This window comes from Phyllostomus hastatus, unplaced genomic scaffold (assembly GCF_019186645.2).
Source record: "Phyllostomus hastatus isolate PE091 unplaced genomic scaffold, TTU_PhHast_1.1 phas_contig_150, whole genome shotgun sequence".
Lineage (NCBI taxonomy): Eukaryota > Metazoa > Chordata > Mammalia > Chiroptera > Phyllostomidae > Phyllostomus > Phyllostomus hastatus.
This window is the reverse complement of record NW_025333611.1, coordinates 15,288,828-15,408,100: the sequence shown is the minus strand read 5'-3', so window position 1 is coordinate 15,408,100 and position 119,273 is coordinate 15,288,828. Positions and strand designations below refer to the sequence as shown.

At 43.0% G+C, this 119,273-nt stretch overlaps 3 protein-coding genes, 2 non-coding genes and 1 pseudogene across 10 annotated transcripts; 1 reads left to right on the top strand and 5 right to left on the bottom strand.

Moving 5' to 3' along the window:
• Window positions 1-23,973: 23,973 nt before the first annotated feature.
• On the bottom strand, window positions 23,974-56,688 carry LOC123810848 (hepatitis A virus cellular receptor 1 homolog). 4 transcript variants are annotated; one of them, XM_045826751.1, is made up of 14 exons: window positions 56,496-56,688; window positions 56,098-56,410; window positions 53,577-53,634; window positions 51,674-52,012; window positions 48,661-48,750; window positions 46,618-46,707; window positions 40,156-40,245; window positions 36,635-36,724; window positions 35,315-35,404; window positions 32,288-32,386; window positions 30,246-30,304; window positions 27,739-27,850; window positions 26,869-26,905; window positions 23,974-24,714 (listed from the first exon to the last, which is right to left on the bottom strand). In XM_045826751.1, exons 3-14 carry the CDS (start codon window positions 53,620-53,622, stop codon window positions 24,603-24,605), a joined length of 1,254 nt encoding a protein of 417 aa, XP_045682707.1. In that variant the 5' UTR covers window positions 53,623-53,634; window positions 56,098-56,410; window positions 56,496-56,688; the 3' UTR covers window positions 23,974-24,602. The 4 variants fall into 4 exon arrangements, with proteins under 4 accessions (XP_045682707.1, XP_045682708.1, XP_045682709.1 ...); XM_045826752.1 differs by having other exon boundaries at window positions 30,246-30,301; XM_045826753.1 differs by lacking the exon at window positions 46,618-46,707.
• LOC123813266 lies at window positions 45,858-46,000 on the bottom strand. Its single transcript, XR_006784706.1, has one exon. It is a non-coding gene; the product is annotated as a small nucleolar RNA SNORA79 (small nucleolar RNA).
• LOC123813268 lies at window positions 52,605-52,708 on the top strand. The gene has a single exon (XR_006784707.1). It is a non-coding gene; the product is annotated as a small nucleolar RNA U13 (small nucleolar RNA).
• A 1,989-nt stretch (window positions 56,689-58,677) lies between the features above and the next one.
• Window positions 58,678-58,800, bottom strand: LOC123813313 (annotated as a pseudogene).
• A 12,770-nt stretch (window positions 58,801-71,570) lies between these two features.
• Window positions 71,571-92,142, bottom strand: LOC123811507 (hepatitis A virus cellular receptor 1 homolog). Of its 2 annotated transcripts, none has more exons than XM_045827698.1 (9): window positions 92,079-92,142; window positions 91,637-91,694; window positions 90,062-90,400; window positions 88,081-88,170; window positions 81,225-81,323; window positions 78,158-78,216; window positions 75,287-75,398; window positions 74,395-74,431; window positions 71,571-72,202 (listed from the first exon to the last, which is right to left on the bottom strand). In XM_045827698.1, exons 2-9 carry the CDS (start codon window positions 91,680-91,682, stop codon window positions 72,073-72,075), a joined length of 912 nt encoding a protein of 303 aa, XP_045683654.1. In that variant the 5' UTR covers window positions 91,683-91,694; window positions 92,079-92,142; the 3' UTR covers window positions 71,571-72,072. The 2 variants fall into 2 exon arrangements, with proteins under 2 accessions (XP_045683654.1, XP_045683662.1); XM_045827706.1 differs by having other exon boundaries at window positions 78,158-78,213.
• A 10,038-nt stretch (window positions 92,143-102,180) lies between these two features.
• Window positions 102,181-116,658, bottom strand: HAVCR2 (hepatitis A virus cellular receptor 2). 2 transcript variants are annotated; one of them, XM_045826819.1, is made up of 7 exons: window positions 116,323-116,658; window positions 114,979-115,317; window positions 113,797-113,880; window positions 109,215-109,255; window positions 107,570-107,696; window positions 104,300-104,336; window positions 102,181-102,562 (listed from the first exon to the last, which is right to left on the bottom strand). In XM_045826819.1, the coding sequence occupies exons 1-7, from the start codon at window positions 116,375-116,377 to the stop codon at window positions 102,412-102,414; spliced, it is 834 nt and encodes a 277-aa protein (XP_045682775.1). In that variant the 5' UTR covers window positions 116,378-116,658; the 3' UTR covers window positions 102,181-102,411. The 2 variants fall into 2 exon arrangements, with proteins under 2 accessions (XP_045682775.1, XP_045682782.1); XM_045826826.1 differs by having other exon boundaries at window positions 107,570-107,693.
• Between the last annotated feature and the right edge of the window lie 2,615 nt (window positions 116,659-119,273).

The following is a 119,273-nucleotide window of genomic DNA, read 5'->3' as shown; positions in this document are numbered from 1 at the left end:
GGCCGGGAATTGAACCCACACCTTTCAGTTTGCAGGACTCCGCTCCAACCAACTGAGCCACCAACCACAGCAATAAAGTTTATTTTCTTAAGTGCATGTGTTCTTTTATTTTAGAAATGCAACTGTTAATAATAATAATGTGGTATCTGGAAAGGGCTACACACTAGAAAAGGAGACTAAGCTCAGGTTTCTTCCCTTCCTAAGTTCGGGTCCTTGGACAGGCTTCACGGAATTCACAAACATCCTAATAGCGGATGCTCTGTGTGTATTACTGAATTAAATCAGAGTGTTCTTGAACACATAGACAAAGCCAAAGGCGGGTAGGACTGATGGTGGGAGGTGGGATTGGGCGGGGTGAGTGGGGAGTAGTGATCTAGGGGAAAATGGAAACAATTCAACTTGAACAACAATAAAAAAATTTTTTTGAAAGAGAAAGACAAATACCATGGGTTCACTCATATGGAATGTAATGAACAAACTGAACTAACACGGAAGATAGGGACAGGCTCATAGTGAAGAGCAGGTGACAGCTAGAGGCACAGAAGGTCAGGGGACTGAGGGATGGAGCTAGAAGGAGAAAAGACTCATGGACACGGACCACAGTGTGTGATTGCTGGGAGAGGGGTATAAGGGGACTCAAAGGTAATGTAAAAAATACAATAAAGATTAAGTTTTAAAAAATCAGTGGATTGAGTGCTAGCCTGCGAACGAGAGGGTTGCTGGTTTGATTCCCAGTCAGGGCACATGCCTGGGTTGTACGCCAGGTCCTCAGCTGGGGGCACGTGAGAGGCAACCACACATTGATGTTGCTCTCCCTCTCTTTCTCCCTCCCTTCCCCTCTCTCTAAAAGTAAAAAAATAAACAATCATAGTATTCTTGGGAGAGGGTCCATAACAGTTCTGGGTATTTCTTGTCTTCGCCACCTTCTTGTTTGCATATGGGGGTTTGCCTTTGGATAGCCGGTGCTCCCTCATTCTCAGTCAGTGCAGCTCGGGTGGTGTGATTCATTCACGGCCACGGCGTTTCACTCAAAGATGGGCAGGTGACCTAAACAAGGCCAAGAATACACTATCTGGGCCCACTACCCAGGACTTTTGAGAGACAGACACCCTCCCAGTTCTCCAGTGGTCTCTGAGCTGCGAGGATATGCACCTGAATCCAGTGTTAGCCGTCCTGCCACTGATGGGCGAAGCCTGTCTGTCTGGTAAGAGAGCCTACAGGCAGAAGGCAGATGAAGAAACAGAGAAGCCTGGGTCTTTGATGTCGTTTGAGCCCCTGAAACAAGGCACTTATCAGTGTGCCCATAAATTCTCTCTAGGGATTAAGCCAATTTTTGTTGGGTTCTCTCTCATTTGGAATCAAAATACCCTAAGTTCTTAAACCTAGAAGGACCTCTACATAGTAGTCATTTAGCTGATGACTAAAATTTTTCCAATCCTAAGAGTTTACAATATTATCTGGTCCAAACATCTGCTTCATTAAACACCGGCTGCACCCTGACCTTTCAATGATTTGGCAAGTGCTTGTCTACCCGTTATACTCTAGGCATGTGGGAATTTTGCCGGGCCCTGGAATAAAGATAAATAAGGCACAGACTCTACCCTTAAGAACCTGACAGTTTCAAATCTTTAAGCAGAGGAAGTATCATCAGGGCCCATTTTAAAGAAAAGGCCACAGAAGGCCAGAGATAAAAGGTAATTAAGTAATAGGAAGAAAACAGAACTTAGGTTTTCTGATAAAGTGTTCTTTGCAGTAACCAGTACTTCCTTTCTGGTAAATGGTGTCAATATAATTCCACCTATTCATTTTTTATTTGTTAACAGTCTTCACTAATTATAGCACAGGTTTGCAAACTCTGGCCCATGGACCTAATCTATCTCTGTAAATAAAGTTCTATTGCAACACAGACATGGCATGTTTTTACATATTGTCTATGGCTGCTTTCCCACTACAGTGATGGAGTTACATAAATACCAAGATACCGTATGGTTTTAACAGAGAAAGTTCACCAACCCCCAAAGTGCATATTGAGTTCATGCTGTGTGACAGACACTGTGCTCAGCACTGAGCCCGCGATATTACGCCAGCCATTCTTGTCCTAAATAAGTTCAAGAGCTGTGCCTCCTGGTGGTAGAAAAGGAAGTGAACAGACAATACAAACATTGGGATAAGATGAGACAGGGAAAGGATGGAGCACCGTGGGAGTGTTGGGACAAGGTTCCTAGCCCAGTACTGAAGGTGGAAGAAGAGAGTTGAGGACACTTTGTAAGTACAGACCTACAGGACATTGGAGAAGGTTGGGGTGGGGTGGAAAGAATTTACCAGCCTCCTTATTTTTTGTGATTTCCTGTGGGATGGAAAATGAGACTGCCTGGGTTTCGCCTTGACCACATACCAGCTGTGTGGCTCTGATCAATTTACTCAGCCTCTCTGTGTTCAATTTCCCCTCTCTGAACTTGAGATAGTAGCACCTACATCTTGAATTGCTGTGAGCACTAAATGAGATGGCCCAAAGAAAGCAGTTAGCAGAGTACCAAGCAAATGGTGAATACCAAACATATGCTCATTATTATTCAAGTAGTTGTTATTCGGGTTAGGGTTAGAGCAGCAGAAAAGACAGAATGACCTGTTCTAGTGGATATATCTCATTGGCTGTCAACTTCCCATCCTTTATGGAACCAACACTTCCTCAAACTCCGTGGATCCACTCCAGCATCTGAGTGAGGTGGGCATATGATTTAAGTATAACTGTTCATTTTAGTCTATTTTCTTATGGGGATTGATACAAGGCAAAGAAAACAGACTGGTTTACTTGGAGAAATTGGTTCAATCAGAGACATGAAGACTCATGAATCTTGAAAAAGAAAGGCAAGTAAAAGATCACAAATTTACCCATCCATCCAAAGCTTCATACATGTGGCCAAGCTTCTGCTGGCATACTCCCTTCCAAGTAGACCAATCTACCTCCATACAGTCCTGTTTCTTAGGGAAACAGAAAGGAGTTAGTGCTCACTAAGCTGTGACTCTGTGTTGGGTACTGTGGTGATTTTCACATATAATCCCAACAACAAACCTGTGAAGGAAGTATTACTTTTTACCTATACAGACAAGGAAAGCAAGCTTGGAAGATAGAAAGAAAAGAAAAGAAAAGAAAAGAAAAGAAAAGAAAAGAAAAGAAAAGAAAAGAAAAGAAAAGAAAAGAAAAGAAAAGGAAAGAAAAGGAAAGGAAAGGAAAGGAAAGAAAAGAAAAAAGAAAGGAAAGAAAAGAGAAAAGAAAGGAAAGGAAAGGAAAGGAAAGAAAGAAAGAAAAGAAAAGAAAAGAAAAGAAAAGAAAAGAAAAAGCTTTGCCCAGACTCTTCTCTTGCTGTTCCTTCATGTTGGTTTGTCACAACATGGCCACAGGAGAGCTGGTATGCTTCTGAACATCAAAGTCATCTTTGGGAAGGGGAAAGGAGAGTCATGAGGGCTTTTGCATCATTATTCCTTGACTTTATTTGGGAAGAAAAGTCCTTCTAAGCAGACTTTACCTTACTTATTCTCCAGAACGAGTTCACCAGCCCACTCTCAGATCCACCCTATGAGATGCCTATGACCAGGTTCAGACAAACTGGGGCATGCCTTAAGCCTGGGGTAGGGACCTAGGGTTTCAGAGAGCAAGGGGTGAAATATGATGGTCCCCTGGGAAGAAAGTAGAGTTCTATTAGGACATGGGAAAATCCATTGGTGGAATGATGGGCAGCATCCCCTTTACTGAAACACTCCTCCAGGACAAAGGAGTGTGTAAATACAACCCCTGTGGCTGGCCCAATGCCAGGCTTCCAATAGATAATGAGTTCTTCTTGAATGAATGAATATGAACAAATATTTTGACTCATTAAAGGAGAAACTGATACAAAAGAAGACTAGAGTGGCTATAAAAGATGCAAATATTTCAGAAATCCCTATGAGACCTTGTCTCTGAACCTCATTTTCTTCATCTGTAAAATGAGATGGAATCATCCTTTCACCATGAAGCTCATTTGGGGATTAAGTGAGACTACTTATGGGTAAGTTCTCTGAAACCATAAAGAATCAGGAAAACATTGTTTTGATTTAGAAGCAATGGAAACAAAGATAGGAGGAAGCTGGCATGAGTCAACTGGACTTCGAACTCATGCACACAGGGGACTCTGCAAATAGAAAAGGAGAAATGAAGCCTGGGTGGATACATGTCCTGGTCGGTTCAAGAAGTCATTGTTACGTTGAGTTCACCCTCTGGAGATGAGTTTCCATCTGATGAATAGAAAGTGCTGAAATCTTAGAAACCCAACTCTCACTCTTCTGGGAAAGTCAGGACTTGGGTTAAAAAATTGAAAGTTAGTGAATAAGATGTAAGAATGGAAAGATAAGGCATTCAGCAACCCCAGGGATATCCTTGTTGACCCAAATATAGTAAAATTACTACTTCCAGGTCACATTATATTAAGGAAACTCAGATAAATATAACTGGCTACTTTTGGGCATTGAGTTCAATTTGATTTCATACAGCTTAGTGACAGTTCTTTTTACAAATATTCCAGTTATCTTCCAGACACATGATGGAGTAGCACGTCCCACCCCCACGATGTTAGATATAGCCATGCGACTTGACTTAGCCAGTACGTGTGGGCAGAAGTGCCTTGGGTCACCACCAGGTAGGAGCCTGTAAGAACCTGTGTACAATTCATTAGTTCCCTTCCCCTGACAGAGCAAGTAGCTCCAAACAGTGAAACCTCCACACACCTGGGTCCCTGAGTGAGAATGACATCAAGTAGGAGCCCCTTCCCCAAGGACCCTCAATGGAAGCAAGCAAAAACAATTTTTTTTGTTTTGTTTTAAATCACTCAATTGTTTAACTGCAGCACAAGGTAATGAATCCTCATACCACCTCAGCTGTGTGGAAACAGCAATGAGGAATGGTTAAGAACATTCTCTGAAGTGAGGTTTGGAAGCCCTGACACTTACTAGCCATGGGGCCTACCATTCTCCATCCCTACAGCCTTGCTCTTCCTCCTGTCTCCACCTAGCTCTGTGATTCTCAGCTCTGTCTGAACCTTAAAATCACAAGAGGAGCTTCTAAAAAACATGCCCAGGTCCTACCCCCGCCACTGTGATTTGATGGCTCTTGGGTGAGGCCGGGGCATCTGTATTTTAGGCTCAAGTGTGAATCTGGGTTTGAGAGCCACTTATCTAGAACCCCTACACTTTATTTAACTGGCTCACCCTTCAACACTCAGATGGAATCTTCTCCAAAGTCTTCCTGAATCCCAAGCTCCCTCTTGGCTCCAGTAGCACCATGGGCGCACCTGATCTCTGTGATTGGAGCACCATATTAAGATTACCGTTTGCATGTCTACTTTCTAACCAGGCATGAGTTGATTGTAGTACAGGGATGGCACTGAAATCTCCTGTAGCCCCAGCGCCTAGCATAGATCATGGAGATAGGATATATATACATATATGCTCTGTAAATGCTTAGTCATTTAAATAGAGAAAAGGCCACTTGTTTAAAAATAAGAAACCATTGGTGGTGTTTGAGAAGACAGCTTTAAGGGAAGAATGGAAGAAATGACCATCATTTCTCCGTTGGAAAGTGAATGGAAGTACATCTGCTTCACAATTTGCATATGTTGCCTTGACACAAGAAATAGAAAGGCAGATTATGATGATCAAGAGAATAAGTTATTTTTGAGATGGGGAAAAAAGCAGGTTTTGTAGCATTAGGAAAGATACCATTCCAAAAGGAAGTGTGTTTCAGCAGAAAAGTCTAATTTGTGTTAGTGAACGATTCAGAAATAGGCAAAGGAAGTGGAGAGAAGAGCATAGGCACACAAAATGTCCAAAGTGGTCGCTTCTTTGTAGTGTGATTTGCATGGTATTTTTTTCACTTCCAGCAGCTGTTCAATAAGTATTTGTTGAATGAATGATTTTTGCATGTGCGAGTGAATGTGTGTATTTTTTCACAGGTGCAGAACTGAGTTTATCATCCAGTTTAAGGCACAATATCATCACTGGTCTATTAAAACCACCCCCCCCCACCCAGTTCCCTAGTATCTCCATACCTATTCTGATTTTTCTCTCATGTACTGAGTAAACAACATTAGACATGCAAGTATCCTTGAAATATGAATAGTACATTATATTTTAAACTTACAAAACAGTTTGCTATAGATCTTACTCTGCTCCCCTTTTTACTCAACCCTATGTTTTTAAGATCTGTGTTACCATTTATCTTATAGCTTCTAATTGCTGTACAATATACCATTATAGGCATGTTGCTTTTTATATCCATCCATTCTCTTAATGATGGACACCTAGTTTACAATCCCCCACTAACACAAAAGAAAGATTTCCATAAAGAACATCATACATGTCCCTACATGGACCTGAGAAAGAGTTTCTTTGGGGTAGGTAACCAGGAGAGGAATTATTTAAATCACAGGCTAGTCACACACTGAACTTCAATAAGCACTGTCGAATCTCTCTCCAGAACCACTGGCCACGTTTACTCCTCCCAGCTGTGCATGGGAGTTCTGTTTCTCTACGTTCTTCCTAACAACATTATCCCTCTTTGTAACTTTCTCAAGCTAAGGGGTGTAACGTGTTGTTTTGTTCTCTTTGGATTTCTTTGATCACTGGTGAGTTTAATCATCTCTTCACACACTGGTTATCTGTCTAGGTCTCCCTTCAGTGAGTTGACGCCTCTTATCTTTGCTCATTTTTCTATGGGTTGTGTGTGTGTGTGTGGGGGATGTCTTCTCCGAACATCAATTTCTTCTGCGCCATCATCCCTCTGCCCACTTTGCCCAGCGAATACCATATTAAACTGACATCCATAAAAGTAATATATTAACATCCAACCAGCTTTATCATATGGTTTCTGCTTTGGGAGTCTTGTTTAAGAAGAGTTTCCTTTCCACCCAAGATCACTACATTTGTTTACACTTTTCTCTATTAACTTTTTAGTTTTACTTTTGGTCTCTAATCCCTCTAGAGTTTGCTATTACGTATGGCATGAGGTAGAGATCCTACTTACTTTTCTTTATATTCTAAGATAGTTTTCTCACTGATTTCTGCTAAAAATCCATCCTTTCTTCATTGATTGGTAAGGCCATCTGTATCGTAGGCTATGTGGAATATTGGACAGGTAGCTAAGTTAGCAAGCGTGTGTGTTCTGTGCTGTCCATTCTGTTGTATCTGGGTTTTGTCGTTTTTGTGCCACTATCACATTATTTATTACGGTGGCTTTGTAACAGGCTTTAATATTAAGGGTGAAGCTAATTTCTCCCACAGCCTTTGGTCTTTTTCTGAAGCTGTCTTATACTTCCGTGAAAATGCTAGAATCAATTGCCGAGTACTGAAAAAGGTCCTGTCAGGAGGGTGGGGAATGGACAAGATGCGTGAAGGTGGTCAGAAGGGACAAACTGCATCATGAGATGAATTAGTCCCAGGATGTCATGGACGGCATGGCGACCACAGCTAATGTGAAAATTGCTCAGTGAGCAGATCTTAAAAGTTCTCACCACAAGAGAAACATTGTAACTATGTGAGGTGAAGGATGCTAACGTGTGGTGATCATTTCATAACATGCACACATACCAAATCATCGTGTTGTACCGTAATATACTGTATGTCAATTACAGCTCAATAAAACTGGGGAAATGCTGTTAGATTTGTATTGGAATTGGCTTGAATGGCCTTGTTGATTAAAGAAGAATTGATATATTTATGTATATTAAGTCATTCCATCCACAAACTTGCTTTATCAGGTTTTCTTGTGTTCTTCAACTGAGTTTAAATTTTTTTTCATAAAGGTGTAGTACACCTTAATAAGATTAATTGCTACATACTTTATGCTTTATTGCTATTTTGATTTATACCTATTTTATATTTTCTAGACAATTATTGCTGAGATAAAGATTGCTATTGACATCTTAGCTATGTTTTATTTTATGTTCAATTAACGTAAGTTACTTTTCAAAAACTTTTTTACAAAACAGAAGAAGGAAAAAAGAACACGTAGGAAGACAGCCTTCATAGTAACAAGGCTCTATCTTCCTTTATAACAGGAGGAAGAAAAATAAGAAAGGTTAAAGACAGAGAAAAATTTAGTAAATTAAGTAAGGGAAGCTGAACAATTCATTCATGAAACTGAAATAGTCCTGAGAGGTTAAACTTCATCCCTTGAAGGAAGAAAATACTTTTCTGTTAGAAAACCCAGGGTAATCATGTGAATGAAGGAGTTACTAGAGAAATAACCCCTTTCAAAAAGAGTTACATAAAGCAAGAATTGCAAAACTAACCCCTCAAAGTAAAAAGAAAACAAAGATCAGAATGAAACCTAAATATGACATTCTCCACCTACTTTCTCATCTATAGAATGAGGAAACTGTACTAAATCATGTAAACTTCCTCCTGCCTCAAGTCTCTGAACATATTCTTTTGAGAAAGTGAACAGTGGGAGTGGGAAAAAGAATGTTAAGTGTGAATGAATCTCTTCTACGGACTTGCCTATTCTATTGTTTTCTCAGGCAAAGAGGCTTTGAGAACAGCTATTTTGTATGGGAATTCAAGGGCCATAAGTTTAGTCCATGTAAGTGCACAGAGACAATTTGAGATTGGACACATTTGGAGAAGACCTGGATTATTTTTGTCACTGTCACTTTGGCTGGCTCCCGAACCAGCTCTCTCCCTGCCATCAGCTCTACCCCCACTCTAGCATGGAAGCTCTTTTCAACTGGGTCAGTGGGCTTTAGCCTTTTCTACTTCGGGAAGAGAAGAGGAAAAGAGAGAAGTGAAACTTCTGGAGTTGCATTGTTAAAGGAAACTTGTTTTTTCAGACATTTTGCTGCCAGATTTTTACTCAAAGTTCCTCTTTTGTGAGGTAGCATGGTTTTTTCCCATATCCAAATTTAAAAAAAAAAAATCTGAGACAAAGTACAAAACCCAATACCTGAGTGTCTTGCATAGCAGACACATTTCATCACATAGATGAGTTCCATTTCTTCATCTACACGGCAGATCAAATCCCCTCCCCAACCTCTCTAGGGTAACTTGGAAAGAAATTAAAGTTATGCTTTGGAAAAACAGCAAATCTTAAAATCAAATTGATCACCTCAAAATGCAACTGTGTGGTTTAGAAATAGATGGAGATACAAATAAATTCTTCAAAATGGATACAAGTCTGTTGATAATAATAGTACAAAATTGAAAATAACCTGAACGCCATGTGCTATCAATATGAAGATTCATACTGAGCCATTGATATAAAGACTCAGTGACCATTTGAAAGAATGTTGTAGGTGTATATTTATTGACATGAGCCAGACACAAAAGATTATGCACGATCTCAGCCTGTTTTGTAAGAAGAAACACACATGTACAACAGACAAACCTGCAACATTAACAATGTGAACAACGGTCTCCTCTGAGCAGAAGAAACACGTGATTTTAGGCTCCCTTTTCCTTTATCACTCTGCAATTTTTCATTTTGCGTACAAAGTAACTTACACTCTTGTGTTAAGGCAAAAGTTTAAAAAGAAAGAAACCCTAACCCGAAACAGCAAGTGAGCATAGAGAGGCATGCCCGAATCCCAGCATGTCCACACCTAACAGTAGAAAAACCCAAGTAAATCACCAAACGTTCTTTCTGCCTCAGTTTCTTTATATCTAAAGTAGGAAGAGCTGCCTTCCTCCGGCATGGAGTTTTTGTGATGAGTAAAAACATTCTCCCACAAACGGTTAGCAATTAAATTAAACATATGCTTGCTAGGAGGCCCAGCAATTCTGATGGGGGACTCGAATGTTGGAAAAATTTTAGTTTCAGGGAATAGCTAACAAGCTTAGTGGTCAATGGATGTAAAAAGCTATTGTTTCAGGAACTGAAGGTATGATCCCCCTTGACTCCAGGAGACTATAAACAGTTTCACCTTTGTGCCTGGGAGGACTGCAAGCCATTAGATGGCATCTGAGCAACTGTGCTCCAGGGTGAGACACCCACTACCCAGGGCACAGATGAAAGGATGTTGCAGCTTTTATCTGATTAACTTTTTCCCTGAATTCCAAACCCCTTACCTGTACTCTAATTCTCCTTATTAAAAAGCTCAGTTTCAAATGGAATTTAAGATGTCCCGTTAGGGTACAAACCCGCCCTCTTCTCAGATCACCGACCATCTGAATGAGGTGCCCATAAAGATTCAATCCCTGTCTCTGCTTATTGGGTCTGGTAGGTGACAGGCAGCAGGAACACTGGCTGTTCTGGTTTCAATTCCACTCTTAGGTTATTTACCCAAGAGAAATGAAAGTATGTCCCCACACAGGCTTAGACATAAACACCCACAGCGTCATGGGCAGTAGCCAAACACTGAATGTCCACACAAGAAAATGCTAGTCAGCAATAAGAAAAACTACTGCTATGTGCAAAGACATTAATGAAATCTCAAGGACATTACGCAAGGTGGGCAATCTAGACACGGAAGATTATGTACTAAATATTCCATTTAAAAGAAGCAAAATCAACAGCTCAGGATGGTGTAGTTCAGTGGATTGAATGCTGGCCTGTGAACCAAAGGGTCCCCTGTTTGATTCCCGGTCAGGGCACATGCCCGGGTTGCAGGCCAGGCTCCCAGTAGGGGGTGAGTGAAAAGCAACCACACATTGATGTTTCTCTCCCACTTTCTCTCCCTCCCTTCCCCTCTGTCTAAAAATAAATAAACAAAATCATCAAAAGCTAAAAAATAAAAGAAGCAAAAACATAGCGACAGAAAGCAGACCAGTAGTTGGCCAGGCGAGGCCGGCAGTGAGGGCGGAGGACTGCCTGCAGAGAGGCACGTGGGAACGTGCCGGAGCGATGGGAGCGTCTGTCTGTGTCAGGACGCGATGGTGGTCGCATAACTATGTGCATCTGCCAATACGACGTACGCTTAAAACGGGTGAATTTTATTTTGTGTAAATTGTACCTCAGTAGAGCTGTTTTTAGAAGCACACAGCAGAACTTAAAACACACTCACACACATTCAATAAAGTATGTGAATTACACTGTAAAATGTAAGGCTCCATAGAATGTAAGGAATTTTTCTGAAGTGCATTTCTTTTAACACTAAACTATGTGCGTGGAAGCAACCTTGTCACGTATTCAGCTAATGGCAATTTCCCCTTGCTAAATGGGAGAGTGGGTGTAAGCAAAGAGAAAGAAGAATAAATGTTATCTATTCCTTTGATTCCTTTTAGCTGCATTACATTTTACATAACAGTTCAGGAGAAAATACGTATCTCCTGTAAATTACTTTAATACTGTTCTCTGCTAAATAAATACTTGGAAAGTAGAGAGAAGAAAGTAAAGGAGAAAAAAACTTATTCAGCTTCAGCCTCAAGTCTTGCCATTGGAAACCTTGCAAGACCAACATTGGATGCTAAATGTTTGGAAAACCTCCAAGTTCACATTCTGACACTCTGGACAGCTTGAGTCTGAGTATTGTTAATTACTTGCTTGAGGATGCATACTAATAGTGGAAGGGCCAGACTCTTCCCTCTGATTCGAGCTTGGACAGCCTGCCTCAGAGAGGAGTTCTCTGCACAACAAATGTACAGTGCGAAGCAACTAGGGGACAGTGAGGCATCTGGGAGGAAGAAGTCCTTTGGAAAAAAGAAGTGGGAAAGGTGGGGTGGCCACACAAGAAGAAGGAACCCAAAGGAGAAAAGGCAAGGTGCCAGCAGTCAGGTTCTCCTTTCACAGCTGTGGCCTGCTGGCCTCTGGTGGCCCTTACCATGGGCACAGGGGAGGGGTGCCCACATGACAGCCTGGACTGTGCCAAGGGCGACGGCCCACTGTGTCTCAATCATGGGGCACAGTGTTTCTGTGCTAAAGGCTCCCTAGGCCTCTGGGTTGAAAAGGAGCAGCTAACAACCCTGCCTCTTAAACTACAGGGCATTTCCGTTTTGTTTCTAGTTCTCCTGTCTTCCCCCTTGCTGGTTTCTGGGCTCCTGATGAACGAGAGCCATGATGGCGGTGGGCAGGTGTGGCTTGGCCTCGCCCTGCCTCGTCTCTTTAAGAAGGTGGTCTGGCAGACTTGAGGAACCTGCGGAAGCCACAGTGGCTCATACCCTCTTCACGCCATCTTACTTCTGGGGGAAGCTTTTGTAAGATGACTTTCGCTGGGTTTATGTTAATGGGATATAAAGCAATGCAGGATCATTATGTATCTGCCTTTTCTTGATCTCATCAAAGGAGAAACAGGAGAAGGAGCTTCTGCTCCAACACTCATCAATAGTGTTATGACCTAGATCCTGCCAGTCGGAATCACTTATGACACATCCGTGTGTGTGACCAGCTTTTAAAATTTGCTGTGACAATGTTTAGGCTCTCAAATTTTAATTTAAATTGTCTTTTATTTTACTGCACACAAGTAATGTCCTCAGAACTGGCTGCATACTGCCTGGATACGTCATCATTTACTTAAACAAGTCCCCTTTATTAGGTAGTCAGGTCCTCCCCCAATTTTTTACTATTTAAAAAGAGCACTTTAAATAACACCACGTATGAAGTATTCTTTTCACAAAAATATTGAGTTTGGATCTAATCAAAACTTTTAGCTCTTTTAATTTACAGGAAGTGAACCAGTGGGAAAGTCCACGATATGGGACATGTTAAGAATGGCTCACCTAGTCTTTCAACGGGCCACTGGCATGAAAGAAAGGGAGGAGTCACAGTTCTAAGTGAGAAGAAACTTAAAAGACATAACAACCAAATGCAATCTATGAGTTTTATTTGGATACCGATTTGGATGAACCAATGATAAACAGACAATTGGAGAGGGGGCAAATGAGAAAAATTCAAATATGTACTAGTATTAAAGAGCTATCACAAATTTTGTTAGGTGCAATAATGGTGATTACATACAAATTTTCTTTTATATTTCACAATTTTATTTTATGTTTATGTATTTCATACTGAAATACGTAAATAAATGGACATCACTTTAAGAACTATTCTTGTCTGTGAAAATGTCTAGGACTATAAAAAAGAAATAGAGGTTATAAAAATGTACCAATTGGAAAACATGAAATTGAAAAATACAACAAATAAAATACCATATTTTGCCATGTCTAATGCACACTTTTTGCCCAAATTTTTGAGGGAAAAATAAAGGTGTGCTTTATACCTGGGTAGTACCTGAAATATTTTGTATCTGTTCTTGTGTTTTGTAATTGTTACATAAAATTTCTTGTACCATAACATGTTCAAAAATAAATGCTAAATTCCTTTTTAATACAAAAAACAGGTATCTAAATATAAATAAATAATTGAATTAAATAATTAAAATGAAAGATTTTTTTTTTCCTGAAAGTTTGGGCCAAAAACGTGGGTGAGTGCGCTTTATACACGGAAAAATACCATCACTGAAATAAAAGCTGATGGACGGGCTCCATACTAGAGAGGAGATGGTAGAGGATGATAGAGGACAGAAGCAGAGACCTGGAGGACAGATGAACAGAATTTACCCCATCTGAGTAACAGACGGAAAATAGACCAGAGGAGGGGGGACCACATCTCAGTGAGCTGAACGACTGTAACAAAAGCACTAACATCCACATCACTGGAGGTCTAATAGGAGAGGGGAGAAAGAGTGGAACTGAAATAATGGGAAGGAATTATAGCTGAAAACTTCCAGTTAGGCAAAGACATAAACCTACAGTTCACAACTGGGTCTGTAGCTCAGGAGAGAGACCGTGACTGTAACAGAGATTTGGGTCTCCTCTTAACAGGGAGAAGATGGCAAGAAAGAAGCAAGTAGTGGAGTGAGTCTTGGAGGACATGAGCGCTTAGGGAGACAGAGAAAAAGGAAAAAGGATCGAGCCACGAATGCAGAGCGGTAGGAAGAAAACCCGGACAAAGGCACCACTTCCTGAGAGCAAAGAGGAAGAGTTGTAAGGAGGATGGTTTGGTCATTGGGGTCAAATCCTCTGAAAAGGTCCAGTATGATAAGGATTGAGAAACAGCCAAAGTTCCTTACATGGACAGCTTCACTGGAAGGGTGGAGCCAGAAGCCAGCCTGCACTGGCTTACAGAGTAAATGGAAGGCAGGGAACTGGATATTTGCAACAGAGCAGTTTGACTGAGAAGTAAAGGAAAGGGAAGGGGAGTAGCTAGAGGTTGTTAAAGGGTCAAGGGAAAGCTGGTCGGGGCTTCTGTGTGTCCCGCTCACAGGCAGAGAGGTAGGGCCCAGGAGAAAGCAGAGGTTGCAGATACAGACGAGACTAGAGTGTGCACATGTCAAGGTTTCTTACACAGTTCTCAAAGTCATGCTCCTTGTTCAAAGCCCAGACACCCTTAAACCAAACTTTTCTTTTCCTGGGTTTGAAGCCCATAAGAAATCTTTTCTCCCATTATCCCCAAATCACACATGTTCCTCTACCAATCAATACAAGCCCTTTCCCTACTCTTATTTTTTTCCCAGTGCAATATATACAAAATAAAGTTTACCATTTTAAAGTGTTTTTTAGCATATTCACAAAGTTGTACAACCACTATTTAATTTTAGAATGTTTTCATTACCACCACCACCCCCCAAAAAAAACCCTATACCCATTAGTAGTTACTCTCTTTTCTCTTTCCAGCCTCTGGCAGCCAGTGCTCTACTCCCTTTCCCTATGTATTTGCCTGGTCATTTTATAGAAGGAAATCATAAACTATATGGCCTTTTACATCTGACTCCTCTCACTCACCATAATGTTTTTGCGGTTCTTCTATATCATAGCATAAACAAGTACTTCATTTCTATTTTATGACTAATATTCCATTATATGGATATATTACATGTTATTTATTTTTTCACCAGTATGGACATTTGGATTGCTGCTATGAAGATATGGATACAATTTTTAATGTTATCATTACATAATCCTGCCTCTTGAGAAACTTATTTTTTAAATTTATTGATTTGAGAGAGAGAGGAAGGGAGAGAGAAACTTCAACCCATTGCTCCCATTGCTGCACCCGCCTATGCATTCACTGGCCGATTCCTGCATGTGCCCCTACTGGAGACTGAGCCCAAAACCTGGGTGCACCAGGACCACACTCCAACCAACTGAGCTACCCGGCCAGGGCACACTTTTTTTTTTTTTTATGCACATATGTTTTCCATTATTGTGGGCATATCAGTAGGGGTGGAACTGCTGGGTCATATGAAAATGCTATTGTACATTTAACTTTTTGAGAAATAGCCAGAATGTTTTCCAGGATGGCTATAACATTTTATACTCACAACTGCACTGTATAAGGATTCCAATTTTCCACAGCCTCATGAGTACTTGTTATTTTATGGTATTTAAAAAATTATTTGTATAGTCATCCTAATGGACATGGAATGGTATCTCATTGTGTTTTGGTTACCATTTTCTTAATTACTAAGGATGTTTAGCACTTTCATGCGCTTATTGGCCATTTGCATATCTTCTCTAAAGAAATGTCCTTCAAAGTCCTTTGCACATTTGAATTGGTTATTTGTCTTTTTGTTGTTGAGTTGTAAGAGTTCTTTATATGTTCTAGATGCTAGTCTCTTATCCAAAATGTGATCTGCAAATATATTCTCCCAGGATGTGGGTTAACTTTTCACTTCCTTGATAGTGTCCTTGGAGTAGAAGTTTTAAGTTTTGATAAAGTTTAACATCTGCTTTACCTTCGCTTGTTCATCCTTTTCGTGTTATAGCTAAGAGCCATTGCCTAATCCAAGGTTATGAAGATTTCCACTTATATTTTTCCTACTCTCAATCTTAAAAGCAACACTGTCCAGCAAGGATGTGGAGAAAAGGGAAATCCTGCACAGTGTTGGCTGGGCTGTAAATCGGGACAGCCACTGTAGAAAACGGTATGGAGGTTCACTAACAAATGAAAAATAGCACTACCATATGATCTATCAATTTCACTTCTGGGTATACATTCAAAGGAAACAAAAACACTATGTAGAAGAGAGACTTGCACCCCAGTGCTCATAGCAGTATTATTTATAATACCCAAGGCATGGAAACAACCTAAGTGTGCACAGATGGATGGGTGGACAAAGATGTGGAATCGTTATTATTCAGCCATAAAAAAGGAATGAAATTCCACTATTTGCAACAACATGGGTGGACCTTGATGGCCTTATACCAAGTGAAATAAATCAGACAAAGAAATATAAATACTGTATGATCTCACTTATATCAGATTTGTGGTTCCCAGAGGTGAGGGTGGGGGAGAATTGGATAAAGCAGTCAAATAGCACAGACTTCTAGGAAGAAGATAAGAAAGCACTGGGGATTCAATTTACAACCTAATGACGACAGTCAACACTGATGACATATGGCATATCTGAAAGCTGTTAAGAAAGTTAAGCCTAAGAGTTCTCATCACATAGAAAAAAACATTTTCCTTTTTTGTATCTGTAGGAGATGATGAATTATTGTGGTAATCACTTCACAGTATACGTAAGTAGAATCATTATGGTTTACACCTTCAACTGATACAGTGCTATAAGCAAATGAATCTCAATAAAACCGAACAAAAATAAAACTACTCTAAAACTAAAGTTTATTCATTAAAAAGACATAAAAATCTTAAACCTGTCTTGTGCTACAAGTACACAATAAAGATCTGTTAACTCTGAATGGAAGACCAGTTAGGAGTAGAAAAATCAATGTACATTTTCTCTCTTATAAAAACGTGAATTAATAGAGGGGAGCACAACTTGATTTGTTAAAATCTACAAGAAAACTACAGTTAACACCACATTTGTGACAAACTGAATGCTTTTCCACTAAGATCAGGAGCAGGGCCAGGAGACCCACTCTCGCCATTGCTTCTCAACACCATGCTGGAAATTCTGGCTGATGCAAAGATACAAAAAAGTAAAGAGAGGGTGCACAGATGGGGAAGGAAGGAATAGAGCCCTCTCTGTTTGCACATGACGTGACTGTCTGCAAAGAAAATCACAAAGAGTCGACAGAAAAATAATCTGGAACTAATAAGCAACTCCAGCAAGGTTGCAGGATATAAAGTTAATATTCAAAGTCGATTACTGTCTTTTATACTTGCAATAAAAAGTTAAAACCTGAACTAAAAAAATATAAGACCATTTCCATTAGCACCTATCAGTAAAATATTTAGGTATAAATCTAACAAAATATGTTTAATATGTATATGAGGAGAACTACAAAGAATTTGATGGCAGAAATAAAAAAATTAAATAAATGGAGAGGCAGTCCATTGCTCACGAATTGGAAGGCTCCAAATTGCTAAAATGTCAGTTCCTCCCAACATGACCTATAGACTCTATGAAATCCCAGTTATAATCCCAGCAAGTTATTTTGTGGATAATGACAAACTGATCCTGCAGTGTAGGTGGGGAGACAAAATACCCAGAATAGTCAACACAGTACTGAAGAACAAAGTCTTCAATTTGACACTACTCAACTTCAAGATTTATTACAAAGTTAACCGTAATCAAGACAATGTGCTATCAGCCAGAGAACAGAAAAATAAATCAATGGAACTGAATAAAGAGCCAAAAAGAAGACCCACACAGAGTCAACTGCTCTTTGGTAAAAGAACAAAGCTAATTCAATGGGGAAAGGATTGTTTTTTCAACATAAGGGACTGGATATCTACATGTAAAGAACAAACAAATGAAAACAACAAAAACCTAGCTGCAGACCTATACCTTTCACAGAAATTAACTCGGAATGAATCATAGCCCTTACTGTAAAACGCCAAACTATACCACTCCTAGAAGATAACACAGGAGAAAATCTAGATGTCCTTGGTTGTGGTAATGGCTTGTAAAATATAACATCAAAGACATGAGCCATAAAAAAAGTGATAAGTTGAATTTCATTAAAATTAAACACTTCTGCTCTATGAGGGACACTGTCAAGAAAATGAAACAATAAACCACAGATTGGAAAAAATATCTGCAGAAGACATATCTGATAAAGGACCATTAAGTAAAATACACAAAAACCTCTTAAAACTCAACAATAAAAAAATGAACAACTTGATTAAAAAATGGTCAAAATATCTGAATAGACACACCATCGAAGAAGATATACAGATGGCAGATAAGCATATTCAACATGTTATCAGAAAATTAAATGCAAATTTTAAAAAATGAGATGCCATTATGTATGTAGTAGAATGGTTAAAATCCAACACCAAGTGTGATCAGGTGTGAAGCAATAGGAACTAATTCATCGCTGATGGCATACAACATGCTACCACCACTTTGAAAGATGACAGTGCAGTAGTTTCCCACACAACTAAACATACTCTCACCGTACAGTTCATCAGCCACACTTCTTAACTTACACGGGATTGGTTATAGCAATTTTATTCGTAATGGCCAAAACTTGGAAGTAGCCAAATGTCCTTCCATAGGTCAATGAATAAACCAATTATGGTACACCCAAACAATTAAATATCATCCCATAATAAAAGGAAATGTGTTATAAAGCCATGAGAAGAAAGAGAGAAAATGTAGATTCATATTGCTAAGCGAAAGAAGTCCATGTGAAAAGGCTCCATACGCACTGCGCGAGTCCAACACTATGGCACACTGGAAAGGGTAACACTACGAAAATCACAAGAAGGTTAGTGGTTGTCACAGGTTTGGGGGAAGAGGGACACAGAGGGAGCATAAGGAGGATAAACAGATGATGGTTCATCACCTGCACCAAACGTACCTCACTCGGGGAAGAGGTAAATGGTCAGGGTCCTGAGCGCTTCAGAGAGAAGAGGGTAGTTACATGGGAACTCTCAGTACTTTCTACTCAGTTTGGCTGTGAACCTAAAACTCCTCTAAAAAATGAAGTCTAACAAGGAAACACTACTAAGCCATAAAAAGAAGACAATTATACCTGGATGGATCTGGGAAGCGTTATGCTAAGTGAAATAAACCAGTCAGAGAAAGACAATTAGATTTCACTCATATGTGGAATCTCATGAACAAACCAAACTAATAAGCAAAAGAGAGATAGACTCATAGATGGAGAGAAGGGTGGGGGAGGGGGAATCAAGCAAAAAAGAAAAAGAATTCATGGACATGGACAGCAGTGTGGTGATTGTTGGCGGGGCCGGTGGAGGAGGAAAAGGGTGTAAGTGGGAAACAGTGATGGGAAAAAATACAATAAAACATAAACTATTTTAAAAATGAACTCCATTGAGGAACGTGTGAATCAGTCATCACCCAAGTACTGTTTAGCCCCAGGCCGGTTCAGCACGCCCCAGACAGACAGAGCCCATCTCAGTGGCCCACAGTGTGGGACAAAGAAGGTTACCTTAGAGCAACCCCTGGGAGGCCAGAGGGACTTTCCTCTTTGCTTATTTTTACAGCTTGTGGAAGAAAACATCTAGTTCTTAGGAAGGAGGCCCAGGGACAGTCAGCTGGCAACTGGGCCAGTTTCCCAAGAAGCTTTCAGAAGCATGGCGGGGCCGTCTTCTCATTCCCGGGGCTGCCACCAGTGTAGTCCTGCGTCGAGGGAGCCAGACACAGGGACCACCTGCTGTCGCCAGGCGTCACGCCCCCGCTGTTGTTCGCCTGTCCCATGGTCGATGTTTTTCTGTTTCCGTTTGTATCTCCTACGCTTTTCCAGAGCGCCCGTCGCACAGAACAGGAAAACATGCGCTCACCTTCCCTCGCCAAAGTCTCCCTAACTCAGTGGTTCCCAGCCTCGCCTACACATTGAAATCACCTGGGGAGAATAAAAAACTAGTGCTATCTGGGTCCCACCTGTGAGATTCTGGGTCCATTGGTCTGGGCATGCGCAGTTGGCCAAGCTTCCCGGGTGATTCTAAGGCTCAGCCAATGTTGCACAGCACCGGTCTCGGAGAGGCTTTGAGGTGCCCAGGCTGCAGCCACTCATATGAAGAGTGTTGGTTCTATATCGTAAAAGAGAGTTTTAAACACACTTCTCTCTCCCCCACCCCAAGCTCAGCACACAGGAAGGTTCTAGGAAACATTCTTCGATTTTCATAGAAACGCACTGAGCACCTACTATGTGCAAGCCAGGTGGGTGCTGAGAAACTGAAGGCCCCTCCCTCAAAGACGCAGTACACAGAGCGTCGTCCACCCACACATCTCGGACACGGAGGCCTGAGTTACAGCGTCACTAGAGAACCACCATGCGTGCTTGCCAGTTGGACAGACTCCATTTGACATGCCTCTGCTCTGGCTCAGGGGCTGTGTCAGCCGGAAAAGGGGGGCAGGAGCGTCTCTGTAATTCACCCAAATGTGCTGCATGTGCCAGATAGGCCCTGACCTCCTGCAGAATGACTGAAAGTGGACACGGCACCATGCCTGGCATACTGGTCAAGTGATAAAAAGGGCTGCACGGAAGGGCCCGTAACAGGGGATTAATTCTGGCCAGGGCAATGAGGTCCGGCACCACCAGAGAGGTGAGATTTGAGCTGAGCCTTGAGGAATGACATGCCCAGAGAAAATACGGGAGACAGGCATTCCCGAAAAGTGGGTTGACCTATGGAGCGGAGAGTGGGTATCTGAGGCCTTTATCACCGCCAGCGTGCATCTCTCCACTCCTCCGGGCCGCGAGTTTGGGAAGACTGCATTCAGCTGCTTCAGCTGCTGCCCAGCCCAGGGGCTCTAACTCGGACACCCTGTCTCTCCTCTTCCAGGACCCCTGTCCCGAAGCCCTCACACAGCCTTGTGAAAAGTCCCTCACTGCCAGAGTGCACCCCACTCCCATATCCTCCCCCAACCTACTCTTCTGGCACCCCAATCAAACTGGCTCTATATATGTAAACTTAGGACACGTCACTGAAGCATGTTAATAAATCTTAGTATAATAAGCAGGTTTAGCCCTTAACATGTAAATGTTTCTAAGAGACAGACTCTTCTCAAACAGATGTGTTCACAGCGCCCTTTGCAGCCAGCACCCACGCAACAGTGCCCATGTCTCCAGCCTCCTCATTCAAACTTCCTCCCTCACTTTGCTGTGGCCACACTGACTTTTTTTTTAAGATTTTATTTATTTATTTTTAGAGACAGGGAAGAACGTGAAGAGCAACATCGATGTGAGAGAGAGACATCAATCACTTGCACCCAGGAATGTGCTCTGACCAGGTATCTAACCGGTGAACTTTCACTTTGTGAGATGCCCCACCACCTGAGTCGTGCAGGTCAGGAGCTTCTTTAGTCCTTGGAACACACCTTCCTCTCTGCCTCTGAATGCACAGGCTTCTTCCTGCCCCAAGGCCATTGGATTCCTCCTAGAAGCTGCCTCGTTTGGTGTAACTCAAATGTCACCTCTTTCTCAGCAGCAGTCCCTGACCAATCTCACCACTCCCCACACTCCCCCCACACACACCTCACCTCCCCGCACCCCAGCATCCTGTATCATGGTGATATTCAACCGGGGATGAGAGGAGACATCTGCAGTTGTCAGCACTGGAGGATCACAACTGTCCCCTTTTGGTAGAGGTCAGGGATGCTGCTAAACATCCTATGGTGCACAGACGGCCCCCACAACGAACAGTTATCTGGCTCCACATGAGAAACCCGGCTCTGTCACTATATTCTCACTCTCTGCAGCATTAATTGGTACCGGAATTGATGGTTTGGGGGTGGGGGTCCCCTACTAAACTGCAGCTCCTCAAGAACTGAAGTTCAGGGTTGTTCTCTGCTCCAGCCCCAGCACACAGCGGAGTGCCAGGCACACCTGACTCCCCAATCTTGCCCCACCTGCCCTTGTCCTGGGGACCCACAGCGCATCGAAGGTGCCAGGCAGAGACGACTGATGAGCCTGAGAAAAACAAAACGTCAGCTTTCAAAGTGAAAACAAAAAGCGCATTTATTGGTGAGTGTTCACATAGTGAGAATAGGAGGCCCTCACACTTCCACGTATGCACAATTACCTTCACCACCATCAGCAAGAGATTGGTTCTGCTGCTTCTTAAAGAGGTGCCAAATGACCTAAGTTTAAAATATGGTCTTAATTACACCCATATCCTAATGTCCCAAGGCAGATTTTAGGAAATGAAAACTCAACAGTTTGAAAGGATCAAAAACAAAACTCTATACAAGGTTAATACATTTATAGAAAAAAATGCAATATTAACTAAATACCTCCCCTTCTTTCCTTCCGCTGTTATTGACAACTATTTTCTAGTTTTAAATGATGGCCAAATTAACTTTTCAAAAAACATTATTTAAAAACATAAGAGGTACTATACAGCAAGAGACTAATGAATGTAACATTATTGAAATTATTCACTAAGCACCAATAGTAGACCTACTCTTTTAAATTTTATTTTAATCGTTGTTCAAGTGTAGTTTTCTGTCCTTTACTCCCATCCCCGCCCACCCACCCACCCCTCCCCATAGACCTACTCTTACGAAAAGATCGAACAAAATAAAAACCCTTTGCATTTCTGTAATGGTGTTTACTTTTCAGACTTCTCACAGTTGTCACTGTGCTCTGACCCAGCTATGGGAATAATGATCTCTAACAGATGTACAAATGAAGGCATTAGAAACAACCTGCCCCAATGTTATCCAGTGTCACCGGTAAGAGTTAAGCTGGAACTCAAGTTTTATTTCTAACTCTGCTTACCGCCTGCTTCCCCCTGCACCCGCCCCCCCCATTATGGTTTACTGGGTGCTAGTGGGCAGGCCAGCAGCTAACACTGTGCTCATGACCTCCAAACAAAAGCACTGGAAATGCTGGAATAAATAAAGCTTGCCAGAACCCCAGAGCCTTCGATGCGCTGTCATGAGGTGATGCAGAATGGAACTGCATCAGAATCCGAAGCCCCACAAGTCACAAAGCAGGTAACAAGCGTGACCTGCAGGTAAGGCAAGGAAGGACTAGGGGTGAGAGGATGGGATGCCACCTACAAGGTCCTGACAGCATAGGAATGCCACCCAATGCCACAGGTCTTTCCAGAGAAGCTACAGATCCGGGCTTTAAACTGAAATCTCCATGTTCATGCATGTTGTCTTGAATTTAAAAGAAAAACACTGTAATTTGAACAAACTTTTTTAGACCAGATTAGGCTGGCCCAATTTGGGAACTCTGATAGACAATGTTTAACAATCTTATTTACCCATATAACCTTTACTCACGGATACTTGCTATTAATTTTCTAGAATTCTGCAGGATTGTGTCAAAAATGTTGCCTTCAAGTACAAGCACCCTGCCCTCCTGGACCACCCTGGTGTGAACAGCACCGAACCCCAAGCGTGAATTATTTCAGGATTAACTCAAATTGAAATCAATACCCAGCCTTGTGGACTATTAATGTAGAAATGTTTCTGGTGATGAAAAATATCCTTAGTTTTTGCTTGTTTAACTCTTGGCAAAATTCAAAAAGTTAATTCAGTCGTGAAAAAGGAAGAGCATTGAAATTGATTTGATACGAAATAAAACCTTCATTTTTCTAAAATTATTTTGATAACCAAAGTGGTCGGGGACAATTTAGAATCTCAGTTGAAACTAGTGGTCCTCTCAAACAATGCTATTGCACTTTCCTAAGGCAGCAAGCCTTCTTCCCCAATCTCTTTCTTTTTTCTTAAAAATCTCTTCCATACATCCTTCTAAAAACTGGTTCAGATTCCCTGACAGTGGTCTACGTCAGTGCCGGGAGCTATGGCCCAGATGTAGCAGGAACAGAGTGTGTGTGTTACATCAGGTGGAAACTGACCGTCCCCTGATCTGCTTGGTCCACTCACCACCCTTGTTCTTCTAACTACTAGAAACCCCATCCTGGTCCAAGAGAAAGTACTTAAAACTTTACACATCCACCCCTGGCTGGTGTAGCTCAGTGGATTGATTGCCCACCTGCAAACCAAAGGATCAACGGTTCATTTCCCAGTCAGGGCACACGCCTGGGGTGTGGGCCAGGTCCCCAGTAGGGGGTGCGCAAGAGGCAACCACACACTGATGTTTCTCTCCCTCTTTCTCTCTCCCTTCCCCTCTCTCTAAAGTTAAATAAAATCTTAAAAACAAAAAAATGGATGAAATATTCTTTTAAAACTTCACATATTTAGAACCATGAAGAAAAGATCTAAAGCAAAATCACACTCAATTTATTTCCCCATTGAAGAAATAAAAACCTATGCCCCTCCATGATTTGAAACCCTTGGGTGACTGAAGAAATGCAACATTTAGAGTTAACAAGATAAAAAACAAGAGATAATCATTGAATGCTTCCAAGTGAAGTCATTTAAGTACCAAGTCAGATTTTGATTTCAAGTCCCATGTGGCCAAGGTAGCAGTCCTCTCCCTGTCTCTCCAGTGAGAATTCTTGCAGGACACAGAATTCATAAAGTCTAAAGTGTTCATTTCATACCTGGGAGAGAGCTTGGCTATGATCAGAAAGACTGAGCCGGTTTCACATAAAAATTTAGGACCGATCACCACTAAGGTCGACTACACACATGAGCTAGAAACACTCGAACCGACATCACTGACAGGTTGGAATACAGTGGGAAATTGACAGAAAAGTCACTGTGGTGCTTTAAAGGACTCTGACATGGTGAGATCTGGTCGTTGTCTTCTGCGGTCAAGGGCGTAAAGCCTTGGACGGTCTCTGGGTCTTAATTCCCACTGTAAACATTGTTCTCAAGGTGGACGCTCTCTTCTGCTTGGTAGTGCACTGCCGTGTCATTCGGCAGAGTTCCGGTCAGGAGCTCTATAGGTGAAGGCTTGCTACAAAAAGAATCACATGGTAAGAGAAAAGCAGGTCACTTCTACGTAATGAGCAGCACGGTTGTTCACTTGCAATGCCAGAGCCCCACTCACACAACCTGTCACACGAGTAGAGAGGCTTCCAGGGTTGTGAATGTTAAGTCGCAGGATAGTTTGCTTAGTAAGCAGGATTGAAACACGAAACAAAACCTAAGACATATTCAGACTATCCTCTCTGAAGAGATTCATGTTAATAGAATAGAAAAATAATCAAAGACAATTACCAGAAATCAGACTGAAGTACTAAGGAATCAAGATGAATATTGTCAAAGGCGGCTGGCAAATGGTTTGGCTGGTGCTTTCCCAACTGTGGGTTGGGTCATTTCGGGGTGAAATTTTATATCTAGGGAGTGATGTACATCTTGCATTTAAGATAAAACGAGAATAATACAAAATACCAGAGCATACTGAATGCGGTCAAACAGCACTGTTTCACACAAGTGTGTACTGGATGACGGTGCCAAAAACCCTCCTCTCTCTATGGTCACGACCGGAAAGCCATGAGCTGGATGGCTTTGATGACACACACATTCACATGTCAGGTGGACAGAGAGGTATGAGTCAAGCTTTGGTACAGCTGCTATTTCATAATTCGTGTACAGTAATTTTTTTTATTACCTGAGCCTACCCAGAAATGACATGAAATGTACCGAGTCTTCACTCGGCTCACCTTTAACTAAACCAGGCACACAAGTGCGAGACCGTTTAGGTGTCACTAGCTCGAAATGAGCCAGTGTGGTAGAGCTGCCAAAAGTGTCATAAGAAAAGGCTCTTTTTTTAAGCTTTTTTATATTTTACAACATGTCTACAACATGTTTTCATTTATAACTAAGTGATAAGAGGTGAACATAAAGAAAACATTGACATTGAAAGGACAGACACCAACTAAAGGGACGCTATGGTCCATGCTTCTGGCGATAAGAAGTGTTTTTCCCCTTCTATGGATGGAAGCAGGAGGTCAAAGCTTCCATTAGCATGGGTTTTGAACTCTGAAAGACCTAATATTGAGTCTTTTATTTACTGTATGTTGTGAACTTGGACGTCACTCAATGTTTCGAAGCCCGTTCTCTGACGTGAGGAGCGAGAACAGCAGTGCCTGTGTCACAGGTGCGGTGACAGGCAGGAATGACGGCGACAACTGAAGCCCACACCCGCAGAGCACTTGCAGGGTGGTGGGTGACGCCCAAGGCAGACTCGGTGGGTTGGCTCATGTGATGAAGACATAGGAAAGATTGACACCCACCAGTAAGGCATGGCAGCCTGACAGGATGGCTTCTGAGCCACAGAAAGACCTTGCTTAAAGCCCAAACCCACTGAATGAAGCAGGCTACCTGGAACTGGTAGCAGGTAGTGGTTTCACACCGATCAGGTGTTTGCTCAGAAGAACCCAGGGCATGAAGGAAAGTAAAGGGGATTTAAGCTTTAAGTGAGCAGTAGGATACATTTACACAAATTGTAAATCAAATGTCTATGAGGCCAGACAACCAACATGAAGGAGGAAAGCAGGCTTTGGATGGAACAGCGGGGCGGGGGTCTGCAGAGCCCTGGAGGCCCCCACCCCACCTCAGAGCTTGTGCCCTGCTTGAGCCTGGCGTCATCTCCCTCCAGGTCTCTGCAAGCGGCCACCTGGTCCATCGGGGCTCACTCACACAGCCCCCTACCCGGGTCTACGGTCCCCATGGTATTTGCCTGGAAGCACTAACAGGACCCTGTTCATTTGCTTTTGTGTTGTGTCTGTTTTGTTCATCTCTTTGGACTATAATAGACTTTCAGTAAACAAAGGACTGAGTGAAATCACGGACAAACCAAACAACTCATTCCAGTGTAATTTCATCAGACATAACTTGTGACTTAGTTCCGTTACTCTGAGAGGTGAGGACGGGGCGCTGTTTCTGGAGCGGTTCCTGGCACAATGCCAGGGGAATACGGAAAGCTCAAACTATCACTGGACACTGCGGACAGCAATGCAGACCCTCACTACACTAGAGTTTTCAGCATCTGGGGTGCAGAATGGAGAGTTCAGGGGAAGGAGGAGAGGGACAGACAGAAATTTTTCTTTATTTTCATTAGGGTAGGAGCCATCCAAAGGCAGCAACACAAACCTTTAGAGCTTACCTTATATTCAACACCTTTCTTTTCACACATAAATGTCCTAAATTGGGGAACAGTTGAAGAGAAAATTAAACATGTCAGCCAAAGAGTTCTTCTCCCAAACATATACATTATTTCTGCTATTACTCTAATATAAGCAAAATCTGTACAGAGATAGGGTCTGAAAAATGTAAATTTAAAAGAATATTTTCTTTTAAAAAAGAAAACAAATAAAACTCAACCTAGGCTCTTACGTGATACCTTCAGGTAACTCCTTCCGAATACGTACGACCTACATGAGCCCCTTTGTGCAAACTATCTCAGGTTCATTGTTGGTTTAGTGTATTCACACACATGCCCAGACTTACTTAATGCAATTGGAATAATTATACTTCGCTTGTAAAAAATGGAATGTGTGATTCTTCATGAAGGCCGGTCTCTCACACACACACAGACACACACACACACACAGCTGGTGGATAGCTACTGAGATCTGTTTCCCTTCCACTGTCTCATCGGCCTCCTCGGTTAAGTGAGTGTTGTAAGACTCTGCACAATGTTATCCTTCATGGAACATAAATTGGGTCTTGAGGGAAGGACAGGAGAAAGAGTAAACAAATCTTACATAATAAGGTTTGTTGCCTTGCAAATCCCAACTCTACCCAACAAACTCTGACATCTTAATATTTAATTTCTCTGTGGAGAATTTAAATTTCATTTTTCTCTTTACAGGCCAATATTTTTAACAGAAACAAAAAAAGAACAAGGTTATGAAATGGGGAAGTTATGTAAAATCAGAATAATGTGGTGTGTGGAGCTGCTTGAAACCAGGCCCTTTGGCTCTAGGACCCTCGCTCTGTTCCCTTCGGCACAACCCTGGGATGACTTACGTACTTTTGGTAATCACAGCCGCCAAAACACTGAGCAATATTAGCGCGGTAGCGGCAAGTCCAATGTAGAGAGCCTTATTGGTGCTCATCCATGGCTTTTCCCCCACATTCACATGCTAAGGAAAGATCAGCAGATTGAAAAAGCATCTTGTTAGAATTATGGGCAGAAAGCATTTCCTAAAGTGATGTACTCAGACACATTTATCTTTACTGACCTTGCCTACTTCTAGATCATGAGGGGTAAGATCATGTGATCTGACCTTGTAATCAGGGGGAAATTCCCAAAAGAATTTGAAATTCAATGTGTATTTGGGGATGTGGAAATATTTTATATCACGCTTGGAGTGGGACTTACAGGGGTGTATGCATTTGTCACAGATCAAACTGTATACTTCAAACGGTGTTATTGTAAGTAAATTACCCACATTTTCAAAAAAATCACTAAGCTATGTCCATAAATATATCCTATTATGATACTAAACAAGAAAAACAATTTCTTCATATATAAGTGGACTTTGCGAGGCCATGACGCTATGTTGGTGATGCTATATGGTATCATCTGGATATATTTAACTAATGAATTTGGTCATTGATATAATCCTTATTTTTTAACTATACAAGTAATTCAAGACTCTATCTATGCCTGTATAATGGGCCCCAAAGCAACTGCTCACAGACATGGTGCTGATTAATAGTTCACTTAAAATGCTGTGCAATGGGGTAGAAATGCAGAATTTGGTTCAAATCTCCTGGTGCCGTTCATAAGGATCGCCCTCCTAGAATAAGCCTGAAGGATGCCAGGCTCCTTTATATAGCTTAGCTCCAACCCTAAACAGGTCCCACAGGGTAGATATTTTAACAGAAAGGAAGTGGAAGGTCAGAGAGAAGCGTCAAACCTTTTGCTGCTTAAAAGTGTAATCTCTGGAGTCAGAATCCTGGCTCTTTTAACTGCTTTGGGACCCTCTACAAGTTATTCAGTGATCTGAGCCTCTGTTTTGGTGTCGGTCAACTACAGATTAAAAGCTGCGTTGGGATCACCTGACCTGTGGGGACTTAAGTGGTAGACGGGACATGGGGCTGCCAAAGGAGACTTTGTATTCCATGTCAAAACTATTATATTACATAAAAAGTGCATGTCCTTCTTAAAATGTGCAGCTAAGCACGAAGGGAGGAACTACCCAAAACAACCACAGCTACCATTTTTCATTACATACTTTTAGAATTTTTGTTTCTATTTTTTTCTTAACATAAATAATTACTACATCCAATGTGTAGTAAAGTATATATATTATTTTAAAAGTTAGTTTTCCACTTAACAACAAGTTGTAACTGTCATCCCAAGTCAGAAAATGCACTGTCATGATGACATGCTTAATGACAATACGTAGGTGTACTTAATTAATTAACCCCTTCCTGTTGAGCATAGCAGTTGTTTACAACATTTTCATGGTTATAAACAGCAGCAATGAACACCTTTCCTCACACATCTTCATGTGTTTGTTCAATTCCCTTCTTCACACAGTGTCCAGGAGGTTGACCTGCTGGTTGGAATTGTATGCTACATGTTTTCAAGATACCAGGGAGACATCCTGATAGCCTCAGAATCAAGGCACAAAAAGCCCACAATTTTGCTACTGCCTGTCACAAACTTGCTTCTAAACTGCTCCTCCTTGCTGACAAACCTACCTGTCCTACAGGTAACTGAGGTCAAGAGCAATCTCACCATTCAGAGTATGAGTGTGTCTAAGGGTGTTTTTCATTCAGCATAAATCCAGCCATATAGCAATGTAATAATCATTTCCATGGTGGCAGTTCTGATATTTAGGGGGTGTCTACACATTAAGCCCATATCCATCACATCAATCATGCCATATAAATTGCTAAAATAGTTCATGTCGCTCCTAACATAGTGTTCTCTTTGTAACTAAGGTTAACAATATAAAGTAATCTGAGCCTACACTAAACCTCCCCACTTTGTCTCAGCTTGGATTTCCTACTATTGTGGGTTGTCATTTCTTGCCACTTCTGACAGTTAATGGCTAAATAAGTCATCCCATGGGGAGGTTCCAGGGTAGAAAAACTCTGCAGAGCCCTCAGATGTTCTGCATAAGAAAACTATCGGGTTGGAACAGCCTCCAATACCACCGCGGAGACTGCAAGCACGTTACCCCTCTGATGCGCCTGGAGTCTTCCTGGGCAGGTTGCATTAACTCACTCTCCTGAAGTTAGTTCATTATCTTTTGTCCAATTTTTGGCCAGGAGGAAGCCTGTCGTCTGTGAGGGTTGTGCGTGTGTTTGTGTGAGTAAAATATCATTATTGGGCATCTCTAACAAGCTGGCCTACCGATATCTGTATGAACTTCACAAATTAATGAAATCATCCTTATTTAAGAAACAAATTGTTTTCTTCTTTGTCTCTTCACTACAAAGAATCAGCCTGGGGGCGAGCCTTACAACGTGCTTCCGGAGAGACACACGAGGGACGGTGAATAACACGGGGGATTTGCTTACGTTTCCACCGTCTGGCCAAGCCCCCTCTGAAGGCCGCATCACAGTGCTGTTCCCGTCTGCTGGACAAAGAGACAATTATTTAGAGTGAGAAAAAATACTGAGTTTTCGCTACAAACACCAAATATATTCACATTGCTTTCTGATGACGAATGAAAAGATGAATAATAATAGGCCCAAATGCAACAGGCACTGCAGGAATTATACCAAGTTACTAGTGTTTATGAATTTATCCTGTAAGGTTGTGTTTCTTAACATTTTTGTCATGGACCCTGTAAAAATGGACTCCTTTTTTCTTTTTTTTTTTATGGAAAAAAATGCATCACATAAAAAGTTTTATCTACAATTTTTAGGAATACAGAACCCCTTCTGGGAAGCAGGTTAAGAACACTACTTATACATAGGTAATACACACGGTGCCATGAATTTCCAAACCTCTAGCCTTCGGTTGGCATAAGCCTCCAGTGAGGGGTGCAACCACTTGCCCCCGGGCACGCAGCTAGTCCCCCCAGTGGAATTGGGAGCTGACTCCAAAACACAGCCCCAGGGCCTCCCCAGTCTGACAACAGCAACTACTAAGGCCTACATTGAAAAAATTAAATGAGAAAGTATGAAGTGTCCTGGCACAGACAACTGGCCAGGGTGGGTGGTGGGCCTTATGACAACCCAAATCCCTTCCAGACTTAATTAACATGCTTTGCTTCAGTGAAGCTGCAGCCCCCGGAAGCCCGACTTGGGCACAGTGAGGGGTTGGCTCTGGAGCCTCAGACACCCGCCAAGATGGAGACACAGCTGCGCCAACGTCTGTTCCACCATGGGAAGATCTGCCTTCCCCAGGTTAGGGTGACACGGTATTTACAGAATCATTCCCCACTGCTGCCTTCTTCCCCTCACACCCCTGAGAGTGCGGGTGCAGCCGCCCCTACTGCTGTGCCCTTGTGTTCTTATCTACTCCCACTGTGCTTATGTGTCTGGAAACACTTCCCATATGAGGGTTCAGCATTTAAAAACAAATGTCACCATCCTCTCATTCCAATGGAATGGGTCCCTCTGTGACTCTCACTGCAGGCCCATTTTCAATGAACCATCTTCCAGGAATGATTGGCAAGAGGTGGGCCATAGGGGGCCCTACAGATTGGCAGCTCCTGAGTGCAGTGAGTCATGCACAGGAGGAGTTTGCAAGGTTGGCCCCTGTTTGGATACAGGACAAGCACAGGGCACACGGCCAGCTCTGCATTCCCAAGGGCTTTAGCACATGGCATTCCCCACGCTCACCACTCTGGGTCACAGAGTTAGCTGGGAAAGATGACCAGCTTCAGGATCACCTTTCTCCACTCTGGGAAAGACAGGTCAGTCTTCCACTGCAGAAGAGGAGAGAGTACATGGGACCAGCCCAGAAAGGGGAGACTGGGGGAGGCCTTTGGAAAGGCAATAGCAGATTCTCTGTGGGGCAGGCCTCTCTCTTTGGTGCCAGTGCTGGTGGCCTCGAACCCTCTCAAGGACTTCTCTAGGTCCACCTGCAGGCCTCACGAGGCAGTAGGACTGCCTCCTACATGTACTGAGGCTCTGGAGCTCAGGCAAAAGGTCACCACAGGTGGACAGTTTGGTCTGGAGTTCACTATTTTACAACTCTGGCCCAAGGTAGCAAACCCAGTAATAAATACATGTGGATGTACTCAAGACCAGTTCATGTGATTTAGAAAAATAGAGAGATGCATGTACACGTTCCCAAATCATGCAAGTTCCCTATGCTAGTCAGGTTTGTGTGCCTGGACATCAAAGTAATAATCACAGTGGCTATTTTAACTATGCCCCAAGCTGTCCTTCTCATTTAATCCTCACAAGGGCTCTATATGGTCAGTGATGTTCTGTTCATTATGCAAATGAAGAAAACAGGTTCAGAAAGGATGAGACATTTGTTCAAGTCCCACAGCTGATTGGAGGGGCCAGTGTCGGCATTCATGTCAGAGCACGTGCTCTTAACAATACGTCAGTGATCGTCAAATTTGAATGCTCTAGGTCTTCAGGGAAGAAAATGAGGTCACCTGTTGGGCAAGGGTCCGATGGTGAGCTGGTCCTATTTGCTTCCTGTGTTGTGATAGGCTGGGTGCCTGTTGTCTGCATTGGCGAAGATGACGTGGTTTCTGAAACAGAAAAGATGAAAGGGCTCTGTTCTATTTGTGGAGAATAATTCCCAACCACCTCCAACAAAACGAAAATCAGGAAGTACCTTCGACTCCTTCCTAAAAATTTATTAAAGATAACATTGAGGCATTGTACTGCCATCTCTGTTTTTTATTAGTAGTAACAAATCTGATATTGACAGTGCTCTAGATTGTTGGCCATACACAAAAACCTCTCACACTTTCCACACTTCCAGGATCCCCCGAGTGCATAATGCCCACAACCGCGCATCTCATGCAGGAGACCCAGTTCAGCTTTATTCACACAAACGACATTCCACCTTCATGGAACAGGGCCTGGCAGTTTGCACTGATCTGTCCTCCCCTCTTCACACAAAGCCCAATCTGGGTTTTTGACTTTACTGAGGTTCCCACTTACCCAACCACACCTCTTTCCAGGGAGATGCACATAAGGACCAGCACAGGACACACACTCACAGCACCTAATTTCTGGAAGTCTCCTCAAGCTGACTGTACTGCCCAAAGTCTCAACCTGATAATCATTCACAACCCTCAAAGCAAAGTTGATTCCAAATAAGGACCTTGGCCCCAGTTCCTTCTTCAGTAGCATTCCAGTCACTACTTTTGTAAGACTAATTTCCTGTTCTCTGGCTCATCTTCCATCTCCCACCAAAATGCTCCCCTAGATTCTCCAACACTCAGCTACGCATCACTTGCCTCTTTATCAGGCCCTTGTGTTCCTGTCCCCGAGAGCACCACAGATTCCAGAGCAAACGAGCGGTGCTGGCCAGGCAAGGATTCTCACACCTGGGCTTTCCTACTGCCTCTCACTGGTCTCTCCATTTCCCCTTTGCCACCATCATCTTCACGTTTCACCATCACCCTTCCTTATGTTCTGAACCCATTTCATGTTTTCCTCCAATACTGAACCCGACATCAGGATGTGGCTCTCTTCAGGACAAAGAACAGGACAGCACAAGAAAGTAAGATGATCAGAGCCTACCCACCCTAGATCCGTGCACAAGACTTCTGGACCTTAACTTCATCAGAACCAGTTTGGTTCTTTGTGGGCCTCTTTCTTTCTCACCTGCTCCTCTAACCTTGCACCCCACCATCCCCTGAGTATCTCAGGAGACCAGCATGTGTAGAGGCACTGAGGAAGGCAGGGGATGGGCATAAAGGAAAATGTCTCCACATTGAATTAGCTCCAGTGTTCGCCTCCTTCCTGTACTGTAAAGGTCACCTCTAAACTCCAACTCCTTACGAAACTCTCAGGATAAGGATAAGGCTCAATTCAGTTAACAATGCAATTTTATTCCCCAGGAGGTCATGCATATTTTTTTTCTTTTGTTTGCTTTAAATGAAGTAAAAAACTCATGTATGTTCACTAAACCTTGTCCACTAATCCTCACACTTTTGCAGGCATACACTAAGTCAAACTAAGTACAAAGAAGTCAAATCAATATTGAGAAAGTCAACAGATTCTCTAGTATGTTCAGTTGCCTTAGTATGTACAAAGCTGTTTTCCACAAACTTTTATGACTCTAAAATCCCAGTTTTACCCTAAAGCCCTCTCCTTCCAAAGTGAGCTCATAGCCCAATGCTTCAGGGTCCTTCCTGGTAAACATACACATGGTTCAGTGGGAGTCAAGGAAAATCAATATGTCCCATCAGAAATTTCCAGCTAAGAGATTGTGACTGCTCTATTATTCCTCAGAATCTAGACCACCTCAAGGAGTCAGAGAGTATGAAGGTTTTGAGACTCTTCACTGAACGTTACCTTTCTAATCCTACAAATAGAAGGTTTGAAACTAAACTGGTCCTCAGGAGATCAAGCTATTTCCCTACTCATCAGCTGAGTTATCACCATTTGTTTTACGCCTGAACTCTCAACTGTCAGAAATTTTAAGTGTGAACCATGTAGCCTAAATTGAAAAAAGAGCAATACATTCCAAATCCCTGAAATCCTTAAATCTCATGTCATTGTACAAATATCATTTTTTTCTATTTCTATGCTACATAATAGTAAAGAATGCTTGAAGCAAAACTGTGTAAGTCCCTGCCTGACATGAAAAAAAAAACAAAAAAACAAAAAATGGGTAAATTATATAAAGGCTTTTTCAGCAAGGGTGTCAGATCAGGGCAAATTCATCCTAATATAACCTCAGTCAGTGCTCGTGTTAGAAGGCATGACTCAGTAGTTATAACTATGGCCCCAAATTCAAATTAAGGAGACAGAATCCTGACTCAACCACTTGCTATCCACATGCCTTTAAACAATGAACTTAGACCTTGTGCCCAGGATCCAACAACTATAAAATAGGATTGAACCACACCCACAATGAATGGGGTTGTCCTAAGAATTTAGTAATATAACACTTGGAAAAAAAATAAAAAATTATAAAGTGAAAAAAGAAAGAGAACTTAGTGTGAATCTTGTGGTACAGGAGAGAGAGGCGATTATGACCTCAATGAAATTTGCTCCTCCAGATGAGACTCCAAGGTCAGAGTGGACTACAGGATCTCCACTCAGAGCTCCCTGTGGGGACCGAGCTCATTATCCTGCCCCCTGTCTTCTGGCAGTCCCTGAATTTTCCTCATAAGCCTATGCTCCCCTGAGCCAAATCCATGCTCCTCATTAGATATCAAAGATAAGTGGCCTGGAGATTTTTCTCTTTTTTTGGTTAATAATGACTGCCCTTGAAAATCTAATTTTTAAAAATGATGGGTCTCTTTACCCTGAAGATACTTATAGGTACAAAAGGTACATGTAATCTGGGATGGAGACTGTCAGGATCTGTGAAACTCACGAATGGAACCCAGGGGAAGAGTATTAACCCTGGACTGTACTTCTGCCTAAGATAATACCCTGGGTGGTCAACCTCCTTTCATTAGAAGGCCTCTGAGCTCAGAAATATATCACTTTACCTCTCAGAATGTCCTGTGTGTGGGCTGGTGCCAAAGCAGCAGAGGTAGAGACACTAGGTGATGTTGGGACGTTGGTGGCCTTAGGTGGAGCTAGAAATGTACGTGAAAGCAAGGATTAATCAAGCAGCAGGAAACTAAGAGCCTTGTGCTGCGCCTGTACCTCAACTAGACCCATGAGACTGACCCCGAGCAGAACTGGGCATTAATCTCCCTGAGGCACTAATCTCTCTGAATTTAGCGTTCTTAATCCTTGGTCCACTAGAATTGAGAACGTGCGCATAAAAAGGAAATAACTGCATTGAAAAGTATATATTTCAGGATGTGCAGAATAAAAAAAGTGTTCCCCAGGTTTAGCACTGAAACACTTTGAAAAGAATAGCCATGGGTATCAGATTTATATATCTTCATACACATTGGTGAGGTGGGGAAAATGCATTAGAAAAATTAAAAAATAATTAAAAAAAAACAACAATGTATACTTTTTTCTCCCCAGGCACCATTTTTTCCTTACAAGAAGCTTCCTTATATTTAAGCCACCTAACTATAAAAGAGAACACTGGTACAGGGGCGCACTGATTCGAAAGCTCTTCTTTTGAGAGATCCAGTATCATCTGGAATCAAATCAATGTTTGCCTTGAGAGGGAAAAAACTTTCTTCAACAAATATCTGTGAGTGCCCATTACATGCAAGGCATTAGTGTAAAGCAAGTATCAGCGAACCGTATGTAACGGGCCAGACAATAAATGTTAGGGTTTGAGGGTCCACGGTCTCAGTGGCTCTTGTTCAACTCTGACTTCTGTGAAAGCAGCCACAGACCGGACAGTGTAGTGATTGGATATGGCTGTTCCAGGAAAACCCTCATATAAAACCAGCAGTGGGCTTGTCATCCTTGAGCGGAAGGTCTGCGGACAGAGAGGACCAGAGGGCTCCACCCAGATGTGCTTGTGAAGACAGCATCTCATTAGCCTGACCCTTCTTCTCTGGCATTACCTAGATTTTCCTCGTAAACCTGTGCTCGTCTGGGCCAAATCCACGTCATGCTCATTAGAGGCCCAATACCAGTGGTCTGGGGGCATTTAGCTAATGATGAATCCCTCCGAGAACCTGATTTAAAAAACAATGGGTCCTCTGACTCTGAAGATACATGTAGGTACAGTAGATGCGTGTAATGCGGGACAAGGTTTCACAAAATACACGAGGCCACATGGAACCCAAGGAAAGAACCTTTAGCACAGATTGTAACTCTGACTTAGCACATGCCCTGGGCGGTCTACATCTTCTCATTTGAAGGCCTCTGGTCTCAGAGACACATCAGTTTACCTGTGTTAAGTTTCGGAGTTGGTGCTGGAGTTGTAGGAGCAGAGGTGGAGCCCCTAGGTGATGTCGGAGCACTGGTGGCCTTAGGTAGGGCTAGAAGCCAACAGGAAAGCAAGGATTAATGAAGCAGCACGAAGAACAGCTTTGTGCTGGGCCTGTACGTCAAAGTAACCAATGAGACACAGTCCCCAGACAAAACTGGGCACTGACCTCTCCTGAACTCGGAGTTCCCGTCCTGGCTCTACTACCATCTGACAGGGGAGGGCGTGAGGACAAGCCCCCAAAAAGGAAACAGCTGCATTGAAATGTACATATTCCAGTAGGTTCAGAGGTGAAAGAGGTTACTCGGGTTATGCACCAAAGCACTTTGAAACACCAACCGTGCATATCAGATTACATATCTGTATGTAATCAGGGGAGGTGGGGAAAGTGTCTACAGCCAGGACCTCTGTTTGCCCCTCTATGGTGAGTGACTAAGATTTAAACAGTAGTTTCCAGACAAAGAATGTTTGCCAAATACACAGCAGTCATTTCAGTCCTTCCTGAGGATGCCCCCGCAAGGGTCCTGCACCCTAAATGAGGATTAACTCACACCACTTATATGCCAGATCACAGAGATGATTATACATTTGGCTAAAAGGTGAATGATTCTAACTAAAAGATGATAAGAGGTAATAACTGTGACTCTTTCCATGACAGAGCAGATTCAGGATTCCAAAGCACTTAACCAAAGGTCTCAGAGCTACCCAGGGAAAGAGCTGAAACTAGAATTAAGTCCAAACAGAGTGCCTGGCACAAAAGCTGATCAATGAAGGCCTGACACAATTTGTATGTTTTCTTGAACAACAATTAAAATAAAATTAAAAACAAAAATTTGTACTTTTTTTCCTCACCAGACACCTTTTATCCTGCGAGATACTTCAATCTGAAGTCTACTAACTAGAAAAGAAAACTTGGGGAGGGTGGTAATGGGAGGGAAGTGGGGAGGGTTGGGTGGGTGGACTGGAATGGAAGTAAAAGGGAGAAAAGTGTACTTGAACAATGATTAAAATAAAAAAAAGAAAGACAACTTGACACAGGAGACCACTGATCTGAACGCTCTTCTTTGAGATCCAGTTTATTTAGAATCAAGCCAATATTTGCCTTGAGAGGAAAAAACTTTTTTCCAGAAATATTTGTGCATGTCTAGTATATATGTGTGGCATTAGTCTAGAGCAGAGGTCAGCCAGCTCTATGTAAATGGCCTTATGGCACACGTTTAGGCTCTGGTGGCCCTGTGGTCCCAGGAGCAGTTGCTCAACTCTGTCGGTGTAAAAGTAGTCATAGACCAGACGGTTTAGTGAATGGGTATGTCCATTCCAATAAATCTTTATTCATAAAACAGTTGGTGAGGTTGTTTTGAATATGATCTGGCTCTGGGATATAATTTGTTGACTGATCTAGGGTGTAGTCAGAGTCTTTTAAGAAGGGTATAATTTTACTCCCTCCCTCTAGTTCCAAGTCTACTCCAGAGAAAAAAGCAAGCATGCAAAAAATATGATCAAGTGAGTATAAGAAACAATAAAAAGGAGAAAAACTAGTCAGATTGTGTAATGAAATCGACTTCATCCGTGGAAAATATCTTTCCCAGGAAAAAGCTAGGAAGATACAGAAATAGATGCAGGTGAGGAAAAGCCACAACGGAAGCTTGAAGAGTAACAGCAGCCTGTGAAAAAGTGCAAGAAAACTTGAGCAAACACTCGGGTATTGGAAGCTGAAAGTCACTTCTCTCAGTTATGGACCCACTTTCCACTGTATAGAGCAGTGGGCTTGTCTATTAAAGGATTGAGAGACACACTGGCTGGTGTGGCTCAGTGGACTGAGCACCAGCTTGTGAACTGAAGGGTTGCTGGTTCGATTCCCAGCTAGGGCATGTGCCTGGGTTGTGGGCCGGGTCCCCAGCTGGGGACGTGTGAGAGTAAACCAATTGATGTATCTCTCAGACACCACTGTTTCTCTCTTTCTCTCTCCCTCCCCTCTCTCTCTAAAAAAAAAGAATTGGGAGGCAATATAAAATTCTTCTACTAATTCCTTTCCATGTTATTTTTTAAAATGCAAGCAGATACAAATTTCCCAACTCCACAAAGTTGAAACCATAATTTCTTCTCCAACTTCAGCCACCTCACACCTGTCTCTAGCCCACTATCTCAACAGCTTCTTTGGCTTCCCTGAATCACCTTCCAGATATAGTTTTCCCAGATCAGCTGTTTCCTCCGTCTGAATTGACCTTATCTTACTTCTCTTCAGGGGGAAACAAGCCAAGGCCAAGCATGGGAGATTAAAAAATAAAGTTTCTCTCAATTAAAAAAAAAAGAGAACATAGATTATTAAGGCAACCATATCAGGTTCTACTGTCAATAAAAAAAAAACAACTGTCAGAGATTCATTTAGAAGGAGCATTAGAAACCAGAAAATGCATAGAACTTACTTCTTTAACTGAGTAATAAGGCTATTAGGATGTACACATCAAGATGAAATATGAATGTCCCAGATTTTGATTTCATGAAATCCTCTTTTTAAAAGGTTGCATTTATTTTTAGAGAGAGGGGAAGGAAGGGAGAAAAAGAGGGAAAGAAACATCTTTGTAAGGAAGCACTTTGTAAGAAGAGAGAAATATAGATTGGTTGCCTCTTGCATACCACCAACTGGAGACCTGGCCATCAACACAGGCATGTGCCCTAGCTGGGAATCGAACCAGCAACCCTTCAGTTAGTAGGCCAGGGCTCAATCCACTGAGCCATTCCAGCCAGGGCACAGATTTCACAAAATTCTTAAACCAATTGGTGAATAGTTATTGGGTTGTGAGTGTTTCCATATTGCAATAATATTTTAAACATTCAAGTGTTAATGTTTAAACCAACAATATTGGGATTTGATATGAGATAATGCTACAAAAATCCATGGTATTGCAGGGGTATAGGCAGAACTACACAGGTCAACACAATGCATATGCAATAACATTGAGTTGACAATTGTCAAAGATGGTGATCCATCTGTCAGTACCCACAACTATGAAATAGGATTGAATTGCATCTACAGTGCACAGGGGTGTCATGAGAACCAGGTGAAATAACAATGGTAAATTAGAATAGTCTCTGGCACATAGAAGACTGAGTAAATGTTAACTTCACTAAAGCTTTATCCTTACGTGCACGGTCTGAACTCAGAGAGGGCTAAAGGATGGACATCCTGAACTTGTCAGCTCAGACTCTCATTGAACTGACCCTTCTCTGGCATTCCTTATATTTTCCTCAGAAGCCTGGGCTCAACTGGGTTAAATCCACTCAGTCCTCATTAAGTATCAAAGATCAGTGATCTGTGGTTGGTTGATTAATAATGAACACATTTTACAATTGCATTAAAGCTTGTGCTTGTAACCCCAGGAATAATTCATACTCTAGAGTGTAATTCTGATTTAACACATGCCTGGGAGGTCTCCATCCTCTCCTGAGAAGGCCTCTGGCCTCAGAGACACATCAGTTTACCTGTGTGAAGTTTCGGTGTTGGTGCTGGGGTTGTAGGAGCAGAGGGAGAGACCCAAGGTGGTGTTCCAACACTGGTGACTTTGGGTGCATCTAGAAACCAACGGGAAAGCAAGGATTCACCAAACAGCAGGAGACAAGAGCTTTGTGCTGGGCCTGGCCTTCAACATAACCAGTGAGAGACAGTCCCCAGGCAGATCAGGCACTAATGTCCCCTGAGGTCAGAGTTCTTGTTCTGGTTTGGCCACAATCTGACAGGGGAGGGCATGGAGACAAGCCCATAAAAAGAAATCTGCTGCATTGAAAAGCATATATTTCAGGAGGTTCAGAGGTGAAAAAGGTTACCCAGGATTAACACTGAAGCACTTTGAGAATATTTGCCATGTCTATCAGATATGTTATCTTTATAAACATCCGGGAAGTGAGGAAAATGTCTTTGTCTCTAACTGGTGAGTGAGTAAGATTTAAACAGTAGCACCCAGGCTCAGAATTTTAGTAAATAAAGAACGCTGAGGTCAGTCAGTCTGGAGGAGAGCACCCCGAGGGACCCGCACCCTACATGAGGATTAACTCACACCCAGCAGCATAGGCTGGATCACACCAGCTGTTATACATTATACATCTGGCTGAAAGGTGAATTCAGCCATTAATGGTTGCTTTCCAACTAAGACGTGGTAACAGGTGATAACTCTGACTCTTTCCATGACAGAGCAGATTTAGGATTCCAAGCATTTACAGGTCTCAGGGCTACCCAGAGAGAGAGAAAGAGAGAGAGAGGTCACTAGAATTAAGTCTGAACTCTGCCTGGCACCAAAGCAGAGCAATGGAGGTCTGATCAAGAATGTGCACTTTTTTTTTTCTCACAAGGCACTTTTTTATCCTGCAAGAAGCTTCCTTGAATTTCAACTCTACTACTAGAAAAGAGACCTTGGCATAGGAGACCATTGATTTGAAACCTTTTCTTTAAGAGATCCAATATAATTTGGAATCAAGCCAATTCTTGCCTTGAAGAGGCAACACTGTTTTTCAACAAGTATTTGTGAGTGTCAGCAGACTTGACGTAAAGGGCTGGATAGCACAGGTTTAGGTTCTGGTGGCCCTATGGTCTCAGTGGCAGTCGCTCAACTCTGTCGGCACCAAAGTGCTCATAGACCAGATAGTATAATGATTAGGAATGACTGTTCCAATAAAATTTTATTTGTAAAGCCGTTTGTGAGACTGTTTTGAATATGATCTGGCTCTGGACTATAGTTTGCTCACCCAGATGTAAGGTGTGGTCGGAGGCTAAGAAAGGGGCACGATCCTATCTCCTCTCCAGTTTCAAATCTAATTTTGAGAAAAAAGCAAGCATACAAAAATAAAATCTGGTCACAGGACCATAAGGAACAATAAAGAGGAGGACACCTAGTCAGAGTGTCTATTCGACTTGTGTCGCTCAGTGGTAAGTATTTTCCACGGAAGGTTAGGGTAGTTGCTGTTGAGGAGAGGCTTTAAGAGAACATCGAAGAGTAAACTCAGCCTGTGCAAATGCAAGAAAATTTAAGCAAAGAATCAGTTTTGGAAGCTGTGGGTCACTTTGGCTCAGCTACGGACCTACTTTGTACAGGAGACAGCAGTTGCCTTGTAATTACCCGCCTCTGGAAGTCTCCTCCCACTTCCTTTCCATGTTATTTTTAAAAATCCAGCCAGGTCAAAGTGATCTCACAGCTCCAGAGATGCTGTAATCATCATTTCTTCTTCACTTGCTGCCTCTTCACATCTGTCTCCAACCCACTATCTCACCAGTTTCTTTGCTTCCCTGAATCGCCTCTGAGATACAGTTTCCACAGTCAGCTGTTTTCTCCACCTGAATTGACCTTATCTTACTTGCCTTCATAAGACACATGCCCAGCTGATAACTTGGGAGATTATAAAACAAAGTTTCTCTTAAGTAAAAGAAAAGTAGACGTGGGCTATTAAGACAACAGGTATTGGGTTCTATTGTCAACATAAGACCTTAGTGGATGGAGATTTATTAAGGAGAGCATCACCCAGGAAACCCCCAAGTACCACCTACATTTTTCATCAAATGATAAGGCTATTTGTATATGTCCCCCTCAAAATGGAAAAAAATGTAAACTTCCCAGATATTTGGATTTCTTGAAATTCCTTAAATCAGTGGGTGAAGTTATTGGGATGCCCATAGTTTCAAATTGCAATATGGTCATTTTAATTTTCAAGCAAACAACGTTATACTATGAGATCTGCTTTAAAATTCGAAGGCAGGGCAAAGGGTAGAGGTGGAACTACTACACATGCTCACACAAAGTATATGCAAAAAGGTTGAATGGACCATTGTTAAAACTGGCAATGTTTCCACTTGACAGTCCCCACCACTAAAAAATAGCATTGAATCACACCTAGGGTAAGTAGGGTCGGTGTGAGAAATCAAGTAATGTAATACTTCCACAGGACTTGGCATGGGTCCTGATGAAAGAGACAGAATACACATTAAATTCACTGAAATCTAATCCTCAAGGGTAGGGTCCATCTTCAGAGTGGACTAAAGCTGCTTGTGAGGCCTGAATCTTATTAACACGATCCTTCTTCTTTGGCATAACCCTATGTTTTGCTCAGAAACCTGTGCTCAACAGGGCCAAAGCTAACACCATCTTCACGGTATGCCAAAGATGGAGTGTTTGGGCTAATCACGTACCCCTTTGAGAGTCTGACGGAAAAACGAATGGGTTTCCTCATTCTGATTAAATTTATACAAAAGGTGCATGTAATATGGGATGGGGGTTCTCAGAGTCATGGTGAAATTCTCTCTTGAAAACCTTCTAAAAAAACCTTACCCTGAATCTGACTTCTGTCTGAGCACAGTGCCTTGGGCAATCTCCGTGCCCTATTAGGAGGCGCCTGGCCTCGGGAATACATCAGTTTACCTGTGTTACATTTCAGTGTTGGTGCTGGAGCTGTAGGGGCAGAGGGAGAGACCTGAGGTGGTGTTCCAACACTGGTGGCCTTAGGTGGAGCTGGCAACCAACAGGAAAGCAAGGATTAATCGGAGCGGCAGGAGACAAGAGCTCTCTGCTTGCTGGGCCTGGACTTCAAGGTAAGCAATGAGAGGCATTCTGATCCCAGGAAGAATCAAGCACTAATCTCCCCCGAAATGAGAGTTCCTGTCTTGGTTCCACAAAAATCTGACAGGGGAGGGCTTGAAAGAGAAAAACAACAACACCAACAACAACACATAGCTGTATTAAAAGGCATATATTCTAGGAAGTTCAGAGTTGAAAAAGGATACCTGGGATTTACCCTGAAGCACCTGGAAAATCCAGCCATGCCTATTAGATATATACTGTGTTTTTTGGACTATAAGATGCAGCACCCCCTAAATTTGGGAGAAATAATGGTTGTTAATGCTGCTGTTGAGTTCTGTTTACATTTACATTGGTGAAATATTATGTTATTTGCATTATTAAATATTTCACCACATTTTTTGCTTCAAATTTTTTCCCTATTTTCCTCCCCTAAAACCTAGGTGAGTCTTATGGTCTGAAAAATACAGTATACATATATTATATCTCCTTATCAACATGTGTGAGAAGGAAACATGTCTGGAGACTGAACCTGTCCTAGTCTGCTCAGCAGGGAAGGACTAAGACGTCGACAGTACTTCCCAGGCCGAGGATGCTTACCAAATAAATAGCCTTCAGATCAGTCCATCCCAAGGGGCCTACACCCTAAATGAGGATTAACTCACCGGCATATGCTAGATCACACAGACAATTTATACACTTGGTTAGAAGGCAAACTAGACCACAGGAAACAACTTGGATTTTTTCCAGAGTCAGAGCGGTGTAGGACTCAAAACCACTTACAGAAGGTCTCTAAGCTGCCCAGAGAGAATGCTGGAACTAAAATTAAGCCAAACCCAGTGTCCGGCACAAATGCAGATCAATGAAGGCCAGAATCAACAATGTGTACATTTTTCTCACCAGGCACCTGTTTTCATTTGTTTTTACCAGAAACGTCCTTAAAACTCAACTCTATTAACTATAAAAGAAACCCTTGGAGAACAATTGGTTTGAATGCTCTTCTTTTTATAGAATCAGTTTAATTGGGAGTTAAGCCAATCCGTGCCTTAAAGAGGAAAAACTTGTTTTCCACATTTGTGAGTTTCTACTACATGCAAGACAGGAGTCTAAAGCAGAGGTCAGCAAACTTTCTGGAAAGGGCTGGACAGTAACTGTGTTAGGCTTTGGGGGCCCTATGTATGGGCTCAGTGGCAGCTGCTCAACTCTGTCAGCATGAAAGCAGCCACAGGCCAGATGGTATAATGAATGGGTCTGGCTGTTCCAAGAAAACTTACTTGTAAAACACTCGGCAGGCCTGTTCTGACTCTGATCTGGTCCTGGGCTGTCTAGTTTGCTGACCCTGAGCTAAGCTGCAGTCAGAGGCTCTTAAGAAGTGTACAATCCAGTCCTTTCCCTCCAGTTTAAAATCTAATCTAGAGGGAAAAAGCAAACATGCAAAGAATCTCATCAAAGGAGCCTAAGGAAGAAATAAAAGTGGAGGAAACCAAGACAGAGTTTCGGTGATGAACTTGCCTTTACCCAAGGGAAATATCTTCCCCAGGAGGAAGCAAGGAAGATGTAAGTATAGATGCAGGTGAGGAAAAGCTGTAACAGAAAGTTGAAAACCAAAAGCTGAGCCTGTGAACAATGCAAGGAAACTTCAGCACAGAATTGGTTATTGGAGCTAGAGAGTCACTTTGTCTCAGTTATGGACCTACTTCCTACTGGATAGAGCAGTGGCCTTGTAAATACCTGCCTATTAAAAAATTGATGGGCGTGCCCTGACTGGTTGTGGCTCAATTGGTTGAGCGAAGGTTCGATTCCCAATCAGGGCAACTGATCAATGTTTCACTCTCACATCAATGTTTTTCTCCCTCTCTTTTTCCTTCCCTTCCCTCTTTCTAAAACTAAATTAAAATATTTTTTTAAAAAAGTAAAAAAATACTAGGGTGGGTACTGTAAAAGTCTCCTATTAATTCCTTTCTATGTTATATTCAGCCAGATCAAAATAATGTCACAACTCCAAAATTTTGCAGTCTCATCTCTTCTCCACGTGCTGCCTCCTCACATCTGTCTCCAGCCCACTATCTCATCAGATGCCTCGGCTTCCCTGAATCAACCCCCAGATACAGTTTCCCCAGAGTCAGCTGTTTTCTCCATCTCAATTGACTTTATCTTACTTCCCTTAAGGGAAAGAAGCCTAGTCTAAAAATTTGAATTTACAAAATAAAGTTTATCTTAATTAAAAAGAGAGAGAGATACAGGTTATTCAGGCCACAGACCTTGTATTCTGCTGCCAATATAAAGTTTCAGTGGACAGACTTATTAAGGAGTGCTAGAAAGCAGGAAATCGTCAAACACCTACTTCTTTCATCGAATAAGGCTTAGCATGTCCACATCCACACTGAAGAACTGTAAACTTCTCAGTTTCTGGATTTCATGAAATCTTAAAGCAACTGGTGAACAGTTACTGGGATGCAAGTGTTTTCAATTGCAATAGGGTCATTGTTCTGTACAAATAAGCAATGCTGTGATGATGTGAGACTCGCTTCCAAGAAATTCAAAATAGGGCAAAGTGTGTGGGTAGAACTACACAGGCTCACACAGTGTATCTGAAACAAAACTGAGTTGATAAGTTTTTGCCTTAAACGTTTGATTCCTCAATTTTCTAAGAATAAACAGATAATCCTATTATTCTAAATGCTCTGAGTGAAGAAAATCAAATTTTAATTTATAATGACCTAAAATTCTAGTGCTAGCCCTCAAGGCAATGGAAGGGACTGTCATCAAAGAGTTGACCATTGTTAGTGCTGGCGATGTATCTACCCGTCAGTACCCACAATAAAATAGGAACGAATCACATGTACAGTGTGTAGAATTGTCATAAGAATTAAGTGATATAATACTTGTGAAAAACCTTGTAACGTTTCCTGGCACAGAGAGGACTGACTAACTGTTAACTTCACTGAAATCTTACCCTTCAGTGGAGGGTCCGGCTTCATGGAGAACTGTGGGATCTCCACTCAGAGCCCTGTGTGAGGTCACTGCCTCATTAAGCTAACCCTTCTCTTTGCCTTTCCCTATATTTTCCTCATAAACTTGTGCTCCATGGGGCCAAATTCATACTGTCCTCATTAGACATCAAAGATTTTGGCAGTTGATTGCCTAAACATAAATAACTTTAAGAATTTGATCTTAAAAACAATGGCCCCCTAGCTCTGAAAACACTTGCAGGCGCAAAGCCTGCACATAATAAGAGATGAGGGTGCACATATCCTGGGAAGCCCGTGATTGGAACTCAGGGAAGAATTTGTACTTTGGATCATACTTCTGGCTTAACACATGCCCTGAGTGGTCTCCATCCTCTCCTGAGAAGGCCTCTGGCCTCAGAGACACATCAGTTTACCTGTGGGAAGTTTCGGTGTTGGTGCTGGAGTTGTAGGAGCAGAGGGAGAGAGCCAAGTTGGTGTTCCAACACTGGTGACTTTGGGTGGATCTAGAAACCAACAGGAAAGCAAGGATTCACCAAACAGCAGGAGATAAGAGCTTTGTGCTGGGCCTGGCCTTCAACATAACCAGTGAGAGACAGTCCCCAGGCAGATTGGGCACTAGTGTCCCTTGAATTCAGAGTTCCTGCCTGGTTCTACTACAATCCGACAGGGGAGGACATGGGGACAAGCCCACAAAAAGAAAACAGCCGCATTGAAAAGTATATAATCTAGGAGGTGCAGAGGTGACAAAGTTTACCCAGAATTAACGTGGAAACACTTTCAAAACATTATCCATACCTATCTGATTTAAGTGTTTTCATAAACATCTGTGAGGTACAGAAGATGTCTCAAATCTGGATGTGTCTTAGTTTCTTCAGTGGTGAATGACTAAGACTTACTTAAATAATAGCTCCCAGACCCAAAGTGTTTAACACATAAGTAGCATTAAATTGAGTCAGTCCTGAGGGTACCCTCTTGAGGAAGCTGTCCTCTAAAAGAGGATTAACTCACAGGCACTAGCTAGATCACAGGAAGGATTGATAACAACATTGATTTGGACAGAAGGGGAGTAGACCACAGGTAATGTCTTTGACTTTTTACAGGGTCAGAGGAGGTGTAGGATTTGCAAGTCAGTTGCCGAAGGTCGCAGAGCCACCCAGAGAGAGCTGAAACTAAAATTAGCCCCAATCACAAAGCCTGGCTCAGCAGCCTATCAATGAAGGCCTGGTTCAAGAATGGATAACTTTTTCTCACTATGCACCTTTTTTATTTTCTACAAGAAGCTTTCCTAAATCTAAACTCTATTGAGTATAAAAAATAACCCTTGTATAGGAGACTACTGAGTTGAAAATTCTTGTTTTGAGAGATCTAGTTTAATTTGGAATTCAGCCACTTGTTTCCTTGAAGAAAAAAACTGTCTTTCAACAAATATTTGTGTCTACAGCATGCAGGCAATCAATGTAAAGCCGAGGTCAACAAACTCGATGTAAAGGGCCAGACAGTAAATGTTTAGGCTGGGCGGTCTCAGTGGCAGTTGCTCAACTCTGTCAGTGTGAAAGTTGCCATACAAAAGACAGTATACATGGGTATGACTGTCCCAATAAAGCTTTATTTATAAAACAGGGAGTGGGCCTACTTTGAATCTGATCTGGCCCTGGGGCTATTGTTAACTGACCCTGATCTAAGATGTAGTTAGGGGCTTTTAGGAAGACACAATCCAATCTCCTTTCTTTAGTTTTAAATCTAACAGGAAGGGAAAAGCAAGCATGCAAAAAACCTATTTAAAGAAACACAGGAAAAATAAAGAGGAGAAAAACTAACGTCTAATGATCGTCTTTAGATCGTCTAAAGATTCATTAGATCGTCTAATGAACTTGTCTTTTTTAGGGCTTACACAAGGCATATGCAACAAGATTGAATGGACAGCTGGTGTTGTGCCTACTTGACAGTATCTTATAAAATAGATTTGAATCACACCTACAATGCATAGGGTTGTCATAAGAACTAAGTGATAATGTCTCCTGACATAAGAGACAGAGTAAATATTAACCTTGCTACAGTCTTATTCTATGGAGTGGACTAAAGGAAAGGATCTTTATTCAGAACTCCTTGGGAGAACAGAATCCCATTGACATGACCATTTTCCTCTGGCATTTCCTATATTTGCTTCTTAATGAAACCTGTGCTCATTGTGGAAAATCCGTACCATCCTTATTAGATATCAAAGATCAGTATTCTGGGGGTGTTTGGCTAATAATGAATCTCACTATAAAAACAAATGGGTCTCCTCATTCTGCAAGTACTTGAAGTTACAAAAGCTGCATGTGGTATTGGACCAGGGTCCACAGACCCTGTGATACCCTCATTTGGAGCTCCCTAAGAACTCTTAACCTGGATTGTACATCTGACCTAACACAATGCCATGGATGGTCTCCATCCTCAGACACACATTGCTTTACCTGTCTTGTGGTTCTGCGTGCGAGCTGCAGTTGTAGGAGTGGAGGTGGAGACCCTAGGTGATGTCGGAGCACTGGTGGCGTTAGGTGGAGCTAGAAACAAACGTGAAAACAAGGATTAATCAAGCAGCAGGGCACAGAGCCTCGTGTTGGGCCTAGACACACACACAACCCACAGAGACTGTCTGTCCCCAGGCAGAAATGGGCACTAATCCCCCCTGGACTCAGAGTTCCAGTCTTGGTCAAGGAAACTCTTGCAGAGGAGGCCTTGAAGAAAAGCCAAACGAATGAACAAAAAACACAGCTATATTGAAAAGTACATATTACAGGAAGTTCAGAGGTAGAAAAGGATCCCCAGGATGAACACCGAAGCACTTTGAAAAGACCAGCCTTGCCAGTCAGATTTATGCATCTTTGTACAGATCAGTGAGGTGAGGAAAATGTCTAGAACCTGGACTGTCACTGTCTTTTCAGTGGTGAATGACTAACTTAAAAAGTAGTTACTAGGCCCAGGAAGTTAAAAATGAATGAATGAATGAATGAATGAATAGCACTAAACTTAGTTAGTCTTGAGGATACCCTCCCAAGAGACCTGCCCCCTAAATGAGGGTTAGCTCACACTCACCAGCCTATGTTAAGTCACACAGATGATTTATACATTCTACTAGAAGGTGGACTGGACCATAGGGTCAGAGGGGTGTGGGATTCAAAACCACTTCAGGAAGGTTTCAGAGCTACCCAGGCAGAGAGCTGAAACTAGATAGAAGCCTAAACACAGTGCCTGGCACCAATGTAGATCAAGGAAGGCCTGGCCACGTTGCTCAGTTGGTGGAGTACTGTCCTGATGCACCAAGGTTATAGGTTCAAACCCCAGTTAGGGCACATATAAGAAGCAATCAATGAATGTATAAATAAGTGAAACAACTAATTAACCTCTCTCTCAGTCTTTCCTTCTCACACTCCCTCAATTAATTTAAAGAAAGAATATATACATTTCTCTCAATAGGTACTGTTTTTTTACAAGATTCTTTAAAACTCAGCTCTACTAACTATAAAAGACACCCCTGGAGAGCAGACAATTGGTTTGAATGCTCTTCTTTTTAGAGAATCAGTTTAATTGGGAGTTAAGCCAATCTGTGCCTTAAAGAGGAAAAACTTGTTTTCCCACATACATTTGTGAGTTTCTACTACATGCAAGACATGAGTCTAAAGCAGAGGTCAGCAAACTTTCTGGAAAGGGCTGGACAGTAACTATGTTAGGCTTTGGGGGTCCTATGTATGGGCTCAGTGGCAGCTGCTCAACTCTGTCAGCATGAAAGCAGCCACAGGCCAGATGGTATAATGAATGGGTCTGGCTGTTCCAAGAAAACTTACTTGTAAAACACTCGGCAGGCCTGTTCTGACTCTGATCTGGTCCTGGGCTGTCTAGTTTGCTGACCCTGAGCTAAGCTGTAGGCAGAGGCTCTTAAGAAGTGTACAATCCCGTCCTTTCCCTCCAGTTTAAAATCTAATCTAGAGAGAAAAGCAAGCATGCAAAGAATCTCATCAAAGGAGCCTAAGGAAGAAATAAAGTGGAGGAAACCAAGACAGAGTTTCGGTGATGAACTTGCCTTTACCCAAGGGAAATATCTTCCCCAGGAGGAAGCAAGGAAGATGTAAGTATAGATGCAGGTGAGGAAAAGCTGTAGCGGAAAGTTGAAGACCGAAAGCTGAGCCTGTGAACAATGCAAGGAAACTTCAGCACAGAATTGGTTATTGGAGCCAGAGAGTCACTTTGTCTCAGTTATGGACCTACTTCCTACTGGATAGAGCAGTGGCCTTGTAAATACCTGCCTATTAAAGAATTGGTAAGCACTGTACAAGCCTCCTACTAGTTCCTTTCCACGACATTTTCGAAAATTTAACCAGGTCAAAACAATTTCACAACTCCAAAAATTTTGTAATTATGATCTCTTCTCCACATGCTGCCTCCTCACAGCTGTCCCCAGAGCTCTACCTCATCAGCTCTTCGGCTTCCCTGATGCCCTGAATCATCGTCCAGCTACGTTCCCCCCAGGGTCAGCTGTTTTTCCGTGGAGCTGACCTTCTCTTACTTGCCGTTTTAAGAAAAATAGCCTAGTCCAAAAATCAGGACTATGCAAATAAAGTTTTCTCAGTTTCATAAAAAAGAAATAGAGATACAGCTTACTAAGGTCACAAATACTGTATTCTACTGTCAACATAAGACTTTACTACAAGGAAATTAGAAAAAAAAAAAAGCCTTAAGAAGGCTTATAAGGTGCCCACCTCAAGAGAGAAGAAATGTAAACCTGCAGATTGTTGCATTTCAGGAAAATCTTAAAAGCAACTGGTGAACAGTTACTGGGATGCAAATGTTTTTAGAGTGCAATGAACTCATTTTAATTTTTAAACAATCGATGTTGTGATATGATATGAATTATGCTTCATGAAATCCAACGTAGGGCAGAGGTAAGGACTAAACTATATACGTTTAAACAACATATATGCAACACAACTGAGTTGATACATATATGAAAACTAGGTGATAGATCTCCTTGGTAGTATTATGTAAAATATTGCTTATTTATACATTTGAAATTTTCCATAATAATTTTAGAATACTGAGAAGACATTTCATTCTTTCTCTAAAATATAAATTCAGAGAAAAAAAAATAGATGTCTTTAAACTGAGCAAATTCAGCTTGAAAAACACGTTCAGTATATCTCACAGTGGAGCAGCAAATGCTTTTTCATGAAGTAACTGACATTTTGGAAGCACCGCTTTAAGAGACTGTTTACTTACCAGGAAGATCCTCTAACCAATGTTCTTGAATCAAAGTTGTTTTTAACACTTCGTTCTACATAACTAAGCAATCCTGTTTCCCGGGAGTTATTAAAACATAGGATTGTAGGAACCTCCTCTTTCTTTAGTAAAGGAAGAGAAAATGACTACCACACAGTAAACACCTCAGTTCACCCACGTGAAGTGATCAAAGGAAGAGGCAGACAAGCTCACCTGGCTTTACATCCAATAATATGTTGACTTTCAAATCATTAAACCACCCCGAGTACTCAACCCGGCAACAGTACGTGCCACTGTCAGACTGGGCTGCGTCCTCGATGGTTAAGGACACGTTGCCTTGCGAAATCATTCCCTTCAGGTTATAACGCCTGCTCTTCTGAAAGGTGATGCGGTGGCCATCCGTCCAGATGAGCTCATTCGGGCACCGAGTAAGAGGACACGCCCCCCGGCCCCAGCACATGGAGTTGGTCCCACGAGCTGTGGAGTAGGTGCAGGGCAGCGTGACCGACTGACCCGCCACCCCATCCACACGTGCCTGAGAAACCACAGCGTCTGCAATAAAGAGAACACAGAGCACAAGGCCTCGACATTCTAACTTTACACTTATTTCCACTTTTCTCTCTTTACGTAGTTTATTTCACTGGTAATCACGTGACCTTACATCTTGAATTGAAAACTTTATTAGAAACACTTCTCTGTTTACATCTTTATCAGCATTCTGTTTTTTGGTGTTTGTAATTAAAACATAGTTTAAACTTTTTTCTATATTTAGGATTCTTTCCTAATAGGATAAATTTCTAAAAGAGAAATCACCAGAATAAAGAGCACAAATATTTTACATCTTGTTTTCAAATTTCTTTCCAAAATGTTCAAACCTAATGACACTCTAGCAACACAAGGCCATGAGTTTCATTCTGGGTCTGACAGGATCTGCTTATTAAATAGGTAACACAGGGATGTCACTCTTCCTGTCCCCAAGAGCCAGTCACTGTCTCAGTTGAATACATCTGAAAATTCAATTGCCATTGAAGTTTTAGCTTTTATTGCAACTTTAGAATGTCTATCACAAATGAAGTCACCTCACTACCCCTCTCTCGTAAAAATAAGCAGGGCTAATGTTCTGTTTAAAGTATTGCTGGTGCCGATCCTTCTGTAGTTCATAAGTGTGACGATTGGGTGTTCCCACTTTTGCATGACATGTGCCTCCCACAAACCTGGCTATGACATCAGCACTTTACCCGTATGACCAAAAAACAAATAAAAAAAAAAAAGTATTGTTGGCACCCTGGCTGGTGTGGCTCACTGGTTCAGTTCCCAATCAGGGCACATGCCTGGGTTGTGGGCCTGGTCCCCAGTTGGGGGTGCATGAGAGGCAACCACACATTCATGTTTCTCTCCATCTTTCTCCCTGCCTTCCCCTCTCTCTAAAAATAAATAAATTAAAAACAAAAATAAAGTATTGTTGGCTTAAGGGAAGAAGTCTATTAAACTCTTTAGAAATCAATTTTTAGAAAATGGATTTCTAATACTTCCAGGAGGAGTGAAGGCTTATCAGGTGCTTTAGGGTTGTTCTAAAAACCCCAGGTAGGCCCCTGTTCTCATGAGTGGATGGCAGCCAGCTCTAGAGCACAGCCCGCCTCCCCTGGGGAAGCCAGAGAATTGGAGAAGGCTCAATCAAGTGCTGGATTATGCAGGTTAGGAACAAACACTCTCTCCTGTGCTAGTGGTACTAAAACCCCATGTCGTCTTCATAAGACTCAAACTGCACAAAGTGTGCAATGAAAGACTGGTCGCTTTCCCATCCTATCCCCATTTCTCCTCTCCATTCCCTCCCACCCCATAATAACACTGATACCATTTCCCCCATACACACATATGCATACCCAACTATCTACCCACCGCCTTTTTTGTTCAAACACAAATGGCAGTTATACTTAGCCACGGAGTTTGTACTTGAGAGCATTTCAGCAATTTCTTTGGAGGAAGATTGCAGCCTGGTTCTTTGCTCACTAGTTGACCCATTACCTTCCAACAGAGCCCGAGAACATCCATCTTCCTCCACCACACCCACACGCTCAGGGCTTCCAAACCCCAGCCCCCCCCCCCACTCACTCACCTGTCCAAAGTAGTAGGAGGCCTGTGAAGGCTACCCAGGAATGCATGATGGTATCAGCCTAAAGGAGAGAGAAAATGGGCTGTTTGGTGTGCCCCCCACCAGATGGTATGGGGACAAGTCTTAATGCTCAGATTGCAATTTTTGCTTTCACCCTGACTGGGTGAATCGCAGGAGCCTCCCCTGCTGGGGATTGGTGACCGCGTACAATGGCTTCAGGTCTCTGTCAGCTCAGGGTGGCTGAGGGCTCTGCACCTCCGACAGGCAAAGCTGTCCTCGGAAGCAAACCCTTATTTCCCAGCTCCTTTATTCTTGTATACAGTGTGCACAAGAATATTTTCCATATGTCTGTCCAGTTTTCCCAACATCATGTAGTGAAGAGACTGCCTTTAACCTTTTCTGTATTTTGTCCATTTTTCGTAGATTGATTAACCATATAGGTGTGAGATTATTTCTGGGTTTTCTATTCTGTTCCATTGAACTGTGTCTGTTTTTATGCCAGTACCATGCTGTTTTGATTACTATAGCCTTTTAGTACAGTTTGACATCAAATAGCATGGTACCTCCAACTCAAGATTGCTTTAGCTATTCAGGCTATTTTGGAGTTCCATATACATTTTTAGGATTATTTCTTTCTATGAAAAATGGCATTGGTGTTTTGATAGGGATTATACTGAATCTGTAGATTGCTTTGGGTAGTGTGGGCATTTTAACAATGTTAATTTTTCTTATCTATGAGCATGGTATATCCTTCCATTTATTTGTATCATCCTCAAATTCTTTTCTCAATGTCTTATAGCTATTTGGCTTATTTTCTCCCATATAATTATTTTTTTATTTTGGAAGGTATGCATTTCTATGCTACAGGAAATATTTATACTAACACCTTTTGACACCCACCTATATCCTATGAGGCATTCATTATTTTAGCTGCCCACCAGTTGTCAGTTTTAGAGCTGCTTAGGTGGGATTCCTGTGGTGGCTGAGGCCATTTGCTACTTGGGCTGGTCCTGGGGCCACTTGGTCAGAGCTATCATGGAGTAAGCCCAGGCCAGTTACTACCTGTGCCAGGCTGAGGGTACTGGCAAAAGGCTACAATATGAGCTGAGGCTGACACCATTTGTGCTAAGGCAGGAGCTACAATGGGAGCTGAGGCTAGCCACTACCTGTAAGGAGCTTAAGGGCTTTTAGGAGAGTCTAGGGGATGGTGGGGATGGAGGCGTGGTTTGCTGAACACAGCTATGGCTCCTCTGGAGCTTGAGGGCATTTGGGAGGGGCAGTACAATGTGTCCAGCCCAGCTGCTGCTCTTATAGAGCTGGAGGGCATTTGGGAGAGATTGTAAGGAAAGCCAGAAGCAACCCAGGACTCCTGTAGTGCTAGAGGGCATTTAGAAGAGACAGCGAGGGCCCAAAGGCTCTAGTGAAGGGTGTGGAGCTGCTGGAACAAGCCCAGCAGGCTGAGCGGATTGGAAGTAGGGGAGGCAGGGTCTCAGGGGAAAGCCAGAGCAGGGCAGACAGTGTTGGCCAGGTTGATGGAAAGAGAAATTTCATGCCTGCCCGCTCAGGGCCAGCTAGATGGGAGGAGAGTGCAGCAAAGGAACGATAACACCCACCAGAGCTTCCGTGCCCTGAAATAGCTCCTACCGACCCTTGTCCCTCCAGTCTTTGCCCTCAAGTTAGTCAATGCAGTTCCTCCCGTACGTCCCAGGCAATTCTGGGACTGTTGCCTCAGTGCTGGAGCCGAGTGAGAGTGAGTTTGTGCTGAACCCTCTAAGTACAGAGCCTTGGTCTCCCACAACCCTTCCTCAGTCTCAGACATAATCCCCACTGGTGTTCGAAGTTGGATGTAATGGAGACTCATCTTCCCAATACAGTTGCCCCATGCTAGGGAGGCTGGCGTGGCGCTCAGCCCGCTGGCTCCTCAGCGGGGAACCTCTGCAGCCCAGCTGTCCCTCCCACTAATGAACCACCACACGGGGGTGTGGAAATTGCCCGGACCGCACGTTCACCCCTCTTACCTGTCTCTCTGGGGCTTCTTCTTTGTAACCTAAAAGGACCTTCTGTTCAGTCAGTCTTCAGGTGGTTACCAGCAATGGCTATGCTACAATTTAGACTTAATTCTGACGTGCGTCTGGGAAGGAGTTCAGGATTTACCAGCTCAACCGCATAGACTCCACCCCCTCCAAATTTTCCCTAATTCCTATTGGCTCAATCATCCTTGTCTTTTTTTTTCTTTTAAAGATTTTATTTATTTATGTTTAGAGGAAGGGGAAGGGAGAGAGAACGAAAGGGCAAGAAACATCAGTGTGTGGTTGCTTCTCATGCACCCACAAATGGGGATCCCAGGCATGTGCCCTGACTGGGAATCGAACCAGTGATCCCTTGGTTCCCAGGCCAGTGCTCAATCCCCTGAGCCACACCAGCCAGGGCATCATGTCTTACTATGTCCTATAATACTCAGAAAGTTCAAGCAACAAAGTTCTGATTTTCTCCTTGACATAAATTTCCAGAGGGTTCTACTTACCAGTGAGTCAGGAGGCTTCCAGCTCTGCCTCTGGTGGCTGTCACCGATCCTTCCCCCAAAGCTCTTTATGGGTGAAGACAACAATCTTCTAGAATTCCATTCTTTATCTCTTTGCCACGCCTTTCCATAAGAACAGTGGGAAGTATCTTTGAAATCCAACTTCTCCAAACTGCCACAGTGTTCCTGCTGAATTTATCTACTTAACTTAAGCAGACTACAAGGAGATATCAGTGGGCTGGAAGAGTATTTGTTCTCTGCTAGGCTGTCTTTAGAAGTTTTGGCTCAGAGCTTGATTTGAAGTAGGACTCCAGGCCTGAAAAGTCATGCAGATTTAAGACCTTCTTCCCTGGAACCAGGATGACTAAAACCAGGGTGACGAATACCAGACCCTCGCTTACCTTGTCAGAATGAAGTGTGCTCATCTGCACGCAGAGAACTGCTCAACCCCCTCCGTTGATCTCTTTGTCCTGTTCCCCTCTCACTCCTTATAAAAACCTCTGCCTCCACTGAGGTGTGGAGATGAGACGTGAGTCCCCCATCTTATAGACGGCCGGCATCTGCCAATAAACCACTTTCCTTTACATCACAGAGGCTCTCGAGAACTGGCTTTCGCAGCGGCAGGCAGTCTGACTGCGTTCAGTTACAGAACCACGTGTGCACAGTAGGCTGTTTCCCTGAGGAATTACGCTATCAGGGTGGCTGAACCCCACCCCAAAATGAAAACATTTGAAGACATGGTGTCATCCACTTGGAAACCTGGAGAAAATCACAGATTTGCTTTGGGATCCACAGTTTCACTTGCAGCCCGTGTGCCCTGTTGCATTATCACGCGATTGTGAGACATTCCCTTCACACCAGCTTTAGGGAAGAGGGCTGGGTCAGAGAGACTTCATAGCGTTGGGCTTTTCCAAGACTTGTTGTTTATTACTATGTAAAATGTTATAAAATATTTTCTAAAGGGGACCCACCCACAAAACAACTATATTAAAATAATATGCATGGTTAAACAAATAGCCCACCATCACCACCACACATGAATTTCTTAAATAATCATTTTAAAAAAATCTTGCCCTGGCTGGTGTAGCTCAGTAGATTGAGTGCCAGCCTGAGAACCAAAAGATGGCTGGGTGTTGGGCCAGGTCCCCAGCTGGGGGCATGCGAGAGGCAACTGATCGATGTATCTCTTGCACAATGATTGATGTTTCTCTTCCTCTTTCTGCCTCCCTTCGCCTCTCTCTAAAAGTAAATAAATAAGGCTTTTTAAAAATCTCACTGTTTTCTCTGGGAAAAGAGATTCACGAGAAGCCAAAGGAATGTGAACAAGAATTCAGGAAAAAAAAATCGCCACTATGGGGAAATGAGTCACTTGGAATGTCCTTTATAACTGTAGTCAGCTTAACTAAGAAAAGGTACAGAGGAGCTGAAAGCCTGAAAGGAACAGTTCTGGCTCATACTGATCTTTGTCCAGGTTTCCAGTGAAAATCGGCCCAAATCTGAGCCCCCCTTAAGCTTGAGAACCTCTCACTCAAATGGTCCACCCGCTGCCCCACCCCTTTCCCTCTCTTTCCAGCTGAGTCCCAGACAACACTAATGGAAATCTTAAAAATCACAGCTCTAGGGCATCTCTACTTATCTCCAGAAAGATCCACACTTTCTCACTAGAAAGCTGGAGATGAACTCATGTGGTTTAGTTTAATTTTGTATCATGTAAATTTATGAAATTTAAATAAGAATGAGCCCAAAGGATGCCCCAAAATTTATTGCAATGACACCTTAGAGATTGTGTGGGTTCAGTCCCAGATCACCCACAGCAAATCCAGTGGGAACCATTTTGCTGGTGAAGGGCCCTGCCTTCCATGGGTAAAAAGAACTCCAAACCGGTGGTCAGCACAACCAAGGGAAGGACAGATGAGCCACTTGGAATTTCTGCTTCGGGAATGTCGAGCCTAGAAAAAGTAATGGACAGATAAAACATAGCGAGCCCTTCCTTTTTCACTCTAAACAGAAAGTGTGAGGGTTTAGACAGCGCTCCATGAACAAACCACACATCCAATACTATTACACTGTTTTCCATTTACCTCTTGTCATCTCCAGGGCATTTGACGTAGCTTTTGGTTCCCCTTTCTGCCACCTTTCCATTGCAAACAATTGACGTAATGTGGATCCTACTCTGAAAACCAGGGTGACAGTCCTAGCTTGCTGCCACACTCCACTGCCGGCCTTGACGCCTAGCTTAGTTAGCTTGTCCCAGTCTTATTCTTTTCTCTTTTCTGTTTTTTTCCTCTTCTTTTCTCTTCCTTTCCTTTCCTTCTATTTTTTTTATTAGTGGGAGAGAGTTTATTAGTGAAGCAGTGAGAGAGAGCGTGGCTGCTCCTCGGAGAGAGCAACCTTCATTTCTTCCTAGCAAACGACAAATTGCTATAATGCTTCAAACTTATCTTTTGATCACAAAAGAAAATGGAGATCATCCAACAGTTACAGAAGCATGTGAAAAAAAGTGAAAGTCTATATCTTGACCATTTGCCCCTGTGGGGTAAACATATTAATTTGTTTCATTTCTTCCAGATTTTTTTATTTTACCAGTGTCCCAGCCCTAAAGCACAGAACCGGCAGACTGGCAGAAAGTGCCAGAGCCATTACCCTCTACCTCCATGTATTACAGAGACCAGGACCGCACGCCTTACTGCTGCCAAAAAGAGAAGGGTCTTCCAGACTTTTGTAAGGTAAAGAAAAAAATTTGCATTAACTATATATATATATCTATTCTCAAAGTTTTTATTTCTTCAGACATAGCAATATAGCATTCTCCCTGACAAGTGACATACGCTTTGTCAGAGGAAGGGTTTTAGCTGCTCCCTCCCTATTCTATTCCTAGGACTAAACCAGCGCCTGACGGATTAGACGCCCGTGAACGTTCACAGCCCGCCCGGATGGAACCGGTACTCCTGCCGGTCGGACTAGGAGCTCTGGGGGGTCAGGGATGTGTCTGTTTGGTCTGTCTCTCTGGTCTCCGCATCACAGCACCTGGCACATAGGAAGCATTAATAAATATTTCTTCAATTAGCAAAACAGCTCAGGGATGAAGACTACCTAGTTCTGCCTGCACCCGTGGGCTCCTGGACCACACTAATCAACTGTTCCCCTGTCAAGGGAAAAGGTCTCTCACAAACGTCTTTGTGATGGTAATCCGTGTGCACGCACACACCTGCTTACAGATTTTGTAGGATGAGAAGCTCCTTTGGAGGGAGCCACTGAACTGGTCCAGTGTGTCCTGACCTTCCCTTCATAATTGCATAACTTTATAACATTTACAATTAATTTTCAACCTGTGTGAGAGCCACCGCCTAGGATTTTGCAGAAGGATCTCCTTCCCATAGCTCCCTATAAAAAGCCAGTGCTTCCCCAAACTGCCTAGACACAGCCCCAGCATGAGAATTCACACAAGAGTTCCTTCAGACTGCCAGAAAACCTCCTAGCAACAACCCAACAGGCTGCCTGTGCCTTTGGGGACTAGCATCCAGGGCCTGAGACACAGCAGCAGTTCCATCACCACCTGCGGGGGGGCGGTCCTCAGGCAGTGGCAGGTGTGTGTTGTCGATTAGGTCCTGGCGTGCCCAGGAGGGCCCAGCAGGAAGGGGAACAGATGGGGGGTAACAGACCTCCAAGGACCTGACAGGGGAGAGGACGCTGAGAGACAGCAGCCACTTCTACCTGCATAAGAGCACACATGGAGCTTAGGGGGGTTCGTGAGTTCTCCGAGAAGTGAGGGCACACAGCTGTGTCTGTGAATTTCTGTGATGTGTGAGAGCAGTGACAGGCACTGGGGAGACAGTAAGTGAGGCAGACCTCGTCTCCACAGTCTTGGGATGGAAGCTTGGGGACTTTCCACCGAGGGGGCTTAATGCTGACAAATACAGATTGCTGGAGCCCTCTGCCTTCTTTCCACCAAGAAACGTCTGTCCCCGACGCTGCATCCCAGTCACTGCTTCTTCTTCTGTGAGCAGCACAGCTCCAGTTCTCCCCGTGAATGGAGAAGTGGGTCAGGGACGTTTCCCTCTGAGTGCGCCCCAAGCAGAACTTGACAGCACACACCGAGCATGCTTCCCTTTTCCCCAGGTGCTCCTGCCCCGCCACCGGCTCGCTGGGCCCTCTCCTTGCCTGGGGCAGGAGAGCCGTGCAGGGCGTCTGCTGCTGGAGTCTTCACTCAAAGCCCAGAAACCCTGAGTCTCCAGGGAAACCTTCCACACCACCTAGTCCCGCTCCAGTGGGTTCTTAACCTTCTATGAGTCAGCGCGCTCCTTGAGAATCAGTGGCCCTTAGGCTCTCTGGGCCAAGCAGACACGCACGCATCCCTGCACACAGCTTTCCCTACGCTCTCAGGAGCTTCGAGGACACATCATGGGACCGAAATCCCTGGAACTCCAGGGCCCCCCAGTACGGATTCCTGCTTCACACAGAAGCTCACTTGAGTTCTGACGCCCCAGTGCCAGTCTCGGGGCTGAGCAGCCTTGCTGGCGGGGGCCAGAGGCAATAATGCTGTGACAGGCCCGAGTGTTGTGCAGGGCAGGGGCCCGTCCTCGGTGGGCTCATTGTCTTCGGAAAATGGAAAAGGGTGCTCGGTAGCCGTGGAGGACACTGGACGCCCATCAGCGTCAGAGTTTCCGGAGAGGACGACCCACGCTCAAGAACGAAGCTGGGTGTGACGGCGAAGGAGAGTGGCAACGCAGACGTTGTCAGGATCGCTACCTACAGCTGACGTAGGTGTAGTACTCGGACGGATCTTCTACCTCGTACACGTTCTCCTCGATCGTATAGATGTTTTCCTCTGAGCGCATCCCCTCGGCTACTGTGTTGTCTAACCCTGCGGGAGGGAGGTTGGCCAGCGTGACGAGCCTGTGGAAACAAAATGTTGCAGTTGAGGGTAGCGTTTCCCGGGCATCGCAGAGTAACGAGAACAGGCTTTGCTGAAGACACACTGACCCAACGCAGTGCAGGATGCTTGACTGGGTTCTGAGTGGAAGGGAACCCATAAAACAGAACAAAATAATGTGAGGAACGCTGAGAAAAGTTGTATCACTCTTTATTTACTTAGGTATCAAAATGGCATTGTGTGATCTCAGAAAATATCCTTATTCCTAGGAGGTACAGGAGGAAGGTTAGTGATGTGTGAAGATATCTGAAACATCCTTAAAGTGGTTCAGAAAAAAAAAGTGTGTAAAAATAGAAAAATATGTAAAGTAAATGTATCAAAATATTATCGGATTTTGGTAAAGGGCTCTATTATTTGTTGTCCTATTATTTCAATTCTCCTATGCACAGGAGCAATTTTAAAAAACAATAAAAGAGCCCTGGCTGGGTAGCTCAGCTGACTAGAGCATCATCCCCATAGGTTGCAGGTTTGATCCCCGGTCAGGGCACATACAAGAATCAACCAAAGAATGCATAAATAAGTGGAATAACAGGGTATTGTTTCGATCTCTTTTTCCCTTCCTTCCTCTCTCTCTAAAAATCAATAACTACAATAAATAAGAACAGACTCATAGATACAGAGAACAGACTGACAATTGTCAGAGGGAAGGTGGCTTAGGAGACAAAGTGAAAAGGTGAAGGGATGAAGCAAGGAACAAAATACAAAGAAATGAATTACGTTATGTACCAAGCAAATTTGAGCTTGAATTCTGTCTCTGTTTTAAGGTCATAATCTTAGGAAAGATGAGTATTGTTTTTTTATTCCTTTACTCAGGAACTATCTAGTGTGTTACACACTGCTCTGTGCAGCCATAGAGACAGTAGTGAGTAAAACACATAAATCTCACGAAGGCTTCATATTAGTAAACTTTGTGCCTCAGGCTCCTCATCTGCAAAATGGGAATAATTAGCACTCTATCTCAGCAGGCTACTGTAAGGAGTGTTTATCCATTCAGTAACCAAATACTTATTAAGTGCCTACCAAACATCCGTTACTACGCTAGGGGATCCAGTTGTTAATGTGGCAGACAAGTTCCTCATTTTCTATGCAGTTTGCCTTTATTGGTAGAGATGAACATTGAGCAAATTATGTCACAAGTAATGATTGAATGCATGTAACTGATACCTATGAATACTATCACACTTCAGGTTTCAGCTCTAAGAGAGAATAGTGACATAGATCATTTATAATAAAAATAATTAAATATTTTACTTGACCTTTTTGACCTTATTTTATTGCAGACTATCTTGTCTTCAGGAATATATTGTCTCTACTTGGTCTAAAATTATCAGTGGTTTGGCTAGCACCCAATAGACAGAGTCATTTTTTTTTCCTAAAATAGACCGCACTGAACCCGTATACCAGATGGCACTGAAATCTAGTCAGAGGTATGTGAGCTGCACACACTTGGAACCGGGATGCCTGTGTGTGTGTGTACACGAATGTGTGTGCACACAGTCAGGGATGGAGACTGAGACTGCAATACAATGAACCCTGTTTGCACATTAGAGTCACTCGGAAAGCTTTGAGAAAAATGCCTGTGCTTAGGCCTCACTCCTGAAGATTCTGGCGTATTTGCTCTGGGGTTGACAACACACTGTGTAAGAGTCATAAGGGATTCCAGTAGCTTATCTGAGTTAAGAACACCTGGACGGGGCTATAAAACCCTGAGAGAAGATTCTGAGTTTCTTGTTCACTTCTAGAACCCAGTGCCTACCCAAAGCCTGGCTATAGTAAATGCTCAATCAATTGAAGGGTCAGTTCAAGGAAATGATCTATTGATATAGAAATAAGAATTTCCTATCAATGGGGAGATGAATTGTGTACCTTAACTTCAGGACTAAAGAAGCTACAGTGATCAGAAAGTAAACAGAGCAGTGTGTTTGCATTTCATAAATTCAGGCCTACAGCAAAAAGCAAGTATAAGATTAGACCCTCAAGTCCCAGGGCAGGACTTCTGAGAGCAAGATCAAAGCTGTATTAATGTAGCAATCGCCAAGATTCCTGCTTTCCCCTACTCGACCCCTTATTCTTACCTTGAATTCTGTAACTTCTGTTTCCTATGAGGCTACCCAAGGTAAAAAAGGGAAGAAAAGTCTATGAGAATTGCTTTCATAAATAAATAGAATGGACCCACTGGGAGAAATGAGGGCGGTTTGAATGGCAGTGCGGTACGGAGGCTCGTCCCAGAGAGAGTGCACTAGAGAGGTACAGGGGAGCTGGGCCCTGCTGAGCGCCAGTATACGGATTTGATGTCGTGGCTTGAACGCCTGCCTCTGTGGTTGTAAGATTTTCTTGAGCAACTTCTAGGGAAAAGATTGCAACTTACACAGGACCTCCCCATCTGTTCTTCTAAGTAGTTGTGATTTTGAAGAAATACATACAGCCTGTGAGTACAAAATGTCAGACTCTTTCCAGTCCTCCTTAACCTCCCTTCAAACCCTAGGGAGGGTCTCTAATATCCAGGCCTTTACAAAACTCAAACAGGTAGTGAGAGTCATCATTTGTTCTTATCCACCCATCAGCCACATTCCTGTGAATGATCACAGACTCGGCTGCATCAGGAGCCCTGGTGCTGGCCCTGGGCCGGGCTGTGACTCATCAGGAATCCTAGCCTGGAGCTTCTTTTTCCCCAACACAGGTTTATCTCAAAGACTTTCTTTTCCTCAAATACTATCTTAGGCATACAGAAAGATTTACACCTTAGTTCTTAAACTGTTTCCTCATTTTTTTTCTTTTTTTAATTTCTTGCCCAAGGATATGTTTTGATTTTTAGAAACAGAGGGAGGGAGGGGAGAAGGGAGGGAGGGGGAGAGTGAAAGAGGGAGAGAAAGAGACATCCTCGTGATAGAGAAATATGTGCCCTGACCGGGAATTGAACTAGCAATCTTTTGGTGCACGGGGCAGTGCTCCAACCAGCTGAGCCGTACCAGCCAGGACCTCATTTTTTCCCATATTCAAAATCCTCTGAACTCAGAAACCACCATGAGGCTTCCTCCTACACCCCAGATATGATTACCTGAGCCGCGTCCCTCGGTGGTGGACGTCCTTGGAAAGGCTGTGGTGACGTCTCTCCACTGGGTCCAGGCAGGGGTGACCTCGGCTAAAGCGAGAAAGCAATGCAAGGATGAGGCTTCTCCGAGAGTGGGGAGCTTGAGTCAGGAATCAAAGGGGCAGCAGACAAAACAAGAAATGCACAAGAGGAACACACGCTCAACTTTCAAACCCGGACGCCTTCCTTGAGAGGATATCGCACATTTAAAATGTTCATCACACGTCTGAAGAGCTGTGTTACCGTCATCATTGTCACAATCTAATTGTTAAGAACAGAACAAATAGCCATACAAATGGCCACACTGCTGCTTTTCATAAAACATCTCCTAAAACTGTTCCAATGGCCTGTATGGCAGGGATTATCATATTTCATAGAGGAGAAAGTCTCCAAGTTTAAATAACTTGTCCCAGGATGACACAGCTAGGAAGAGGCAGAGTTGGAGCGGAACTCAGCTCCAGCAGCCACGAAGTACGTGCCCTGTAAATGTTAAACATCCAAGCACATGCACCTCCCCCCACACGCACAGCTCAGCGGGTCTCAATCCTGGCTGCACCTGGGGGAGAATCACCTGGGGAAGACTTTGAAAAGTCCCAGGGTTTATGTTCTGCTTCCAGAGACGCTGCTTCCTCTCACTTGCGGCTGGAGCTCAAGCATCTGTAGGTGTTAACAAGCTCCCCAGGTAAACTGAATGGGCAGTCAGGCCCCCAAGCCTGGATCTGGGCCTTCCCTCCCATAGTCATGAGGATGAAAAGTACAGCATAGGACACACAGTCAATAACACTGCAGTAGCTCTGTATAGTGCCAGGGAGGTGTGTATGGAAATGTCGAGGGAACGCTTTTTAAAGTGTATGATTGTCTAACCACTGTGCTGGACACCCGATACCAATACAAAATTATATTGAAAGTAAACTGTAATTGAAAAATAAAAGGTAAACCAAAAAAGAATAAAGTGGCTCTTAATCCTAAAAAATGATAAAATAAAAATGTTCTCTTAGGTTTGTTTAAGTCCAGACCCAAGTACATTCCTACTTTGCATTTTCACTGATATGTCCCCTAGAGCAAGGGACAAAAATGAAAGAATAAACAAACAAATGGGATCTCAACAAAATAAAAAGCTTCTGCACAGCTAAAGGAAACAACATTAAAATGAAAAGAGAACCAACCATATGGGAAAACATATTTGGCAATGATACCTCAGACAAGGGTTTGATCTCCAAAATGTCTAAAGAACTCGCATGGCACTACTCTAGGGAGCTAAAACACCCAATTAAAAAATGGGCAAAGGTCTTGAACAGACACTTCTCCAAAGAGGACATACAAAGTGTCCAGAGACATAAGAAAAGATGCTCAGTATCTCTAGCCATCAGAGAGATGCAAATTAAAACCACAGCAAGATACCACTTCACACCGGTGAGAATGGCCATCATAAACAAATCAACAAACAAGTGTTGGAGAGAACATGGAGAATAGGGAACCCTAGTGCCCTGTTGGTGGGAATGCAGACTGGTGCAGTTATTATGAAAAACGGTATGGAATTTCCTCAGAAAATGAAAAATGGAACTATCTCTTGACCCTACAATTCCACTGCTGGGATTATACCCTAGGAACCCTGAAACACCAATCCAAAAGGACCTATACACCCCAATGTTCATAGCAGCACAATTTACAATAGCCAAGTGCTGGAAGCAACCTAGGTGCCCATCAGCAAATGAATGGATCAAAAAACTATGGTACATTTACATGATGCAATACTACTCAGCGGAAAGAAAGAAGGAACTCCTACCCTTTGCGACAGCATGGATGGAACTGGAGAGCATTATGCTAAGTGAAATAAACTAGGCAGGGAAAGACAAATACCATATGATCTCACCTTTAAGCGGAACCTAATCAACAAAACAGACAAGCAAGCAAAGATATAATCAGAAACATCTAAGTAAAGAACAAACTGTCGATTCCCAGCCAGGGTACATGCCTGGGTTGCAGGCCATAACCCCCAGCAACCTCACATTGATGTTTCTCTCTCTCTCTCTCTCTCTATCTCCCTCTCTTCCCTCTCTAAAAATAAATTAAAAAATTAAAAAAAAAAAAGAATAAACTGACAGTGACCAGAGGGGAAGTGGAAGGGGATAATGGGGGGGGGGGGGAGAAGGGTGAAGAGTTTACAGGAACAACTATAAAGGACACATGGACAAAACCAAGGTGGTGTGGACTCAGGGGAGGGAGGTGGGGATGACTGGGGTGGGGGGAGTGGTGGAAAGAGGACAGACAACTGTACTTGAACAGCAATAAAAAATAGCACTTTAATGACACTTATAAAGTATTTTTTACAAAAATATTGAAATCGGGTTTAGTCAAACATACAGCTCTTTCACCTTGTAAGAAATCAAACAAACTGAGAATCCACGTACAAAACATTTTACAGAATAACTGATCTAGTTTTTCAAGAAGTCAATGGCATGAAAAAAAGGAAGGAGTCACTGTTCCAGATGAAAAGAAACTTAAAAAACATAACAACCAAGTGCAATCTATGAATTTGCTTAGATACCGATTTGGATTGATTAATTATAAACAGATTTTGGGGGGAAATCAGAGAAATTTTGAATATGCATTGGTATAAAAGTGATCACTAGTTTTGTTAGAATATTGGTCATTACATACAAATTTTATTTTATGTGTTACAGATTTTACTTGTTTACTGTTAGAGAGAGGGGAAGGGAAGGAGAAAGAGAGGGAGAGAAACATCAGTGTTGGAGAGACACACGGATCCATTGCCTTTTGCACGCCCCCAACCAGGGACCTGACTTGCACACCCTGCCCTAAGGGAATCCCTAAGGGAACCTGATGATTGGATTCCCAGGCATCCTAAGGTTCTTAGGTTCCCAGGTGAGTAGTCAAGGCTGATAAGGCCCCACCTCACTTTTTGTTGGCTATCAGCACCTTTTCCCTGGGTGGAGCAATGCTTTTGGTTTCTCTTTTCCCTGATAATCCGAAGTGATCAAGAGTCAAAGGAGAGTCTTGGGTGGAGCAATGCTTTTTGTTTCTTTTTTCTCTGATAATCTGATGTAATCAATAATTGGAAGAGTGTCTTGGGAGGTCATGTTTCTCCACAACCAACTGAAAAAAGAGCTTGGTCAGGGGGAGAACAAAAGACAAATTATTCCTTTCCCTCCAGAGAGCACTCTGAACTTGGAAGAAACATTTCTCAACAACTAGGCTACGAGATTCAGAGTGTAAATATGCTTCCCCTGCAATTCTTAGGGTTTTCCTATATTTTGGGAACTCTAAGTAATTTTGCTTAGCCTCCAAAAAAAGTATTACAATCCCCACACAGTCTAAATATAAAGTCTTTGTGTTCATTTCATGTAATTTATTTCTGAAATAAGTAGGAATGCAGAATTACTCCATGTTCTTTTTTGCATGTGTTCTTTGGTGAAATGTGTTTTTGTTAAAATGTAAAATAGTTTGTAATAGCTCTTCATCTGTAATTTGAACAAACAAAAAGGTAAAATCTTAGCTCACATCTGAGCCAGAATGCCTAGGAGTATGGCCCAGGAATCAGTACTCAAACAAGCTCCCAGCTTATCTAATCTATTGCCTCCACCACTTCCAGCATCTACATAAGCTTTGCCACACCCACATGGCTTTTTGCCACTACTCACTCAAGTTGTTTTCATTAACTTTAATATGGTAGTCATCTTATGGTGTTTAAAAATTTTTTTTGAAGATTTTATTCCTTTTTAGTGAGAGGGGATGGAGAGAGAAAAAGAGGGAGAGAAACCTCAATAGGCTGCCTCCCACATGCCCCTCAACCGGGGACCTGGCCCACAGTCCAGGCACATGCCCTGACCAGGAATCAACCAGCAACCTTTTGTCTCTCAGGCTGAGGGTCAATCCACAAAGCCACACCTGCCAGGGCTAAATTATGTTTTTGATGCATTGTTTTCTAAAAATACACATCAAAGCACATACGTATTTCTTAAGTCCATCATGAACTAACCAGAAGCAGCCCCTGCATCACTCCACTACCCCTGGCTGCAAGTTTGGGAAGACTGGGTTCAGCAGCTACCCCACCCAGCAGACCAGAGACAAACTGCCTGCCCCCCCTTCTTCTTCCAGGGCGCCTCTCCAGAAGCCCTCACACTGCTTTGCGAAAAACCCCTCTCTGTCAAGATGTGCCCCACTCCCACTATCCTTCCCCTATATACCATCTTCTGTCACCCCAACCTAACCAGCCCTTTCTATATAAACTTAGGAGAGTGGCACTAAAGCACGTGAGTAAGTGTTAGCATCATTCTCAAACACATGTGTTCAAAGCGCCCTTTGCAGCCAGCACCCGTGAGACAGTGCCCCTGTCTCCAGCCTCATCTCTTTTCCACCCTCGTCATTCACTTGGCTGCAGCCACGTTGGCTTTTTTAGTCCTTGGAACACACCTTACTCTCTCCCTCTTACTGCACAAGCTTCTTCCTGCCCCAAATCCACGCGTGTGGTGGATTCCACCAAGTGGCCGCCTTGTTTGGTTTAACTCAAATGTCACCTCTTTCTCAGCAGCAGTCCCTGACCAACCCTGCACCACTCCCCACCCACACGCCTTACCCCCCAGCATCCTGTATCACAGGGATTTTCAACCGGGGATGATACTGCCTCTCAGAAGACATCTGCAGTTGTCAGCACTGGAGGATCACAACTGTCCCCTTTTGGTAGAGGTCAGGGATGCTGCTAAACATCCTATGATGCACAGACGGCCCCCACAACGAACAGTTATCTGGCTCCAAATGCCACAGCTGAGAAACCCGGCTCTGTCACTATATTCTCACTCTCTGCAGCATTAGTTGGTACCTGAATTGATGGTTTGGGGGTGGGGGTCCCCTACTAAACTGCAGCTCCTCAAGAACTGAAGTTCAGGGTTGTTCTCTGCTCCAGCCCCAGCACGTAGCGGAGTGCCAGGCACACCTGACTTCCCGATCTTGCCCCACCTGCCCTTGTCCTGGGGACCCACGGCGCATCGACGGTGCCAGGCAGAGACTACTGATGAGCCTGAGAAAAACAGCTTTCAAAATGAAAACAAAAATCTCTTTGTCAGCGTGAATAAAGTGAAACTAGTAAGAGACCCTCACACTTTCATGTACTCACAATTATCTTCACCATCAGTGAAAGATTGGTTCTGCTACTTCTTCAAGAGGTGCCAAATTTCTCAAGTTTAAAATACGGTTTTAGTTACAACTGTGTCCTAATGTTCCAGGACAGATTGTCGACAATGAAATCTCAATACATTCTACAAGATTAATATATTTGCAGAAAAAATAATATTTTTAAAAGATTTTATTTATTTAATTTTAGAGAGAGGTAGAGAGATAGAGAAGGAAACCTGTGAGAGGAACATCAGTTGGTTCCTCACACGTCCCCAACTGGGGATCTGGCCCGCAACCCAGGCATGTGCCCTGACAGGGCACAAATCACCAACTTTCCAGCTTTCAAGCTGGTGCTCAGTCTGCTGAGTCACACCAGCCAGGGCAAAAAATAATTTAATATTAAGTCAATACTTTCCCTTCCTTCCATCGAACCAGTTCTTCTTCTCAATATGGACAATTATTTTCTATGGTATAAAATGATAGCCTAATTACCTAATATCTACTTTTCCAAAAAATAAAATTATTTTTAAAAATAAGAAGACACTGCTTTAGCCCAGTGGCTCGGCTGTTCAGAGCATTGTCCTGTATACTGAAAAGTTGCAGGTTCAGTCCCCAGTCAGGGCACATGCCTAGGTTACGGATTTGATCCCCTGCAGGCGTGCACATGGCAAGCTACCAACTGATGTTTCTCTCTCCCCCTTCCTTTCTCTCTAAAACCAATAAACATATCCTCAGTTAAAGATTTAAATAAATAAGAAGGTCCTATATAGCAAGGGACTCACAAATGCAATATTGTAGAAATTATTTATTAGGCACTAGTGCTAGGTCAGCTATTACTAAAAACTTGAACAAAATAAAAACTCTTGCATTTCTGCAATGGTGTTCACTTTTCAGACTTCTCTTAATTGCTACTGTGCTCTGACCCAGGTATGGGAATAATGATCTCTAACAGATGTAAAAATGAAGGCATAAAGAGCAACTTGGCCCAGTGTCATCCAGTGTCACCGGTAAGAGTTAGGCTGGAACTTAAGTCTTAGTTCTAACCCTGGGTATCACTTGCTATCCCCACCCCCCAATATGGTTTCACAGGTGCTAGTGGGCAGGCCAGCAGCTAACACTGTGCTCATGACCTCCAAGCAAGTACTGGAAATGCTGGAATAAACAAAGCTTGACAGAACTCCAGAGCCTTCGATGCGCCATCATGAAGGTGACGGAGAATGGAACTGCATCAGAATCCGAAGCCCCACAAGTCACAAAGCAGGTAACAAGCGTGACCTGCAGGTAAGGCAAGGACTAGGGGTGAGAGGATGGGATGCCACCTACAAGGTGCTGACGGCGTAGGAATGCCACCCAATGCCACAGGTCTTTCCAGAGAAGCTACAGGTCCGGGCTTTAAACTGAAATCTCCATGTTCATGCATGTTGTCTTGAATTTAAAAGAAAAACACTGTAATTTGAACAAACTTTTTTAGACCAGATTAGGCTGGCCCAATTTGGGAATTCTGATAGACAATGTTTAACAATCTTATTTACCCATATAACCTTTACTCACGGATACTTGCTATTAATTTTCTAGAATTCTGCAGAATTGTGTCAAAAATGTTGCCTTCAAATATAAGCACCCTGCCCTCCTGGACCACTCTGAATCTCAAGTGAGATTTCAGGATTAACTCAAATTGGAATTAATACCCAGCCATGTGAACTATTAATGTAAAAATGTCTCTGCTGGCAAAAAAGATTCTTATTTTTTGCTTCTTATTTAACTGTCCTGGCAAACTCGGAAATTTAATTCAGTTGTGAAAAAGAAAGAGCATTGAAATTGATTTGATATACAATAAAACTTCATTCTTCTATAATAATTTTATGAAAGGATGCTCAGCATCACTAGCCATCAGAGAGATGCAAATTAAAACCACAATAATTTTAATAATTAAAGTGGTTGGGGACAATTTAGAATCCCAGTTAAAACTAGTAATACTCTCAAACAACGCTATTATACTATTCTAAGGCTGCAAGTGGGTAAAGGTCTTCTTTAGTCGATCCCTACTTTCTGCCTTTTATTTTTTAAATCTCTACCCTGCATCACCCTAAAAATTAGTTCAGATTCCCTGACAGTGGTCTACATAAGTGCCGGGAGCTACGGCCCAGGTGTAATAGGAATAGGGTGTGTGTGTTAAATCAGGTGGCAACTGATCTTCTTCCCCTGATCTGCTTGGTCCACTCACCACCCTCGCTTCTAACTACTAGAAACCCCATGCTGGCCCAAGGCAAAAAGCACTTAAAACTGTCTATTTTCAGAGAAAAAAAAGTGAATGGCGAAATCACACTGACTTTATTTCATAATGAAGGAAATAAAAACCTATGAACTTCCATGATTTGAAACCCTTGGGTGACTTAAGAAATGCGACATGTGGAGTTAACAAGATAAAAAACAAGAGATAATCATTGAATGCTTCCAAGTGAAGTCATTTAAGTACCAAGTCCTATATGACCAAGGAGGCAGTTCTCTGTCTCTCCAGTGAGAATTCTTGCAGGACACAGGATTCATGAGGTCTGAAGTGTTCATTTCATACCTGGGAGAGAGCTCGGCTATGATCAGAAAGACTGAGCCAGTTTCACATAAAAAATTAAGACCGATCACCGCTAAGGTCGACTACACACAGAAGAGTTAAAGACACTCAAACCAACATCACTGACAGGTTGGAATATGGTGGGAGATTGACAGAAAAGTCATTGTGGTGCTTTAAAGGACTCTGACATGGTGAGATCTGGTCGCTGTCTTCTGTAGTCAAGAGCATAAAGCCTTTGACGGTCTCTGGGTCTTAATTCCCACTGTAAAGTTTGTTCTCAAAGTGGACGCTCTCTTCTGCTCGGTAGTGCACTGCTGTGTCTTTTGGTGGAGTTCCGGTATTTGGCGGAGTTCCGGTCAGGAGCTCTATAGGTGAAGGCTTGCTACAAAAAGAATCACGTGGTAAGAGAAAAGCAGGTCCCTTCTAAAGTATACGCAGCGGGTTCCTTTACGATCAGGGCAGACTGAGCATTTGCACCTCCCAGAGCCCCACTCCCATAACCTGTGGAATGAGTAGAACCCTCCAGAGCTGTTAGTGTTCAGTTGCAGGGAAGTCTGTTTAATAAGCAGGTAGAAAACCTAAGCAGTAATAAATAAGTCAGACTAGTCTCCTTCAAGGGGCTCAGGGAACAGAGTCTGAAAACTGAAAATCTAAGACAGATACATGATATCAAATTGAAGTACTAGATCAAGGTGCATGTTCTCCGAGTTGGCTGAGGAACTGTTTGGCTGCTGTTTTTCCAGCGTGGATCGTGACCTATCAGAAAGCGTTATTAAGCCAATGGTGTGGTCTGCATTCTGTATTTAAGATAAAACAGGGAATACAGAATTCAGGGTGTATCGGATCTAGTATTTAAAAGTGTTGTTTTACACAAGTGTGTGCTGGATGACGGTGCCACAGATCTTCCTGCGTCTTTACGCTCAGTGTTTGAAAACCAAGAGTTAGATGACTTTTATGATACCTACCCTCACATGTCAAGTGCGCAAAAACTTTATGTGTAGCATTTTCATATAGCTGCTGTTTTATAATTTGTACATAGTGACGATGTTTAACCCCTGAGCCTCTCCAGAAATGATATGACATGTACTGCGTCTTCACACAACTCAGATCTGTAACTGAACCAGGCACACAAGTGCGAGACCGTTTAGGTGTCGATGGCAGGAAATGAGTCATGCAGCTGCCAAGAAGCACATCCCGAGGAAATACCTCTTTTGGGGTTCTTGTTGTTATTGTTTCTTTTTTGTCCTTTTGTATATTTTAAATAATTGTCTACAACATGTTTTTGTTTATAATTAAGTGATAAGACATGAACATAAAGAAAACATTGACATTGAAAGGGCAGACACCAACTAAAGGGACGCTATGGTCCATGCTTCTGGCTGTAAGAAGTGTTTTTCCCCTTTTATGGATGGAAGCAGGAGGTCAAAGCTTCCATTAGCATGGGTTTTGAACTCTGAAAGACCTAATATTGAGTCTTTTATCTGCTGTGCGTTGTGAACTTGGACGTCACTCAATATTTCGAAGCCCGTTCTCTGATGTGAGGAGCGAGAACAGCAGTGCTTGTGTCACAGGTGCGGTGACAGGCAGGAATGACGGCGACAACTGAAGCCCACACCCGCGGAGCACTTGCAGGGTGGTGGGTGACGCCCAAGGCAGACTCGGTGGCTTGGCTCATGTGATGAAGACATAGGAAAGACTGACACCCACCAGTAAGGCATGGCAGCCTGACAGGATGGCTTCTGAGCCATAGAAAGACCTTGCTTAAAGCCCAAACCCACTGAATGAAGCAGGCTACCTGGAACTGGTAGCAGGTAGTGGTTTCACACCAATCAGGTGTTTGCTCAGAAGAACCCAGGGCGTGAAGGAAAGTAAAGGGGATTTAAGCTTTAAGTGAGCAGTAGGATACATTTACACAAATTGTAAATCAAATGTCTATGAGGCCAGACAACCAACGTGAAGGAGCAAAGCAGGCTTTGGATGGAACTCAGGGCGGGGGTCTGCAGAGCCCAGGAGGCCCCCACCCCACCTCAGAGCTTGTGCCCTGCTTCAGCCTGGCGTCGTCTCCCTCCAGGTCTCTGCAAGCGGCCACCTGGTCCATCGGGGCTCGCTCACACAGCCCCCTACCCGGGTCTACGGTCCCCATGGTATTTGCCTGGAAGCACTAACAGGACCCTGTTCATTTGCTTTTGTGTTGTGTCTGTTTTGTTCATCTCTGTGGACTATAATAGGCTTTCAGTAAACAAAGGACTGAGTGAAATCACGGACAAACCAAACAACTCATTCCAGTGTAATTTCATCAGACACAACTTGTGACTTAGTTCCGTTACTCCTCGAGGTGAGGACGGGGCGCTGTTTCTGGAGCGGTTCCTGGCACAATGCCAGGGGAATACGGAAAGCTCAAACTATCACTGGACACTGTGGACAGCAATGCAGACCCTCACTACACTAGAGTTTTCAGCATCTGGGGTGCAGAATGGAGAGTACAGGGGGAGGAGAGGGCAGACAGAAATTTTTCTTTATTTTCATTAGGGTAGGAGCCATCAAAAGGCAGCAACACAAACCTTTAGAGCTTACCTTATATTCAACACCTTTCGTTTCACACATAAATGTCCTAAATTGGGGAGCAGTTGAAGAGAAAATTAAACATGTCAGCCAAGAGCTTCATGAGATCTTTTCCCGAATGTGTATATTATTTCTGCTATTACTTTAACTAGACAAAATATGTACAAAGCCAGAGGCCAAAAAAAAAAATTAAATTTAGAAGAATGTTTTTTGAAAGGAAGAAATCGAAACAAAAAAACAGACTAAAGTTCTCCCTGATAACTTCAGGTAACTCCTTTCGAATACGTAGGACCCAAACGAGCCCCTTCATGCAAACTGTCTCAGGTTCATTGTTGGTTTAGTGTATTCACACATGTGCCCCAACTTATTTTAATGCAATTATAATAATTATACTTCATTTGTGAAAAATGGAATGTGTGGTTCTTCACGAAGGCCAGTCTCACACACACACACAGACACACACACACACACACACACACACACACAGAGCTGGATAGCTACTGAGATCTGTTTCCCTTCCACTGTCTCATCGGCCTCCTCGGTTAAGTGAGTGTTGTAAGACTCTCCACAATGTTATCCTTCATGGAACATAAATTGGGTCTTGAGGGAAGGACAGGAGAAAGAGTAAACAAATCTTACATAATAAGGTTTGTTGCCTTCCAAATCCCAACTCTACCCAGCAAACTCTTACATCTTAATATTTAATTTCTCTGTAGAGAAATTAAATTTCATTTTTCTCTTTATAGGCCAATATTTTTAAGAGAAAAAAAGAACAAGGTTATGAAATGGGGAAGTTATGTGAAATCAGAGTAACGTGGTGTGTGGAGCTGCTTGAAACCAGGCCCTTTGGCTCTAGGACCGTCGCTCTGTTCCCTTCGACACAACCCTGGGATGACTTACGTACTTTTGGTAATCACAGTCGTCAAAACACTGAGCAATATCAGCGCGGTAGCGGCAAGTCCAATGTAGAGAGCCTTATTGGTGTTCATCCACGGCTTTTCTTTCAAGTTCACCGGCTAAAGAAAGATCAGCAGATTGAAAAAGCATCTTGTTAGAATTATAGGGAGAAAACAGGTCCTAAAATAATGTACTCAGACACATTTATCTTTATTGGCCCTTGCCTACTTCTAGATCATGAGGGGTAAGACTAAGTGATCTGAGGTTGTAACCAGGGGGAAATTCTAAGACAATTTGAAAGTTAACATGTACTTGGAGATGTGGAAATCTTTCATATCATGCTTGAAGTAGCATTTATGCAGGTGCACATATTTGTTAAAGCTCAAACTGTATACTTCAAAGGGTATATATAAATCACCCATATTATTTTTAAAAATTAGTAAGCTACATACTCTTATTATATTAAAAAAGAAAGAACAATTTTTTTCATATGCAACTTGACTTGGTGATTCTATATGATGTCATCTGAATGTGCTCAAACATTGAACTCGGTCATTAATACAGTCCTTATTTTTTTAACTATAATTCAAGGTTCTATTGATGTCTATGGAAATGGGCTCAAAAGCAGCTGCTCACAGACATGGCTCTGATAAAATTAACTTAACATGCTGTGCAATTGGGCAGAAGTGCAGAGTTTTGTTTAAGTCTCCTGGTGCCGTTCATAAGGATCACCCTTCTAGAATAAGCCCAAAATATGCCAGGCATTGTGCCAGGCCCCTTTATATAGATTAGCTCCAATCCTGAAAAGATCCCACAAGTTAGATGTTTTAACAGAAAGGAAATGGAAGATCAGAGAGAAGCATCAAGCCTCTTGCTGCATGGAAGTTCAATCTCTGGAATCAGAATCCTGTCTCTTTTAGTTGCTGTGTGACCCTCAACAAGTTATTCACCTTCTCTGAACCTCGGTTTCTGTGTCTGTCAACTACAGATTAAGTAATGTCCTTGGCCCTGGCCTGGTAGCTCTGTTAGTTAGAGCACCATCTGCTTATGCCAAGGTTAGGGGTTCAATCTCCAGTCAGGGCACAACGCCAGAAGCAACAATGAGTGCATATAAATTAGTGGAATAACAAACTAATGTTTCTCTCTGTCTCCCCTCCTTCTTCTCTCTTTTTAAAATCAATAAAAATTAAATGAAAATTAATAAATATGCTCCTTGAGAAAGGTACATTTAGGTACTTCCTGGAAAGCACTGAGAGGAATGTGAGGAGGGTAACTGAGCAGTTGAGCCATCCATGTTTAAAGGGGAAATGGCCACTGTCTGAGAAGGAAGCCTATGTTGGGATCACCTGACCTGTGGGGGCTAAAGTGGTAGACAGTACGAGGGGCTGCCAAAGGAGACTTTGCATTCCATGTCAAAACTACTATATTACATAAAAAGTGCATGTTCTTTTTACAATGTGCAGCTAAGCATGAAGGGAGGAAAACTAAAATCAACCATAATCGTAACATCCAGAAACAACCATTGTTACCACTTTTTATTATATACTCAATACTGTTTAGCACTTCGTTGGAATACTACCGCTCAAAAGGCCTGGGAAAGATAATTCCCAAACACAGCACTGAGCCCCAGGGTGTTTGCGGGCCTCTGTTAATGAAGCCGAGCGCAGAACGCCAGGCCTCTGAGAGAACACAAAGTCAGGAGAGTCGGGGCCACTGGCAGTGCTCAGAGCCTTTCACAAACGTGCTTCTAAGTTGTTTCTACTTTTCGCTAAACATACCTGTCCTGCGGGCAACTGAGGTCAAGAACAATCTCACCAGTTAGAATATTGGTTGTTTTTTTTTTTTAATTCAACGTAAGTCTGGCCATGTAGCAATGTAATAATCATTTCCATAGTGATAGTTCTGATATTTAGGAGGTAGAGTCTGCACGAATTCAGCCCATGTCCAGCAGATCAATCTGTGTCTGTGCACAGAAGTTGTTCAGATCCTTAGTGTAACTCCTACGCAGTGTTCTCATTGTCACTGAGGTAGACAACATCAAGTCACTTGACCCTACACTAAATAATCCCCCTTTGCCTGAGCTTGAATGTCCTTTACTACAGCCAGGTTGTCATTTCTCACCACTTGGCCCGGGGTTGTTCTCAAACTCTTTTGTCAGCTGCTTCTAAGAGTTGTTTGAACACACAAAGGGAAAGTGCGTTCTACCCGGGAGCCAAAAGAAAAGTGTCTTGTGAATAACTTGGCCTCACTTATCTGCAAAGAGGAAACTCGCATGAGCATCATGACAGCACTGACCCTAGCATCGTTCTCCAGCCCGACAGTGCAAGAAAATCTTTCACATCACCAAGTTGCTGAAGACATTGAAACCTTAGTAAGCCATCCCATGGGGAGGTTCCGATGTAGAGAAACTCTGCAGCGCCCTCAGATTTTCTGCACAGGAAGAGGACGGGGTTGGAAAGGACACTAGGGAGCCTATGTTGATGCAGCGCCCTTTCCTTACACAGAACTTGGGTTGGGGCGGCCTCCACACCACCGCGGAGACTCCAAGCTCGTTACTCCCCTAAGGGTACCTGGAGTCTTCCTGAGCGGGCTGTGTTACTCACTCTCCTGAAGTTAGTTCATTATTCTTTGTCTAATTTTTGGCCAGGAGAAACTCTGTCATCTGTGAGGGTTGTGCATGTGTTTATGTGAGTAAAATATCACTTACCGGGCATCTCTAACATATGAACTTTACAAGTTAATTGAAGCATCCCTATTTAAGAAACAAATTGTTTTCTTCTTTGTCTCTTCACTAGAAAGAATCAGCCTGGGGGCGAGCCTTACAACGTGCTTCCAGAGACACACAAGGGAAGGTGAACAACACAGGGGATCTGCTTACGTTTCCACCGTCTGGCCAACCCCCCTCTGAAGGCCGCATCACCGTGCTGTTCCCGCCTGCTGGACAAAGAGGCAATTATTTAGAGTGAGAAAAAATACTGAGTTTTTGATACAAACACCAAATATATTCACATTGCTTTCTGATAACAAATAATAGGCCCAAATGCAACAGGCATTGCAGGAATTATACCAAGTTACTAGTGTTTATAAATTTATCCTGTAAGGTTATGTTTCTTAACATTTTTGTCATGGACCCTGTGAAAATGGACCCCTTTTTTCTCTTTGTTATGGAAAAAATGCATCACATACAAAGTTTTACCTACAATTTTAGGAATACAGAAGCCATTCTGGGAACCAGGTTAAGAATGCCACTTGTACATAAGTAGGCAATATTTTTATGCCAGCTAAGAACCTGTCAATGAGTGCCCAGAAGCCACGTGCACATCTGAACATCAGACTACGCTATTCACGACAGACATTACATTGATTTTACACTCACACTACAAGGGAAATGTACTAAGATATGTAAAGCAGGTTGCATGTAACTCCTACATTATACACCAATGTCTATTTTGTCTGGTATAAGTATTGCTACTCCTGCTTATTTTCTTTGTTTCCATTACATGAAATATTTCTTCCCATGCCTTTAAAGTTTTCAGTGTTCAAATTATAATAGTGCTTTGAAATATCCAGTTTGCAATAGAGAACATATGGCTGGCTTCCCTAGATAATTATAGGTCAAATATAGAATTCTCTTTTAACTGAGAATCGATGATGTACAATGCACTTCACATCTGTAAAATTTTTTAATCCCATTTTATAGACGAAAAATCAGACCTGGAATAGTTAGGCAAGTTTCCTACTCTATTAATGACAAAAGAGTCCAATCATGACTGCCACACACACTTAGGTTCTTTGAAACTCCCTAACTACTGCCAAAGCTATAGGAACTCGGTAGTAATTTCTGTGTTTACGTTTTACTCATTCTGAGACTACTTCAACCTAAGGCAATATCTAGGATTAGGCAATGTCTATAGTCTAGGCTGTGTTTGACCTTAAGTAAGTCCTTCACACACAGAACTGGATGATGCAGTAAAAATAGCAGGACTTCAGTCACAGGATATTGAGTTCTAATCTGAAAATGTCCCTTAGGAGTGTAACCTTGACCACAGTCCATTGCATACATATATTTGTGCATGCGTATATATATACACACACAAATATGTATATATACATACATATATACATATACATTATATATATATGCATATATATTTCTAGCTAGGGTAACCTTGAACTACAACTGCAACATTACTATCACTCATCTCATAAAGTTGTGAAATTAGATGATATATGTAAAGTAAATAATGTCATATCAGATAACCATCAGCTGTTACTAGTATTATGTGCTCATAAAGAAAGGAACAGTGGGCGGGCACACGATGCCATGAATTTCCAAACCTCTAGCCTTCGGTCGGCATAAGCCTCCAGTGAGGGGCGCAACCACTTGCCCTCGGGCACACAGCTAGACCCCCCAGTGGAATTGGGAGCTGACTCCAAAACACAGCCCCAGGGCCTCCCCAGTCTGACAACAGCAACTACTAAGGCCTACAATGAAAAAATTAAATGAGAAAGTATGAAGTGTCCTGGCACAGACAACTGGCCAAGGTGGGTGGTGGGCCTTATGACAACCCAAATCCCTTCCAGACCTAACACACTGTGCTTCTCTGAAGCTGCAGCCCCCGGAAGCTTGACTTGGGCACAGTGAGGGGTTGGCTCTGGAGCCTCAGACACCCGCCAAGATGGAGACACAGCTGCGCCAACGTCTGTTCCACCATGGGAAGATCCACCTTCCCCAGGTTAGGGTGACACGACATTTACAGAATCCTTCCCCACTGCTGCCTTCTTCCCCTCACACCCCTGAGAGTGCGGGTGCAGCCGCCCCTACTGCTGTGCCCTTGTGTTCTTATCTACTCCCACTGTGCTTATGTGTCTGGAAACACTTCCCATATGAGGGTTCTGCATTTAAAAAACAAATGTCACCATCCTCTCATTCCAATGGAATGGGTCCCTCTGTGACTCTCACTGCAGGCCCATTTTCAATGAACCATCTTCCAGGAATGATTGGCAAGAGGTGGGCCATAGGGGGCCCTACAGATTGGCAGCTCCTGAGTGCAGTGAGTCATGCACAGGAGGAGTTTGCAAGGTTGGCCCCTGTTTGGATACAGCACAAGCACAGGGCACACGGCCAGCTCTGCATTCCCAAGGGCTTCAGCACATGGCACTCCCCACGCTCACCACTCTGGGTCACAGAGTTAGCTGGGGAAGATGACCAGCTTCAGGATCACCTTTCTCCACTCTGGGAAAGACAGGTCAGTCTTCCACTGCAGAAGAGGAGAGAGTACATGGGACCAGCCCAGAAAGGGGAGACTGGGGGAGGCCTTTGGAAAGGCAATAGCAGATTCTCTGTGGGGCAGGCCTCTCTCTTTGGTGCCAGTGCTGGTGGCCTCGAACCCTCTCAAGGATTTCTCTAGGTCCACCCGCAGGCCTCACGAGGCAGTAGGACTGCCTCCTACATGTACTGAGGCTCTGGAGCTCAGGCAAAAGGTCACCACAGGTGGACAGTTTGGTCTGGAGTTCACTATTTTACAACTCTGGCCCAAGGTAGCAAACCCAGTAATAAATACATGTGGATGTACTCAAGACCAGTTCATGTGATTTAGAAAAATAGAGAGATGCATGTACATGTTCCCAAATCATGCAAGTTCCCTATGCTAGTCAGGTTTGTGTGCCTGGACATCAAAGTAATAATCACAGTGGCTATTTTAACTATGCCCCAAGCTGTCCTTCTCATTTAATCCTCACAAGGGCTCTATATGGTCAGTGATGTTCTGTTCATTATGCAAATGAAGAAAACAGGTTCAGAAAGGGTGAGACATTTGTTCAAGTCCCATAGCTGATTGGAGGGGCCAGTGTCGGCAATTGTGTCAGAGCTTGTGCTCTTCACAACACGCCAGTGATCGTCAAATTTGAATGCTCTCGGTCTTCAGGAAAGAAAATGAGGTCACCTGTTGTGCAAGGGTTCGATGGTGAGCTGGTCCTATTTGCTTCCTGTGTTGTGATAGGCTGGGTGCCTGTTGTCTGCATTAGCGAAGATGACATGGTTTCTGAAACAGAAAGGATGAAAGGGCTCTGTTCTATTTGTGGAGAATAATTCCCAACCACCTCCAACAAAACGAAAATCAGGAAGTACCTTCGACTCTTTCTTAAAAACTTATTCAAAGATAACATTGAGGCACTGTACTGCCATCTCCATTTTTTATTAGTAGTAATAAATCTGATATTGACTGTGCTCTAGATTGTTAGCCATAGACAGAAACTATTCACACTCTCCATACCTCCAGGATCCCCCGAGTGCATAATGCCCACAACCGCGCATCTCATGCAGGAGACCCAGTTCAGCTTTATTCACACAAATGACATTCCACCTGCATGGAACAGGGCCTGGCAGTTTGCACTGATCTGTCCTCCCCTCTTCACACAAAGCCCCATCTGGGTTTTCTGACCTTACTGAAGTTCCCACTTACCCAACCACACCTCTTTCCAGGGAGATGCACATAAGGACCAGCTCAGGACACACACTCACAGCACCTAGTTTCTGGAAGTCTCCTCAAGTTGACTGTACTGCCCAAAGTCTCAACCTGATAATCATTGACAACCCTCAAAGCAAAGTTGATTCCAAATAAGGACCTTGGTCCCAGTTCCTTCTTCAGTGGCATTCCAGTCACTACTTTTATAAGACTAATTTCCTGTTCTCTGACTCATCTTCCATCTCCCACCAAAATGCTCCCCTAGATTCTCCAACACTCAGCTGTGCATCACTTGCCTCTTTATCAGGCCCTTGTGTTCCTGCCCCTGAGAGCACCACAGATTCCAGAGCAAATGAGAGGTGCTGGCCAGGCAAGGATTCTCATACCTGGCCTTTCCTACTGCCTCTCACTGGTCTCTCTTTTTCCCCTTTGCCATCATCATCTTCATGTTTCAACATCACCCTTCCTTATGTTCTGAACCCATTTCATGTTTTCCTCCAATACTGAACCCGACATCAGGATGTGGCTCTCTTCAGGACAAAGAACAGGACAGCACAAGAAAGTCAGATGATCAGAGTCTACCCACCTTAGGTCTGTGCACAAGACCTCTGGACCTTAACTTCATCCCCAGTTTGGTTCTTTGTGGGCCTCTTTCTTTCTCACCTGCCCTTCTAACCTTGTACCCCACCATCCCCTGAGTATCTCAGGAGACCAGCATGTGTAGAGGCACTGAGCACAGGCAGGGGATGGGCGTAAAGGAAAATGTCTCCGCATTGAATTAGCTCCAGTGTTTGCCTCCTTCCTGTACTGTAAAGCTCACCTCTGAACTCCAACTCATTATGAAACTCTCAGGATAAGGATAAGGCTCAATTCAGTTAACAATACAATTACTATTCCCCAGGAGGTCACACGTATTTTTTTTTCTTCTGTCTGTCTGCTTCACATGAAGTCAAAAACTCACGTATGTTCACTAAACCTTGTCCACTAATCCTCACACTTTTGTAGGCACATGCTAAGTCAAACTAAGTACAAAGAAGCCAAATCAATATTGAGAAAGTCAACAGATTCTTTAGTATATTCAGCTACTTGGGACAAAGCTGTTTTTCTTACAAATTTTTATGGCTCTAAATCCCAGTTTTACCCTGAAGCCCTCTCTTCCATACTTAGCTCATAGCCCAATGCTTCAGGTCCTTTCTAGTAAACATACACTGGTTCAGTGGGAATCAAGGAAAATCAATTGTCCCATTAGAAATTTCTCCCTAAGAGGTTGTGACATCTCTTATTCCTCATAATCCAGACCACTTTAAGTTGTCAAAGAGTTATGAAAGCTTTGAGACTCTTTACTAAAATTAGGGTTCTTAAAAAAGATTTTATTTATTTATTTTTAGAGAGGTGGGAAGGGAGGCAAAAAGAGAAACATTGATGTGAGGGAGATATATCAGTCAATTGCCTCTCATATGCCCCCACCTGGGGACCTGGTCTACAAAGCAGTCATGTGCCCTGACTGGGAATTGAATCAGTGATCTATTGGTTTGCAGGCCAGCACTCAAACCACTGAGCCACACCAGCCAGGGCTAAAAGTTATCTTTTTTAATCCTACAATAGAAGGTTTGAACCTAAACTGGTCCTTAGGAAGCCACTTATTTCCTCACCCACATGTGAAATTATTCCCCATTTGTTTTTCACCTGAACTCTTGACTATCAGAAATTTGAAGTGTGAAGCATGTAGCCTGAATTGAAAAAGGAATCATATATTCTCATTCTAAGTCCTGGGACCTTAAACCCAACATTTACTTTGTCATTAGTGTAAACAGCATTCCCCTCATCTTTATGCTACATATTAAAATAAAGAATACTAGAAGCAAAACTGTGCAAGGCACTAAATGATGTAAAAACCAGGATGTCAGTGTGGATGTCAGATCAGGACAAATTCATCCTAACGTAACTTCAGGCAGTGCTCATGATGGAAGGCATGATCCAGGAGTTATAACTATGGCCCCAAATTCAAATTAATGGAGATCGAATCCTGGCTCAACCACTTTCTATCCATATGCCTTTCAACAATATAGACACTTTGCCTAGGTTCCCACAAATATAAAATAGGTTTGAACTGCACCACCATTACACAGCGTTGTCCTAAGAATCAAGTGATATGATAACTGTGGGAAATTCAGCATGATTGTTGTGACATAGGAGGTGAGTAAATGTTAACTTCACCGAAGTCTTATCCTTGAGTTGAGTGTCTGTCTTCAAAGCCAACTGAAGCCTCACTCAGAGCTACATGTGAGGACAGAATCTCATTAACCTGACCCTTGTTCTCTGACATCCCTATATTATCCTTATAAACCTTCGCTCAATGAAGTCAAATCCACATTATCCTCATTAGATGTAAAAGATTAGTTGTCTGTAGTTTGTTGGCTAACAATGAATTCCTTTGAGAATCTGATTAAAAAAAAAAACACGGGTCCCTTGATCCTGAAAATACTTATAAGTATGAAAGGTGCATATAATACACACAGGCGTTCACAGACCCTGGAAAGCCATGTTTGGAACTGGAGCAGAAGCCTTACACTAGACTGTACTTCTGCATTAACACAATCCCTGGGATGGTCTACTGCACCCTCTCATTAGAAAGCCTCTGGCCTCAGAAACACATCAGTTTGCCTGTCTTGAGATTCAGTGTGGATGATGGCATCGCTGGAGCAGAGACAGAGACCCTAGGTGAGGCTGGAACACTGGTGACCTTCGGTGGAGCTAGAAACCAACATAAAGCAAGGATTAAAAGCAGCAGGAAATGAGAACTTTGGGCTGGGCCTATACTTCAACTCAACCAATGAGAGACCAACACTAGTCTCCTCTCAACTCAGCATTCTTGTCATTAATCAATTCTAGTATGAAATGGGAAGGCTGGAAAAAGTCTGGTAAAAAGGAATACCTGTAAATGTACCATAGTTTTTTGATCCATTCATTTACTGATAGGCACCTATGTTGCTTCCAGCACTTGGCTATTGCAAATTGTGCTGCTATGAACATTGGAATACAACAGAATTCTATGCAGCAGAAAGAAAGGAGCTCCTACCCTTTGCAACAGCATGGATGGAACTGGAAAGCATAATGCTAAGCAAAATAAGCCAGGCAGTGAAAGACAAATACCATATTATCTCACCTTTAACAGGAGTCTAATCAACAAAACAAACAAACAAGCAAAATATAACTAAAGACACTGAAATTGAGAATGAGCTAACAGTAACCAGAGGGAAGAGTGGAGGGAATTTCAGGGGGAAAAGGGAGGGTTTGCAGGAACAAGTATAAAGGGCACATGGACAATAACAAGTGGGGGGGATGGAATCAGGAGGGAGGTGGGAAAGGCTGGGGGGGTGGGCTGGGATAGGGGTAAAAGACAGAAAACTGTGCTTGAACAACAATGAAAATAAAACCACTTTTTTTAAAAAAGGAATACCTGCATTGAAAGGTATAAATTCCAGAAGGTACAGTGGTGAAAAGGTTACCCTGGATTTGCACTGAAGCACTTTGCAAAGAGTATCCATACTTGGGGTGGTGAACACATAATACAATATACAGATGATATATCACAGATTGAGTACCTGAAATCTATATAATTTTATTAATCAATGTCACCTCAAAAAAATTCAATTAATTAATTAATTAAATATAAGAAAGGAAGAATAGCCATGACTGTAATATTTATGTATCTTTATAAACATCTGTGAAGGAGGGAAAATGCCTAGAACCTGGACCTGTCTTTGTCTTCTCAGTGGTGAATGACAAAGACTTAAACAGTAGTTCTCAGGCCCAGAATGTTTACAAAATAAATAGTATTCAGATCAATCAGTTCTGAGGTTACCCTCCCAAAAAACCAGCACCTTAAATGAGGATGAACTCACACCCATTCGCGTATGCTAGATTGTAGGGAGAATCTATGCAACATACATTTGGGTAGAAGGTGGACTAGACCACAGGTAATGACTTTGACTCTGCAGTCAGAGGTGGTGTAGGATTTCAAAGCACATACACAAGGTCCCAGAACTGCCCAAAGAGAGAGAGGGCTGAAGTTAGAATTAAGCCCTAACACAGCACCTGGCACAAAAGCAGATCAATGAAGGTCTGATTAAACAATGAACACCCTTGGATAGGAGACAATTGGTTGAGAAGCTCTTCTTTGTGAAGACATTCCATTCAATGTAGAATAGAGACAATATTTGCCTTAGGGGGAAAAAGCCTTTGAACAAATATTTTGAGTATTCATTACATGCAAAGCATTAGTCTAAAGCAGAGGTTAGCAATCTTTCTGCAAAAGGCCTGAAAGTAAATTATTTAGGCTACAGGGCTCTCTGGGCTCAGTGGCAGTTGCTCCAGTCTCAGGGTGAATGTATCCACAGACGAGATAGTATAATGATTGCGTGTGGCTTTTCCAATAAAATTTATTTATAGAACTGGTGAAGAGCCAGTTTTCCAGTCTTATCTGTCCCTGGGGCTATAGTTTGCTGACTTTGATCTAAGGTATAGTCAGAGGCCTTTAAGAGGAGTGCATTCCAATTCCCTCTCTACATTTTAAAAATCTAATCTAGAGAGGAAAAGCAAGCACACAAAATTTCTGATCAAAGGAGCGTAGGAAACAATGAAGAAGAGAAAACCTAATCAGGTTGTTTAGTGAACTTGTTTTCTTCAGAGGTAAATAGTTTACTCAGAAAGTAACCACAATAAGGAAGATGCTGATGAGAAAGAGCTCTAACAGCAGGTTAAAGAATGGACTAAGCCCATAAAACAAACAAACAAACAAACATAAGCAAGAATTGGTTATTAAAGGCAGAGAATGACTTTGGCTCCATTATGGACCCACTACCCACTACCCTCTAAAGAGAGCACTGGCCTTGTAATTACCTGCTTACTAAATAAATGGGAGTCACTATACAAATCTCCTACTGACTCCTTTCTATAACATTTTTAAAAAATTCAGCCAGAGTCCTGGCTGGCGTAGCTCAGTGGATTGAGCGGGGACTGTGAACCAAGCATCGCAGGTTCGATTCCCAGTCAGGGCACATGCCTAGGTTGCACGCCATGGCCCCCAGCAACCGCACATTGATGTTTTTCTCTCTCTATCTCTCTCTTTCTCTCTCTCTCTCTCTCCCCCTTTCCTCTCTAAAATAAATAAATAAATAAATAATCTTTAAATTAAAAAAAAATCAGCCAGATAAAAATAATTTCACAACTCCAAAGAAGCTATAATCATAATTTCTTCTCCACATGCTAACCCTCACATCTCTCTGTGGCTCACTATGATCTCATTAGCTTCCAGAAGAGCGTCCCAGAGTCAGCTGTTTTCTTCATCTAAATGGAGCGCATCGTGTTTGCCTTCATAAGAGAGACAAGCCAATTCCAAAAGCTGGGAGATCACAAAATAAAGTCTCTCCTAATTAAGAAAGAAATGGAGACATACGTTATTAAGGACACAGGTAGTGGGTCCTATGGTCAACATAAGACCTTAGTGGATGGATATTCACTAAGACTAAGATGAGCAGAAACCAGAATATCTCTGAGAATGTAAGGTTTTTATCAAATGATAAGACTATTGGTATGTCCATATCACCATGAAAGATTTTTGGATTTCATGAAAATCTTAACAGCAACTGGGGAACAGTTATTGGGAGTTTTCATGATATAATAAGGTCACATCAATGTATATACAACAAGATTGAACTGACAATTTTTACTGTTAGTGATGTATCTACTTGTCAGTACACTCACTCATAAAATAGGGTTGAATCACACTAAAAATGTACAGGGTTCTCACAAGAATTTTTGACATAATACTTGTAAAGGACTTAGCATGGTTCCTAACATAGGGGACAGGGCAAATATTATCTTCACTGAAAGCTTATCCTCGAGTGGAGGGTCTGACTTCAGAGTGGACCAAAGGATCTCCACTCAGAGAGCTGCTTGTGAGAACTGAAACCAACAAATAACCTGACCCTCCTTCTATGGCATCCCTAGAATTTCCTCGTAAACCTGTGCTCATTGGGGCTGAATCCAAGACACCCTCGTTAGATGTTCAAGATCCATGGTCTGGGGTAAGTTGGCTGATAATGAACACCTATGAGAACATGATTTTAAAAAAAAACCATGGGTCCCTTCACTCTAAAAATATTTATAGGTACAAAAGGTTCATGCATTAAAGAATGTGGATGACGAATACTGCGAGGCCATGTATTTAATCCAGGGCAGATCTTATCAGAGATTGTCCCTCTAACACATGGCCTGGGTGGTCTACATCCTCTCATTAGAAGGCCTCTGGCTCAGAAACACATCAGGTTACCTGTCATGAGGTTCACTGTGGGTGCTGCAGTTGTGGGAGCAGAGGTGGAGACCCTAGGTGATGTCGGAGCACTGGTGGCCTTAGGTGGAGCTAGAAACCAACACAAAAGCAAGGATTAATCAAGCCGCAGATAAAACTAGGCACTAGTCTCTCCTGAACTCAGAATTCTTGCTATTGGCCAACTAGAATCTGACACGGGAGGCCTTAAAGACAAGCTCACAAAAAACGGGAAACAGCTGTATTGAAAGGTACGTATTTCCACAGGTTCAGAGGCAAATAGGATATCTTGGCTTTGCAATGAAGCACTCTGAAGAGACCAGCCATGTCTGCCTGATTTATGTATCTTCATAAACGTATGTGAGGTGGGGAAAACGTTTAGGGCCTGGACCTGCCTTTGCCCTTTCAGGGGTGAATGACTAAGACTTAAATTGTAGCTCCCCATCCTGGCTGGTGTGGCTCAGTGGGTTTAGCGCCAGCCTGTGAACTGAAAGGTTGGCCATTCGAGTTCGATTCCCAGTGAGGTCACACGCCTGGCTTGCAGGCCAGGTCCTCAGTTGAGGGTGCGCATGAGGCAACCAACTGAGGTTTCTCTCCCTCTCGTCGTTCCTTCCCCTCTCTCTAAAATAAAGAAAATTTTAAAAAATAATAAAATTGCAGTGCCCAGGCCCAGAATGTTCACCAAATACATAGTATTCAGTCCAGCCAGATCTGAGGGTACCCTCCCAAAGGATATGCACACTAAATGAGGAGTATCACCTATTAACATAGATATTCTAGATCACACAGATAATTTTTATATTTGGCTAGAGGTGGACTAGACCACAGGAAATAACTTCAACTCTTCCCAGAGTCAGAGGGCCTAGGGTCGCAAACCACTCACCCAGAAAGAGAGCCGACACCAGAATTAGGCGCAAGCAGAATGCCTGGCACGAGAGCAGACTGATAAAGGCCTGACACAAGAACGTGTACTGTTGCCCTGGTGTCGTTGCTCAGCTGGGTAGAGCGTGGTTCCCATTAACAAATGTTGGGAGTTCTATCGTTCCTGGGTCAGGGCACATACAGGACTGAACCAATGAACGCATAAGTAAGTGTGAAAACAAATCGATATCTCTCTTTCTTTCCCACTTCCTCTCTGTAAATAAATACATTTGAAAATTTGAAAAAAAAACTGTCCCCTTTTTCTCACCAAATACCATTTTATCCTGCAAGAAGTCTCCTAAAATCTCAACTTTGGGGCATTCTTGTATTGCCTCCCAGGTATAGTTTTCCCAGAGTCAGCTGCTTTCTTTGTCTGAGTTGGCCTTATCTTACTTGCCTTCAGTAGAGAAACAAGGAAAAGCCAAAAATTAAGAGATGTCCAAAAAAGTTTCTTTTAATTAAAAAAGTAAATAGAGACATAGCTTATTAAGATCATAGGTATTGCATTCTACTGCTAATATAAAAACTTAGTTAAGGAAAAACTATGATAAAAATAGATATAAAAGATGAAAAAAAATACCCTAGTTGAAGGAGATTCTTTGAGAGAGAACACCAGAAACCATGAAATCCTCCAGAACTTACCTGTCTCAGGGAATGTTAAGGTTATTAGCATGTGCGTATCAAGAGATGTAAACTTCTGAGATTCCTGGATTTCATGAAAATCTTGAAAGCAACTGGTAAGTGTATTGGGAATGCAGATGTTTTCATATTACAAGAAGGTCATTTTAATGTTTAAACAAGTAATGTTGTGATAGCAGGTGACATTTACTTAAAAAATCCAAGATGGTGCAGAGTGTGGGGGTGGGATTACATGGGTTTACACAGTGTATATGCAACAAGATTGAGCTGATAAATGTTAAAGCTGGGGATGTATCTATCTACTTGACAGTATCTTATACAATACTATTTAAATTGTCCCTTTGAAATTCTCCGCAGGAGTTTTATGTTACTATAGGTCATATTACAAATGGAAGTGATCAAAGGAAGAGGCAGACAAGCTCACCTGGCTTTACATCCAATAATATGTTGACTTTCAAATCATTAAACCACCCCGAGTACTCAACCCGGCAGCAGTACGTGCCACTGTCAGACTGGGCTGCGTCCTCGATGGTTAAGGACACGTTGCCTTGAGAAATCATTCCCTTCAGGTTATAACGCCTGCTCTTCTGAAAGGTGATGAGGTGGCCATCCGTCCAGATGAGCTCATTCGGGCACCGAGTAAGAGGACACGCCCCCCGGCCCCAGCACATGGAGGTGGTCCCACCAGCTGTGGAGTAGGTGCAGGGCAGCGTGACCGACTGACCCGCCACCCCATCCACACGTGCCTGAGAAACCACAGCATCTGCAATAAAGAGAACACAGAGCACGAGGCCTCGATATTCTAACTTTACACTTATTTCCACATTTCTCTCTTTACGTAGTTTATTTCACTGGTAATCACGTGACTTTACATCTTTAATCGAAAACTTTATTATAAACACTTTTCTGTTTACATCTTTATCAGCATTTTGTTTTATGATTATAAACAACACATCATTTAAACACTTTTCTGTACTTAGGAGTCTTTCCTAATAGGATAAATTTCTAAAAGAGAAATCACCAGAATAAAGAGCACAAATATTTTACATCTTGTTTTCAAATTTCTTTCCAAAATGTTCAAACCTAATGACACTCGAGCAACACAAGGGCATGAGTTTCATTTTGGGTCTGACAGGATCTGCTTATTAAATAGGAAACACAAGGATGTCACTCTTCCTGTCCCCAAGAGCCAGTCACTGTCTCAGTTGAATACATCTGAAAATTCGATTGCCATTGAAGTTTTAGCTTTTATTGCAATTTTTAAAATGTCTATCGCAAACAAAGTCACCTCACTACCCCTCTCTCATAAAAATAAGCAGGGCTAATGTTCTGTTTAAAGTATTGTTGGCTTAAGAGCAGAAATCTAATAAACTCTTCAAAAATCAATTTTTAGAAAATGGGTTTCTAATACTTCCAAGAGGAGTGAAGGCTTATCAGGTGCTTTAGGGTTGTTCTAAAAACCCCAGGTAGGCCCCTGTTCTCGTGAGTGGATGGCAGCCAGCTCCAGAGCACAGCCCGCCTCCCCTGGGGAAGCCAGAGAATTGGAGAAGGCTCAATCAAGTGCTGGATTATGCCAGTTAGGAACAAACACTCTCTCCTGTGCTAGTGGTACTAAAACCCCATGTCGTCTTCATAAGACTCAAACTGCACAAAGTGTGCAATGAAAGACTGGTCGCTTTCCCATCCTAGCCCCATTTCTCCTCTCCATTCCCTCCCATCCCATAATAACACTGATACTATTTCCCCCATACACACATAAGCATACCCAACTATCTACCCACCGCCTTTTTTGTTCAAACACAAATGGCAGTTATACTTAGCCACGGAGTTTGTACTTGAGAGCATTTCAGCAATTTCTTTGGAGGAAGATTGCAGCCTGGTTCTTTGCTCACTAGTTGACCCATTACCTTCCAACAGAGCCCAAGAACATCCATCTTCCTCCACCACACCCACACGCTCAGGGCTTCCAAACCCCAGCCCCCCCCCCCCACTCACTCACCTGTCCAAAGTAGTAGAAGGCCTGTGAAGGCTACCCAGGAATGCATGATGGTATCAGCCTAAAGGAGAGAGAAAATGGGCTGTTTGGTGTGCCCCCCCCACCACATGGTATGGGGACAAGTCCTTAATGCTCAGATTGCAATTTTTGCTTTCACCCTGACTGGGTGAATCGCAGGAGCCTCCCCTGCTGGGGATTGGTGACCGCGTACAATGGCTTCAGGTCTCTGTCAGCTCAGGGTGGCTGAGGGCTCTGCACCTCTGACAGGCAAAGCTGTCCTCGGAAACAGTTCCTTATTTCCCAGTCCTTCCCCACACATAAAGTCCAAACCTATTCCTGATGCTCCCACCAGAGATTAGGGAGCAAACAGGAAGGAAGCCAAGGGCAGGCTCCGTACAGAACACGAGAGCAAAGACCAGTCTTCCAATGGTGGTGGTGCACTTACCCTTGGCCTCCGAGACGATGGTCAGCTGGCTCTTTGGGTGTTGAGGGTACTTTCTGCCCTGTGGCCCCAATGGTTAGTCCCCAGCCTCAGTTATATTGCCACGTTACATATTAATAAGAATTAAGCAAGACTATGAATCACTGTGTCTCACCATTCATGCTACAAGAAGCAAGCACTCATGCGTTTTACTGAATGATGTCAGAATCTGGACCGGACTTAGTGTTCACACACACAGACCCAAGCAAAAGGCCCAAGACTGAAAGCCTACCTTCATACATGACAAAAGGAGTAGGCCACACCAGTCTGGCAACTAACAGTTTAGTAAGAAAAACTTACACACAAGCCTCCTCTCGAGTGATTGTAAGATGAAAATGGATCTCCATGCCTCTTGGCAGGTGCCAGAGAATTATGTAGAGCAAAGGGTGGGGACAGTCATAGGTACTAGGTCTTGAGTGCTACCAGGTGTTGGAATTCCCTTACACACCTGACCAGGTCAGGACAATGGCCTGCTCCAAGAATTGGCACACAGCAGGAGACAATGCAGGGGTACTGAGTAATGTCGGAATGAAGGTCAATTATGATTGGATAGTCTTGAGGAGGGGTCTGTGGAAAGCAACCTCCACTCTGGCCTGGACCCTGCTTCTGGGACCAACAGAGTCACATCATGGGACAATTTCTCCTCTATGCTCCACCCCTCGAGACTTGCTCTTCCAATCCCATGCCTCCTCACTTCTGAGTTGGCAGCCTGAGTGGTCAGCGAAGGGCTTCAGTAGTATGGAGGTTGCTTGCTCATGGCTAATTGACTGCATTGAAGACACAGTTCTCAGCAACAGCACCAACACGTACAAGAAAAGAGGCAAATTGGAAGTAGTTCAAAATTAACAAATTAAATACATACATACACACATACATAAATTAGTCCAAATATTAGTAACAATTTTTCCATCATGTTCCCCCAGAAACCAAACCAGTGGGTTAGTAGGTCACCAAGTAGGCTTGGGGCCAGATCATTTAAGGCATTTACAGTGTCCTTGACTTTTTATCTGTGCTAACAAAAAAAATATTAGCAGATGCATTTGGTATAAGAACACAACATTCCATTTGGATAATGGCACAGGTGGGCCCCATCCCCATAACTAGATGCCACAAGATCAGCAGAAGTCTAAGATCAGAAAGGCAAATACCAAGCAGGGATTTGAATTAGGAGGTGTCCCCCCACTATGAGAATTATACTAGTCTCCTGGCCAGGCTGTGTAAGCCATACATGTTGGCCAGGAGAAGTTGTGCTCTCTGGCACGAGGAGGTGAATAGGAGGGGAAAGTGCCAGACTGGGACCCATTCTCCCGTCTTTCAATAGTGCGTGTACCAGTCTACATATTGCATGTCTCCATGGATGGGTCTCAACAGCACTGGAATGACAAGGTCCCACCAGGGACTAAGCAGTCCCTCCCCATCCAGGGGTGTGAAGTGGCTGACCCTCCCTATTGGAAAATCCCATTCCATATTCTACTAAATGGTCCTTGTTCCAGGGACAATAGTGCTTGGTGCCCTCATTATCATAGCTCCCTGGCCCATGACAAGCTTAGGGGCCTATTGCTGTGTCTTTTGTTTTCCACACTTTTACTATAATTTAACACAAAGGGAGAATGAAATTTTGACTTTGTGCCAGTTTACTTTTGACACTTAGATCCACTTAACTAAATGTATTCTAATCTTAGAACGCGTAACCAGATCGGGACAATGGGCCTACACCAGGAACCAGCACGAAGCAGAAAGGAAGGAAGAGCTGCTGATTTTTCTCAGAATGAACATCAGTTATCATCGGATACTTTCTAATGGGGGATTGTGGAGAGCAACCTCTCATCTGGCCCAAGCCCAGCTCATGGGACAGACAGAGGTCAGGTCAAGAAACAATATCCTCCATAGTTGGGTTCGGATCCCAGCTTTTCCACTTACGGGGCTGGGTATCTCTGTGAGTTAGTAAGTTGGTCCAAGCTTTGATTTCCTCATTTATAAAATACCACTACAAATACTTGCTCTATCTCCCTTAAAGGACTGTCATAATGAATAAAAAGGCTATGTGTGAACTCTGCGTGAAAACTACAGCCAGGGTGTGAGAAGAATTTACTGTGTCACCGGCTTTGTGCATGCTACTTTTACAGAACTTCTTAGGCAGGTGCTGTTATTAGTCCCATTCCTGGAGGAGGCTGAGGCTTGGAAAGGTTAAGTGAGCCTAGCTTCCAGACAAAGTCTTCTTACTTTTGCTCTTAATCATTAAACCATACAAACATATGAAATCCTGACTAGTATTTCATTAACTCCCCGTCTGGTCTAATGATGCAGTAACTTCCTCCAGGCAGGCGCCGGTCCCCCATTTCTAGTAGCCCATGAGAGGCTTGGTGGAGACCCCAACCACCACCAAAGGTTGGGGGACAAATTCTGAAGTGCCTCCTCTAGAAGTAGGTCATGTCTTCTTTATCTGGGAGGCAAAAGATTTAATGACTAGTTCTGTTAAACTCTGAGACTCTGCCCAAAAGCCGGATAAATTACTGATAAGGATTTTCTAATTTAATCCAATTCTTCCGCAGTTTCTCCTGTTACATTAAGGCTAACAGGATATGACTAAAGATACTAAGGATACCAGGATTGTACAATCGGGCTCAGGTAAGTAAGCATTTAACTAATAAAATTGGGCAGAATAATATAAACAGTAAATATATAATCAGACGTGTCACTCCCCCAATTATAACCCTCTCATGGCTCTTTCAGAAAAAAAGATCCTAACTCCTAACCCGGATACAAAGGCCCCGTGATCTGGCCCCTGCCTGCCTCTCAGGTTTTTCTACCACTCCCTCCCCACCCACAGGGCTCTAGCCAAACCCGTTCTTTCAGACACATCCCTACTTTAGGACCCTTGCACTGGCCATACTCCCCACCTACCTCCCCATTCCTTTACTCCACCATCTCCAGATTTCTCCTATTCATTCTGATCTCTGCTGAAATGTCACCTTCTCAGGCATGCCCCTGTTGCCTCCGCCTAAAGTAGCCAACCACTCTCTGCATCACTGTATTTCAGTTTTCTGCGCTGTTTGCTAATCTTGCTTCCCATGATGTGTCTGTGTATGTGCTGTCCATTTCTCTCAGAATTTTCTGTGATGATGGAGTTATTGTATATGGGTGCAGAGCAAGCCCTTAACATGTCGCAAGCACCAATGAGGAGGTTAACATTTTTTATTTGATTTTATTTTAATTAATTGAAATTCAGGGAGCATGTGAGATCTTTCTCCTGGCACATGTTGCCAATTTTGGCTGAAATAAATACTTACAGGGATGTAAATAAATTAATTTAAAGTTAAATAGCCACACATGGCTATTGTGTTGCAGAGTACTTAGTACTGATCCATAAACCCTCTAAGGCAGAACCTCCCCCCCACCCCCGTGCCCTTCCCTTTCTGCTCTGTCCCTGAAACTTTGTAATGGACCCAAGAAGCATGGATTGAGTAACCAAATGGAACCACCAAGGCATGGAGAGAGATTCTTTGTTGACTGAGGGGGCTTTTGAGGGGGAATGAGAAGACATCTCTAAACAATGTGAAGTTGACAGTTGGAGCATGGAAGAAGGGTATTTTAAGTGGAGGGAGTAATGAGCAAGAACCAAGACCTTATACAAAAATAAATTCAAGGTGGATAAAAGACTTAAATATAAACTGCGACACCATTAAAGTCCTAGAAGAGAACGTAGGTAGGAAAATCTCAGATATTTCACGCAGATACTTTTTTATTGACATGCCTCCTAGAGCAAGGGACATAAAGCAAAGAATAAACAAATGGGACCTCATCAAAATAAAAAGCTTTTGCACAGCTAAAGAAAACAGTATCAAAATAAAAAGAGAACCAACTGTATGGGAAAACATATTTGCCAATGATACCTCAGACAAGGGTTTAATCTCCAAAATATATAAAGAACTTACACGACTCCACTCTAAGAAGACAAGCAACCCAATTAAAAAATGGGCAAAGGTCTTGAACAGACACTTCTCCAAGGAGGACATACAGAAGATCCAAAGACACATGAAACGATGTTCAGTATCACTAGCTATCAGAGAGATGCAAATTAAAACCACAATGAGATACCACTTCACACCAGTCAGAATGGCCATCATAAACAAAGCAACAACAAGTGTTGGCGAGGATGTGGAGAAAAGGGAACCCTAGTGCCCTGTTGGTGGGACTGCAGACTGGTACAACCACTATGGAAAGCAGTATGGAACTTCCTCAGAAAATGAAAAATGGATCTGCCTTTTGACCCTACAATTCCACTGCTGGGACTATATCCTAAGAACACTGAAACACCAATACAAAAGAACTTTTGCACCCCGATGTTCATAGCAACACAATTTACAATAGCCAAGTGCTGGAAGCAACCTAGATGCCCATCAGTAAATGAATGGATCAAAAAACTGTGGTACATTTACACAATGGAATTCTATGCAGCAGAAAGAAAGAAGGAGCTCCTACCCTTTGCAACAGCTTGGATGGAGCTGGAAAGCATTATGCTAAGCGAAACAAGCCAGGCAGTAAAAGACAAATACCATATGATCTCACCTTTAACAGGAACCTAATCAACAAAACAAACAAACAAGCAAAATATAGCCAGAGACACTGAAATAGAGGACAGGCTGACAGTGACAGAGGGGAGAGAAGAGGGAATTTCAGGGGAGAATGGGAAGGGTTTACAGGAACAAATTTAAAGGACACATGGGCAAAAACCAGGGGGAGTGTGGTAATGGGAGAGACAGGGGGAGGGGTGGGTGGGTGGGCTGGAATGGGAGTAAAAGGGAGAAAACTGTACTTGAACAATGATTAAAATAAAAAAAATAGAAAAAAGGAAAAAAATAAATGTAAAACACTCACTGAATTTTGAAGACTTTCAACAGAAAAATAATTAAAATTATTAATGAAGTTTATATTTATTTTACATTGAAATAATACTTTAGATAGACTGAGTTGAATAAAATATATTCCTAAAATTAATTTCAGCTATTTCTTTTTTACTCTTTTGAATACGACTAGTAGAAAATTTTAAATTACCTATATAGCTCCCATTGTAATTTTACTGGACAGTACTGGTCTAGAAAAATAAAGGAACAACCCTGCTTATTCCTGGAGAGTGGGAATGGGGAGAAGGTTTAATGAGGAGGGCAGGAATAAGGAGTTTCACCTTCACCTAAAATCTACTATGTTTTTCACAGAGCATTGAACCGAAAATTTAAAAAGCCAATAGTAGGAATCCAAGTAACATTTGTAGTAGTCTAGATGACAGTATTGTACCAATGCTAACGTCTCAGTTTTGACAACTGTGCCTTGGTTATGACATTGGAGAAAACAGGGGAATCGTGGCAAATTTCTGTAAATCTCAAATTATTGCAAAGTAAAAAGTTAAAAAAACAACCAATAAAATAAACAGGCAACTTAACAAGTTGTGTGTTTTCTGCTTAAAGAGAGGTTCGTACTCAGAGTCTCAACACACTGCAGGCAGGCGGCTCCAAACGGGCCGCCCCTCCCGGGGTCCCTCGGGAGCACATCCACTTGAACTAAGATAGCGAGGATGGCTAAACGTCATACTGTTCAGTTTCTGCCTGAAATTCCACCCGATCAGACAACCCTTGTCTCCCATGGTGGCCAGAAACTATTTGGCTGCTGCCTGTATAGTGGGAATTTTTAATGCAGTAGGAGGGTTGCCGGAGAGAACCAAGGGAGGACAGCTCTTGTGAGAACTTGACAGAGGCCAGGGCTGGGCAGATTTTAAAGGCCCCACCACTGGGTCCTCATTTCAGCTCTCAGATGTAGCCAGTACTCGGGTCGAGAGATGTTTGCTAAGATCTTGTGGCAAACGTGGGAATAAAGAAATGAATTAAAATAGCTATGATATTTGTAAAACAAAACTATGTGAAATAACCTTAACCTACAAATATACAGCTGTTACATTTTACTTAACTGTTTTATGAACAAGAATTAAATTCCGCACACAATTGAGACGTAATAGCAAGTAAAACTGTGGATAATAAAATTTAAAACATCTTAGATGTATAAACATGTGGAGATTTCAGAGCCGACCAAATGAAAATAAACATTACATTGGAGGGTAAAATATTCCTATTTTAAATGAACTAGGGTTAAAATGAATGCAAAAGTAGAAATACAAAAAGGAGAAATTATAAAAGACAGCATATCCACTTATCATGAAGCATGAAGCCAGTGTGGACTGTAAGTTATAATAAAACATTTTCCAGTGGTGGCATACGCACAAAACAACTATATTAAAATAATATGCATATTTAAAGAGATGGCCCACCTCCACCACTATCACACACGAATAGTTTAAATAACAATCAAAAAAAAATCTAATGCCCTGGCCAGTTGGCTCAGGTAGTTGGAGCGTTGTCCCGCACACCAAAATGTTTCAGGTTCATCTCCGGTTAGGGCACTTACCTAGGTTATAGGTTCAATCCCCAGTTGGGCGCATACAGAAGGCAACCGATCTATTTCTCTTTCACATTAATGTTTCTCTCTCTGCGCCCTTCCTCTCTCTCTAAAATCAATAGACATGCCTTGTCTGGTGTGGCTCAGTGGATTGAGTGCCAGCCTACGAACCAAACAGTCGCCAGTTTGATGCCCAGTCTGGGCACATGCCTGGGTTGCTGGCCAGGTCCCCACTTGGGGTCAACTGGTCTATGTATTTCTCACACATCGATGTTTCTCTCCCTTAATTTCTCCCTCCATTCCCCTCTCTCTGAAAATAAATAAATAAAAATAAATAAATCAATAAACATATCCTCAGGTGAGGATAAAAAAAATACCCTCACTGCTTCTTCTGGAAATAAAAAGAGGGTCACACCACAAGAAGAAGGAATTTGAACAAGAACTCAGAAAATAATCACCACTAGGAGGAAATGAGTCACTTGGAATGTCCTTTGTCATTGTTGGCAGTATGACTGACAGTAAGTCACAGAGGAGCCTGAAGACTGGAAGTAACAGTTCTGACTCATACTGCTCTTTGCACAGGTTTCTAGTGAAAATCAGCCAAAATCTGAGCCCCCTTAAGCTTGAGAACCTTTACCCAAATGGCCCACCAGCTGCCCTGCCCCTTTCCCCCTCTTTCCAGCTGAGTCCCAGAAAACGTTGATGGAAATCTTAAAAATGACAGCTCTAGGGCATCTCTGCTCATCTCCAGAAGGATCCATACTTTCTCTCTAGAAAGCTGGAGATGAACTAATGTTTTTAAGTTTTTGAATTTACCTTTAAATGAGAATAAAATTAAAATTTAAATGGGATTTAAAATGGGCACCTGGGGATGACCCAAAATCAACGGCAGCCACACCGTGGAGATGTTGTGGCTTCAGTCCCAGACCACCCAAAATAAGGCAGCCAGAAATTTTTCCTGGTAAAGGGCACTGTCTTTAATCTGTGAAGATCTCACACATTGAGCACAGTAAGGTAAAGTACAATAAAACAAAGAACCACTTGGAATTTCTGCTTCAGGAATTTCAAACCGAGAAAAAGTAATAGATGGATAAACCACAGTAAGGCTTGCTCTGGCCAGGTAGCTCAGCTGGTTAGAGGGTTACCCAGTCAGGACGAGGTTGCAGGTTCCACCCCCTATCTGGACAAGACAAGAATCAACCAATGAATGCATAAATAAGTGGAACAACAAATTGATGTCTCTCTCTCTCTCAAATCAATAAGTTATAAAAAGAAAACATAGTAAGGCCTTACTTTTTCAATCTTAAAAGAAAAGGGGCCCCTCTTTTCATAGCCTGTGAGGGCCTTAGCAGAGCTCTGGGGAGGAAAAACAAACAAGCAAACAAAATCTCTAAGGCAAGTCTATGAACAAAACACATATTCAAACTAATTACACTTTTTAATTCAATTTCCACTTGTCATTTCCAGGGCAATTGTAGCAGCTTTTCATTCTGCTTTCTGCCACCTTTCCCATTCCCAATAACTGATGGAGTGTGGCTCCTGCTCTGCGAACTGGGGGTTCAGCCCCCGCTTACTGCCACACCCTGCCACTGGCCCCACTCCGTGAGTTAACCAGTCCTTCATTTCTTTCTGTGAAGAGGAAGGCAGACAGGAAAACATTGCTGTAATGTTTACACCTAATCATTTTATTACAAAAAAAAGGGAGATTGTCAAACAATTACAGAAGCATGGAAAAGAAAAAAGTGAAAACTTGTCTCTTGATCATTTGCCTCTGTGGGGTAGTCATATTAATTTAGATATGTTCTTCTACATTTTTTAAGGTAAAGAAGAAATTTGCACCAGCTATATATACTATTCTAGAACATTTTTCTTTTCTTTGGACATAGCAATATAGCATTCTCCCTGACAAGTGACATACGCTTTGTCAGAGGAAGGGTTTTAGCTGCTCCCTCCCTGTTCTATTCCTAGGACTAAACCAGCACCTGACGGATTAGACGCCCGTGAACGTTCACAGCCCGCCCGGATGGAACCGGTACTCCTGCCGGTCGGACTAGGAGCTCTGGGGGGTCACGGATGTGTCTGTTTGGTCTGTCTCTCTGGTCTCCGCATCACAGTACCTGGCACGTAGGAAGCATTAATAAATATTTCTTCAATTAGCAAAACAGCTCAGTGATGAAGACTACCTAGTTCTGCCTGCACCCATGGGCTCCTCGACCACACTAATCAACTGTTCCCCTGTTGAGGGGAAAGGTCTCTCACAAACGTCTTTGCGACGGTAATCCGTGTTCACGCACACACTTGCTTACAGATTTTGTAGGATGAGAACCTCCTTCAGAGGGAGCCACTGAGCTGATCCAGTGTGTTCTGAAGTCCCTTCCCTCCACAATTGTATAACTTTATAACATTTACAATTAATTTTCAACCTGTGTGAGAGCCACTGCCTAGGGTTTTGCAAAAGGATCTCCTTCCCATAGCTCCCTATAAAAAGCCAGTGCTTCCCCAAACTGCCTAGACACAGCCCCAGCATGAGAATTCACACAAGAGTTCCTTCAGACTGCCAGAAAGCCTCCTAGCAACAACCCAACAGGCTGCCTGTGCCTTTGGGGACTAGCATCCAGGGCCTGAGACACAGCAGCAGTTCAGTCACCACCTGGGGGGGGGGCGGTCCTCAGGCAGTGGCAGGTGTGTGTTGTCGATTAGGTCCTGGCGTGCCCAGGAGGGCCCAGCAGGAAGGGGAACAGATGGGGGGGTAACAGACTTCCAAGGACCTGACAGGGGAGAGGACGCTGAGAGACAGCAGCCACTTCTACCTGCATAAGAGCACACGTGGAGCTTAGGGGGGTTCGTGAGTTCTCCGAGAAGTGAGGGCACACAGCTGTGTCTGTGAATTTCTGTGATGTGTGAGAGCAGTGACAGGCACTGGGGAGACAGTAAGTGAGGCAGACCTCGTCTCCACAGTCTTGGGATGGAAGCTTGGGGACTTTCCACCGAGGGGCTTAATGCTGACAAATACAGATTGCTGGAGCCCTCTGCCTTCTTTCCACCAAGAAACGTCTGTCCCCGACGCTGCATCCCAGTCACTGCTTCTTCTTCTGTGAGCAGCACAGCTCCAGTTCTCCCCGTGAATGGAGAAGTGGGTCAGGGACGTTTCCCTCTGAGTGCGCCCCAAGCAGAACTTGACAGCACACACCGAGCACGCTTCCCTTTTCCCCAGGTGCTCCTGCCCCGCCACCGGCTCGCTGGGCCCTCTCCTTGCCTGGGGCAGGAGAGCCGTGCAGGGTGTCTGCTGCTGGAGTCTTCGCTCAAAGCCCAGAAACCCTGAGTCTCAAAGGAAACCTTCAACACCACCGAGTCCCGCTCCAGTGGGTTCTTAACCTTCTATGAGTCAGCGCGCTCCTTGAGAATCAGTGGCCCTTAGGCTCTCTGGGCCAAGCAGACACACACGCATCCCAGCACAGAGCTTTCCCTACGCTCTCAGGAGCTTCGAGGGCACATCATGGGACCGAAATCCCTGGAACTCCAGGGCCCCCCAGTACGGATTCCTGCTTCACACAGAAGCTCACTTGAGTTCTGACGGCCCCAGTGCCAGTCTGGGGGGCTGAGCAGCCTTGCTGGCGGGGGCCAGAGGCAATAATGCTGTGACAGGCCCGAGTGTTGTGCAGGGCGGGGGCCCGTCCTCGGTGGGCTCATTGTCTTTGGAAAATGGAAAAGGGTGCTCAGTAGCCGTGGAGGACACTGAACGCCCATCAGCTGACACATGTCAGAGTTTCCCGAGAGGACGACCCACGCTCAAGAACGAAGCTGGGTGTGACGGCGAAGGAGAGTGGCAACGCAGACGTTGTCAGGATCGCTACCTACAGCTGACGTAGGTGTAGTACTCCGACGGATCTTCTACCTCGTACACGTTCTCCTCGATCGTATAGATGTTTTCCTCTGAGCGCATCCCCTCTGCTACTGTGTTGTCTAACCCTGCGGGAGGGAGGTTGGCCAGCGTGACGAGCCTGTGGAAATAAAATGTTGCAGTTGAGGGTAGCGTTTCCCGGGCATCGCAGAATAACGAGAACAGGCTTTGCTGAAGACACACCGACCCAACGCAGTACAGGACGCTTGACTGGGTGCTGAGTGGGGGCGGGGGGAGGAGGAGAAACCATAAAATAGAATAATTTGGTAAATATTAAGATAACCTGAAGTAATCTTAATTTTTTAAGTATCTGAAACACCCTTAAAATGGTTCAGAAGCAAACTATGTATATTAATAAAGAAACAAATAAAGCAAATATCAAGTTGTTCACACGTTTATTAAAAGATTCTATTGTTCCTTGCACAATTATTCACGTTATTCTGTGGATTGGAACAATTTCAAAAAACAAAAACAAAATGAATGTGGTGTGTATCCAATCAGATTTGAGTTTGAATTCTGTCATGTCAGTTACCAGCCGTACAATCTTGGGAGAGCTGGGTTTTGGTTTTTCATTTATTTACTCAGGAACGATCTAGTGTGTTACACACTGCTCTGTGCAGCAAGAGAGACAGCAGTGAATAAAACGTACAAATCCCATGAAGGCTTCATATTAGTAAGGTTTGTGTCTCTGGGTCCTCATCTATAAAATGGGAATAATTAGCACTCTGTCTTGCCAGGGTGCTACAAGGAGCATTCAGTAACCAAATATTTATTAAGTGCCTGTTAAGTATCAGTCACTGTGCCAGGGGACCCAGTTGTCAATGTGGCAGACAAGTTCCTCATTTTCTATGCAGTTTGCCTTTATTGGTAGAGATGAACATTGAGCAAATTATGTCACAAGTAATGATTGAATGCACATAACTAATACCTATGAATACTATCACACTTCAGGTTTCCGCTCTAAGAAAGAATAGTGACATAGATCATTTATAATAATGATAATTAAATATTTTACTTGACCTTTTTGACCTTATTTTATTGCAGACTATCTTGTCTTCAGGAATATATTGTCTCTACTTGGCCTAAAATTATCAGTGGTTTAGCTAGCACCCACTAGACACAGTCATTTTTTTTCCTGAAATAGACCGCACTGAACCCATGTACCAGATGGCACTGAAATCTAGTCAGAGGTATGTGAGCTGCACACACTTGGAACCGGGATGTCTGTGTGTATGTGTACACGAATGTGTGTGCGCACAGTCAGGGATGGAGACTGAGACTGCAATACAAGCAACCCTGTTTGCACATTAGAGTCACTCGGAAAGCTTTGAGAAAAATGCCTGTGCTAGGCCTCACCCCTGAAGATTCTGGCGTATTTGCTCTGGGGTTGACAACACACTGTGTAAGTGTCATAAGGGATTCCGGTAGCTTATCTGAGTTAAGAACACCTGGACGGGGCTATAAAGCCCTGAGAGAAGATTCTGGGTTTCTTGTTCACTTCTAGAACCCAGTGCCTACCCAAAGCCTGGCTATAGTAAATGCTCAATCAATTGAAGGGTCAGTTCAAGGAAATGATCTGTTGATATAGAAATAAGAATTTCCTATCAATGGGGAGATGAATTGTGTACCTTAACTTCAGGACTAAAGAAGCTACAGTGATCAGAAAGTAAACAGAGCAGTGTGTTTGCATTTGATAAATTCAGGCCTAAAGCAAAAAGCAAGTATAAGATTAGATCCTCAAGTCCCAGGGCAGAACTTCTGAGAGCAAGATCAAAGCTGTATTCATATAGCAATCGCCGAAATTCCTGCTTTCCCCTACCCAACCCCTTATTCTTACCTTGAATTCTGTAACTCCCATTTCCTGTGATAATACCCTAGGTAAAAAAGGGAAGAAAGTCTATTAAAATTGCTTTCATAAATAAATAAAATGGACCCACTGAAGGCAAGGATTGTTTAAAGATATCTGGTTTCACCTTAGATTGAATTAAATCAAACTACCACCATGTGTCTTTGTTTATGATATTAACTATGCTAGAAAATAATAAAAATGCATTTTCCATATTGACAAATAGATGGAACAGCTACTATGTGTCTGGTAGTATGCTAAGCATCAATGACACAAAGGTGAATTATGAGCCCTGACTTTATGATACTTGTGTTCTAGTGAGGGTGTATTGAAAATAATAATAACTGTAATAATAATATCCCATTGTGATATAAGGGAAACCAACAATGCGTTGGAACTGATCCTACAGAGGGTGATCTGGAAGGCATGCACAGAAAGGGGACTTTTAACACCAGCTCTGACAGAACTCCACGACGTGCAGAGCCAGCTGGAACATTCCAGGCAGGGAACAACCCCGATAAAGATCACAGTGAGTGCCTGGAAACACACGCATGGCTGGGGGAAGAGGGAGGCCCAAGATAAGGTCTGAGAGGTAGGCTAGAGCCAGATCCTAGAGGGCCTTTTAAATCACAATCGAGGGTTTGTATTTTATACTGAGACCTGTGAGAAATAACAGAATGCAAATGAGATGTGATTGGGCTCAAGAAGATCTCACAGGCTGCTATGTGGAAGGTGGATTAAAAGGAGGTAGAAAGAAGTGAGGGGGTAACAGTGATGACAGTCCGTCAGAAGGTGGTGACTGGGAGAGACAGAGAGTAATGAACAGATTTTAGATATATTTTGGAGAATGCCCACAGGAATTGAACTTGGATTGTGTGTTAGGAGAGAGGAAAGACAGGATTCAAGGATGGCTTCTGGCTTTCTGGCCTTGAAAACCAGATAAATGGCAGTGTAATAAGGCGATGGCAGGGCCAGGGAGGGAGAGGCTGCATGCTGGAAGGTGCAGTATAGCCTCTAGAGTCCCCCGGGACATGTTCGATGTGCGAGACATGTACGTGGAACTATCAGTTGGACAGACACTCTGAGAATTGGAGAGAGAGACTAAGGATGACATTTAAGTCTGCAGACCATCACATGGAGGTGTAGAGAGAGGGAGGTGGCCAGTGCTGAGGGACCTCAACACCTAGAAGTCAAGCAGAAGAGGAAGTAAAAATGGCTGAGAAGAAACGGTTAATGAAGTAGGAGAGCAATGTTTCAGAAGCCAAGAGAAAAAAAGACTTTCTGCAATGAGTAAGAATCAACTTCAATATCGCTGCTTTGGCCCACAGGGAAGTCAGAGAAAAGATGACCTTGGACACAGGTGCAGGGGGTTGGCCTGGGACAAGAGGCCACTTCCCATTGCTTCCTTCATTGCAAGTCTTCTGGGGTCCCTTAAAGTTTAGAAGATGCACGTCTCAGAGGGAAGTAAGGTGTGGATGTGCTCCCAAGAGGGAGCATGCCTTATTTACTCTTTTTTAAAATTGTATTTATTTATTTTGAGAGTAAGGGGAAAGGAGGGAGAAAGAGAGGGAGAGAAACATCAACGTGTGGTTGCTTCTTACATGCCCTCAACTGGGGACCTGGCCCATAACCCAGGCATGTGCCCTGACTGGGAATCAAACTGGCAACTCTTTGGTTCACAGGCCAGTGCTCAATCCACTGAGCCACACCAGCCATGGCTCTGTATTCTTGTACTATATATTTTTCCATAATAAAAACTGTAAACTTACTCTTGTCCAGCCCTGTATGTGTGTGTGTATATGAAAACACAATGTCAGACTTCCTACTCCTCATTACCCCCTTTTACACATACTAGTATGGTCCTTAATACTCAGGCCTCGGAAGAGCTCAGAAAGGTAGTGAGAGTTATCATTGTTCCTTATCAACCCACAGACTTCATATTCGTGGGGTCCATTCACAAACCCAGAGAGTGATACCTTTGGTAAACCCTGGTAAGTGTGTAGGTGGAATAGTTTCTTTTTCTACACAATCTGTTCAGCAATGATGACAGAATAACATAATAATAGTACAGAGCAGGATAGCTTTGAGTTCAAATCCTCTATCTAGCAACTACCTGTGTGACTTTGGGCATGTCGCTTTACTTTTCAGCACACTGGTTCTGCACTTGGTAAGTTAGAGTAATAGTAGTACCTTTCTCCATACAGCGGTTGCAAGGATTTGATGCACATAAAGCACCTGACAGCTTCTAGCCACACAGTTAGGGAGACCAGTTCATCCTGGTTTTCCCTGGACTGCCCCGGTTTTAGCAGTGACGTCCCACATCTTAGGAACTCCCTTCAGTCCTGGGTGAACCTGGGACGGTTGGTCACCCCACGCACAGTGCGTGTTTGTACATTAGTAAGAAAGGCTGCTGTAACGCCCAAGTCCTGGGGTATATGGCCGTAGCCTCTGCGGTCAGAGAGAAGAGGCTATATCACAATCTTAAAAGTGCGTGAGGCTTTGGGGCTCATGGAAGAAGTGTTTGGGCCTTGACGTGGTTATAGTTTCTCAGGCGTAATCATCCACTAAAATTCACCAAGTTGAATACACTTCAAATAAGAGGTTTACTGTATATATAAATCGTCCTTTACTAACATTATAAAAATAAAGGGAAGTAACTTAGAGACGAGTGCATGTGCTGAGTGTGTGATGGAGGAAAACACTAATGCTGCCGCCCTGGCCATCCCAATATTAAAAGGACTTGATACCTCACTCTAAAGCTCCATGCCTGGGAAACAAAGAAGACAGAAAAATTCACAGAAGGAAAGGATCTTCCTTGTTGGGCTTCCTAATAAACCCAGACATGTTCATGAGTTAAAAAGGTTAAGTTTCTTAACGAAAGTTATGAGAACAGGTATCAGCCCGCCTGAACTGGAATTCCAGCTCCACCACTTACTGATTCTGAACCCTTGGGAAAGTGGGTTACTTTCTCTCAGCTCTACTCTCCTCTGCTGTAAAATGAGGATAATAATCCTACCTACCTTATAAGATGGTGACAATGATAAAATGTATGTAAAACATTTAGCACAATGCTTGCCTGTTACATGCTAACCACTGAATAAAACGTAGCTATTATTATTGCTAGGGTTTGAAAGGACTAGCGTTTTAGTCTAAGCAGATTTAGGTGTAATTATAAACTTGTATTTCTATCTAGGTTTATGTTGGTTCCTATATTAACAGTTTCTTAACAGAGGGAGAGACACATGACATCAAGTGACTTACATTTGAGAATTAAAGCACCAAAGATAAGAACCAGAGCCAGCCCAGCCGAAATCCCTGCTCCGATGTAGACGCTCATTCTGGTGGTCGCACCAGAGTCTTGTAACTTGTTAGTCAATGTGGATATCTGCTATGGAAACACAAACAGAATTGTAGCGTCTGGCCAGAAATTGGCTGTACACTCAGCCACTTCCTGATTTGTACATTGGAACATCCTTTTCCCAGCATCCTGGAAGTCCAGGGACCTGGAAACCACCCCGATCTGTTCCCTTCCAAACAAGCCTCAAAACACCTGGAGAAGGGGAGTAGCTCAATCTCTGGAGTTCACAAGGGAATAAAATGTGCCCCTCTGTGCTGTGGGTAAAGGAGGAGCTCTTAGTAAACCGACTTCCCTCTCCCAGAAACAAAAACGGGCTTTGGAGTGGAATCTTCTTCATTCAAGATCCCCTGGTGTTCCAGGAAGTTTCACAGTAGTCGAAGTAGTTGAAGTGAAACCGCCATTCTCACAGAAAGACAGTGACTCAAAAAGCCAGAGCTTTGCAGCCAGACAGTCCTGGGTTTAAATCTAAGCTCTGTCACCAAGAGCTGAGTCACCTCGTAGAGTTATTGGGAAAATAAAGTAACAAAAATATAAAATGCTTGGTACAGGACCTGATATTGACTACATGATAAATGCTTAATTAAGAATAGCTATTGCCATTGCTGCCATGTGTTTGATTTTTTTTTTTTTTGGGGGGGGATAACTGAAGGTCATACGGAAAAACCCTCTCCTTCTAAAATTCCAGTCCATGTTCCCTCTTTAAAACCAACAATAGTCAACACTTTTAAAACAAAGAAGGACAGAGAATTAAACCTTCCATTTGTTCAATGAACATTCACTGCAGGAGTGCCACGCGCAGGGTGCCGCACGTCCAGCACCTCAGTGCGCAGCGGTACTCAGGAGGCAGTGCTTGATCGCAAATAGGGGAGGGACAAATACAAAACGCTGAGCTATTTGGTGGTGATCACACGAGTAGCAGACTGAGTCAAATGAATGAGGACCCCTGGATAAGTTCGCGAAGGATCCTTAAGTCATTGCTCTAAGTATGCTTTCTAGAGGTTTTCCCTTTTACTCTAAGAAGGTGGGGGACACTAGAATCGTCATTAATTGTAACATTGCTTTATCTGTAGTTAGATATATAAACTCTTGGCTTAGAATGTTCCTGACTGGTATCTTGTCATACATAAATAAATAAGTTTAAACAAAAAAATAATAATCTTTTTCACTTGGATTGCAATGGAAGGAAGAAAAAAACATATTTTGGGGAGCTGGAGGGTCTCCAAATTCTCCACAGTGGTATGCAGCTGTGAAGTTTGCAAAGAGGCACAAAATGCTAATGCTTCTTCTTGTTGGTTTTCCAGCACTTACTACGTGCCAGGCACCTCGCATGCCTCACTGTACTCCGTGCTCACACCAGGCCTATGTCACAGCAGTTAGAACTGCTGTCGTCAACATGTTATAGTCAAGGGATCTGAAACCAAGGAAGATAAAGGCATTTTTCCCCAAGGGAAGAGTGGTCAGGAAGGCAGGCTAAAGCCATGCTCTACTTTCTCTGAGTTCAACACAATGCTGGCTCACACACACACACACACACACACAGTTACTTACTGTTTGATTTTTATCATGAAGGATCTCCAGTGTCTGTGTTTCTGCCACGAAGAAGAAGAAGAAGAATGGTTAAAAATGTTTCCTTTTAGCTGAGTTTTTAAAAAATCTTAAAGATGCTTAATAATCCTGTCTGAAATTACTTCTACTCCTTACTCTTCACAACAATGAATTGGGAGACCAAAAAACTTTACTGAACACTTAGGAATCAACTGTAGGATTTTTTAAATCCAGGTAATGAACCCAGTGGCTCATATGTTCTATGAAATGGAAGTTTCTGCCAGGAAGACCTATGTTGAGTATGTAGTTTGTTGTGTCCACAGGCCCTAATGGGGTCTGCAGAATTCCAGCAACACTGATAACACTCAGCATTGTATTACAATTAGACTTCAACAGATAACAGAAGTTAATTTTCTCGAAAAAATGTGGCACTTTCTCAGAGGGATACAGGGTATTTGCTTGCCTAAAAATGAAAATAAAAATAACTATCGCTACAATTTACCAGGGGCAGGCACCATGCTAAACTCTTGAAATGTCTCATTTAGCATCCAGAACAACTGTCCTAAAGCAGGAACAATCAGCTCCATCACAGATGAAGAAGCTGAGAATTAGGAAAGGACTTAAGCAGGTCACACAGCTTAGTGAGTGGCAGAAATGGTCTTCCAATTTCGGTCTGCGTGTCTTCAGCACTCTTTTTTAAAAAATATAAGTATAGTTGGTATACAATATTATATTAATTTCAGGTGTACGATACAGCGATTCGACATTTATATACCTTACAATGTAGTCACCACAGTAAGTCTAGTAATCATTTGTCACAGTGGAATTTATCACAATATTGTCGATTATATTCCCCTTCGCCTTTTCCACCCATTCTCCCCATCCTGGCCACCATTAGTTTGATCCCTGTGGCTGTGAGTCTATCTTTGTTTTGTTTGTTTGTTTGTTTTGGTTTTTTAGATTCTACATACAAATGAAACCATAAGGTAATTGTCTTTCTCTGTCTGAATTACTTCACTTGGCATAGTGCCATTTAGGTCCCTCCATGGGTGTTGCAAATGGCAAGGTTTCATTCTTTTTTGTGACTGAGTAATATTCCAGTGTGTGTGTGTGTGTGTGTGTGTGTGTGTGTGTGTGTGTGTCTATCTATCAATAGACAACCAGGCTGCTTCCACATCTAGGCTACTGTAAATGTAAGCACACACTCAGCTCTGCTGCCTTCAACCACCTTCACATTGGCATTGTCACTACTATGAAGAGCATCTCATTGCCCAGCTGCCAGCTCACCTTCTGTCCTTTCTGTTATTCATCTGCCTCCCGATTCGATGGCCATGCACTACACATCCTCTCCGTCAGGCCCAGTGGACAGAGCGATGAACAAGAGGGCCACAGGCCCTGCCTGACCTCGCAGAAACGGCCGTGGGACAGCGAAGCATGCCCACTCATTCTTTTCATTCAGTCAGAGATTCTGAAACTTCCTAAGTGCCACTGTCACGTTCCGGAGGCCTAAAAGCCTACACCCTTTAACATAGAACCCCTGGTTTAACAGACTATGATTTTAATATCATAGGAGCATCGTCTCAGCCTAAAATTGTTTTTTTAAAAAACAGGAAAAAAGATTACCTTCTAGTCACCTTTGTTTTTATTTCCCAAAAGGAATTTAAAGTATAAAAACCACATTGGTAAGGTAAACATGAGTCATAACCACACACAAAACTTTCTACCATAAATCCAGTGTCCGCTTCCTATATTTATTTGGACTAAAACTACCTGACTTCCCTTTCTCTCTCCTCTTTTACTTTATTTTACAGTGAAAATGATCAATAAACTAGAGCCTTTTTAGGTCATATTATGGTTTATTGTCACATAGATGCTCGTCAACCGAGATGGTGGAGCAGTTGGAAGAAGCTGCGATGTTTTTCCTAGGAAAACCAAGACTTGGCTCTGGTGGAGGCAGCAGTGGGGGTGGGATGCAATGGCCTTTATTTGTTAGTTTGTTTTTTGTTTGTTTTTAGAGAGAGGGCAAGGAAAGGAGAAAGAGAGGGAGAGAAACATCGATGCATGAGAGATATCAGTTCTCTCGCGCATGCCTCCAACGGGGGACCTGGCCTGCAACCGAGGCATATGCTCTGACTGGGAATCAAGGAATCGAACCAGCAACCATTCAGTTCCCAGGCCAGAGCTTAATCCACTGAGCCACACCAGCCAGGGCACAATGGCCTTAAAAGTATGTAAATTTAATAGTTACCACCTAGTATGTACTATGTACCAGACATGGTGCTTAGCACCTTACATGCAAAATTTCTTTTAGTCTTCACCACAGTAGGTAGGTACTACTCCTTTCTCATTTTTCAGATGGGAAAACTGAGTCTCAGAGAAGTACTTCGCCCCGAGCACACAACTATTAATTGGCAAACCTGAGATTCAAAGTCCTCCAGAGCTGAGGACTTACCCGTGACCCAGTCCTACCTCCTTCAGGTGGAAGAGAGATTGCATTTGTTTTGTATTCAAGGTGGACTCAGAAGCTTCCAGAATCCTTGGAACCCTTATGAAGGCTCCACTCCACCTTATAGCAAACGCATTAAATGCATCCACGTTCCACATTAAGAAGAGGTACACATGACCACATATGAGTTGACTTAAGGGTAACTGTCATAATGTTACCTATTACAGCTATGCAATTAAATAACATTAATTTGAAGTTTTCATTTATTTTCCTATTTTGAACGCACTTCCTTTTTTGTTTGTTTAAATATTTGCGGGGGGGATGTTGAAAAGCTGAGATTATAGATACTGTGCCTGTATTCCCTAGTGCAAGAAATGGTCCCCCCCACCTTCTTTCTTTTTTTTGCCTAGAGATAAGGAACAAACAAGGAAGAACTGAAAGGAAGGAGACTTCTGTTTATGGTGCAGACAACTCTAAGGAAGTGCACTGCCTCATGAGAAGGTGAACTCCCCGCTCAGGAATGCACGTGGGCACAGAGCGAGCGCCTACTTGGCGGTGATGGGATATGATAAAGAACACTGGAGCACAGGCTGGGGCAGTGGGCCGAAATGACCCCTGAAGTCCCTTCTAGGTCTGTGGCTATAGGGTTTTTAAAATACCATAATAGTGCCCTGGCTACCTAGCTCAGTTGGTCAGAGTACCGTCTGCATAGGCCAAGGTTGTGGGTTCGATCCCTGGTGAGACCACATACAAGAATCAACCAATGAATGCATAAATAAGTGAGACAACAAATCAATGTTTCTCTCTCTCTCTCTCTCTCTAAATCAACAAAAATAAAAATAGTTAAAAAATAAAAATATAATAATAGCATACAATAAATATCCGATATTACTTGATCAGCTCACAACATGGACGATCATCTGTTCTCACCCTATTTCATCTCCTCACTAATTGTATAAGTGATGGTGGCTCACAATCACTAACGAACCAACAAAGATGAACCCTTTAGAGAGCTGAAGTTAACATCTATACTAGTCACTGATTTTGAATGCTCTCTGTGGGCCAGGTACTATGCTGCACTTTACATATATCATCACATTTCATCTTTATCACAATCCGATGAGGCAGGCACTGCTTCAGTGCAGGATGTAAAGAGGTGAGGACATGGGGCCTCCCAGAGCTTGAGCAACTTCCCTGAGTCCATAAATCTGCTACGAAGAACTGACATTAGAGCCCATTCCACCTGCCACTGCAGCACGTCCCGCAGTCTCAGTCTGCCTCTGGTTCTTACTGATAATGCTAACACACTAACATGCACTGAGTACACTGTGATCAGACGCTGGGCCAAGCACGTCAGTCACATTTCTTATTTAAATCTCATGAAGTACAGTTTAAGACATTCATGAGATTAGGAAATGGGATTTACCTCTGTTGGACTTCACTTCACAGGATGAAAAACAGAGCTCCAGAGACTTCCGGAGAGACTAGGTCTCTGGGAAAAAGTATTTCAGATCAACCTTTCCGATCAAGGTGACCTGAAGTCTGCTTTTCTGATCCTATCTTCTCTTCCAGAACAGCGTGTACACGTCCTGGCTTAATTACTTAAAGAATTTGAAGGATGCTGGGCTTTATTCCAGTTAGAACCAGCCCAGGACATCACCTAATCCAATCCCAAACATGGCCTGGGGCCCAGTCAAGGCAACACATCGCCAGTCTGGGAATCACAGAATAACAGTGCAATGTAAAGAGTTTTTCATTACATTAAATTTACTTAATTTAAAAGTAATGGCAATGTTAGGCAGAAGTTGGCAAAATACGTAGATCAAACCTCTTTTAGGTGGGAGTCAGGAATTTCATTGGGTCATGAAATCCCAAATTCTCTGGACAGAAGAGATCCAAAGAGGCGAAAGGCACTGGCCCTGAGCCAGGTCTTGATTGACTAATGCAGATCCTAGCCTGGGCGCATTGTTCCCAGCACAGGTCTACCTCCATCATCTCTCTCACCTGAAATACTACTTCCTGTGCACAAAAACATTCATACCTCCGCTCTTAAACTGTTCCCTCATTTTCCCCATATTCAAAATCCTCTGGACTCAGAAACCACCTAGAGGCTTCCTCCTGCACCCCAGATATAATTACCTGAGCCAGGTCGCTCAGTGGTGGACGTCCTCGGAAAGGCTGTGGTGACATCTCTCCACCAGGTCCAGGCAGGGGTGACCTCGGCTAAAGCGAGAAAGCAATGCAAGGATGAGGCTTCTCCGAGAGCGGGGAGCTTGTGTTAGGAATCACAGGGGCAGCAGACAAAACAAGAAATGCACAAGTAAAGAGGAACACACGCTCAACTTTCAAACCCGGACGCCTTCCTTGAGAGGATGTCGCACATTTAAAATGTTTGTCACATGTCTGAAGAGCTTGGTTACCGTCATCATTGTCACAGTCCAATTGTTAAGAATAGAACAAATGGCCCTGGCTGGCGTAGCTCAGTGGATTGAGCGTGGGCTGTGAACCAAAGCATCGCAGGTTCGATTCCCAGTCAGGGCACATGCCTGGGTTGCAGGCCATGGGCTCCAGCAACCGCACACTGATGTTTCTCTCTCTCTCTCTCTTTCTCCCTCCCTTCCCTCTCTAAAAAATAAAATAAATAAAATCTTAAAAAAAAAGAATAGAACAAATGGCCACACAAATGGCCACACTGATGCTTTTCATAAAACATCTCCTAAAACCGTTCCAGTGGCCTGTATGGCAGGGATTATCATATTTCATAGAGGAGAAAGTCTCCAAGTTTAAATAACTTGTCCCAGGATGACACAGCTAGGAAGAGGCAGAGTTGGAGCGGAACTCAGCTCCAGCAGCCACGAAGTACGTGCCCTGTAAATGTTAAACATCCAAGCACATGCACCTCCCCCCACACACACAGCTCAGCGGGTCTCAATCCTGGCTGCACCTGGGGGAGAATCACCTGGGGAAGACTTTGAAAAGTCCCAGGGTTTATGTTCTACCTCCAGAGATGCTGCTTCTTCTTGCTTGTGGCTGGAGCTCAAGCATCTGTAGGTATTAACAAGCTTCCCAAGTAAATGAGCAGGCAGTCGGGCTCCCATCCCCTGATCTGGGCCTTTCCTCCCACTTTATAGGTCTTATCCATGAGCTGCAGTATAGACAGAGGAGTTAAACATGGTCGGACACTGCTCAAGGGACTGTGGGTCTCAGGGGGTCACCACCAGGGCTGTAACTGGGGAGGCCAGAAGTGAGACCAATCAGTATGTTTAACATAATCTGCAGATGAATCTTATTCATAAGGAAAGCACACAAAAGTCCACTCACCTGGTTTGATGTCCAACTGCAGGTCTACTTTTTTATCATTCAGTAGGCCTGCAAATTGGATGCGGCAGCAGTAGGTCCCACTGTCAGCTAAAGTCACATTCTCTATGGTCAAGGACACGTCTCCAGTGTGCAAATACCCCTTTAGCTGATATCTGCTGGATGTGCGATGAGTCACGTGCCTTCCGTCAGTGTGGAGCACCTCACCCTGACAGTGAAACATAGGACAGGGTCCTCTGCCCCAGCACATAGGCACGAGATCCCCAGGGGTGGGTGGAGAGTAGTTGCAGGGCAGGCGAGCATTCTGGCCCACTCTGGCTGTGTGTGATCCTTCCAAAGACCCTGAAGAAAGAGAAAAGGAGAGCAAGATGCAGGGAACGAATGAGATGGTCCACTACAGGTCAAGTGCAAGTAATGCCTTGTATCACTAGAATAAAGAAGAAACCACTGCTGCTATCCTGTCTGAAGGAAGATCCACTGAGGCAATGACTTTCAGACTTGAGGGGCATCAGAATCACTGGGAAGTCTGGTTAAAACAGAGATGCCTGGGCTCAGTTACCAGAACTGCTGATTTAATAGTTCTGGGGTGGGGCATAACATTTTGTGTATCTGACAAGTTCCCTGGAATTGCTGACATGGCTGCTCTTGGAACCTCCCTTTGAAGACCAGTGCTCTGGGAAAGAATTGTGGCCCAGGCTTGTGAACCCTGGAGAGCAGGGCTGATGGAAATGGTCAGTCATTGTCGGCCAGGAAAACAGCTCACCCATTCGGGCTAGTTGTCTCTTCATCAACAAAGGCACGCACCCTGTCACAATTCTCTCTTCTCTTTCTCTCTTTCTTTAAGCACCAGGCACGTAATGAATAAAAACCCTTGCTTGAGTCAGAAACTAATGTATGGCTGTTTTTAGGTTTAAAATTAATTGTCTTTTAAAAAAATTAACATACATTGTAAAACAGTCACACAACATTAAAAAGTGTATGAAAAGGGTAGACTCCCTCCGCTCTTTCCCATTCCCCAGCTCCCCTTCCCAGAGTGCATACATTAACAGGCATTCTTGTATTCCCACACCCTGCAACACACACACAAATAGATCGCTACTGTATGTATTATTCTACTCCTTGCTTCTTTCAATTAATATTATGAATTAGATACATTTCACGTCATTATGTTTAGCCAGTTTCACTGTTTGCAGCATGGATATATCACAATTTACTTATTTTTGTCCACTTCCCTGTTCACAGATACTTAGATTGCTTCCAAGCTTTCACGGCTGCAAATGTTACGACAACCATCCTTGTATCTTTATCCTGCACTACCCAGTTGCAAAGGTCCTTGCCCAGACTTACTTGTAAGCAGTAGCAGCCACAGAAGGACACAGTTGAAGGGAAGATGTGAAAACATGAGTTCTGCAGAAGAGAAGTCCAGGAATGGCTCTGTTCATGTGCCGTTGTAACTCTCCAACTGAACTGGATACTTCCTTCACCTGCGTCTCTACTCCACAATCACGTGAGCGGCGGCCACTTCACCGAGGGCTAGCCCAGCAACCAGTACGTCAGACTACTGAGCATTCCTCTATTAATGCGGTTAAGCATACCGTCACATCAAAGGAAACTCCGGTTCTCTGCCATGCCACACCACACACATCCTGTGGGGGCTCTGACATTTATTCTGTTCGTACCGACAAAGAGGAAGCAACAGCCAGAGAAAAAGTGTTAGTCAGTCAAAAAAAACTGTCTCTCAGCAAGTAAAGGAAGCCTCCTGATGCCTTCAAAGAAATGGTCCTCTGCCTGAAATAGACTGTGTCTGGGCCCAGCTCGTTACCCACGAACAAAGATAGAAACACACGTGCTTGTTTGGAAAACCAGTCAGTTGGTCAGTTGCATGACGGTTGCTTAGGAAGCACGCACCACGTGTCAGGCAGTGGACTGGGAGCTGGAAACCACCACAGACAATGGCGTGTTCCTTATTCTCACACTTATGGCCCTTTCCGCTCACTCCATCACAAGCCTTTTTCTAACACAAACTGGCCTACATCGTCGAAGCTTGCTGGGTCTCGGTGTCCTCATTTATACAACTTATAAAGTGAGGAATCTGTGTTAATATTCTTACTTTCCCCTGAACTTTCAAACTCCTCTGCTTAGGGAAGACACAGTCCTGTCGGCAGTGACTCCTTGCCCTTCCCGTGGGTGGAATTAAGGAGACCTCAAGTTTCTATTTCATCTGATATACACAAGACGTCCCCTCCCCTCCTACCCTGGGGGCTTCAGGCATCAGTTGTCAGTAACGACTGAGGTAGCATCTCAGACCCAAACAGTCCCAGCCCTGGGAGACTGACTTTTGTCTGGAAAATTTAAAAGCCAAGGGTTCTTTACAAAAGACAAGGGAGATCACAGACTAAATAATTTCCCAAAACCCGTGGTCTTTCTCTGTCTTTCCTTCCTGATTTCCTTGTCACTCGCCTTTATGCCATTAAATGCATTTAACATCAATCTCCAGCTAGTTCTCTGCATGCACCGGTAGCGTCACAGAGCAAGCAGTTACTCAAGAGATTGGAGTCGACTTCTTCATTTTACAGACAGGGAAACAGACAGGAGAAGACTGATTTCCCCAAAGGCACGTGATGGGTAATCTCAAATGAGAACATAAGTCCTTGAGCTCCAGACTTTTCCACTATAAGCTATGTTTCAAGAGTTTGATATTTGCCCTTAGTATGTCTGCCCTCCAAACTAATAACCACCACCAAGTGCCCATATTCAAGTGGAAGGTAGGATGAATTAACCATGGGACTTGGAGTCATATTAATTAACAACATGTGGTATGTGAATTCTTTCTCAATAAAGCTACTTAAAAAAAAATCACCTTAAGGTTCTGGTCAGACCTCTCCTGCTGTGTATCTGCTAGGGCCACTCTGCCAACTTCCTGTCTAAGAGGTCCCTTCTCACTGCCAGGAAGAGTTCCAGAAATGTTCTCTGGCATGTGGTGGCTTTCTAGACTTTAAAAAAAATTATTGCAAACATTGCAATTCCCATCCTTGTGTCTTTATCTTGTGTTTTCCAATGGCACCTAATTCTTTAGTTCATATCAAATTCCCCTGATTATCCAAAAAATGTTTGCCAAAATACACAAACAAACATTGAAACAGACTCACAGACACAGAGAGAGGACCTAATGGTTGCCCAAGGGAACAGGAGGATAAGAAACTGGGTAAAAAAGGTGAAGGGATTAAGAAGTACAATTTTTTAAAAAAATATATTTATTGTTTATGCTATTACAGTTATCCCATTTTTCTCCCCTTTATTTCCCTCTGCCCTGCACCCCCATTCCCACCAGCATTACCTGGCCAGGTGGCTCAGTTGGTTGAGCATCATCCTGTGCACCACAGGGTTGCAGGTTCAATTCCTGGTCAGGGCACATGCCTGGATTATGGATTCAATTCCCAATCAGGATGTGTGGGATAGACAACTGATTAGTGTTTCTCTCTCATATCAATGTTTCTCTCTCCCTCTCTCTCTCTCTCTCTCCCTTCCTCTCTCTCTAAACATCAATAAACATATCTTCAGGTGAAGATTAAAAAAAATAAAAGAAGATTAAAAAATAAAAGAAAGAAAGAAAGAAAGGAAAAGAGAAAGAAAGAACCATATTGGAAATACAGCCAATAACACTGTGATAGCTGTGTACAGTGCCAGGTAGGTGTGTATGGAAATATAGAGGCGAGGGAACAAGTTTGAAAGTGTAAGATTGTCTAACTACTGTGCCGTACACCTGATACCAAAAAAAATCATATTGAAAGTAACCTGTAATTAAAAAATAAAAGATAAACAAAAAAATAAAGTGGCTCTTATCCTAAAAAAAGATAAAATAAGAAATGTTCTCTTAGGTTTGTTTAAGTCCAGACCCACATAGTTTCCTACTTTGCCTTCGGCTCCCATCTGCCTAGTAATCTAGGGCAGATTCCCTCCCCACCCCCACCCCACACACACACACACACACACACACACACACACTGGTTGTGCAAAGTCAGCTGCCCTGTGGAATGTTCCGTGTTCTGGATTTCTCCCTCCCCTTGTGGTGTCATACTCCTTTCTTCCTATTTCTTATAAATGAAACTTAGCACTAGAGGTTTGGCTGGATTCAGATTTGACCTTTTGGCTAGAAGACTTCACAGCTAATGCCAGGTGCTTGAGATTCCATCACAATTGTCTGATTGCTCCGCATTTAGAGACGCTAAGATTGATCAGCTTGCACCTTTCTCTTTTAAATGAACATTGTAATCTGAAGATCTCTTCATTTCAGCTTA

Bases quoted from the DNA above. Each gene is read 5' to 3' on its own strand.
- LOC123811507 (XM_045827698.1), bottom strand. From the start codon at position 91,682: ATGCATTCCTGGGTAGCCTTCACAGGCCTTCTACTACTTTGGACAG. The intron at 90,401-91,636 runs GTGAGTGAGTGG...TCTTTATTGCAG, and splicing joins CCTTCTACTACTTTGGACAG to ATGCTGTGGTTTCTCAGGCA. The intron at 74,432-75,286 runs GTACGTAAGTCA...TCCCCAATTTAG, and splicing joins GACGACTGTGATTACCAAAA to GACATTTATGTGTGAAACGA.
- HAVCR2 (XM_045826819.1), bottom strand. From the start codon at position 116,377: ATGTTTTCACATCTTCCCTTCAACTGTGTCCTTCTGTGGCTGCTACTG. The intron at 113,881-114,978 runs GTGAGTGGACTT...TTCTCGCTTTAG, and splicing joins GCAGTTGGACATCAAACCAG to CCGAGGTCACCCCTGCCTGG. The intron at 109,256-113,796 runs GTAATTATATCT...TCTTCGTGGCAG, and splicing joins CACTGAGCGACCTGGCTCAG to AAACACAGACACTGGAGATC.
- LOC123810848 (XM_045826751.1), bottom strand. From the start codon at position 53,622: ATGCATTCCTGGGTAGCCTTCACAGGCCTCCTACTACTTTGGACAG. The intron at 52,013-53,576 runs GTGAGTGAGTGG...TCTTTATTGCAG, and splicing joins CCTCCTACTACTTTGGACAG to ACGCTGTGGTTTCTCAGGCA. The intron at 40,246-46,617 runs GTAAACTGATGT...GTTGGTTTCTAG, and splicing joins AACACCGAAACTTCCCACAG to ATGCACCCAAAGTCACCAGT.